General features: G+C 41.2%; 1 protein-coding gene across 4 annotated transcripts; it reads left to right on the top strand.

The window, feature by feature from the left end:
• Nucleotides 1-43250: 43250 nt before the first annotated feature.
• Galnt1 (polypeptide N-acetylgalactosaminyltransferase 1) lies at nucleotides 43251-123480 on the top strand. 4 transcript variants are annotated; one of them, XM_035440246.1, is made up of 14 exons: nucleotides 43251-43383; nucleotides 70187-70241; nucleotides 75934-76074; nucleotides 76877-77118; nucleotides 78903-79077; nucleotides 88992-89158; nucleotides 96663-96870; nucleotides 100183-100353; nucleotides 101995-102112; nucleotides 104334-104514; nucleotides 106072-106211; nucleotides 115853-115951; nucleotides 116719-116853; nucleotides 121347-123477. In XM_035440246.1, exons 4-14 carry the CDS (start codon nucleotides 76980-76982, stop codon nucleotides 121491-121493), a joined length of 1680 nt encoding a protein of 559 aa, XP_035296137.1. In that variant the 5' UTR covers nucleotides 43251-43383; nucleotides 70187-70241; nucleotides 75934-76074; nucleotides 76877-76979; the 3' UTR covers nucleotides 121494-123477. The 4 variants fall into 4 exon arrangements, with proteins under 4 accessions (XP_035296137.1, XP_027256377.1, XP_027256376.1 ...); XM_027400576.2 differs by lacking the exon at nucleotides 75934-76074; XM_027400575.2 differs by lacking the exons at nucleotides 43251-43383; nucleotides 75934-76074 and adding an exon at nucleotides 43894-43938 and having other exon boundaries at nucleotides 121347-123480.
• The last annotated feature ends 20699 nt before the right edge of the window (nucleotides 123481-144179 follow it).

Raw genomic sequence — 144179 nt, 5'->3', positions numbered from 1 at the left:
CAGCTATGTGGTTTTGTTAGTCCCAGGCAGGATCCCATGATGCCCGACATCACCTCAGAGTCCCTGGGATCCTTGCTGTGCCCAACCATGGCCACAGCGTCTCTCAGAAGCCACTAGTGAGAGACAAGGGGAGGCAGATGCTGTAGTTGAAAGTTAGGACAGCATGACACACGAATAAGCTGAGACCCGAACCAAGCTGGGGAAATACACAGGGCAGCTTTCCATCTCCAACACTAACTGCTCAGTGCGATCCGTTATCCATCTTTCCTTCTCCAACACTAACTGCTCAGTTAGGTCCATTATCCATGCCTCCCTCCTTATCTTGCACACGATGTAGAGAATAAGAGAAAATTAACCAGTTCAAAATTATTGAATATGTGGCCTATTTTAAAATCCTGTTTCAAGCACCAAATTAGGCAATTAAAGAAATATTAAAGCATTTGGGAAGAGTACTATTTAAGCTATTTTTCCCCTTTTAAATTTCAGGCCCATAAATCTTATAAAAACATTTTAATTTTTTAAAGGATATTTTTCTTAATTACAGAAGTAGAACAAGTAGAACATGGTCACTGAAGAAAAATTTAAAGAAACAGTGAAAACATAAAGGAAAGTATACTCCCATGCTCTTGATCTCGAACCCTCCCCCACCCCATTCTCCTTCCAGGGTTTTCAAGTGCTGAGTGAGGCTTACATCTCCATCCACTGGCATTAAATGCATCAAGCTTTTAATTTTTCATTCATTTTAATGTTTTATCTTTTGAAACACACTCTTATTGTGTAGCTCAGGCCCTGCCCTGACCTGTGCCATGTCATGCCATGCTGTGCTATGCCCCTTCTAGAATTAGCAGTCAGTGTGCTAACCTACAGAGCTGTCTCTTTAGCCCACAGAAGGTTTTCTTAATCAAATCTCAGCTGCAGTTCCCGTAGCATAAAACTTTCAGTGCTTTAGACAGATGCAGCCCCCTCATCCCTAGGAGAACCTGCTGCTTTCCTAGGCTCTGGCCTGTTCACATTTCCTTACTTTCCTGCCCCAGGACCATGGCACTTGGTTGTTCCCTTTGCTGGAACAGCTCTTCCCACTGATGCTCACAGGCCCAGCCCTACTCTTCAGAGGATCTACATTGCGTGTGTGCATTTTCATATGAGTTGTTTTCCTCAGTTACCATCTACTCCCCCCACACACACTTTTTGAGCAGGTCTCCTGTATTCCAACCTAGCCTTGAACTTGCTATTTAGCTGAAGCTGATCTGGAATTCCTTATCCTCTGGCCTCCATCATCTCCCAAGTTCTAGGATTACACAAGTTTGCTACAACACCTTCTATTTTACTTTTTCAGACAAGGTTTTTTTTTGTTTGGTTGGTTGGTTTGGTTTGGTTTTTCGAGACAGGGTTTCTCTGTGTAGCTTTGGAACCTGTCCTGGCACTCGCTCTGGAGAACAGGCTGGCCTCGAACTCACAGAGATCCACCTGCCTCTGCCTCCCGAGTGCTGGGATTAAAGGCATGCGCCACCAACGTCTGGCCAGACAGGGTTTTTCACTAACCCTGGAGTTCAACCACTTGGCTAGGCAAGCTGACCTAGGGATCCATGTCTCTATGTCCCCAGCACTGGATACAGATGTGCTTGCCTTCCTTTTTTATATGGCTGCTGGGGATTCAAATTCAGGTCGTTATGCTTGCACAGCAAGCACTTCACCCACTGAGCCTCCTCCTAAGCTCCAGTAATCTGCATTTTAAATATAAACTCAACATGATTATCATGTAGTCTTATTTCACACTCCCTAGACGCTGCAGAGGTGTTCAGGTTGGAGAGACATGCAGTGGTTAAGAGTGGCTGTTCTTCCAGAGGACCCAGTTTCAATCCCCAGCACCTACGTGGCGGCTCACAACTGTTTGTAACTCCAGTTCCAATAGATCCAATACCCTCACACAGACAACAGATAGGCGAGACACCAATGCACTTAAAAATAAATCTTTAAAAAAAATAAATAAATATAACTTTTTATAAAAAATAAATTTTTAAAAAAGACAGGGTATTCCAAAGCAATCCATAGAATGATGCCTGGAGTCAAGGTGGATCCTCTGGGCTGAGACGTTCCTTAAGACCTGGGTGCATCAGTTTATAGAAAGATGGGGCTGTGGCATCTACAGTTCCTCCAACACAGGCCAAGAGAGTCATAATTAGGTAGGGAGATTTTACCCACTAATACTAAGCTAAAGACAAAATATGTGAATTAATTATCTCCTTTTTTCAAGAAAAGGCTTGATGACAGAACCAGAAAGAGTTTTATAGCAGGTAAAATCAGATGCCTGTCTCAGAGATTTACTGCCTGGGAAGATTTACTGTACTGGGAAGGCCCACTGAGGAGGCAGAGTCAATAGGGACCCCTTTGAAGGTCTTGGTGATTTTAAGTGATAGTTTCTGAGCTTGTACTCAGTTTCTATGCCAGGTAGTCTGGAACACAAGTTCTAATTGGTCTTAATAATACAAACCTGCAGCCAAATATTGGGGCAGATGCTGAAAGATCAGTCAGAGAGAAAAGAACAAGCCACAGGCAACTCTTACTTTGCTAACTCCTCAGCCAAAAGAGTCGAGTTCCTGTCTCCTCCAGCCTTCTATTCCTCTCTCTAACCAGCCATGTCATGTCCTGTCTGTTTTTACAGACCTCTATGGTTAACTAGTGGCTAGCTCTGCTGTCTGATCTTCAGGCAAGTTTTATTTGTTAGAGTATAAACAAGGTATTACCACAGTAGTCCATGGGGATAGATGAAAAAAAAATGGGTTCAGGTCTGCCAAGTTGTTTGAGGGCTGGCAGTTCCCATAGGAGCTTGTCACAGAGCAAAGTGGGTAGGTTAGGTTTATTCGATATTGTTTGATAATGTATTCCCACCTGGGAGACATACACCAAAATCAAAACTTTAGGGCGTCTGAAGCAAGGACAAGTGGTGAGACTCATTGCTTTATGTGTGTCCCAGAATTTCCTCTTTGTGCTTCCTTGTGAGAATCCTGCCCCCACTTTTTGGAGTTCCAGAGGCTGCTGATGAAAGTGGCCCATCTCCCTGGGTTAAGAGTAGCCAGCTTCTCAACCCTTAGAACTGGGTATCCTAAAGACTTCCCTCCTGGGTCTGGGAGGTTTGCTCTCCATTGAGTTTCTTAAACCAGCCAGAGGTGAGCCATCTAATTACACCATGCCCACCATCAGAGGAGGCCTAAGATAAAGGGAAGAGTGCTCCAATGATGTCACCTGAGCTCTGGATCCAGACAGACTTAGACCTTCCAACCAGTCTTCTAATGAGCCACCTTTGAACTCATGGCTATACAGTCTCATCGTCTCAAGGGCTAGAATTTTAGGTGTGAGACACCTTACCCAACTAAGAGTTTATTCTTAAACAAACAACAGGCTCCAATGAAATGTTTCACTGTAGCTACATGAGTGGCAGAAGACCCTCTGCCTTGTCTCTGGCCTGCAGGGACTCCCCACATGACAGCCAACTTTGTCACTGTCCCACCAGCTGAGACATGCCTTCCCAGTGACTGATTATTCTTGAAGGGGTTTTCTCACTGTTGTCCTCTGATCATCTCTGCCCAAGGACAAGCAGAGCTACCTCCTCTCCCAGAGGTGTTCCTCTCTCCTCAGATGTTCCTTGTCATTGGGCAAATTCATCTTCTCAATGGGCTTCCAAAAGATAGTGAATTTGTAGTCAGCTGGTGCCTTTTGGTTTGTTTGGGTTTAAGCAATAAGAAACCTTTAGATTAGGCCCTTCAGGCTCTCTAGGAGACATTATGAATAAACATGAAAGAGGAATTGTGATAAGCTCAAAAAAATGTACAAAGGAATGCCAGTTCAAGGTTTATCAGAATCAAAGAGCATGGTATAGTAAATGATTGCTGGAATTTCTTCCACTCAGATAGGGAAATTAAGTTGGAAAAAGTTAATGATAAAAGTTGGGGGGCTTTCTGTTTTGTTTTTATTTAAGGTTCCCTCCCACTGGGTTTGTTTTGTTGTGTAGATTTTTGAGCGAGGGTCTCATGAAGATCAGACTGGACACAACTTTGCTGTGGAGCAAGGTTGACATTGAACTCCAGGTCTCCCTCTCTTACCTCCCAAGTACTGAGATTTAACACTTAATATGTGGCAATCCTCCTGCTTCCAGTCTCCAGTGTGCTTGGATTATGGGGGTAAGCCACCAAAACTGTAATAGAGAGGTATTTAATCTGTTGTTGTGCTGTGGAAACAGGGCATGGGAAAGACAGTGTCGAGGGGTTGGGGAATGTGTGCTTATAGTTCAGCTGTTGACATCCATTTAACTTGCCCTGTTGCCAAGGCTACAAATACATCACCACTTCTTGTGGCTACCGCACCTGCATTCCCATCTCTGAGTCAACTATATAATGTAAACCAGTCTTGAGCTCCTTATCTTCCTGCCTCTGCCTCCTGGATGCTAGGATTACAGGAATGCGCTGCCTCAATCAGCCAACTACATAATTGAGAAAAACAAGTACAAGGTGAAAATGCAGCACACTTCAGAATTTCAGTGTGGCAACAGCAGGATATGAGGACAGTGGACAGTCTTACTTGTCAAGTTGGCCAGATTTAGTCATCTAGGGAACACACCTCTGGGCATGTTTCTGAGGACTTTACTGACCTCTAACTGAGGAGAGAAGATTCACCCTGAACATGGGGAGGCCCAACTCTGTAGACTGAGGACCCAGATTGAATAAAAAAGGAGAAAACAGGGTGCTGCCTCTCTCTGCTTCCTGTTCTCAGACGTGGAGAGGTGGTGTTTCATTCACACGCCTTGCATCTGTGGAGCCACCTGCTGCCTTGTCTTCTCTCCTGTGTGGACTTTATCACCTCCATCCCTGAGACAAAACACTCTCTTCTCCTATAAGATGCTTTTCCCCAGGTATTTGATTACAACAATGAGGAAAACAGCTAATCAAATGAGACCACAAGTCACATGCACACCAAGCAGGCCCTTCCAACACAATTTCACACAGGACTGGCCCTGCCCCATATCATGTTGGAAAGGGTGATGGTCTAGCACAACATGGCACTGCATAAGGGAGGAATTGACCCAGAGGCTCCTCTGTCCTGGATGTAATCCCATAATGTCCTTGCCTCAGGTTTTTGAGGCAATCGAGGTGGCACCTAATGAGAATATGGGGAGACTTCTTGCTCATGACAGAGCATATCACAGTCTCTTCAATTATTTGCCGTCTCATCTTTTTGTCCAATGTTCAAATTTCTCATCCATTGTCATCTAATATTTGCTGTCCTCATAGTAGAAGCCCACTATTTGGGTATTTTCTTCTATAAATTAGACATAAGTGTATGGGATTCATCCTCCTTTTATTACTTTGAGGAGGTGCCAATACTGAGGTAAGGACTTCGAGAGACTCTGAACAATATGGAGCCCATAGCAGACTTCATGTGAAAAGGTCATAAATACACACCTTTTTATCCAGCCACTCTGGAGCCCATTTCCAGGCTCCTATCCCAGTTGTATCACCAGCTGCAGATCCAGATGTGTCATCAATTTACTTCATGGATTAATTTTTGCCTGTTTTGAGACAGGGTCTTCCCATGCATCCCAGGCTAGACTAGAACTGGTGTTCCTCCTACTTCAGTTTGCCTGATATTGGGATTACAAACATGGGCCACCTCACCCAGCAGAGATATATTGGTACATGGTGGTGACACCAGCACTTGAGTAGTAGAGGCAAGAGGACCATGAGTTCAAGATCTGCTTCTGCTACACAGTAAGTTTGAGGCTAGCCTGGACCACAGGAGACCCTGTCCTAGAAAGAGAAAGTAGATGATGATTATGGTGATTATGGTGTGTGTGTGTGTGTGTGTGTGTGTGTGTGTGTGTGTGTGTGTATACTAAATTCCATTTGTGGCCCTTATACTTTAGGATTTCCCCCTATGCGACAGGGGTATAACAGTAGTAGCCCCACCTCATTGCGTCACGATTTAATACAATGAATCAGTAGCTGAGAACTCAGAAGAGTCATCATTTCCCCCATGGAACAGTGAGGGACTGTTTGGGAGGGATAGGAAGTGTAGCCTTGTTGATGGAGATGTGTCACTGGGGTTGAGCTTTGAGATTTCAAAAGACTTCTGTCATTCCCAGTGTTCTCCCTGCTTCATGTTTCCAGATCAGGACCTGAGTTCTCACCTGCTGCTGTAGCCCTATGCCTGTTGTGTCTGTTGTGCTTCCCGCCGTGATGATGATGGGCTTTTACCCTCTGGAGCTGTAAGCCCCAAATGAACCCTTCCTTCTATAAATTGCCATGGTTGTGGTATTTTGTCATAGCAACAGAATGGTAAGACAAGAGAAGAAAGCAAGTCTCCAAAGGATGGAACAAATGTCAACTTTATGAAGAGCTTCCTCTTGAAATGAGAACAACCCAGGGGCTTTGAGAATGCAAGATGGGATCTGCATAGGACTGGATACCATTCTCACTGCTTTCATAGATTCAGATGCCATGACTTCCCAGCAAAACTTGGCACAGAGTCTAAGAATCTAGGCATCGCTTCAGCTATGATCTGCCTGTTGAGACTCTCAGCTTTTCCTTCTATTGCCACAAGCAGACCTGCATTTGAGGGGGTCCAGATCTCCCCTGTCTTCAGAGACATTCAGCTACATGCAGCAAGGGTGTCAATGGTAGTGGTAGAGTACATGCTCTGCTCAGGGAGTTTTGGGCTAAGGCCGACAGAAACCTAGGCAATATAAAGTAGCAAAAGATTTTTGGCTAAAACAAATCTGTGACACAACAGAGTAAAGGTCTCAAGGACAACAGTGACCGGTTCTCTGTCCACTTGTACCCTGGCATCTGCCTGTATACGGCTCAAATCCTCTCACACTAGTGCACATGTTAGAGGGTCTGCCATTAGACGTTCAGAGCCATGTTAAATCTAGCAGCCATGTACTCTGTCATATTTAGAACTGAATGGAGTTATCTATAATTTCTCATAAATCTAGCAGGATATATGTGGTAACAAGTGCTTCATTTTGTGAGATAAGGGCAGCTGGCAGAATCATATCTCTCTATAGGCAAAAGGAGAATGAAATCCAGGAGGGAACCAGAGCTGAATGCTATCTTCATGGATCTTTGGTCTCAGTCATCCAAAGTCAGCCATGAAATGAGCCATGCAACTGAGGAGCACTGGAAATATCCAGAGCAGAGGAATGCACTGCCCTGCTCCTGTGTAAAGAGACTCTCATGAGGCTGTATCCACACACCCTTCATCAAAAGCCAATCCTCCTCCCTTCCTCCTCCTCCCCCTTTTATGTTTTCCAAGACTGGGTTTCTCTGTATAGCTCTAGATGTCCTGGAACTCGTTCTATAGACCAGGCTGGCCTCCAACTCAGAGATCTGCCTGCCTCTGCCTTCAAAGTGCTGGGATTAAAGGCATGTGCCACTACCACTATCCTGCTCTAGTTCCCTTCTTAAAATGGGGGACTCCTAGTTCTGAATTTGCATTTTCTTGGTTAAAAGAGCAATTTTATATTATTCTGATGCCAACTGAGAGGAGGTAAAATTCCTCGATCTCTTAGAAGTAATCATCTACTTCCCAGAAGGAAGGAAAACTAGGCAGTGTATGACTCTGAGGAAGTGGGTAGAACCAAAACCTCAGCCAATATAGACAAGAACCGATAGTGAGCAGAGGGCTGGGTGTGTGCCGGAGATAGAGCACTCGCTGAGCATGAGAGAGTTCCTACCACAAATACACCACACCACACAGGCCATACACACACCACACAGACCATATACACCACACCACACACACATATCACACACACACACACACACACACACACACACACACACACACACAGAGAGAGAGAGAGAGAGACACACCAAAAAAGGCAGCAGAGGGAAAAGTGAAGGAAGAAAGTGAAGCACAAATGGATTTGTATCTAAAATAGACACAGGTATTGACTAAAGCCCTTCTACCTTTTTTTTTTTAAGATTTATTTATTTTTATTTCAAGTGTCTTAAGTTTTTGCCTGCATAAATGTCTATTCTCCACATACATACAATGCACTCAAAGTCTGGCAGAGGATGTCAGATCCCTGAGACTAGAGTTGCAGATGATTGTGAGCCAATCATCTGCTGGGTGCTGGGAACCAAACCTGGGTCCTCTGCAAGAGCAGCTGGTGCTCTTCATCACTAAGCCATCTCGCCAGTCCATCATGCTACCTTCTTGATGAGATAAATGTTGGAGGAATCTTACCTCAGACTTACTCACAGATAGCCACACATTCTAATTTAAAGGAGTAGTGAGAAGGTATAGAAATTGTGCTTGTTTTGTGTTTTTGAGACAGGGTCTCACTATATGTAGCTCTGGCTGTCCTGGAACTGTCTATATTGACCAGGCTGGCCTTGGATTCACAGAGATTCACCTGCCTCTGGCTTCCAGGTTCTGAGATTAAAGTCATGTTCACCAAGCCCAGCAAGATTTTTTAAGATTTGTTTAAATGATTAGACAGGAGACTCATAGCCTAAGGAATATTTGTGGCAATTTTGAAGTGTCTATGAAATGGTGTGGACTTTTTCCACAGCAGAAATCACTTTTCCAACTCTTCGAGACAACTTAGTGCTCTGCTATTGAACTGAAACCTGACACTGCCTACCTGGAGCTGATGTCACCTCCACAGGGTAAAGACTCAGCCACACAATACTGCCTGTCTTAATGAAGAGACACTGACCATGAAAATGAAAGACCCCTGGATGCTCAGTTCCCCAGAATCTCGTCCCAGGACCTCGGCCACCCCAATCACCGGGCAGAGGCAGAAACTTGATGCAAACAGCACGAGGCTTTATTGTAGTTGTTTAACGAGCTAACCCCATGTTAGCTCCGGCCTTTCATCTATCCACCATGGTGGATGGCTAGGAAAGATGGTGTGAAGCCACAGCATAGAGATTGTATAGGGCAGCGTAAGGGGAGTGTCTAGGGGTACACACAGGCTCAGGATTGGTGTGCCTCCAGGCTTGCCCTGTGTTGATTGGTCAACTGGTTGTTATGGCCCATAGGCCCTCCCAGGGTGGTTGCTATGCTCTGTGCATCATTGCTGTGCACTTGTCCATAAAGCACACCCAGAGCCATAAAGCATAGCACTACCAGCTAACTTCTGATTGTTCCTTGCCACGAGGCAGGCATCTGACCTCCTAGTGACCAAGGCAAGATCAGGCAAGCACGTGCTAGGCTGTTATGGCTGCTGAAATGGGGAGCTGGTCCCTTCAAAAACTCCTACAAGGGAAAACATTTAACTCGAGGCTGGCTTACAGATTCAGAGGTTTAGTCCATTATCATCATGGCAGGAAGCATGGCAGCACACAGGCAGACATGGTGCTGGAGAGGTAACTGAGAGTTCTACATCTGGATCAGTAGGCAGCAGGAACCTGCCTACTAGACCCTGAGCCACTAGGCCTGGCTTGAGCTTCTGAAACCTCAAAGCCCACTCCCAGTGACACTTTCTCCAACAAGGCCACACTTCCTAATAGTGCCACTCCCTATGGACCTATGGAGGCCATTTTTATTCAAACCACCACACTGCCTCTCTTTAGATACCAATTGTGAGTGCCAGGTGTCACCTGTACTTCTGACCAACCAGCTATAAACTTGAGTTTCCACAACCCCTCATCATGGTAATTCACCATAACAGCTCACAAAACCTAGGGGAATATTTACTTGCATTTTCAGGTTTATTATAAAGGGTACAGACACACAGAGCAAGGTCTGGGAGGATACTCCTGTTTCCATGGAGACAAGGGTACACCACCCTCTCTACACAAAAACCTGCTCGATAACCCCAAATGTTTCCTGATTCTATTATTTACTGTTTCTATGGAGGCTCTATTATGAAAGCATGACTGATTAAATAATTAGTCACTGGTGATTAAAGTCAATCTCCAGCCCTCTACCAAGGAAGTAGAGGGTAGAACCTGGGATCGGTTCCTTTAGAAACCAGCTCCTTCCTGATGCTGTCCAGGGGCTGTCAGCTACAGTCATCTCATTCTCTCTCTCTCTCTCTCTCTCTCTCTTTCTCTCTCTCTCTCTCTCTCTCTCTCACACACACACACACACACAGAGAGAGAGAGAGAGACAGAGAGAGAGAGAGAGAGACAGAGAGACAGAGAGACAGAGAGACAGAGAGAGAGAGCGAGACACAAAAAGACATTCAGATTCTGTCCTGGTTTCTTTTCCTGCAGCTGTGACAGAATGTTGTAACAAAAGCAACTTAAAGGAGTAAGGTCTTGTTTTGACCCCACTGGGCAGTCACAGTAGCAGGACCACTGATCACATGGCACCCTTAGTGAAGATGCCAGACAGCCACGATCCAAACCCAGGGAATGGTTATGGTGGCTCTCCCCACCTCAGGTAACTAATTAACACAGTCCCTCGAGGCAGATGTTCCTGGAGTCCTGTCTCCTAGGTGACTGGAGATCCTGTCAAGTGACACAATCAATCACAGATTCCCAGAGTCTTAGCTCTTGTGTCAAGAACTTGAAACTGAGATCAAAAACCAAAGATGTCTCGGCCAGGTGTTAGTGGCATACTCCTTTAATCCCAGCACTCGGGAGGCAGAGGCAGGCAGATTGCTGTGAGTTCGAGGCCAGTCTGGTCTCCAGAGCGAGTGCCAGGATAGGCTGCAAAGCTACACAGAGAAACCCTGTCTCAAAAAAACCAAAAAAAAAAAAAAAACCAAAAAAAAAAAAAAAAAAAACCAAAGATGTCTCTAGCACATGGGAATTCCCAAGCTCTGGGAAGTCTTATGTCCCACAAAGTAGAAATCAAATATATATATTTCTTACTATTCTACACTAAGACTTTGGGGAATAAAATTTTAATTTATTTTACTCATTTATTTTCTTTTCCTATCAGAGGATATGGGGACATTTGACATTCTGGATTTTAACATAAAGGGCTGGAATGAGAAGGTTTTCTTTCTTTTTTTTTTTAAATGATAGAGTATTTTGCATATTATAAAGTGTATTGAAATTATACCACATAATCTTATAGGATAAGCTGTGTAAAAAGATCTAATCATACTTTAAAAGAAATATTTGCCTAATTTTATTTGTCTACATACCTTTAGCTTTACTTTCTGTTTTTTTCTTTTTTATTTAATTTTTTATTTAATTTTTACAAATTATAATTTCACATGTCAATCCCTTCTCCCTCTCTCCCCTCCCCCCATCCCCCACCATCCTCTTCCTCTCCCCTCCCCATAGAGGGTAGAGCCCTCCACAGGGACTCCCCCAATTCCACAACATCATCCTGGGCCAGGCCTAGGCCCTCCCCCGAGAAGGTTTTCTTGTTTGGTTGTTGGGTTTTTTGTTTGTTTATTTGTTTGCTTGTTTTTTTTTAAAGACAGGGTTTCTCTGTGTAGTCTTGGTTGCACTAGAACTCGATTTGTAGACCAAGCTGGCCTCAAACTCAGAAAGATTCATCTGCCTCTGTCTCCCAAGCATGGGGTTAAAGGCCTGTGCCACCATGCCCAGCTTGGAATGAGAAGTTTTAACTAGTGATAAAATGACTCCTTCGCTGAGAATTGGCATGTGGAAGACAGTATCACAGGCAGTAAAATAAAAAAAAAGTAAATGAAGATGTTAACAGACAAAGAGATAATTTATTTCTTGTACTGTAGGAAAACAATGGGTGAGTTCCCAGAAAGGCTATTGCACCACTGAGAGGGTGTGGAGGCTTTTGTAGAGTAGTCAGGGGGAAGTCACTTGGGAACAGCATCTGAGCGGACAGGTGTACCTCTCCTCATCTTGTCACGTGTGAATTTTACAGTGTTAAGTTGTTGTGCCTGACACTGGCCATGCGTGTAAGTCATGCTAAGTCATCGGGAGATAGGCCCCAGATGTCTGTGTATGTAAGACCCCCAGAAGCTCAGGCCTCCAGGATCTCAGCCCAGGACCTCGGTCACCCCAATCACCAGGCGGAGTCGAAAGCTTGATGCAAACAGCATGAAGCTTTATTATAGCTGTTTAATGAGCTAACCCCATGTTAGCTCAGGTCTTTCACCCACCCACCATGCGGATGGCTAGGAAAGACAGCTCAAGTGTCTGCAGAGAGATCTTATAGGGCAGCATAAGGGGAGTGTCTAGGGGTACTCTCAGTCTCAGGATTGGTGTGCCTCCAGGCTTGGAGGGTTTGCCCTGTGTTGATTGGTCAACTGGTTGTTATGGCCCATAGGCCCTCCCAGGGTGGTTGCTATGCTCTGCAAGTCATTGCTATGCACTTGTCCATAAAGCACACCCAGAGCCGTAAAGCATAGCACCACCAGCTAACTTCTGATTAGTTCTTTGCAACGAGGCAGGCACCTAACCTCCTAGTGACTAAGACAAGGTCAGACAAGCACGTGTTCGGCTGTTATGGCTGCTGAAATGGGGAGCTGGTCCCTTCATGTAAAACACACAATGCTTAGGTTTGATTGTCAATCCAACACAATCTGAAATCACTGGGAAGGGAGACTCGATGAGAGTTTACATCAGGTGGCTTGTGGGCCTGTCTGTGAGGGCTTTTCTTAATTTGGTTAATGGAGACGGGAAACACCCTGATTGTGAGCGGCCCTGTCTCTTGAACTGGGTACAGAGCTGATGAACACTGGTGAGCATGCGCATACTGATTCTCTCTGCTCTTGGCTGTGGATGTGACCAGCTGCTTCAGGGTCTTGCTTGTCCTGTTGAGTTCCCCACAATGACACAGTGTGATGCGGAATTGTGGGTCAAATAAACCCTTCCTCCCTTATGTCGCTTTTGCCAGGATATTTTATCACAGCAACAGAAATCCAACTAAGACAGAAACCATGGGTCAGTGAAATTCACAAAGAATCAAAAGAAATAGGAAAATGTTATTTTGTTCTTATAAGAAAATAAAGGCACGACTGCAAGAAAATGTCATCTGAAAACTCTACCAGTTGGGGTTTTTGTGGTGGTGGAGGGTGTGGTAGGGATGTTTTTGTTTTGGGGGAGATATAATTTGATGATGTAGTTTAGGTTACCCTAGAATTCACTCTAAGATTGGTGGCATACCTCCTGCCTCAGCCTCCTAAGTGCTGAGATTATAGGTGTGAGCTACCATGACTGCTTACGACCAGTTTGAAAGCAAAACAAAACAATCTTGTAGAAGGTGTACAGGAGAAGAACCAAGGAAGACTTTGCTAACTTAAGCAGATACAGAAGAATGACACTGAAGGGATGACACAGAAGATAGGAGGGACTTCATATTCCCTGTGCCACCATCTTTATTGAATTACAGTATATATGTCCCAAAGCACAGCAACATAATGGTCACTCAATTCATTTTCACAACCTAAACATGCCCAAGCAACTGGCATCCAGATCAGAACACAAAGCACTGCCCGCATCCTCAGGGCGTCCTTATGACTCTGGACAGTGAGGGAGCACCTAGCCACTTCTCACCCTCACCTCCGCTAATGGCTGACTTGACTTCTAACTGTATACCTTCAATTTCTCCAAAGCAGTTCATGCTCATAAAATGTCTTTGTTAAGGTACAGACTCCAGTCACACCATTGTCACCTATATTAAGGGAGTCTAGTTCGGTCTTATGCAGGTTCCCCATTTGTCAGACCTGAGTCAGTGTGGGGCCAAGATCTAACACTAATGCACAAACTGGCTTTGTGGAGCCCATTCTACATAGAGAGATACCTTGCCCTGTAGTGGATGTGGAGAGGTGCCTTGGTCCTGCCTCAACTAGATGATGGGACAGACTAAGTAGACTTCCTAGGGGTGGCCTTACCCTCTCCGTGTAGCAGATGGGAGAAGGGGGAAGTGGGAGAGTGGGAGGAGAAAGGGAGGGGGAACCGGGATTGGACTGTAAAAATAAATTAATTAAAAAATGCAAAAAAATGTGTACACTTCAGGCCTTTAAAGCATAAAATTAGATATGATAAAATGTAGACAATGACATTCCCATCATCTCTCTGGAGGTTTCTTCACATTCTTCAGTGATCCATCCCTCGTTCTATCTTGTCCACATCCATTTTCTGATCTCTCTTTATGGATTGTTCTGGTCTCTAGGATTGAATACAACTGGGATCACACATTGCATGCCTTCTTCCTGGAGGGTGGAAGAGACAAGGCATACAACTCTAAAGGCAGAGTGTGCTTGAAGCCCGGAGAAGCCCTGAGTTCAACCCTCAAACCCATATAAACTAATCAGGGAAGAACTCACCTGGAATGCCAGGAGGCAGAGCAGGAGGATCAGAAGGTCACAGTCTTCCTCAGCTACACAGTGGAGGCCAGCCTGGAACCGGCGACAATCTTGAATTCCCCAAAGCAACCAAACAACCCCCCACCTCCATTTTTTTCTTGTTTATTTGGTCCGAACTCTTTCACCTAATTTAATGATTTTGAGACCTATCCATGTTTCTGTTTCCGGGGCTTGTTATTTGATGTTGCTGTATGATATCCTAGTATGCTACTGTACCACCATTTGTTTGCCTGTGCTCCTGTTGACAATATTTGGCGTTGGTGGCTTCTGGCTAACACAAATAAAGTTGCTACGAACAGAATGTGTAACAAAGTCTCCCAAAACAAGCTTTCCTTTTTCTTGGGCAAATTCCATGGCTAAATCATCGGATGGAGTTAGTGTTTAAGTTTCTAAGACGCCAGGCTGTCTTGCAAAGCTCTCTGCCATTTTGTAAACTCAGCAGCAGTTTGCAAGAATGCCAGTTTGGCCACATCCTTGCCAATATTTGATATTATCAGTCTTTTAAACTTGAGTCACTCTAACTATTGTGTAATTGGATCTCTTTGTGGGTTTTACTTGCATTTTCCTGATTCCCAGTGATGGTAAGCATCTGTACAAATTTTATTAACAATTTTAGACTCTTTTTGGTCAAGTTCAGAGATCTTTTCTTTTTAATGCCATGCTCATTAAAAAGAACTTAAATAAGTGTTCATAGCCAGGCTGGCAAGATAGTTCTGAGAATAAAAGCACTTGCTAATGGCTTACATTTGATCTTAGGGACCCACATGGTGGAGGGAAAAAATTGACACCCCTAAGTTGTCGTCTGACTTTCACATGTGCGGTGTGCTACATGTGTGTGCCCGCACACAGGATTAATTAATAAAATGTAGTAAAAGGCTTAGGACTAGTGAGGCAGTCCAGCTGGTAAAGGTACTTCCTGCCAGTCCTGGCAACCTGAGTTTGAGTCCCAAAACCCACATGGTGGAAGCAGAGAATCACTGCAGAAGTCTGCTCTCTGACTTTCACAAGCGCATCGTGGCACAGGTGCATCCACACATAGACAAACACACTCACACACAAAAGAAATACATGAAATAAGTGTTGTCTTCAATTTAATTTTTTTTCAGGGCCCAGAGAAGTGGGAGTAATAGATATGGTGTCTCCAGGTAAGAAGGGCAATTTGGGCTCTCTACTGCTCTCTGCTCAAGCTCTCCTTTCAAGGGTGGTTACTGTGAGGAAGACAGCCCAGCAGCAGCAAAAGCAACAGCTCCCCGTCACAACCTGAGGGATGAGAAATGCTGGACACATCAGTAGACATCTGGGTGGTTGGAATGAGAGTGCCCTCACAGGTCTATAGGTTTGAATGCTCAGTCACCAGAAAGCTGTGCTATTTGAAAGGATTAGGAGGTGTGGCCTTGTTGGAGGAAGTGAGTCACTGGCAGTGGGCTTTGAGGTTTCAAGGGCCCAAGTCAGACCTAGTGTCACTCTCTTCCTCCTGCCTGCAAATCCAGATGTAGAATTCTAGGTTACTTCTCCAGCACCAAGTCTGCCTGCATGCTGCCATGCTCCCCGCCAGTATGAAAATGGACTAAACCTCTGAAACGGTAAACAAGCCCCAAATAAAAGCTTTCTTTTATGAGTTGCCATGGTCATAATGTCTCTTCACAGCAATAAATTACTGATTAAGACACCATCTCTTTCTCTTTTCTTTTGAACTTGAAGTTCATGGAGGCAACATTCTCTGTTCACTCAAGACGTAGAGTTCCCAAGGTGCAGGGCTTTTGGGTTGAAGCTGAGAGGTCCGAGGGAAATCCGAATGAGCTGGTCCTCCAGGACAGGCCCTTGGTTTCCCCAGATGAAGATGATTGCTTCTAAGCTTCATTGATAGATGTAGCCCTATGATTAAGTTCTCTCACCAGTGAAATAACAAAAGTGATGTGTCAGTTCCCAGAGTTGTTCACACTGAAGCAAGCAAGCCCCCACTTTCTCCCTTCCCATCTTCCAACTGGTTCAGATAAAGTGATAAAAAGAAGTATGGGCATGTCATCTTAGATGATAAGGAGGAAACAGACTGTTAAGATTGACAAAGCAAGTTGAATAAATGGCACAGGCCTGTAATCCTAGTGCTGGACATCCTAAAGTGGGAGAATGGTGAGTTTAGGGTCAGAATCTACCAAGAAAGACGTTAGGTCTTAATTATTATGATCTGGCCTACCAGCTTTTGTGTGCTCTGGGTTGTACGATCTCCTGTGTTCTGGACCTCCCTTTGAGCTGCCTACTTGAGACAGTGTGACAGGACCTAGCCAAGGGATCTGGGAAAGGGAAGAAAATAAATGCTCACAGCATTATGAAGGCTGGACATTCTGCTCCTGGCTTCTTTCCTTTTAAGATTTATGTTATTTTTACATTGTGTATATGGATGCTGGGTGTGGGGCATGTGCACATGAGTGTGGTGCCCAAGGAGGCAATTGTAAGTCTCCCAAGTGAACATTAGATTCTCTCTAAGAGCAGAACACACTCTTAACCACTGAGCCATCCCTCCAGCCCACTACTGTTTTTTCTTTATATAGGATATTTATCCTTCAAAAGAGAACTTAGCAAAAGGAGTTGTTGAAATGTAGTAGGACACAAGAAAGTGACAAGAACGGTGAGTTTTTGATTTTCAGAAGGTGCCAGAAATTCCCATCTAATGAGTTTGACGGCACTTGAGTTATTTTCTGGTCTGGGTTCATACAGGAGGTTGGTGAATGATTTTAAGAGCAGCAGCAATTGCTACTCCCTAAGTGGATGCACTTAGGTCTGGTTGACTTGTCTCGGTTTTGCTTTTAGGAGATGGTTGTTACATGGATAGATTTGAAAAATGCATATCTGCAGCAAGGCTATGACAAGAACACACATGGCAGCCTGGCATTGGTGGCACATGTCTTTAATCCCAGCACTCGGGAGGCAGAGACAGGCAGATCTCTGTGAGTTCGAGGCCAGCCTGGTCTACAGAGCTAGCTCCAGGGCAGGCTCCAAAACAATACAGAGAAACCCTGTCTCAAAAAACAAAACAAAACAACAACAACAACAACAAAAAAGAAAACACACACATAGCAACTTTGCAGACTGGTTCTGGGGACAGTACAAGACATCCATACATGTACATGACAGTACATGCATGGAAACTCTGCAAACAGCTAGGAAGGTGAGTAAATAGTTGAACCGTCATACTCAAATGACATGGAATAACAAACATGGACGTCAGCTTGAGAGAAATCTGAAGAAGCATACCTCGATCTGGCTACACATTTTTACCACTAGAGATTAAAGAGATGGTTTAGGGCTAATATTACTTCCGTTTGCAGCGCCCACATCAGGCTCACAACCACCTGTAACTCCAGTTCTGTGGTGGAGGAGGATGGATGGGACTGATGCCTCTGATCTACACAGGCACTTGCGTTTTCACATTCCTGTACTCACACTCACATAACCCCACAACACACACACACACACACACACACACACACACACACACACACACACACACACTAAAAAACCTTAAAAAGAGACATTTTTTTAAAGATCACTGATAGATAGTGCAGTGACCGTGAAGTTGACAGATGACATGGGACCGAGGAGGAGAGTTCCTTTTTTCATTGCTGCTACCAGATACCAACAGGAAGAGACTTAAGGCAAGAAAGTCTCCTTTGGGCCCACAGTGTGAGAATTGGCCCTCCATGGTGGGAAAGGCATAGTATCGCCAGCTCTGTTGTGGTGGTGTTGTGTGACCTGTCACTGTGACTTCTCACCTCACACACTCCCAGAACAGGAAACAGAAACTGAATCGGAAGCTGTGGCCAGGCTATAAACCTCAAGGCCACCTCTCTCCCTGACCCACTTCCTCTCGGTAGGCCCCGCCTCCCAAAGGTTCCACAAGCTTCCCAAAGAGTCCTGCCAGCTGCAGATGGAGTGTTAAAGCACATGAACCCAGGGAGGACAGTTCCTATTCAAACCTTAACAGCAGTAAACACTAAAGAAAATAAAATCAGAACCAAAAGCTTTTGACTCAAATCATGAATGTGTATTACACTCCATTTTTAATACAAATCCCTATCCAATTAGTTAAGATCTGAGAGGGGCTGGAGAGATGGAGCAGCAGTGGAGAACACTTGTTGATCTTGCAGAGGACCCTGGTTCAGTTCCCAGTCATTACACAGTAGTATCCCTATACCTCCAGCTCCAGTAAGTCTGAACCCTCTTATGACCTCTGCAGGCTCCAGGCAAGCATGTGGTGTGCACACATAAATATAAACCATGAATATAGTCCACAGGGAAACTGGCAATTTTCTTGATCCTTTTATAGTGCAACATCATAGAATATCACAGGGTTTTTTATTATTATTATTACTTAGTTTATCCAAATAACTAAAGGTTAACCAAGTAAGAAATGGCAAAGAAGCTAGACAAATCTTACTGTGAACCCTAATAGGCCTTAGGAATTTCTAGATCTTATTAACAAACATACCTTAAATATCAAACATATGTTGTTACTTATCTAAATTTTTTAGAAACCTGGTGTTGAATACTGTTAGCAAAGACCTAAGTGTTGTGCCGAAGTTGCAAAGATCCCCAGAGACCACCAGGGAGACAAGACACAACCACTAAACTGCAAAAGCAATGTTTTAATTGTTCATCCAACCATAACAGGGACCCTGTCTGGCCAGCTGTTGCAGCAGCCTCCAGAAGAGGTGAAGTTCCCTGATTACTGCTAGGTTTTAAAGACAAAAGTTAGAGGATTACATCAGTGGTTTCTGATTGGTTGACATTTGGGAACAACTAGCAGAATTTCTCAAAGTCATATTTTGGCATGAAATACCTGTGTACCAGGTAGTTTCATTGGTCATTGCTAAGAGGGAGCATTCTGTGGTTTCTATGGCTTTGTCTTGTTACTTGCAGGTGGCCTGTTGTTCATAGATACCAATAGTTTTCAGAACCCTGGAGACTACAGGGGAGGTTTTGGTCTCCCCTGGAGTTTCTTTTATGGCCAAACAGTTCCCAGGAACCAAGTATCTAGGAGGCTGATGGGGGTAGGAGGTGGGGTATCTGGAGTTTCTTTGTGTTCAGTTTTGGCCCTAGGCTTTGAGAGGCCAAGGGATCTAGAGTTTCCTTGTGTCAGAGGCCTACGTGTCTTTTCTGTAGCCTGTCATGGCTGCTAAAGCAAGGGACTGAGTGAGGGTCTGGTCCCTTCATTCCTAGAAGTGAAGCCTTTGAGTTTAGTTTACCCCTTTCACTGAGTACTTTGGTACAAATCTCTAAGGCAGCTTTTGTTAATCTGAGTAGACCTTTATAACCTTAAAATTTTATCATCATACAAAAATCATCCATACCAATCCAAAATATTTTAGAGGCCTGATGTTGTCTCCTTAGTCTAAAACAATAAGCAGAAGGTGTGGTAGAACTAAGAAGTTTTATTTGTTGTTTTATGCCATGTAGTAATCCTAGATGGTGATGAAGTTGCTAATTTAGTAAAGATGGTTGCCAATCATGTGGTTGCTTCTATACTGATGAGGTCATCAACCAAGATGGAGGCAAGTCACATGGTTGCTATGTCAAATATCTGTTTTCCTAGTAGATCTATTTTTTAAATGAGAGTTGAATCCAAGTTATACTCTCTCTCTCTCTCTCTCTCTCTCTCTCTCTCTCTCTCTCTCTTTTGCATGTGCGAGCATGTGCGTGCACGTAACACACCCTAAATAAAACTTGAATCACAGATAAGATGCTATAGCAAATTAAGATTACCCAAGTAGCTGGGCATTGGTGGTGCATGCCTTTAATTCCAGCACTCGGGAGGAAGAGGCAGGCAGATAGCTGTGAGTTTGAGGCCAGCCTAGTCTCCAGAGCGAGAGCCAGGATAGGCTCCAAAGCTACACAGAGAAAGCCTGTCTCGAAAAAAACAAAAACAAAAACAAAAAAAAAACATGTATAGGTTTTTAATTATAAGCCTTTAGTTATATGTTTAAAGCCAAATTTTGGTACAGATTTCGTAGATATTTTTTTAACCATTTCTAATGAATTTGGACTCCTAAGATAGAGTTTACAGCACAGTCTTAAGAGATTTTTTTGAGAGTAGAGCACAGAAAATTATAAAGATAAAGGATTTGTATCAGTGAGAAGTAGAGGAAGCATCAAGCAAAACAGACTTAGATATAAGAGATTTGGGGTCATTTATTTGTGCAGTGGCAGTTGTTACGGTTTGTGAGAATTTGGAAATCAAGTGTGTCAACTTTTGGCCATTGAGCTGTATTGAGGCCAAATTGTTTGTAGTTGGAGCAGGGGTGGGGGTGGAAAAATGAAGTTCCACTGGAGGGAATTTCTATAAGCTCCAACAGGGAGCCAAGGGCAAGAGCTGAGGGGCTGCAGGCAGGATGGCAGCTCCTGGGGGAGGTAAGGGGAAGCTAACTGAATTGAGGTGATAATGTGTCATTGTGACAAGAGTTTTTTCATCAGGGGCATCCCCAAGTGGGATAGGAAACAAGTCAAAGAGAAAGATGTTCTAAATTACTGAAGAAAGGTGTCTCTTCCCATGTGACCAGGGCCCAAGCAGAATGAGAGGAGCTTCCTGGCACATTTGTGTGGCTTTTGTAGTTATAGTAGACAAAACAGGCAGCTCAGGATGACATCCAGTAGAGAGAGATGAGAGAACAGGGGAAAAGGGAGACAGTAAGTGTCTTTAGTAGAGAAACCCAGATGGGTGCAGCAGGCCAGAGCCGAGAGATACGAGAGATTCGAGAGAGGTGCCCAGGCTGGTGCATGGGGAGGGTGTAGAAAGCCCTCGGAGACAGAGAGACACTCCCAGCATAGAGAAGAGAGGAATGGTCAGAGCAGTGGAGGGGAGAAGTAGCTGAGAAGGTAGACTCTGGAATTTGACGGATGGCAGGAAACAGCAGGAACAAATGATCCTCAGGTATCTTAGGATCAAATCGGCAGCTTGGTTGGGAGAGGCTGAGTTCCTCAGAAGAGAACTCATATATACCAGTCCTGTGGTTTTTGGCACCAGATGAATGAAAAATATAAATAAAAAAGGAAGGACAGAGCCTAGGTATGGTGGATGAGAATGTTCTGCTGGCTCTCACCCTCATCCCTCATTTATCTGACTATGTACTTGCTCCTGGTCTTTCACTCAGTATCCCACTCTGGTTGTTTTGGCTCTTTCTGCTTCTTCCTGCTCTAGTTATACTCTCTTCTTGACCTGCTACTGCTATCGGGCATCCAGCATACTGAGAGGTTATAAAAACCAGGGAGTGCTAAGGGTGAGGAGTCTGTGTGGTGACATTCCAAGCACCTCCTTCTAAAGAAGTGTCCCCTCTAAGTCTGTGATTGAAGGCAGTTGATGTGGGGCTTGTTAACCCTATCTTTTCTCTAAATCACAAAAGTTGCCAGCCAGGTGTGGTGGCTCACACCTGTCTTCGAAGCAATAGGGAGGCCGAGGCATGGAGATCTTGAGTTTGAGACCAGCCTGGGATATGTAGTAAAATCGCTTCTCAAAAACCAAAGAAAGTTTTGGGAAATAAAAAGAAAAACTATGGTAGCATTTCCAAAACAAGGCAAACAACCAGTTTTAAAAGATGAGAAGGTCAGCGTGGTGGTGCTCACCTTCAACTTTAGCACTCAGGAGGCAGAGGCAGAAGCAGAGGCAGAAGGATCTCTGTGAGTTCAAGGCCAGCCTGGTCTACAGAGTGAGTTCCAGGCTAGCGAGTGCTGCACAGTGAGACACTGTTTCAAACAAAACAAGAGTTGATAGTGGCTGGTGAGTTCGCTCAGTAGCTAAAGGTACTTGTGCCAAAATTGATGACTTGAGTTTGGTCCCCAGAACCCACATGGTAGAAGGAGAAAACTGACTCCCCAAAGTTGTTTTTTGACCTCCACAGGTACAGCATACATGTGGCCCACTCCCACATGTACACACACACAAATGAGCAAAGCCATGACTTAAGCAATAGTATCATCTAAGTATGCCAAATGAACATTGCATAGACTATACCTTAAATACCTCTCCTCCAGAGGACATCCAAAGCCCTGAACAACATTTGAAATGCACACATTTGCAAATCACAGAAGAGCTTGCAAGGCAGTAAAGAAGGCTCCTATGACAAAAATAGAATAAAAGTTGAAATCCAGAGAAGAAAGACAGCCGTGGGATTGGCTCTCAGCTCAACCCTAATGAATGTGAACTTTCACCGGACGGCACTGCAAAGGGTGAGAAACGGGCTAAGATCGAAAGCCTTCCTCAAGCTCAGAGTCTAAAAGGATATGCCTTATAGAAAGTTGAGAAGCCCAGGGATACAACATTGATGGAATGATAGACTGCAAATGAGTTCACCCCAAAGAAAAAGACAGCAAGGAAACTTGTCTGTCTTAAAGCTGCCATGGAACAGAGCCCTGAGCATGTGTAATCCTCAGCAGGATTACACATATGGGTTTGGGCCTGAATTCAAACTACCCAGGAGGTTTTGAAAACCCCAGCCTGAAAATTGAAAGTAGCCCCAGGCACCCACAGCAGCAAGCCAAATCGTCTCTGAAAGAAGCTGCCTTGAAGTCAGGGCTCAAAGAAGTTCCACAAAAGGTTTCAGGGAACTCTCAAGTATGAAGGAAAACACAGGAAAATGAGGTAACAAGAGTGTGAGAGAGACAATAGCAGCAGGTTCATTCACAGAGACCTGCATACTGCATTTGTCATCTGTGAAATGTTTGTTTACTCTGTATATAGAAATAAAAAAGAGCAAACTGAGACTAGGGAGAATGCCATTAAGGATACTCAGCACAACTTTACAGTAAAACAATTTCCAATTTAATTATTTAGTATCGACTCTGTCTGTGGAGGGGGACAGGATGTGTAATTCTAAAAGGAGCAAAAAGGCTATGCCAGAAGTGAACTAAATCTGGTTTTATATTGAACTGTAATAATAGTTCAAGGCTTCTCTGTGCTTTGAATGTCATTAATGACATCGGAGTTACAATTACTCTCCCTAATTCTGTCCAGTGTAAGTGGAGAATTCCCCTTCCACCATGGCACTGCCATATCTAATGTTAATATTCTTCTAGCCTGTTCCAAAATTATTGGTACAGTAACTACACAGTATAGTATAAGAATAGAAACAGGGATCAATGAAAGAAGTCTGAAATTCCACAAATAACCCCTTTGCATTTATTGCTTTGGTGGGCATAGGCTGAGGATGACACACAATGATTTGGGCATGCTAAGCACACATTCTCCTGCTGAGTTACCCCCTAGCTCCATTTGTTAATTAAAAATGATTCTATCATAAGGAGAATAGTCTTTTCAACACATAGTTCTGGAATAGACTTGTTATCCCATGCAAAGAGAGAAATTGGGCTGTTAAACCATACCCAAACAAGCAAACAAACAAAAACAACCCTTAATGGGCCTAAGATACAAACAAGAATTAAAATATGAACATACAAGGAAGGATATGCACACATCTTACCTCCGGTTTAACCATGTTTCATTAAATATGACATAAAACACAAAAGCACTAACAGAAAAATGGGTTGGGAGTCCCTGCAAATGCTACCACTTATAAAGCAAAGATCCACATGAGGCAAGAAGGAAAATCTGATTCAGAACAACTCAGTAGCCAGTGTTGGTTCAAACTTCTAGAGTTTGACCCTGGGCAGTTATTTTAGTCTTATTTAAGTACAATAAAATTTTGGAATAAAGCTTCCTGGTAACAATGACAATGATGTCAGTCATGTGCACAATAAAGCTTAAGGCTGGATTACATCAACACTGTAAAAAATGGGGTCTATATCTTAAGAGCCTAGGATCAGTCATATGCATAACTTAGAGGTCACCAGGCTATAAAGCACATGGTGTCTCCCCTAAGGATGGGTTCTATTGACTGAGAAACAATGCCCAAGGTAAGGGTCTGCAGAGGAAGAGTCTGGGATAAACATAGCAGTCTGGGAAATTCAGGTGTGGCCTGGCCCTACAGATAGTACAGATTACCAGGCTGTTAACTACATCCACTCCAAACCTTCTGGGTAGAAAACAGATATCCATCCTTTCCATTGAAGAGACAAGCCCAAGTGGTGGAGATCCCCAGAACAAACTAGACAAGCTGAATTGATGAGCTCTGAGTTCAGATAAGTGACCGTACTTACAATGTACAAAGTGTAGATCAAGGAAGATACTCTAAACTAATCTCTGGCTTACACACATGTACAAAATAATGCACTCAGTTCACATGTGTACTCATGCACATGTGAACCCACAATACATGCCTAAACAGGACATAAATACATTAAAAGATAAAAATAAAAATAAGATGTTTCAAGTCTGAGCTGTCCCCACAGGATATCCTAAATGCCCAGTTCCCAGCTTATGAAGACAGAGTCCCTGAGGAAATAGGGCCTGCCTGGCAGGAATTTTTCCCTAAGAGACAGTCTCTGAAGATGCTGTTCACCCCTGGTTCTAACCTGAGCTGTCTGCATTCTGGTGAATGTATGTGACCAATGGCACCACACTTCTATCACCACAATGGCATGGCTCTTGCCACCATGCCTCCCTCACGGAGATAGACTGGAACCCCGCCCCCCAGAACCATGAGCCAAGTAAATTCAGCCTCCCTTCTGTTGTTTCCGTTATGTATCTGGTCACATAAACACAAAAGATAATTAATGCAAAACATAAACTTGATAAGGGAATTTGTATGTAGACCATATACAAAATCTCTTATGACTTAACAACAGGCAGTACTACTAGTTACTGTTCTACTTGCTGTGGCCCAGTGAAACGGTAGGAAAGGAGGAGCACTCTGGCTTACAGTTCAGAGAAACACAACCCATCACAGTGGGAAGTCACAATGACAAGAGCATGAGAGGGCTGGTCACATTGTGCTTGCAATTTGGATACAGAAAGAAGTGAATGATGATGCTCTGTTGGCTTTGTCTGTTTTCCCCAGTCTAAGATGCCAAGCTGGGGAATGTGCTTGCCTGCATTCCAGGTGCTCTTCCCCCACCTTAGCTAATCCTCTCCAGAGTCAGTCTCACAGATGTGTCCAGGAATATGTTTCCAAGATGGCTGTTAACTCACCAAGTTGACAAGAGAGATTAACCATGGCACAACCCAATTAAAAAGTGAGTAAAAGGGGACTAGGGGGATCAGTAGCTAAGAGTAAGTTCTACTCTTGTAGAGTGTTGCTGTAGTTTTCTTGTCCCACCTGGTCCCGCTGCTTCAGTACCAAATAAACACAGGGATGTTATATTAATTATAAAACTGTTGGCCTATGGCTAGGGCTTCTTATTGGCTAGCTCTGTCTTAATTATTAACCCATAACTACTAATCCATGGATTTCTACATGGCCTTATCTTACTAGAGAATGCTTGGCGATTCCTATCCTCCTGGTCCCTCCATGGCATCCATTTCTGGTGCTTCTCTGCCTACCTTTCCCAGAATTCTCCTCATCTCCTAGCCCCGCCTATCTTCTTGCCTCTATCGGCCAAACAGTGTTTTATTCATCAACTAACAAGAGAAACATATATACAGAAGAGCATCCCCCATCAACAGAAGACCCATGTTTGGTTCCCAGTACCTATGTCAGGCTACTTACAACATCTAACTCCATCTCCAGGGAATCTAACACCCTTTTCTGGACTCCATGGGCACTGAACTTATGTGCATATACTCCTTCCTCACAATTTAGAAATAAATTGAAACTTTTAAAAGCAGATAAAGGATTTGATTAGAGCTTTATCTAACTAAGGATACAAATAGCCAATCAGCACATGAATAGATACTCAACATCATTAGTCACTAGGAAATTTATAATCAAAACCACAAGGAGATACAACCACCGTACACCCACTAGGATATGGCTGTGATACAAATGATGGAAATGATAAGTACTGGCAAGGATGTAGGAAAATTGGATCCCTCACATATTGCTAGTGGGAATGTTAAATCATGCAGCCGATTTGGAAAACTATTTGGCCGCTCCCCAAATGATTAAACATAGTTACCATATTATCCAACAATCCTACTCCTATATATAAAATAACCAAGGGAATTGAAAACATATGTTCACACAAAAATTTGTACACGAATGTTCACAGCAGCATAATTCATAACAGCTGAAAAGTAAAAGCAGCCCACGTGTCTATCAACTTGAGAACAGAAAGGTCGTGTTGACTGCCGTATGTACAATGGGACAGTATTCTGCAACAATGTGGAGTGGAATACTGATTTAGTGTGGATAAAGCTTTGAATGCATTATTCAAGACACAAAGGCTAAATTCTGGAGGAGTCATTGACATGCAATGTCCCAAAGGACAAATTTATAGAGATAGGATTAATAGTTTCCCAGGGTTGGGAGATCAGAGGGTTGGGAGTTGACAGATAATGGGTACAAAGTTTCTTTCTGAGCTTGTGACAATGTCCTGGACATTGATAGTGGTCATGGATACACAACATGGGAATTCACTAAGAAACAGTGGACTTGTAAAAGGGTTAACATTTGGTATGTGAATTATACCATAATAAAATTCAATGGTCCTCAACCTTCCTAATGCTGTGACCCTTTAAAACAGTTTCTCATGTCACAGTGACCCCTAACCATAAACTATTTTATTGCTACTTCATAACTGTAATTTTCCTACTGTTATGAATCATAATATAAATACCTAATATTTAATCCAAAGGGTCACAACCCACAGGTTGAGAACCACTGATATAAAAGCTTTAGTAAATGCATAAAATCACTTGAAATAAATAAACTGGGCTATAAATATGAGGCTATAACCCAGAACAGAATACAAAGGTGATACAAAGAGAGAAAAATTATGCTAGTTAAGAGTCATGGAGGCCAGATGAGAACATTTTATATATGTCTGTGTAATCAGAGTTTCATAAGGAAAGAAAAGGGAGGTCATACTTGGTGATGAATAATTGTTAATTTTTCAGAATAATTCAGTAAATGCCTCCTTCATGTGAGTGTGGGATGTTCTATGTCATATGTATACCCATGTGTTTGTAGATGAAGTGTCCAAGTGTGCATGTGTGGAGGCCAGAGATCCACATTGGGGGTCTTCCTCAATTGTTCTCCAGGTTATATTTGAGACAGGGCCTCTCTTTGAACTTGGAGCTTGTGCTTTCAGAGATTAGCCAGCTAGCAAGTCTTCCAGATGCGCCTGTCGACACACCACTACTGAAACACCGGGGTTCTAGTTGCACAGACCCATACCCAAATTTTCAGAAGGTGCCAGGGATAAAATTTGAGGTCCTCACGCTCCTGGCCCTTGCATGTCAAGCACCAAACCCACTGAGCCATCTCCCAGCAGCCAGTCACATGCGCTATTGAATTCAGGAAGCTGGAAAAAAATCCCAAGAAGAATTTTTAAAGAAAAAGAAAAGAAACTTCTTGACACTCCACATTTATCTCCAGAACACCAAAACCAAACTGAAGCTCTTTAAATAGCCAGCTGGGGGACCCGCAAGCAACAAGAAGGACAGAGTTATTAACATACCTTCCACAGTTTGAAGGGACTATTAGTCTGAGTATGGTGACAGGGGGTGGGGGTGCGGAGCCATTCTCCAAAGGTCATGGGCAGTGTATTTGCATATTAAGGAACCCACAAATTATGTCACATGCTGAATGGCTTTAATAATAAACATTTGTTTTCTCACAATTCTGAAAGCTGTAAGTCCCAGATCAAGCTTCAGCAGATGTGATTTCTAGCAAGGGCTCTTCCTGACTTGCAGACAGCTACCTTCTTACTTTATCTCCCCATAGGACTAGTGGGGGTGAGAGAGAAGGTTGGGGGCCTTCCTGATATCTCATCATTTAACTTTAATTACTACATAAAGGCTCTAGTTTCAGTTGCAGTCAAATTGGGGGTTAGGATTTCAACATATGGATCCTGGGATGTAATTCAGTCCTTAGCATACAGCATGATTCCATTTATACGACATCCTTAAAAACACACTTTGTAAGGCAAATCAGTAGTTACTAGGGGTAAGGGACAGAGGGGTTTTAGATGTCATTATAACCAGCACCGTGAAGACTTTTTGTGTCGATGAGACAGTTGAGTCTTGACATCAGAGGTGCTTATAGGAGTCCAAACCTGAGAGACAGTGACACATAGAAAAATACATGCACATGTCAATAGACATGTCCCCTTTACTAGTATATGCTAAATAATGTATGACCAATAGGAAATTCCAAAAGGCCTCCCTATAAATTGTTGTAACGTGTGTGTATAAATGTGTGTGAGGGTGAGCAAGCCCGTGCATGCCTTGTTTCCTTCAGACAGGTTCTCTTCCCTGACTCTGAGGCTCACAATTTAGTCTAGCCTGGCTCACAGCAGGCTCACAGATTCACCTGTCTCCACCTCCCAGACCATGGGATTACCTGAACAGAGGTAATTCATGGCTTTTACACATGAGTGCTGGGCATTTGGATTTGCTTGCACAAGCCATCTCTCCAGCCCTATAACTTACTTTGAATATGTAATTATTCCAAAAGTGAAAAAAAATAGTCGGGAATTGAAACAAATCAATTTCTGGCTAGAAAATGAAAATTTATTTAGAAGTTGGTTTCCCAACAGTGATGATGACAGTGGGGAAATAGGGGAGGCATATCTTCAATGGGCTAAGGCAGCTGCTAATCCAAGGTTGTATTCTCATCAAACTCTCTCAAGAGTCAAGGAGAAATAAAGACATGTCGTGACACACAGTGACAGTATAATGCCAATAACACCTTTCCACTGCTAACAATGAAGGCTTTACGTAAATAGTGTGAGCTCCCAGGGAAAATGCTTGATATACAAGAAGAAACGGTGAAGCGATAAATCAATAAACAGTCGGTCCTTCAAAAGACTGTTAATTCTCTACAGAGGACCAGTGCGTGCGCTGGCTTGGTGGGTAAAGGCACAGACTGCTAAGCCTGATGATGGGTGACCACAGCTTGGAAGGAGAGAAGCAACTCCCCAGAATTGTCCTCTGTCTTCCACACATGTTGTGTATTCCCCTCACACAAACACACACAATAAATAAAACAAAAAGAAATTTATCATAAGCAGACATGGAACATACAATCTATAAACTAGTGCGTGTGTGAAAAGAAAATGATGGATGACAAAAAAGCAGAAAATTTTAGTGGAGAAAAAAAAAGAAAAATAATGGTCCTATTACTCATTAGTAACAGAAATATGACCAAATACAATCCTTTTTTTCATGTGTGTGTGTGGTGTATGTGTACATGTATGTGCATGTTCACAAGTGTGTGGACACGTGGAGGTCTGGGGCTAATTCTGGAGTCTTCTCCATTGCGCTCAAGTATATGGACTGACCCAGTTACTCACTGGGTCAGAAACTCTGGGATGCTGGCCAATCTAACTAGCTAGTTTGCCCTGGGGATCCTGTCTCTGAATCCTAAGTGCTAGGGTTATGGGCAGCTGCCACATCTGCCTGGCTTCCGGGGGTGGGGTTCTAGGGATCCCAATTCAGGCCTGCATGCTTGCTTGTCTACCACTTTACTGAGCCATCTCTCCAGTCCCTCAAATAAAATTCTCAGTAGAGTAAATTCAGTGAAGGGAAAGTTTGTTGTAGAGCTAAGGAGTAAAAAAAAACCTATTCAAATACCACTTGCAGAGGACACACCTGAAACACAAAGTGGCAAAAGTTGAAAATGAAAGCACTGGAGAACTGTCACACAGAAATGGTCAGGACTACAGTGTTAGCATCAACAGAATGGATGCTGGGTGAAACTAAAGACTCTAGATCTTATGGATTAAGGAAGCAGTCTCTAAGGGGAGGGGACAAGTGACCGCATCCACTGAGAAATTAAAATCTGAGTAGATGGTCACATGGTCGAGATGTCAGTGAGGACAAAAAAAAATCTTCAGAGAAAGAACAAGGCTTGAGGACTACACATTCCCCAAGTCCAGAGCCACCACACAGTCTCCCCAGTCCCCAGAGCCACCACACAGTCCCCTAGCCCAGTGCACCACACAGTCCCCTAGACCAGAGCACCACACAGTCCCTGCCCTGTCCAGTGTGTGTGTGTGTGGGGGGGTTGAATGTGTACATCAGCTTGACTATATGTACTAGGAATGTAGTATACAGTGCACACTGGCAAACATCTACTCTTAAGAATTCACTTCGCAGCTTTAGGATTTGCTTGAGTTCATTTGTCTGAGAAAATATATTGAGAAATATTCCCCAGGGAAATTTTTAATATTCTGTTTTATCTAACTGAGTCAGCAACTGTTAGCTGTCCAAGTTACTAACAGATATTCAAAGAAATGCAAACACTGTAAAGCCTTCTGGACCTGGCACAACCTTCTGAGGGTGGGGTAGCTAGCAACTGTTTGGCTATTGCAGCTATTGCAGCTGGTTCTTTTGTAAGATGAAGCCTTAGCTTCACAACTATGAGATCAAGATCTATTAAAAAAAATTCACAGAAAATTTTCTGGAAGGTCTCTGGGACTGGGTGGGGACAGAGCTGCTCTACCTGCTGGCAGAGCAATGCCAGGAGAACTGTGTGGTAAACACACATCTCCAAGTACTTGTAACCCATGCTATAGACTGAGGAAGATGACATGAAGTGTAAAAGAAGTGTGCTCTTTTTCCATACTTAAAAAAATAATGTCTCCTGTATAAGATCTGGCCTGTTAACATTCCACTGAGGAAGGGGGAGGGGCTCTTGAGGGGACACCCCTCACTGAGGTTTCTATGGGTTCATGGTTGGTGGGGAAGGGAAGACAATTTCTTCAGTGGTGTAGTCACTTGTGAGCTGTGCGTGCGCCTGTAAACAAACCTTCACCCCATTCCTATGAGCAATCGGAATGAAACCCACTGGGTCACAAGAAAGAAAGGAAGGAAGGAAGGAAGGAAGGAAGGAAGGAAGGAAGGAAGGAAGGAAGGAAGGAGGAAAAGAAAGGAAGAAAGGAAGAAAGAAAGAAAGGAAGGAAGAAAAGAAGGAAGGAAGAAAGAAAGGGAAATAGAGCAGGAAGGAGTTGGGGAATAGAAGGGTGAGGAGTTGGGAGGAAGAGAATCAGCCACAGAGGGACAGGAGAGAGTAATGTGGTGAATGTGACCAGAATACATCACATGCATGCATGAAACTGTCAAAACAAACAAAACAAAAATCAATAAATCAATCTCTGTAGAATAGTCCTTGGTTGATTGTTTTCTTTCATTGGAGATGGTAGGAGTGAAGGGGTGAGGGCATTTGGAGGCACTGTTCACACTTGAATGACTTACTTCTGGATATGTGTTTTCCATTGCAAGGCATCTATTTCACTAACTTTAAAAGATTCTGCTGTATGTTCTTATTTACAGTGATGGCAGGAGTCTGGTCTGAGGCCACATGTGGGATAGCCACAACGGAAAAGCAAAACTGCCTACAGATGTAATTTTTATGATCCTAAGACAGAACGTAAGACCAGGCTCACGAAGCCAAACCAGCAATAATGAACTATCTTGTCGCAAATAAAAACCAGGAAAGAGAAGGACCAATTTCAACTCCTGTACTGGTTTACTGAGTAAACAGTCTGTTGCGATACACTTTGAAATATTTAAAAAATATTTCAAAGTAAGAGTAATAGGGAAGAATTAGTAGAAAAAGCAACTCTAAATTTATGCAGAAGAGACAAGAAATGGCTGTTTATGTTCCATTTTCACAAAGTTGTGAAATATTTTTACTAGAAGATGGAAAATAAGTGGCCTCCACTACACATATCTCACCAGACTCAGAACAAATACCAAATTTGATCAGACTTATTAAGAATTTATTATTTAAGAAGCATGCACTCTTCTATTCCTTTGGCAGACTATAAATGCATCCTTGCAGACTGAAACTCTGAGAAACAATTCTGTTACTTCTGTATGCTCTCCATATCTTAAGCACTACTGACCGTGGACTAGGGTGGGAGAATGCCTACTGTTAAATAACTACCTTAAAAAAGAAGAGCTGCAGGCTGGAGAGATGGCTCAGTGGTTAGGAGCACTGGCTGCTCTTCCAGAGGACCCAGGTTCAATTCCCAGAACCCACATGACAGCTCACAGCTGTCTGTAACTCCTTTTCCAAGGGATCTGATTCTTGCATACAGACATACTTGGAGGCAAAACACCAATGAATATAAAATAAAAATAAGTAAGTTATATAAAAAAGAAGAGCCGCGTATTTGTACATCGTTATAAAATTCCATCATTCTGTGTTAAAGAGAAACCACTTCCTGGGAACAGAAACAACTCATTTGCAGAGGGATGAGAATTGCATCGGCATTTGGACCTTCCAGCTTTATGCAGAAGTACAACGGGACAATGCCTTGAAAGGGCTAACGGAACGTGCTTGGGACATAGCGTTCTGTGTCTAGCCAATCTACCAGTCTTCGAGTCAGAGAGAATGAGCTCAATACTTAATTAACAACCATGTGAGCACATGCTCTAGGAAAATGAAAATTAAAGAAGATGAAGACTGAAACTCTAAGAAATAATTGTTACAACTCAGAACAGCAGCAAGAAGAACCCTGCAGGCTATTGCTGGGCAGCAGAAGTGAAGCAATTTGTTCAAATTAAACAAGTACTGAGAAGGCTTCCAGATGGGTGGATTTGATAAGAAAACTAGACCTACTTCCGCAAATACACAGAAGTTAAGGAGCCAACAGCTGTGCAAGGCAGCTCACACCTGGAATCCTGGCACTTGGGAGGCCGAGGCAGCAGAATAATCATTAATTTGTGACTAGCCTAGGATACATAACAAGACCTTGTCTCAAAGGAACAAAAAGGAGAAAAAAGTAAAAGCAAAATAAACTGTTATTGACTTATCAGAGTATGAAAATGATGTTTCATTAAGAAAAATAAGAAACTCCCTTAAAATTAAAACTCTAAAACAAAAAGCACAGCTTGCATAAAAAAATTAAATGTAGCATGATCCTGAATCACATGGAATATAATGAATGATAAACTGTTTGAGCCTGGATTTGGAAGATTTACTATGGTTTTTTTTTTTTTTTTTGGTTTGGTTGGATGTTGTTGTTGTTGTTTTGTTGGTGTTGTTGTTTTGAGACAGGGTTTCTCTATGTAACATCTCTAGCTGTCTTGAAACTCTATTGAGGGAACACAGGGAAAAAAAACCAAAAACCTGCCAACCTGACTGCTATGTTATTGGGGGTGTGATGGCCATTGTTGCCAACTTGGCCATATCCAGAATTGCAGCCTGAGGAGTCATGGAGACAGGATTGCCCATTTTAGTATGAGGTAGAGGTAAGAGCTAGTGGCTGGCCCTTTGCTTCTCTGATCTTCAGCTTCAACCCCAGTATCTGTCTCTGGGCTTTTATTATTCGTGCTACACCCAAGGGGCTGGGCACACCGATGAAGGATCCCTCCCCCAAGTAAATCATTTCAAGTGGGAAGACCCACTTTGAATCTGCGTCTTCTGAGGTGGGAAGATCACCTCTAATTTGGGCCACACCTTCTGCTGGCAGCCTAGGTGAAGAATATGGAAAAAGGAAGCTCTCTCTTTCTTTGCCTGCTTGCTCTTGCTGGCAAGTTCACTCCTTCATTAGCATTAGAGCCTACTTCTTCAGGGTTCTGGCATATACTGAAGGCCAGCTGAGACATCCAGCCTTGTGGACTGAACAACTACTAGATTATTGGACATTGCATTGGTAGATAGCCATTGTTGGACTAGCTGGACCACAGCCTTTAAGTCAATATAAAAAATTTATATATGGATATATAAATGGATATCCCATATGGATATACGGATTCATTCTATGAGTTCTGTGAGTTCATTCTATGAGTTCTGTGAGTTCATTCTATGAGTTCTATGAGTTCTGTTCCTTTAGAGAACCTTGTCTAATACATATTTTGGTACCTGGAGTAGGGTATTGCTGAATTCAAAACGACTATGTTGTTTTATGGAAGATTGCATAAGGACTTTGGAACCTTGGGCTGGAAAAGACATTGAATATTGAAAGCTTGGTCAGCTTTTCTGAGTGGGCCAGGCAGTAAGCAGGAATCCTCCCCGCCCACTGCATCAGCTCCTGCCTTCAGGTTCCTGCCCTGTTTGAGTTCCTGTCCTTTGATGATGAACAGTGGTATAGGAGTATAAGCCAAATAAACCCTTTCTCCCCCAATGGAATGGTATTTCAGCCCAGCAATAGTAACCCTAACTAAGACAAACTGGTACTGAGAATGTATAATCGGGAGAGAAATACTTAGAACTTGGCAGAATTCTCACATTGGTTCCCTGACCTGTGGGGTGAGGGCTATTATGGTTAGAAAAGCTAAATGTGTTTAGGGAATACAACCCAGAGGATAATAACACCATTCAGGGTACATCCTGGAGAGGCAAAGGCCTGGAACGATTATTTCCCAGAATGCCCCTGGCTTCTGCTGTGCTTCCTTCTGTTTGCTGCAGCCGTGTTCCTGCTGTATTTGGCATGGTGTGAGTACTCTGTGAAGGAGTAGAGTGTCATTGATTCTTGGGAAAATCCCACTCCTCATTGGGCAATTTGCTTGCAGAGATCATTAATGAATATGATTTTTATAAGAGCGATGGTGATTGGCTAGATATGTGACTTTAATGGGACTTTCTGAGTTAGCCTAAGATACAGGTGGTTAGGACAGTTAGTAAAGATGATTAGGGACATGATGTAGGTCATTCTACCAATTGCTCCAATAAAAGATACGGAAAAAAAAAGACAAATATGTTCTAGAAGCTACCTCCCCTTTTTAGATATGAGATTTTCAGAGGATGGAAAATAAGAACACGCATTAGAGACTCATGAATTCTGCCTGTGGAAAAACAAGTTGATGATCAAAGAAAGCAATTATGTCCCTACACCCAAGGTTAGGACCAAGTTCCTTGGTCATGTAACTTACAGAATTAATCACAGGCCCTGGTATGCACCTTGAAAAAACAAAGTTGTAAAAAGAAATTAAATGACTCTATTATGTGTAAAGAAAAATAGATGGTTAGCTGACCACTTGTTTAAAGTTTCTCTAGAATAGAATTAAGAATAGAAATCTACACTGAAACCGCAAATAACTGCCTGCCAGTACAAAAGAACCAGCTGAAATATACTGAGCTTGCTTAAAGCTTTGTTAATCAGTAATAAAAGAATCATTGCTTTGGGGTGAAGATGTTATGGTGAGAAAATTAATACTAAGAAAAATGTTAAACTGCTTGTGGGCTTCTAAGGAAAACATGTATCTTGTAATCTCAATATGATTTCTTCTTATGTAGATATTAATTTGTTTTTGGAAAATATGTAACTTGTAGTTATCAGGTAATTTTTTTCTCAAATAGAAATCTTTGTCTTAGGTGCTACAAAAGGGATAAGGAAAAATGTAAGACAACAGAGAACACCCAACAGAGAGAAAAAATAAAATGAAGAATTAAGCTTTGGCCCTCAGAAAAAAAAGTCTCCTGTGTGTGTGTGTGTACAGCTCAGTCAATGAATGCCACACTTCCTTTCCAGTTTCTCTGAGCTCATGAAAACTGGTCCTCCAGGAGCATAAGTGGAAGCCTTTATACTTTTGTCTGCCAAGGAAAACAGTGATTCAAAACAGTATTGCATCCCTAGAGTAATTGCACCATCAAGGACTTGAAAGATGCAGGGGTGGCGGTTCCCACCACATCTCCCTTTAACTGTCCTATCCGGCCAGTGCACATGACAGATGGTTCATGGAGAATGACAGTTGACTATCAAAAACTCAGTCAAGTAATGTCTCCAATTACAGCTGCTGTACCAGATGTGGTGTCCTTACTTGAGCACATTAACACATCTCCAGGACCAGCAGAAGCAATTTGCTCTTGGCTTGCTACGGGGCCTTTTCATGATATGGGAGTTAGGAGAAGGAAAGGGAAAACACAAATTGATGTGAGCTTCTGATCCTCTGTCTTTATCAACTCAAGATGTGACTGCTCCATGGTATAGGAGGTTTTATTGTATAAGTGAGAGGGAGAATAGTCAGAGGCATTTGGAAGAGTCCAGAGCAGGGAGATAAAGAAGTAGACTGAGCATGGTCAGCAGGTTGGACATGGCTTGGCCTATCTGCATGAGAGAGGGAATAGCAGGGACTAGAGAATAGGGAGAGCACTGTAAGAATAGCAAGAGCAGGATGGTAAGAATAACGGGGTTAAAAGAAGGGTGAGTAGCTGAGGGGAGGAAAGAGCCAGGAGACTGGTGTGGGCTTTGAAATTATGAGTAGCCGCTGAGGAAGCCTTGAAGGCTAGCATGGGCCTTGATATGATGATGGGTACCCAGGTATATGTTAATTGGAGAGCCATATATCCCTTTTGCAGGAGGTAAGGGAAACAAATCCTTTTGGTAGCCAGACTGGCTTCACAAGTTCCTGAGGAATGCTGGCTTTTATCTAACTGCCAGAAATCCTTCTACAGACCACTCTGAGCTCATTTCTGGATATTTGAACTGCCTTTTGGAATTTGGAGAACTGAAGTTTCCTTTGATCTTGACACTATCTCTACCTCCTAATACTGGGACTACAGGTGTAATCCAGTAATATCTAGGTGTAATCACTGCACATGTTTTTGTGCAATATTGGGCTTCTGTGCCTGCTAGCCACTCTACCAACTGAGGTACACCACCAGCCCATATAGCATCACGTGTGTGTGTGTGTGTGTGTGTGTGTGTGTGTGTGTGTGTGAGAGAGAGAGAGAGAGAGAGAGAGAGAGAGAGAGAGAGAGAGAGAGAAGGCCTATGTAGCCCTGGATGGACTGAACCTCATTATGTAGATCAGGCTGGCCTCAAATTCATGGAAACCCACCTGCCTCTGTCTCCGAAGTGCTGAGATTAAAGGTGTTTGTCATCATGCCCAGCCTATCCTTACTTTTTTCCTCCAAGACAGGGTTTCTTTATGTAGCCCTAGCTGTCCTGGACCTAGCTCTGTAGTCCAGGTTGGGCTCAAACTCAGAGATCTACCTGCCTCTGCCTTCTGAGGGCTGGGATTAATGGCGTTGCCACCATCACCTGGATTGATCCTCACTTTTAATAATGAAAACCTGAGATACTGTTGAAATTTTGAATGATTTCAGGTTGTCAAGTAAGCACACATAAGAAATATGAACAACTCCAACAGTTTGAGGCAGCACATCAAGGATGGTGCAAGTGAGTTTAATTCCTTACTTTTGCTAAGCGGGCTTTGAGAGATGTTTGTGTTCTGCAGAGTAGGTCATTGCTCCTGTGGTTCACAGCTCATTGCTCCCTTTCTGAGCAATCTAAGGGATCATGGCTAAGGTTTTTGTCATGTGGTTTTTGCTGTGCCTCCTGGGATAGCATTCACAGTGTCATCCCTACCTGCTGCCTTTAGATTTGGCCATGCGAATTATGTTGAACAATAGACTATGGAGGGGAAGGGACAAAGGCTAGACCTGAACGGAAGCTTTAAAAATGTCCCATGTTCACTTCCCTGGGACTATTGCTCTGTCATGGGAATACTGTGCTCTGAGCAATGGCCATTCCTTTACCCTAAGTTCCACAGAAAGAAGGCACACAGCTATGCCCATCTGAGTCTAGAATTTTAAAATTCTGTTTCCCACATGTCAACATTCTTATTAATACAGCTTAATCTGAAAATGTCTGACCACAGGCATGCTCATTATTTCCCTTTGGAATTGTTGAAGTCAGAGGGGAAAAATTAAATTTATTTTGAATACAGACCATTGAAAAGTATTCACTTCATGTGGTCTTGAGTGTTTATATCCAAAGCCCTTCTTCTCTTTGAATGAAGTTCTAAGACCCATTCAAGATTCCTTTTAATAAGGAAAAGGCTAAACCCTACAAAGCCAGCAATCTATCTTCTTTAACAATTAGCTTACAAAGCATATCAGAGGGAGGGCCAGGCATACTAGGTGTGACATGAAAGTGTATTCACCAAAAGAGGAAAGGGAAACACGACCACAAACCTTCCTGAAAACTAACAAGTCTTTGACTCCCATCTATGCTCAATTATTCATACACACAAGAGAACTGCGGAGTTTGAGATGCAACTTAGAAAACTCTGTTTCCCAAAGAGCCAGTGTGTAAACCTTTCTTTTTGTCTCCTTCTTCTCCTCCTCCAATGTGTTGAAGAGACACTGCTATTCTTCCACATTTTGGGTTAGGTGGGTGTTCAAGCTGACTGGACTCTCTGGGTAAATGGTTCCCGTGCAAGGCCCTCTGTTAAATCTCAATATAGGATGGAGGGAGAGAAAAAAATCTGCCTACTGTACTCACTTCAAGGTCCTTGATGCCTTTTGTATGACTTTCCTTCTATCTTGATTATTACTCTTTAGAAGAAATCACATGGATGACTTGTCTGACTTTTTTACCACTCATTTATTGTGTGTGTATCTATGTATATAGCATGTTGTGTATGCAGAGGTCAGCGGACAACTTTCAGGAGTTGATTCTCTCTTTCTGCCACACAGATCCCCAGGACTGGACTCAGATGTCCCCTGAAAGATCTCACCTGAAGTTTCAGTTTTTAGGGTTCATTTTTGCCAGTGACCTTTTTCACCTTCACTGGCCATGTATCCAGACAAAATGTGCTAGCCTTATCAATAACAGCCCTGATTCCCCTGTGGAATCGCTGGCTTTTTATTCTCACTAGCTGTGCCAATTTCCCCATTGCTTCATCCCTGGGTCTGCGGTCCCTAGTCAAATACCTTCCCTTCGTACGAGAAGGATGGATGGGGCAAATTTCCTATAACAAGTGTGTGTGTGTGTGTGTGTGTGTGTGTGTGTGTGTGTGTGTGTGTGTGTAAGAATATTGCAGAAAATGAGCAGTGCACAGTTTATATTACCCAAATAAATTTAATTATTTTCTCTATATAAAAGAATAGCCCAAAGCCCTGGATATTACATATAAAATAAACAGAAGACTTAGAAAGGGAGAGAGAGGAAGGCAATTGACTAGGGATCTTGGGACTTAAGGAACAACCAATTGTCTGAAAGTTTCTTCTCACCTCATATATCCTGAATCAGTACAGGAGAAGCAGGCATGTTTCTTTTAAAAATGAAGAAATGCCTGCCTTCTTCAGTCAGAGGGCCAGAAAAGGACAAGGTAACTACACAGAAAATTCTTTAGGACAAACACTGCAAGAAAAACAAAACAAAAAAGTGACTTCACTTCTACCCCAGTCAGTAGTGGTTGAACTGAGAGACCAGATCCCCACACCTTCACCGGGCATCCTCCTGCTGGGGCAGTGTCAGAGAAGACTAATTGGGGAGCCAACCAGGATTTTATATCCTGGGTAGGAACAGAGTAGATGGCACAAAAACATGATCCAACCATTTACAAGGGCATCATTCTGAATAATAAAAAATCCTCTCCAGAGGTTCCATACTGCCTGCTTTCATTTATGTACATTCTTGGAATGACAAAATTATAGAGTTGGAGAGGTTGCCAGGGTTTGGAGATAGTGGAAGGGAGTGACAATAAAAAGCTAGCTCAAGGAAGATCTTGTGGTGACTGACTAGTTCTGTGTCTTATTCAGGGAGTAGTCATAGGAATCCATATGCAGTTGCATGCTCGAACACAGACACACACAACCCATATCAGCCTGCTGGTTCTGCTATTATACAACAGTTATACCAGATGTAATGGAGCTGGGCAAGACAGAGCACAACCACAATTCTCAGTTTACAGGAGTTTAGGGTTACCAGGACTTTGACTGTCGAAAGCAAAAACAGTGAATTAAGAAAACAATATCAAACGATGGTGCATGAAAGTTTTGTTCAGTTTAAATACTTAGGTCATTTGGCTTTTGGGGCTAGTCTGATTATTTCCCCTTAGCTACACCTTAAGCCTTTCTGTTTTTCAGATTGGGTCTTGATAATCCACTAGGCTGACCTTGAATTTGCCATCCTCCTGCTTCAGCCTGCAGTCGCTGGGTTTAAAGGCATGCAGCAACATGCAGCAGCTTGCTGGTCCCTTTCATTCATCATCTTTGCCATTCTTCTCCACCTGTGGGTGCTTGATACTCAACTATGTATAACCAACATTTCCTCTCATCGCTTTGGTTAATTGCTCTTGGGTAGTTTACTCTGCAGTAGGCAGCATCCCTGTAACCTTTCTAGTTTATTTGATAAAACCCTGCTAAAGGTATTTTAAGGGAAGGTGGTTTTATTGGGGGGGGGTGGGTCTATTTTGGTCCACAGTTTGATAGCAGTCTGTCGTGGTGGAGAAGGCATGGGTGCAGGAGGGTAGGCAGCTGGTCACACTGCATCCACAATCAGAAGTAGAGAGATACACACTGATGTTCCACTCCTGTTTATTCAGTCGGGGACCTCACCCCACAGTCAAGGTGGATCTTCTCATCTGAGTCAATCCTCCCTGGAGACACTCCTACAGACACACCCAGAAGGGTTATCTGTCTTCTAGGTGATTTTGAATCCTGTCGAGATTAATCACCGACTCCCACATCTCTCCCTTAAACAGACAGGTTACAGGAACCATTTTCTTACTTTTTAGCTAGTTGGAGACAAATGACTAGGACTCATTTACAATGGAGAAAATCATAAAAATTCATTTAAAAATCCATCAAATCGAAAACAAAAGACTTGATCTGTATTATCCAGCCCAAAGGCTGCTCCGGAGACTCATAATGATGTGACGGGGGAAATCTGAATTCTGGGCACAGTGTGAATGAGAAGTAACAACAGAGCCAAACACCAGAAAATATATGTGGGTTATTCTTTACTTTGGATTCCCTCATGTGTTATTTCAAAAACCTGATCTGTGCCCTTTCACCTACTCCTTCTTGACAAATCTTGACACTAGTTCCTTCTTGCCCTGAAACATGCCACCTTTCTACCCTGTTTAGTGGATAAAGTCAAGACACATTTTTGAATGACTAGTAGTAGGTAGACACTGAGGTGACGAGGGGGTAAATGTACTTGGTTAGACCACCTGTGGAGGAAAGTGCATTTTATTACATCATACAATGCAAACAGTACACAGTTTTCTATTTGATTTGAGGTACTATTTTAATTGCAAAATATTTTCTAAATATACAAAAGATGTTATTTTAGGCTTCTTAGTGGAACACACTTTTTTTTTTTTTTTTCCCCCCCGAGACAGGGTTTCTCTGTGTAGCTTTGGGGCCTATCCTGGCACTCGCTCTGGAGACCAGGCTGGCCTCGAATTCAGAGATGCGCCTGCCTCTGCCTCCCGAGTGCTGGGATTAAAGGGTGCACCACCAACACCTGGATTTTTAAAACTTGTTTTATCGAGGCAATCTGACAATCAACATTCACTTGCCTCAAGTGCACATTAAGTTATTTTTTGGTTCATTATTTCTACAGTCATTATCTTATTCTGTTTAAGAAAATTTCTAACTTTGTGGTCAGTCCTCATATTTCTACCCCTGGCCTTAAGCAACCGCCAATCACTATCCAGTTTTTCTAGATATTTTATTTAGGTTGAATCATGTATGTGCTCTTCTGCATTAGTCCCTTTTACTAAGCTTATTACTATTATTTTGACACAGGGTCTCTCCTTTGGCCCACATTGATCTCAAACTAGCCATGTAACCTGGCTGGTCTAAACTCTTGCTCTTTCTGCTCTGTACATCCTAATGCTGGTATTACAGAAATGAACCATTAATTATGTCCTGTTTTGGTTTACTGATTTTGAAGTACCTAAGTGTAGGATGTTTTTAACGAGTACTTTGCTGCTTTGCATACATCTTGTTGATCCTTTCAGAAATTCTTAGACATCTGGATTGTTCTCTCTTGGCCATTATAAAAAATGACATGAATACTTATGAACAAGCTAGAAGAACCTCTTCAATTTTCTGAGGGAAATATCTGTAAGTGGGATTGTAGGGTCCTGTGTTAACTTTCTAAGAACCCAGGAAACTTTTCCAAAGTGACTACACTGTTTTATAGTTTCATAATACATGAAGGTTGTAATTTGTCTACCTCCTCACCAACAAACCATTCTTGTCTAGGTTTGTACTTTTTAATTGTAGCCATTGTAGTGGGTGTGAAGCGCTTTCCCATTGTGGTTTTAATTTGCATTTCCCCAAGTGACTAATGATTCTGAACATTATTTGTAATCATCTAAATATTTTCTTTGATAAAATGTATTCTTTAATCCACTTGTAACTGGATTATTAGCCTTCTTGAGTTCTCTAACAATCTGAATACGAATATTAGATAATACTAAATAAGATATATGGCATGCAAATATTTTCTCCCAAGTTTTCTTTCTCTTTTTTTTTTTTTGGATATATTTTTCTTTTAAAGACCACATTTTATTCAAAATATAGTTCCCCTGAGGACCATTAACAAGCTAATGACTGAATTGGTTTCAAAATATTACATTAGTACTTTTTGAAAATGCCACCTTTTAGGTCACGCAGGCACTGTTGCCCGGCCCATAATCCCAGTACTTGGGAGGTGGATTTGCTTTCCAACATAGCACTTGGAATATGTAGATAAGCAAAACAAGATAACTGTAGAGATAATTTTCAATGTCATTTTGTGACGAGTTGGAACCCTAACTCAAGGCTCAGCACAAAGTTCCACTCTGAGTCTATTGACATTAGAGATTCAAAAGATTAAAATGGGGCCAATAGCGACTATAAGAGATCTTATCGCGTGGTTCCTGCTCGTGGTTGGCAAGCAGTAAGATACAGGCTTCTCAATGAGCTATTGAGAAAAATGCAAAGGCGGGTAGTTGGTTGGTTGCACCTGGGTCATGACTGAGGCCCAGGGTTGTGTCTTACACAGTGCAGGGAGACCAGGCTTGATTCTGAAAATGAGTAGTGAGGTCTGCTTCACCAGGGAAACGGATGGAAGGCATCAGCAAGCTGCCCCTATTCTGCAGGGAAGGGGCGGGGGGGGGCGGTATTTTTTTTTTTTTCTGGTCCCCCGAGGTCCGGCGGCCTCTTCCGGCGGTGCGGGCCGGTGGCCTCCCCTCACCGCCCACCCTCGGTCGTGCATCCAGTCGCCGGTGCCGGGCTCGACCGAACCACTCATCCCGCCACAGGTGGCTCCGCATCAGGCGTGGCCTTCTGCGGAGCCCCGGGCCTGAACGCAGCGACGGCGCCTTCGATTTCTGCCGCCCGCTACCGGCCGGCCGGCTCCCCGAGGCTCGACTTGACGCCGCCGTCTTTGTCCGGACACAGGTGGGCAACCTCTCCTGCCCGAGGCCCCTCGTCCCGACACCCCGATTCCGCGCCTCGGGGCGGGCGGGACAGGAAGCGACGGCCCGCCGGAACCAACCGCGGCCGGGGCCAGGGGCGCAGCCGGCGGCGGCCGAGGGGCGCCTGCCACAGGGGAGGGGTCGAGCATCCGGTGAGCGCGGGCCCCCCCCCCGCCTCCCCGCGCAGCCGCACCGGCCTGCGAGGACTGCGCCCGGGGCGGGCGGGCGGGCGGGCGGCCGGCCTTGCGCGCGCGCCCGCGCTGACGGAGACGCCGGGCGAGCGCCGGCCGCGGCTGCATGAGGCTCGCGGGAACTAGCGCGCCGAGCCCGCGAGGCCCGGCGCCGAGGCTGGGGGGGGGGGCGCGGCGGAGGCGGAGCTCGTGCCGGGCCCGCCCGCCCGCGGGGGCGCCGCCGGCAGAGGCCGAGGAGGCGGCGCGGCGGACGGCGGCCCGAGAGGAGCGCCCGCGCTGCGGCCCGCGGGAGCGCGCCGCCACCGCCCGCGCCGGCCTGAGGAGCGCCCGCCGCCGCGCGGGCCGAGGTGAGTGAGGGAGTGCGCGGCAGGCCGGCCGGTGGCGCGGGAGCGGGGCGAGGCGGAGGCCCCGACGCGTCCTCGGCCCTTTGTGGTCTCGCGGCCGGGGCGCGGGGTCCGGCGGCGGGGACTCCCGGGCCGCCCGGCGCGCGGCGTCTCCCTCTGCCGGGCGGCCGCGCACAGCTGCGAGTTGGCGTCCTAGTTTGACATTGAGTTAGAAACCGTTTTTTCCTCAGAAGACGGAAGTTTGTTTTATTGACAGAGGTAGGGCTAAACATGGCTCCTGGCTTCGGCCGTGTGGGACTTGCTGCCGTGGTCCCGGGCGGACCCCTGCGGGTCCGGAGCGACGCGGGAGGACGCACAGGCCGGGGCCGAGGTCTGTGCCTGGGAAGTAGCGGGCTTCGGGCAGTGGGAATGAATGAACCAGAGGCCACTCACCCGCAGCACGGTGCCGTGAGAGACTGACCAGGAATCGGGATGACTTGCATCGTCACTGCCTCTTACCTAGTCAGCCTTGCCTAGAGGACCCCCTCCGACCCCCCCCCCCCACCAAATTTATGACCTTGGCCTTATTTCAAAGCCACTGAAACCAAACTCGCTTGGCATTTCTGGTACGTGCTGGCAAAAGGCAGTATAGTCTTTGTGATCTTGGATTATTGGAGGACAGCTAATGTCACCTAAACCTCACTTTGTGCTTAATAGCAAGTAGCATGTTTCTTTATGATCGTACCAAGAACTCTAGAAAGTAGGAGATCTTGCCCTCATTATTCATAGATGAAGACCAGGTCCCAAGAAGTTAAAGTTTTCAGGTCATAAGCCAAGCTGCAGAGTTGAGAGTCAGACCTAGACTTTGTGCTCTTTCCTTAGGATCGTACTTGGTGGTAACCATTGACCACATGTGGTTACTTAAATTCAGAAAGTTCAGCTCCTCACTCAGTAGGCACATTTCACGGATTAAAAAGCCAAGTGTGCTACAATTTATTTATCTGGTAAATACTTATTGAGCGCCGTGTGTGTTAAGTGTTAGTCTTGGGAATACTGTGGTGAATAAAAGACAAAGTGTACTTGCCTTTATGAAGCTTGCATTTTACAAGGTAGTTTGAAGATCTTTCCATGGTACCTCAGAGCCTTGATATTTCTTTCAAATGTGGTTCATGGACTAGAAATATCTTCATTACCTGGGGAGTCTGAAAGAACTATTTCAGACACCCATCCACATCGACTGAATTAGTATTTGCTTTTACAGGATTTCAGGTTGTGTGTGGTTTGAAACCTGAGACTCCATTACTCAAAAGTCAATGATAGCTGGTTTTAGAGAATGTTTCTTGTTTTGTTTGGTGCCATTTTATTATTTTTAAATGTGTATGGATATTTTGTCTGCACATATGTCTGTGCACCACGTTGGTACCAGAATTGGGGTTCAGATCCCTTGGAATTGGAGTTACAGACAGTAGTGAGCTGCCATGTGGGTGCTGGAAATTGAACCAGGATTGTCTGGAAGAGCAGTCAATGCTCTTCTCAGCTCCACTTGTTTTAAGCAGCAGACTGTACAACTTGTGGGAGTGCTCATCATTTGTGCAGGCATTTAAGTGACTTCCTCAATGGAGTTTATAAACTTAATGAAAGCCCAGATTGTCATAGCTTTTGTCCATAGCCATGTGTTCCTATAGTCTTTACAGTCCTTGATAAGTACCCAGTAACTGTGTGCCGAATAAATGAATGAGCCTCTTGAATGGGTAAGACTGGTTGTCACTCAAGCACTGAGGGAATCTGGTGAGATCAATAGGCAGTTATAATGAAGGTATTTGTAGTTTTTCTTCTGGGAACGTCATAGTGAGACCTTGTAGCAACACACACACACACACATACTCTCTCTCTCTCTCTCTCTCTCTCTCTCTCTCTCTCTCTCTCTCTCTCTCTCTCTCTCTCTCTCTCTCTCTCTCTCTCAAGCCCACAGATGCAAGCCTGCACTCCAGAACCCTTCCTTTGGAAAGGTGAGGCTGGATGGAGTTTTGCTCCTGGCATGATTTACCAACCTTCCCTTCCTACTCTGTTTTTGTTTTTTGTGTTGAGACAGGGTCTCTAGCTCTGACCTAGGCTGGTCTCTGGCTCACAGAAGTCTTCCAGCCTCACCTTTCCAAAGGAAGGATTCTCGAGTTCAGGCTTGCATCTATGTGCTTGAGTGTGTGTGTGTGTGTGTGTGTGTGTGTGTGTGTTGCTACAAGGTCTCACTATAATGCTCCCTTGTTGATACAGTATATTTCATTGACCTCCAACTTGGTAATACTCTTAGATTAGCCCACCAAGTGTAGGTTTTATATGGCCAGTAGGTCTGCCCATCTCTCTTTAGTAACATGAAGTTATATTAATAAATTCATTTTTAATCATATGTTAGTGCCTATTATATGTGTTTTAAAGACTTATTTGTATTCATGTGAATGGGTGTTTTGCTTGTATGTATGTCTGTGCACCTAGTGCGTGCATTGCTGGTAGACAACAGAAGTTGTTAGCTTCCCAGGGACTGGAGTTACCATTTGGTGCTAGAAATGGAACCCAAGTACTCTGAAAGAGAAGCCAGTGCTCCTAACTGCTGAGCCATCTCTCTAGCCCTGCATAAGGAGATTTTTAAAAAGCTGAATTTGGATTTAGCTTTAATTTTCTGCTAATATCCCCCTTTGCTCCAGAATCTAGTCTAAGATACTGCATTATATTTAAGTAGCATGTCTCCTAGTCTTTGGTATATGACATTTTTCTGAAACCTGCCTTATTTTTTTCATAAGTTTGGCCTGGAGGAATGCTGGCTTTTTTTTTTTTTTTTTTTCCCTGTGTTTTGTTTTCTTGAGACAGGTTTGTTGCTTGGGCAGTTTCTATCTCTTGGACTCAAGTATTCCTCTTGCCTCTGCCCAAGAATGCTGGGACTAGAGGCATGGACCACTGTACTCAGGCTTTTGTTGTTTGTTTGTTTATGGATAACTTCCACAGACCAGATAGAATCATCCAGCACCACAACAGAGATAATAACATTGTTTCGACACTCATTTATGTACTACAGACACTTCTTATACTTGGGTAAAATAGAGGAAAGGAATGCAACCGCTGTATAGAGTAGAAGTAGATAGATACTCACTGCATGCTCATTTATTCAGTTAACATTTATTGAGGGGTTAATGTATGACAGACCCCAAAGTAGACTAAAGCTAACTAGAGAATAGGGCAGCATTAAATGATACAGATGTGTCTGGACTTACTGACCGACCATAGCTTGCTGGCAGCTAGTGCTGTAGAGGATGGTGGAGAGCCAGGGTGGTGTAAGGGATGAGGAGCAGGAGGGAGAATCATTGTTTTTGGTTGACTAGGTTGGTAGGGAAAGCGTCTTTGAGTGGCCGTTGAATTGTATTTGGCTTCTGGGTGTCCTCCCCAATTACTCCCAGATTGCCTTATCCATCTTATTTTCTGTCAACACTCACACTCCAAAGGCATGATGCTTATTTCTGGCTTTGTACCTTTATATGGTTTCCTTTCTTCCAAGATCACCCTCTTGCTGTCTCTGCTTGTGAAAGTGCTTGCTGCTGCTTGCTCAAGGAGTGGATCACATTGCCTGTCCTTTATGAAGTCCTTCGCTGTTGTTTTATGCTGTGAGTTCTACTTAAGTGTGCTCAAGGGCAGGCATAGCATTTGTTATTTGTGCCTGTGTGTATTCTATGTCCAGAATGAAGGGTTGATTGATAAAGGGTTAACTGAGCTCTGAAGTGTTCACATTTGGAACACTTTAGAACAGTGAGTGACTTTTTAATTGAACTCTTAAATTTTAGTTTATTATTTTATGTGTATGTATGTTTTGCCTGTATGTAAGTCTTTGCTCTACTTGGGTGCCGGGTGCTCACAGAGGCCAGAAGGCATAAATTCCCTAGACCTGGAGTTACAGATGTTTGTGAGATGCCATTTGGGTGCTAGATAGCAAACCTAGGTCCTCTGGAAGAGCAGCCAGTATTCTTAATTGAAAAGCCGTCTCTCCAACCACCTAATAAAACCTCCTTTTGTTTTTTATAAGATGGATTTTTCTCCTTGTAGCCCGGTTGTTCTGGAACTCAGTCTGTAGACCAGGCTGGCTTTGAACTCACAGAACTCCTGCCTCATTCTCCTGAGTGCTGGAGATTAAAGACATGCTCCACTACTGCCCAGCTAAATTAGATTTCTATTGCATGATTACTGTAGGTGCACATGTAGTTCTAAGGAACAATTCTGGAAGGTCCCTTGTGTCCTTTATCCAATTATTCCCATCTTGTAAACTACAGCATAGGTAGCCCAGGCTGGTCTCTAGTAGTGAAGGATAGTCTTGAATTCCTGAACCTTCTGCCTCTACTTCCTAAGTATTTAGATTACAGGCATACATCATCATGCCCAACTTGTACTGTTTTTAATGTTTGTCTTAGTCACTTTGAATATTTGAAGTAATTTTCCAGTAAACAGTATATAGTTACATCATGTTGTAAAATCTATTCAGCCAGGCTCCCTTTTGATTGATGTATTTAGGCAATTTATATGTAATATAATTATTGCTATATTAGGGCATACACCTGCTACTTGTCTTTTGCTCCCTGGTTTTTCTTTTTCAGACTTGTGGATTGCTTGAACATTTAAGCTTTTTTTCTCACCTTGATCTATACTGTTTTGGGGTGTAATTCTTTTCCTTCTTAAGAACTTTTCTTTTCAGGGTTAGAGTAGGATAGGATAGGAGCTAGGAGACTAAGTCTCACTCTGGAGCTTGGTCTGGCCTAGAAATCACTATGAAGACCAAGCTGACCTTGACCATCCTCTTGGTTCTGTGTCCAGGGTGCTGGATTATTGGTGAGCACCACCCTGCTTGGATCAGAACTTTTGTCATTGTTTTAAAATAGATTTGTGAAAAATTCCTTCCTTTTCCTTTGTATAACAATATGATTCCCTTTCAGCTTTCTTTGGGTAGAGGTTTTTATACTACTAACTTTTCCTCCCAGTCCTTTAAAAGCACTGCTTTCCTTCTGGGCCTTGTGGTTTCAGGTAAAACATTTGCTCCCATTCAAGTCACTTTTCATCTGTAGTTAGTTATGGCTTCTTTTCTTTCATTCTTCTTTTGTTTCTATATTTTCTGATGCTTGTTCCTTTTGGTATGGATTTCTTTGGATTTATCCTGTTTAGGGTTCACTTACTATTTATTTAGCTTTATTTAAAGTCTTTTGCCAAATTTAGGAAATTTTCACCACTATTTTTTGAGTGTATTTTTAGCCTAATTTTTCTGTCCCCCTTCTAAGACTGACAACTTGAGCAATAGCTCTTTTGTTACAGTTGAAGAGTATCTGATTTGCCAGTTGCTCTTCAGTCTTTCTGTTGTTCTGGTTGGATACTTTGTGTTACTCTGGCTTCCTGTGTGTTTCCTCTGTCCCTGAAGGCAGCCACCTAGTTTTTTATTTTTATTTTTATTTTTATTTTTATTTTGTTTTTTTTTTGAGGCAGGGTTTCTCTGTGTAGCTTTGGAGCCTATCCTGGCACTCGCTCTGAGACCAGGCTGGCCTCAAACTCACAGAGATCCGCCTGCCTCTGCCTCCCGAGTGCTGGGATTAAAGGTGTGCGCCACCAACGCCCGGCCAGCCACCTAGATTTTTGATATTTTTTCAGCTTTTTAGATTTCCGTTTGGGTCTTTATTTGCAACTTATTTGCTTAGGCTTTTTTTTTTTTTTTTTCCTTTTAAATACTTGTTTAGAATCCTTGTAATTGTTGAAGCATTTCTGTCAGGGCTATTGTACAACTGATAATTTTAGCACTGTTGGTGTTCTTTAATTTTGAACTCCCCATCTTTTTGAACTCCCCATCTTTTGGACTGGTGTGTGTGTGTGTGTGTGTGTGTGTGGTTAGAATCTGGATATTTTCGTGTTTTCTGATATTCTAGTTCTTTTTTAAGCTTTCTGTTTTCATTGGAGTTTGGAGGGGTATCACTTCAGCAGAAGAAATGAGGGAGGAACTTTGGTTGTTACCTTGTTATCACTAAGAGGAATCAGAAGTCTGGGCATGGTGGCTTAGGTATTTAATCTCAGCACTCGGGAGGCAGAGGCAGGTAGATCTCTGTTAGTTCAAGACCAGTGTGGTCTACAAAGTCAGTTCCAGGACAGCTAGGGCTGTTACATAGAGGAAACCCTGTCATGAAAAACAAAAAGCAACCAAAAAAAACCAAAAAACAAAAACACCAAAAAACAAAAGACGAATCAAAAGTACAGGACACACACACACACACACGCACGCATGCACGCACACACGCACGCACGCACGCACGCACGCACGCACACACACACACCATTTGACCACCCTTGACCCAAGCTCTCTAGTTTTTCGTGTAGGACAGCTAAGGTGGTGTGCAAGGAATGGTGCCTTGTTACAAGCTGGTGTGGATAAAAGCTTTGGCTTCTGTTGTTTTTTGAGTATGAAATGGCCCACAGAGGTTCATGTGTTTGAACTTTTGGTCCCTAGCTATCGACACTGTTTGGGAAAGTTAGGGAACTTTTAGCAAGTGGAGTCTCTGGAGAAAGTGGGTCACTGGGGGTAGGCCTTGAGACTTTATAGCCTAGTTCTGCTTCCTATTCATTCTCTGGATCTTGAGTGTGGGTGCATTGTGACCAGCCAGCCTTCTGCTTCTTGACACCATGGCTTCTCTGCCTCTTGTCATGTGCTTGCTCCCCACCACACTATGGAACTATAAGACAAAGTAGACCCTTTGTTAAGTTGTTTGGTCAGGATGTTTTTATCACAGCTGCCTACCTTGATGCTGGCATGTTGTGCTGGTGACTAGGACTTAGGTCTGGTTACAACATGTGAATGTGTGAAGTCTAACCTTGTCACCTCAGTTCTTCTAGGTGTTTTGGTGTAATTTCTTCTTAAAACACCGAGTTGCTGGGATGTCTCTTAGTCCTCTAGATAACTCAAGTAGGCTTCCTTCCATTGGGGCCTTGTTCATGCCTGTTTTCATTTCCAGCTTGTTGGCATCATCTACTTCAGATATGGGGTATATGAAGCAAAAAAACGAAATCACCGAAACTTCCTATTTGTGCTGCTGCTCTTCTTGGACTGAAGCTCACAGCCTGCCTGCCACCTCTTTCTAATTTTTTAAATGTGATCTTCTCCAGCCTACCAGATGAACAAATAACAAAACCTAGCCTTCTCATGTTTATGTGTAATATCCCCATTTTTATGTATCTATTTTACTGCCAGAAAAATATATCCCTAGAAGAGTTAGTATTAGACATTCTCACTTCCCATGGGGTAATTTTTTTAGTTCATATAAAATATGAATTGCAAGAAAAAGAAATCTGCTGTATATAATTCCTATCTTAAAAGTTGTTTGACTTGTGTATCTTTTTCTGAGTGCTTACTCCAAGTCTTCTAATGGACTAGATACCAGGTTGTTGTCTAGGGACTATATTTTTTTTCCTCTTTTTAAAATTTAATTTAGAAACAAGCTTGTTTTACCTGTCAATCCAAGTTCTCACTCCCTCCCCTCCTCCCCTGCCCACCAGCTCTCTCTCCCATCCCCTTTCTCCTCCCCAGGGAGGGTGAGGCCTTCCGTGGGGGAATCTTCAAAGTCTGTAGGGACTATATTTTGACTACTGTTGCCTGGTATTAGCTGCTTCTCTTTTTAAAATTTGTTTTGGAGGGGGGGCGTTCAAGACAGTGTTTCTCTGTGTAGCTTTGTGGACAGCCTGGCCTCAAACTCACAGAGATCTTCCTGCCTCTGTATCCTGAGTGCTGGGATTAAAGGTATCTGTCACCACTGCCTGGCCCAGCTGCTTCCCTTGAAAACAAAATTTAATTACTTTTAAATTTTTATTTTGTGCATGTGTGTTTGCATACATGCCACAGTACACATGTGGCATTCTGAAGACAACTTTCAGGAGTTGATTCTATTCTTCTATCATGTGTGTCCTTGGGATATCGGACTGAACTCAGGTCATCAGACTTGGAGGTAGGTGCCTTTACTTACTGAGCTCTCTTACTGGCCCAATTCTTTTTAAAACATTAAGTCAGTGATTAGACATCCACTTTAACTTTTCTACTGTTGTTTTTCTTGTATTTTTGTAGAAACAGCTAATATTTTTAAGGTATATAGAACAGCAGTAGTGAGGGTTGAGAGGACAGTTCTGATTTAAGATGATCTGTTTTTTTTTATTATTTTTTTGAATTCTTGTAAGTTCTTAGAAATTACAAAAGAATTGACTTGGGGAGATGGCTCACAGGGTTAAGGTGCTTGCCTACAATCTCGGTGTCCTGAGTTTGATCCCTAAAACCCCCATGGTGGAAGAAGAGACCTGACTACCACAATTTATCATCTGACTTCACATATATACTACAGCACATACCCCTTCTCAAATAAATAAGTAAAATAAATATAGTAGCCTTTTAAAAATTACACAGTAATTACATTTTTATAAGAATCATTTATAATCATTGTCATTTTTGACTTGTTGGAACACAATTAGTTTTGGGTGTGCAAAGCTCTCTAGGCATGGTGTATGGGTTGAGTCTGAGGTCCTCCACAAGCTCCTGCTCTGATTGCTGGCCTCTCAGTTCGAGCTATTGGGAAGGCTCTAGAGCATTCTCTTAAAGCTGCTAGGAGCAGAGCAGTAGAGGAGGGCCTGTGGAAACCTGTTCCTGGCTCTATTGGATCTTTCTGCCTCCTGGGAAGCCTGCTGTGATGGAACCTCTGCCAGATGCTTCCGTTGGCTACCTTAACCTCTACTATACTGACTCCATTGTGCTAGATTGCAACCTTCTGAAACAAACCTTTCTTAAGTTTCTTGTCCTTGGGTCCAAACACTGTCAGACACCAGATAAGACCGTTCTGGGTATCCAAGAAATGTTTTGAAGACTGTTATTTAAGTTAGATGGCCCAGTTCTTGCTAGATTTTTGTGCCTTTAGCAGTTACCATTTCTTTTTTGTTTTGTTGTTGTTGTGTATCTCACTTTGACTTATAGAAAGGAATAGTTTGCATTGATTGGTGGAGCTACATGCACAATTAAGTTACTAGTTGTTTTTGCAATTACATAGTGTACTTGATGGTTTATTGTCCAAGTTGAAGAGTGGGTAAGCATTTCTGGGAGTTGTTTTGTTTGTTTGACTTTTGTTTTTTGTGCTTTTGAGACAGGGTCTCACTATATAGCTTTAGCTGTCTTGGAACTTGCTATGTGGACCAGACTAGCCTTGAATTTACAAGAGATCTGCCTTCCTTTGCCTCACAGGTTGATGTAAGCCACTACACCTGTCAATTTTGGGAAATACCAGAGATCTCATTTTACAATTCCTAGGAATTCATGAGTCATCGGTAAATACTTTACTAGTATCAACTATTCTGTGTATTGCAGATACCCTAAGAGGTTAGAAAGGCAACACTTATTTTTAAGTGTTTTCATGGAAAGACAATACACTTTGAAATAAGGCAGTTGTAGGGATAGTAGTCACTTCTACCTAGAAGCATAGGAAAATTAAAATTGCAAGGTTTTAATGCAAAGAGTAGTAAGAGGATTCTCAATAAGAGGAATTGTATACACAGAGGCCATGTAGCAGGGGAGGGTGTGATCTATATGGAATGGGAAAGATGGGTGTGACTGAAGGGCCCTGGGCAAGAGAATGGGGTAATTGGGAAACTTGTCATGGCCAGTACCGCAGTACCTTGTGCTCAGAGTTGTTGACCATCTGAACATAAAGAGTGAGCTTGACTATGCTTACTCAGAGTAGTAGAGAATTTGTTTTGCTAGAGAAGCCAGAAGAAAGAATACAGAGTCAGGGTCTTACTTTGTAGTACAGGAGGGCCTTGAATTTGTGATCCTCCTCAGTCTACAAGTTCAGGGATTACAGGCTTGTTTCACCATATTTGACTGAGAAGTCATTTTTTTTTTTATTTGTTTGTTTTCCAAGTATGATGCCCTAAGGTTTAAATATTTATAATTTAGTCACAAATCTTGGGGTTAGAGGGAGGAAAGATATTGTTCTCCACAGATTAAGAGTCTGAAAGTTGTCCCAAGAAAAGGACTTGGTGTGGTCAGTTGGTGAGTGTTAAAGAGTAATTTGTGGATCTTGGAAGGTAAAGGAATTTAACTGTATTTCTTTGAAAGTCATTATTCTGAAACTCATGGAAACCAGGTCCCTTTAGTTTTGTTGGTTTTCAAAATTGTCAAGGTGCCTGGTACTTTGTAGGTATATATTTATGGAGTCACTGGCATTTGAATGCAAATGAAAAGGACTAACTATATAATTTGTGAGTTTAGAATGACATGAAAAAGAGGCTCTTTATTTGAAAAAACTATTAAAAGCTTCAAGACAACAACATATTGTTAAACTAATGCAAAATTCCTTCTAAGGTGGAGCCCTGTGTGACTGTATATTTTATGGGCTGATAAAGTCTGTCCGAAAGGAAATTTTAGAATTCATTTAGTACAGGAACCTCCTTTTATAGAAAATATGTAGTATTATACACAATTGAATGTTAATGATTATTACTGTATGCTGGGATTTAAACATTAAAATATGCCTTTAGATGTTTTGCTACCTTTAAGTCTGTGGGCATAGTGTTTGCGTGTATGTGTGTACATATGTATACCTGAGCATATGGAGTTTTACATTTCCAGTAAATGTAAATAAAGTGTCTCTCAGTTGAACCCAGAACTCACCATTGAGACTAGTCTAGCCAGCCAGTTTTCTGGGGATCCCCCTGTAATTACTATTAGTTTCCTACAGTGAGCATAAAAATAACAGGTGAAATAAGTAATTTTTGTTTGTTTGTTTTGTTTTTTGAGACAGGGTTTCTCTGTGGCTTTGGAGTCTATCCTGGAACTACCTCTTGTAGACCACAATGTTCTCGAACTCACAGAGATCCAACTGGCTCTGCCTCCCGAGTGCTGGGATTAAAGGTGTGTGCCACTACCACCCAGTGAAATAAATAATTCTAAAGAAACTTATACAAAGATATTTCCAAATCCTCTAACACATTTTTTATGTCGTTTGTTTTTATCATAGGGGTTAGGGATATAGTTCAGTAGTAGAGAAAGACTTTAGGTCCAGTATCTAACATCTAAATAAACAGTTTTTCCGGTAGTTACTGTCTGCCCTGCTGATAAATGTGCTGGTTTGTTTCTTATTTCCTTGTAAGTTCTGAGAGGTCAGAATTTATTGGCCATGCCTACTTGAGAGCTGTCTGTTTAGTTAACTGAGTTTCATAGAATGGGGAGAAACAAAGGTCTTTGTAACAGTGGTGATGGTGTCTCACTGACAGCTGTGGATGGTGTCTGTGTGTGTGACACATACCCTGCTGTCTGTAGCCAGCTAGCATGTATGTTGTTGAACACCTGCTGCATACATTCCTGTTAATAAGACTTTTTCTACTTTTTGAGTTAAGTTAATTTTAGCAGTAATTAGTTTTTTCTTCTGCCAAATCACTTTAAACTTAGGTAAAACTAGTTGTGACTACTGATAGAAATAAATTGAAGCAGCTGGATGATTAAGTATGATTCATAGTTTAATCACTTTAAAACGTGAATGTTGACCTTCTTAATAGTTACTTTGGCACACTCAATTTTGTTTTATTAGTTGTGCTAATTTATAGACAGTATATTGCAAGTTGGACCTTGTCTTCCAACATTGTAGGCTCAGATGAATACATTGGATAAACAACTGAAGAAAATGTCTAGAAAGGCATGAGTAAACATAATTACCAGTAGATGAAATAAGTAATTCTAAAGAAATTTGTTCTAAGATATTTCCTAATTTTCCAACACATTTTTGATGTTTGTTTTTGTCATTGGGGTTAGGGTTATAATAGTTCAGTAGTAGAGAAAGATTTTGGGTCCAGTATCTAACATCTAAATAAACAGTTTTCCCCATAGTTACTGGCTGCCCTGCTGATAAATGTGCTGGTTTGTTTCTTATTTCCTGGTAAGTTCTGAGAGGTCAGAATTCATTGGCCATGCATACTTGAGAGCTGTCTGTTTAGTTAACTGAGGTTCATAGAATGGAGAGAAGCAAAAGTCTTTGTAACAGTGGTATGAGTAAGCAGACTATTGTTAGCAAGTAAAAATGGGGTAAAGAAAGATTGTAAGGTGAGCAGCTTCTGTCTAACAGAGCTGCTATACATAGAGATAGCGCATTGTGTTGGAAATAAGAGCCAGCAGTTAAGGAACGTGATTACCTTTTGCCACTGTACTTACTGTGTGCAGTTGCCAGTTGGAATGCTAAATATAACTTTTAGTTTTTGGCTGTCATTAGTATAAATCTGGTGTCTAATAAGAAGATTCTCTTTCCTTTAAATACTGATCTGTGGAATTTGGACTCTTGATGTATGTATCTGTTACTTCCACTGCTAACGTGACACAGAACTGGAGTATTCTTGGTTATGCTGCTATTTACTAGGTAGCTTTGAAAAAGCACAAAGTACTTTTTACAGATGAAAATGACTTAGGTAATCTGACAACCATTTATGGAATATATGTAATGTGTGAGCTCAGTGTTGGAATCACTGGTGGTAGACAGATGAAAAGATGAATAAGACATAGTCTAACCTGTCAAAGATTAGAGGTAAGAAAAGTTTAATTCTTAGCCGGGCGTTGGTGGCGCACGCCTTTAATCCCAGCACTTGGGAGGCAGAGGCAGGCGGATCTCTGTGAGTTCGAGGCCAGCCTGGTCTACAAGAGGTAGTTCCAGGACAGCCTCCAAAGCCACAGAGAAACCCTGTCTTGAAACACCCCCCCCCAAAAAAAAAGAGAAAAGTTTAATTCTTTTGCCTTAGTTATTTGTCTGATAGTGATTATGCACTTATTGCTTTAAACCAGGCACTGTGGTCTGCACTACAAATTCAAAAGTGCCTTCCAGGAATTCAGTCAAATGAGTAAACATGACATATAGAAATGCCGCTGCATGTTGGCATTAATGAAATAAAACTGCTTTGGCGAGGCAGATAGCAGGGTGAGTCCCAGCAGCATGTCAGCCATTCTAGCACTGTAGCTGAATTAGGATAAGCAGAGGTCATTGTTCTCCTCTTTTTCTTCTACTCCTACTTTTTTTTTTTTTTTCAAGACAGGGTTTCCTCTGCCTGCCTCTCTGCCTCCCAAGTGCTCAGATTAAAGGTGTGTGCCACCACTGCCCACTGCCTGACACAGAGATTCTTTCAGATGAGGAGATAACAAATATGAAGTGTAGTGGGCATTTTCTTCAGGCTGCCAACCAGCTCCCAAATAAAAGACATGGAGACTTACTGTGAATGCTTTGCATTAACTTAGGCTTGTCCCACTAGCTCTTTTAACTTAATTTAACCTGTTTCTATTCATCTATGTTTTATCCTTGGGGCTTTTTAACCTTTCTTTCATTCTGTATGTCCTACTTTCCTGCTTCCACCTTGTCTGTCTGTCTGGCCCCTGGCATTTCCCTGTCAGTGCCCCCCCCCAAAAAAAAATTCCTCCTACTTACTCTCCTTGTCTGGAATTTCCACCTATACCTCCTTCCTCCCTATTGGCTGTTCAAGCTTTTTATTAGACCATTAGGTAGGCAAGGTAAAACAGCAGCGCATCTGTACATAATTAAACAAATGCAACACACTTTACGTAATTAAATATTCCGAAACAGTGAATATAGAGAAAAAAGGAAGTATGAGATATTTGGGTACCAGGAGTGGTTAGATGTGAGCCAAGAGCTGGGCAGTCTCAAAGGCCTTCACTTAAGCCTTCCTGTGTCTGGCTCCTTTCTTTTCCCATCTCAGTATGTTGCTTCAGAGAATCCTTTCCTGAACACAGTGGAATAACTACAGTCACTTGCTGACATGCTAGCTTGGGACATTATTTATGGAATACTCCTTCTTAGCTGTCACTTTTTTATCTCTCAACTTTGGACTGCAGTTTCATGAGACTGATCCTGTAAGGAAACTGTCCTGTATTTTTGCAAATATACTGGGGAGTGAGGAGAATGAGTCATTCCTTTCTCTTTATTCCGTACCTCAATTGTGGTTGTCAACATCCAGGGTAGGAATATAGTATGAGGGTCAGAGAGACATTTGAGCAGTCTTGCGATTTTGTTCACTGTACCATGCTTGAATTTACAGTGGCTTAATTTAATGAGTTTTTAGTATGCTGTAACATTGAAATATTAGTATTAATGTTTTATCAATTATCTCCCGTTAAGTAAGGGATCATTGGTTTGTTTTCACAGAAAAAATCTACTCCATTACCAAACGTGTTAATTTTGTTTCCAAAGTTTACTTTTCCAGTTTTGTATATCAGTAAGAGATTTTACTGTAATTTTCAACAGGCTTATAGAATTATTTGTGAATTAAATATCTAAAATTTTTCTTTCCTTTTTTTTAATGTTTTATTTTCTTGAGACAGTCTTACTTGCTATGTAGACCAGACTGGCCTTGGACTCAGAAATCTCCCTGCCTCTTCCTCCTGGGTGTTGGAATTAAAGATGTGGGGTACCAAGCCCAGCTAAAAAAAGATTTATTTTTAATTGTGGGGCAGGGATATGTACATACATGCATGGGTCCAGCAGAGGCCAGAGGCATCAGATCCTCTGGAGCTGGACTTACAAGCAGTTGTGAGCCACCTGATGTTTAGTGCTAGGGACTAGAACCTAATCCTCTCCTGCAGCAGTACACACTTTTAACCTCTGAGTGAGCCATTATCTTTCCAGCCCTGTAACAGATACTTAGAAGGCAGCTTGCTCTGTGCACATCTGAGAGTTTATAAAAGTGAGGAAATGAGGGAAGCCAAACTTTGGAACAGGGAATGCTCACGGTGTGGTGATGGAAGGATGACAGCTGTCACAGGCAAGCCTGGGGCTCAGAAGGACTCTAAGTCCTGGCATGGCTAGTGGTTTTTCTCCGTGTGCTGTGTTAAGATGCAGCTGTGTCTGGCTTAGTTCACCTTTAGCTTTGTCTATTTTATGTCTATATGAAGGTGTTTCTAATGGTTTGAGGAGATCTTAGTAAAGATTTCTTACAAAGTTTACATGTAAACCTTAAATACTTTAGAGCCTCTACTTTGGTGTTTGACAGACAACTTAAAGTGCCTTTATTACTTTGTCATCATTAAAAAATATTAATGCTTGATGTCTAGTTTTATTGTCTAATTTTGAGTAAGAAGAAAAACCTGAAAGATAAAGAGAAAAGCATTAAAAATAAAGGCTGCAGAATACTGTTTTGGGTTTGGGTTTTTTTTTTTTTAATAGGGTGGGGGTCATATGGAGGCTAGAAGTCATTGAGTGTCTTCCTCAATTGTTCTCCACCATTTTTCTTTTAAAATTATTTTGTGTATGGGTGTTTTGTCTACATGTATGTGAACCGTATACATGCCTAGTGCCTCCAGAGGCCAGAAGAAAGCATTGAATTCCCTGTTTCTAGAGTTACAGATGGTTGTGAGCCACCGTGTGGGTGCTGGGAATGGAACCTAAATTCTCAGGAAAAGCAACCAGTACACTTAACTGCTGAGCTTTCTCCAGTCCCTGGATTTCCCCCACCCCCCTTTAAGGTTTAATTTAATAGCTTTCTACTCTATTGCTATACAGAGAGAAAAGAAGTCTGGCTTTTAAAGAATTAATAAGCACATCCTCATAAAAGGTATAATGAGAAAATTGGACGCGTTGCCTTCCAAGATGAGTGTTACCCTTCAAAGGAACTAATAGTGGCCTAATTAAAATCTAATTACCTTTAGAAGTAGGAAAGGTATTTCTGTTCATTTAACCTTTATTTCAATAAATATTAAGTACTTTGATCCTATTATATATTTTATCATCATTTTAAAATTTCATTTACTTTAAATTTTTGAATATGGAATGTCTTAATTTTTTGAGCAGCATCTCCAAGTATTCATATTTAGGTGAGCCTTGGTTTCTTTGAAGTGGATGGGGTCATGCAGAAGTAGCATCTTTGTGGGCTACCCTCTCTTCTATTTCGCACCAAGAGAAAATTACTTATATTTCGTGTGTGTGTGTGTGTGTGTGTGTGTGTGTGTGTGTGTGTGTACCCGAGCGCATGGGGAGCGGGGGGCATGCGAGTGCATGTGCACACACTTCTAGGGCTTGAACCCAGAGACTCATACATAGTATTCAAACTTTCTACCATTGAGACTAGAATCTCAACACAAGTACTTGCTATCTTTTTCTTGTTTGGCCACTTGATTTTTACTTTCTATTGTCCACTTGAGAATTACTTTCTATTGGTCAATGTTCTGCTTTTATCCAGTGTCAGCACTTTGAATGTATTAGTTTTTGTCTAGTTTACTGATGTGTGCTAAATCCCTAGAAGTGTGCTTGGCACACACTTGTTAAATGAACCAGTTTTCTTTGGCTTTTTTGATGATGTCTTTTGGGGATACTTAGGGGGCTGACTGCTCAGGGCTTATAGATGTTTTTGTTTTTGTCAGGGTGGCAAATGTGAAGTTTAAACTATTGTTTTAGAAGAAGATATACCTTATAAAATATTGGGCTAGAGAGATGGCCCAGGGGTTAATAGCACTGGTTGCCCTTCCAGAGGATCTGGGCTTCATTCCCAGCACTCACATGGCAGCTCACAGCTTTCTGTAACTAGTTGGAGGGGATCAGAAAACCTTTGCTAGCCTTCTTAGACATCAGGTACACACATGGTATGCTGCCATACATGCAGGCAAAATACCCATAAACATAAAAATTAATAAATCCAAATTAAAAAATACTGGGGTGAGTTTTTGAAATATTTTTTTAAAGTTCGTTGTTAAGCTAACATGCAAAGTTCGGGAGGAAACCATGATTCCGGAGAAGTAAGCCTGCCAGTCCTCCTTGCTTCTCTGCTGATGTTCTATAGGGTTAGAGAAACCCTTATAGAGTATTCTTGGATTGAATAAGGTGAGAAGATGCAGGAACGTTTGTGTAAAGCTGGAATTCCTTTAAGGATCAGTGAATTAACTAGGAAGGGATAGCAAACCTGTTCTAGGAAACAGGGATTAGAAGTGAGGTGAAGGGTGGGTAATGGAGTGTTTTGTTGCATTTCTTTCCCTGTAAGAACATGACTGACAGAAGGAACTTGAGGGAGGATTGCTTGACTCACAGTTCAATCTGTTATAGTGGGGAAGGCATGGCAGAGTTATGGGAGAGGGATAATGTGACTTAGTTCTTTAATGATGGTTGGCCAGAAAGCAGAGCACTTTGGACAGACATAACTTTGAAGACCCGCCCTAGCTAGGCCACAGATCCCAGGTTCCACACTCCTCTAAAGCTGGAGACCAAGTGTTCAAACACAGGATCTAGTGGGGGACATTTCAGACTCAAACCATAACAGGTTGTTTGTCTTATTGTGTGTTCACTGAGAAAGTGAAATAGTTTTCCTTGAGAAATTATTGCTATAGGTCCACTCCAACTGGATTTGGAGTCAGAGTTCATAGGACTATATATGAAAGGTATAAAAAAAAGCCTAAACCAAGAATTTAGTGGAAAGTAGTCTCAGGTTATTAGGACTAAGAACCAATCAAGCTGAAACCCTTGTTCATTCCCTTTCCCCCTTTATTTCCCCTCTCATTTCCTCTTTCTGCTTTCCTAAGACTTCCCTTTTCCTCCTTTCTCCTTTCCTCAACAGTGTCACATGTGTCTCAGTCTGTCCTTTAACTCCCTTGTAGCTAAGGCTGACATTGAACCCTTGATCCTCCTATCTCTACCTAACCACCTACTAGGATTACAGGCATGTGCCACCATGCTCAAGCCAGACCTTTTCTTCAAGAATGTAGGATTATAGACTTAGAAAATAGAAACATGGATTCATAACCTAAAAAGTAAGAGAAAACTTGAAGTCAGTGATTTAATTAGCAGAACAATGAAAACTATAATCAAGCACTCCAGAATTATAGGTATGCTATGTCGGATATAGCACATAAAATAAAATGTTAAAAATATGTATTTTTTTTTCTCTCAAGACAGACTTTCTCTGTGTAGACCAGACTGGCCTCATACTCACAGAGACCCATCTACTTCTGCCCTCTGAGTGTGGTATTAAAGGTGTGTGCTGCCATGGCCTATAAATAATTTTTTTTTTAAAAAAAGACTTATTTATGTGTGTGTTTGTGGTGGTTTGAATAAGAATGGCCCTCATAAGCTCATATGTTTCAGTGTTTGGTTTCCAGTTAGGAGAGCTGTTTGGAAAGGATTAGGAGGTGTGGTCTTGTTGGAGAAGGAGTGTCACTGGGGGAGCTCTCTCTGCCCTTCTTCTGTCTCCTACTTGCAGATACAGATGGAAGCTCTCAGCTACAGCACCAGTGCCTTGCCTGCTTGACTGCTGCTATCTTCCCCACCATGATGATTATAGACTAGCCCTCAGAAACTATGAGTGAGCCCCCTGTTAAATGCTTACTTTTATAAGTTGTCTTGGTCATTGTGCTAGCTAGTTTCATGTCAGCTTGACACAAGGAATAGTCATCAGAGAGGAGGGAATCTCAATTGAGAAAATGCCTCTGTAATATCAGGCTGTTAAAATTTATTAAATAAACTGCATTCAGTAAGGTATAATAAAGTATTTATATTGAAAAAATTTCAGTGGGCAGGTTTGGTTTTACATTTTAAAAGTCTACTACTAATGTAATTATCCATTACAAGCAGTTTAAATGTTGTTTTCCTTGCTTTTGGTACCTAGATTGAACCCAGGACCTTATACTAGGCAGTGCTCTATCACTCAGCTATGTCCCCTAGCACACAAGCAGTTTGCCTTTAAGATGCAGAAAATTAATTTATTAAATTGTTTATGGTTAAAAGGAAACCCATCTATTACAAACTTAGGGTAGAAAGGAAATTCTACTGTTGTGACAAAGCACCAAGTAATATATAGAGGACCAATGTAATTTATAGATGAAAGAGGTTATTGGGAGCTTACAGTTTCAGAGGGTGAGTTCATGACCATCATGGCAGGGAGCTTGCCAGCAGGCAGACGTGGTGCTGATGCAATAGCTGAGAATTTGCATCCTTATCTGCAAGGTAGGCAGAGGCAGAAAGAACTGAAGGGGAATGACATGGGCCTTTGAAATTTCAAAGCCCACCCCCAGTGACACCTCTTCCAGTAAGACCATCCCTCCTAATCCTTCCCAAACAATCCATCAATTTAGGACCAATTTTCGATTATACGAGTCTCTGGAAGCCATTCCATTCAAGCCGCCACAGATGTCTATGAAAGGCCTACAGTAAGTATACTTGATATTAAGACGTTCATAGTATTCTCTTAGATGTCAGAAGCAGCTAATGCCCTCACTGCCCTTCATTCTAGCATCGCATTACATCTCTCCTGAAGACCCTGGGCCACTAGGCTAAAGGAATTAACCAAGTGATCACCCTCTAGAGTCAATGTGAATACTTTCATGGGAAATTCAAGAGTCTACAGAGAAATTTTTCAGATTTGTAATAATTTATTTCATATAAGATTACTACAGTAAGGCCAGGTGGTGGTGACACATGCCTTTAATCCCAGCACTCGGAAGGCAGAGGCAGGTGGATCTCTGTGAGTTCTAAGCTAGCCGGGTCTACAGAGTCAGTTCCAGGACAGCCAAGACTACACAAAGAAACCTTGTCTTGCAGGGGCGGGCAGGGTGTGTGTGTGTGTGTGTGTGTGTGTGTGTGTGTGTGTTAACTTGGTAAAGTCAGTTTTGTTACTTTAAATAGCAACATATAATAAAAATGTAGTTACTAACCCAGAATAGTTTAAAAGGGATTATGTATCTTTAGCATTGTGTTAAGCCAGCTTTCTATGCTATAATTAAGATAAGCTGACTTTAAGAAAGCAAAGACTTATGTTGGCTGGTGATTTCAGGTCTTAGTCCAGAGTTGATTGTCCCTGTTGACTGGGGCACGTGGAAGCATAGATGGGAACAAGTGATACAGAAAAGCCTCATAACAGCTGGGAAGTAAACAGAGAAATAGGAAGGGGCCTTAGTTCCAATACCCCTGCAAAGGTACACCTCCCTCTGTGACCTACTGCCTCAACTAGTCCCCCTTCTTAAAAGGTTCCACCACTTCCAAATAGCAAAACTGGCTTGTGATCAACACTTGAAGTGTGGGCCATTATGGGAATATTTAAGATCCAAACAATAGCAGGCAGGACAAAAATCTTTAGAAAGGTTATATAAGTAAACCAAAAGTTATCACAGCAGACCTAAAGACATTTTTGGGATATAATCATGGGGGGGGCAATAGTTTCTTGTGAAAATGCCAATTAAGCCTCATTAATGTGTAAATTTATTGATATTTTTTAGAAAATTATGTAGATTTTAGAACATGACTTGTTCACCTTTGTAGAACTAACAAGTTAATTCAAAATCTGTTTGTAAACAAATGGTCAAGAATGGCCAAGATACTTCAGAAGTAAGTGCTTATGATAGGAGATTTTAAGGCTTAGTGTTAAGGCCTGGATATGTAGCTCAATGACAACACTGGGTATATTCGAAGCTCTGGGTTTGGTTCTGGTCCCTAGTATTGCCAGAAAAACCAAGGGACGGGGTTAAAATCTTTATAGTTGGGGTACTACAGTATTTGGCACAGGTAGACAGAAAGCAGAAGGAAATTAAAGATAAAAACAAAATTGACTGTACTTAGCACCTGGTATAAGAAGTATTTAGTGTTATAATAGGTTATATATGGAAATGGATTACTATTTAAATAGTATTTATATATGTATATATATATTAAAATTATACTTGCTTAAAAGATTTAATTGTGAAAGACGAAATTAAAGAGTTCAGATTAAAAATTAGAGAATTTTTTACCCTATTTTTTTGTTAGGGATCTCCATGTGATAAGACACTATGACCAAAAGCAACTTGAGGGCAAAAGGTTTATTTCAACTTAACAGCAGTTCATATTCCGTTACTGAGGAAATCTGGGCTGGAACCTGGAGGCAGGCAGGATCTGAAGCAAAGTTACGGAGGAACACTGCTTACTGCTTGGACCTCCTGGGTTGCTCTGCTTGCTTTCTTATATAGTCAGGACCACTTCCTAAGGGTGATACCACCAGGCCCACCCACTTCAGTCATTAATCAAAATATGTCCTACAAACTTGCCTACCAGCAATCTGGATCCTGGAAGCATTTTTTTTTTTTCAATTGCTGTCCTCTTTTCAGATGATTCTTGTTTGTGTCAAATTGACCAAAAAAAGAAAAAAAAATCAGTTAAGATACTCTTCTTCCCTTTCTTCCCTCCAGCTCCTCCCTCGTTCACGTCTTAGTTCCTCTCAAATCCATGGCTTCTTTTTTTGTTTGTTTAGTGCTCTCTCTCTCTCTCTCTCTCTCTCTCTCTCTCTCTCTCTGTGTGTGTGTGTGTGTATGTGTGTGTGTGTGTGTCTGTATATCTCTCTCCATATATGTGTGTGTATAACACACACATAAATATATAAATATAACCTGCCAAGTCTGTTTAGTGTTGCTTGTATGTATGTGATTTCAGGGCTGACCACTTATATTGTATAACCAATTAGGGGCCTCATCCTTATGGATGAATAATTCACCTGGGACCTCATGAGATTTTTCTCCTTCCATGTTAGCATGTTTGTTGGTGCTGTCATTGTTCAGGTCCCATTTAGATAGCCATATTGTTGAAATATTATTAGTGTAGCTTCCCTTTCATTCTAGGAGACACAGTATCACAACAGAGTTACTGGCCCTCTTGACTCAATATTTTTGCCCCTCTCTTCTGCCAAGTTCCCTAAGCCATAGGTGCAGGAATTACAAATATATCAGTTGGGACTGGCACCCATGATCAGTTGTTTCTCTGTTTTGGCAGGTTGTAGTTTGGCAGGTTGTGGTCTCTGCTACAAAGATGTTAGCACTACTTTGCGGCTGTTAGTACTAGGTTTGGCTGCATTTAGAGTGCTGCTTTCCTTCTTCCTCCAGAAAGGTGCTTCAGACAGTAGAGAGAGCATTGTGGGTTTTGCTTACTCTCCAGATATGGCAGCGTGTTGCCAAGTACCTGCTCTTTTTCTCTTTCTTCAGCTTGTATCTCTCTTCTCAAGAAAGTTCTTGTTCCTCTGTTCCATCCATCGTGTTCATGTCCAATTAATAGGGTCACTACAGGGGTCAGGGTCCCAGGACCTATCTTTCAGTGCTGTCTCCTAAACACTCCCATAGCTCCAGGTAATGAATTCTGATTTTGTTCTACCAGCCACCTTGACCTGCAAGGCAGAACAGGGAATAAAATTTCTACTTGTTTGATTCCCATGAAAGAATAGGAAAGTATTCACATAGTGGAAAGCTGCTAGTTTTCCAAAATTTAGATCCTTTATATTAAAAAGTTCCAATATTTTTTAACTCTTCTTTCCCTCCCTGGAAATAGCCACTAATATGCATCTGCTATATCATTCTGTATTTATAATATACTTTCAGCCCATAAACAATATGTGCCACTTTAACTTGTTAAAGTTAAATGCAAGCTGTACTGTACTGAAAACGGTGCTTCTTGTTCATTGTATTCATATTGACACATATAGTTCTGCTTTATTTATTTTATCTGCTGCATAGTATTCTGTTATGTGTGTCATTTAGTCATTTTTCTTTTTAAAGAAAATAGTTGTGTGTGTAGGTGTGTGTGTACACACACACATATCTGTCTGTCTGTTTGTCTACCTTTGGAGACCAGAAGTAAGAGGTACAGATCTTCTGAAGCTGGAGTTACAGGTGGTTGTGAGTCAGAACCAAACTAAAATCTTCTGGAAGAGCAAGCAGCAAGTACTCGTAACTGCTAAGCCATCTCCAGCCGCTCCATTTTCTTGATATATCTCAGATTGTCACTTTCTTGGACAATTTACAGACAATACTGCAATCCTGTCCTTATGTTGGTGTGTAATTTTCTTCAGATTATGAACCTGGAGTTGGATTATAAAATGATATTGTGGTGCTTTCTTTAGCTTCACTAAGTATTGTCAATTCCTTTCTTCAGCTGTCATCATTTTTTTCTTCCTCCCCTTTCATCGTTCATTCTTCCTCTTCCTCGGTTGTTGCTAGGGATTGAGCCCATCCTAGATGAGTGCTCACCACAGAGCTAGGTTTCCTATTCTGGTTGCTTGCTTTGATTTGGAGAAGTTTTTAATGCATTCTAATTCTAAAGTCCATGTTTTGTGAAATTTTCTCCCAGTCTTTGATTAATCTTTTAACTGCATATAATGTCTTTGATTGAATAAAAGGTAGTTTTTATGTAGAAGGAAGTATTCACTTTTTTGTGCTTTGTAGTTCCCTCTTTCAAAGGTTGGCATTTCTGCAGATAATTGTTCTTGTTTCATCTGAAGATCTAACTGTTCATGGGCAGATTAGTCTAGCATAACTTGCACTTCAGTGCATACACATCTACTGTATGTACTTCTACTAACAGGACCTTGTGGAGTCTTCATGTTTTTGATTTATGTCCCATGAAGGCCACATGTCAAGCACATGCCACCTCATTAACATCACACCTTTTCATTGCCACATTTTGTCTTTTTATTATCTTAATCTTGATAACATTCGGTTAATTTCTGCCATTTCATTTTATGCTTTCTTTAAAAAAATAAACTTATTTATTATGTAAACATTTTTATGCCTGCCTGTATGCCTACACTCCAGAAGAGGGCACCAGATAACATTACAGATGGTTGTGAGCCACCCTGTGGTTGCTGGGAATTGAACTCAGGACCTCTGGAAGAGCAACCAGTGCTCTTCCTCCAGCCCCCTCATTTTATGCTTTCTATATTGTCAGGTTTTGTGTGAATTTTTTTGTTATCCCACTCCTAATTTTTTTAATTGATATTCTTTTTCCAACTTTGTGTTTTTTGTTTATTTTCTTTTGTTCCTTCTATTTATGTTTGTAAATCTATTTGTTGAATATTCCCTCTAACTATGGACCATACTCTACTTCTAAACACAGAGCATTGAGCTGCATGGCAGAGTTCAGAGCAGTAAATTTTAACATAGAAACGAAACACTAAGAAAGTATAGAGGAATTGCTGGCACATGTCCATGCATACTGCTCCCTGCTTCTGAACATTGATGTTTTAACAATCTTTTTTTACTTGTTTTCAGTGTGATATTTGAATAAAAGCCCAACATTAGTTAAATATCTGCTCTACATATAAACATGAAGACCTTAAATTTTTCTTTATTTTCAGTTACTCTTCCTTCTCATGTGTGTTTTCTCGTATTTTCATTCTTGTATTAGTTATTGAGCTTCTTCTTTCTTGTTCCAGGAACTGCCAGATGCTATAGTAATGGTGTTAGACAGAATATAGACCTTGCATTTATGTAGCTAGTACAATAAGCTGAGTAAATATGTTGAATGATAGAAATAGGTAGTTGGTGCTGCAGTGGAAAGGAGAGCAATAGAAAAGATACACAGTAACCCTGGGTAGAAATGCTGTTGTACAAGTGTTTGCACTCATGACACATTGAATGGCAGTTTAGAAATTTTCAGGGTACAGGTGTGAAAAACATAATTCCCATGCTTGCAAAGCTTGTACTCTAACCAGAACCTTAGGCAGTTAAAGGGATGGGAACAGTTACCACATTGTGGCTAAAGTTGTACTATTGATGAGTTTTCCAAGAAGGGCATGGTATATGATGCTTCTTGCCCTGAGAATGTCTCTTCAGCTGAGAAAGGGGAGTCAAGGGTGGACAGTGAAGATGAGCAATGACTGGAAATCAAGAGAAGTTATTTTGAATTTTTACCTTGACTGTTCTAAATAATTAAAGATGGCCGAAACATCAAGCACAATGTGACTGAAAAAGAGATTGGTGATGTTGGTAGGACATTAGAGTAGTGATTTCACTTAGAAGCCATTTCACTGATATGAAGCCATACCAGAGCATAAAGCCCACTTGCACAGAAGAGAATAGAGAACTGAAAATGATAATTTGAGGAAAGAGGGCATAATTATGGAGTTTTGCTAAGATTGGTAGTTTGGCAAAAATACAGAGGAAACGCTTCAAAACTTTGGGAATTCCATAACTAGAAAATAGTGTTTGCCCCTGGCCTTTGGAAAGTTCCTGCTGGATTCTTTACTTCCAAGAAACTGCTTCCCAGAATGATAATGTTTGATGTTGTTATCTGGTGTCTGAAGCTTTTGACTAGGGGAAACCTAACACACACTCTTCTCTAGCATTTATTCTGGGAATATGTGATCTTCAGTTGATTAGCTAAAGCCATGTACTACATAACAGGGTTTCACACAAAGGTGGACCACATATACAATAATATATACCATAGAACCTAGATTTGTAGTAGGCTTTGCTGCTAGATTTATGTGAATAACACTTTTATGCTCATGGAGTAATGAAATTACCTTATGACATGTTTCCCAGAACCCTTGTTAAATGACACATGACTATAATATCATTTCTAAAACGGGTATGTCACACCAGGCTCTAGTTTGTAGTTGTTAAATTTATGATGAAATTCTAGTGCTAGACAGGTTTTCTACTGTTTACACTTTCATTTTTTTCTTCACAGGATGATCTGAATCAATAATTTTAGCTTGAAGGATGTTATTAGGGGACTTTTGATGTGCAGCAAAATACCTCATCACTGAGAGTTTTATCATTTCTTAAGGAGGCTCATGCATAAGGAGCTTTCCAAGTTGGTCTGGCTTCACAGTTTCCCTTTGCCATTCTCAGCACAATATAGTCTTTCCTTAGGGCTACAAGATAGCACAGGACTTAAAGTGTGTGCTGATTCAAAGAGTATCTAGATGTAGAAAGATAACATTTCTCCTTTATCATCTTTTCCCCCAAATGCTATCTAACAGGTCCCATTGATCATGATTTAGTTTTGTGCTTTGGTAAGATAAATACAGTGGCTGTGTCTGGTGTGGTTCAGTCAGGAATAGGTGGCCTAATGGAGAGTTATCACTAGAATTCCATTGGAGTCTAATGTGGTGAAAATTTTTGGGTGGGAAATAAGGAGTAAACAGTATCCACTGCAGATGCTGTCTTCCTGTCTTTGACCTTCTCATTTGAGAAGTTGATGCCATCATCTTTTTCTAAGAGGAGAAAAGATAATTTGTTCTATTTTCCTGAGTTTGCTGTTGGTTCTCAGTAACCCACCCGTTCTTATAATAGTCATTAACTGGACTGCCTCCAGGTGCTTTAGCTTTGGAGAAATAGCTGAATGATTAATGGCCCTTGTATTCAAGTGGGTGGCTGGCTTACAGTCTAGTGAACAGGATAGTGAAGGAAAAGGAGGAAAGAGTTACTCCAAAATATACTGATTTTAGGAAATTTGTTTTTCAACAGATGATGTGAGACATGTGGATTTGTGATATGAATTCAGTTGAAAAGCGACTTTGGGGTAAGTTGATAAAATTGGGAATCAATGACTTCGAGGTTGTACTTTTCCATGGATTTTAAAATATCTATTGGATGTTTTGCTTTGTTTTGTTTAGACAGAATTCACTCCGTAGCCCTGGCTAGCCTCAAACTCACAGAGATTCTACTTGCTTCTGCTCCCCCCAAGCTGGGATTAAAGGTGTGTACTGCCATGCTCAGCTCTAGAAGGGTTTTATACTAAGTTCTTACTTTAACAAAATTTGAGAAACCTAGCAATCAAGTATAGTCCTCGTACTACTTTATTAGTACATTTATCTTTATTTCTCATTAGCAGGTCAGTTTGAAGACTAAATGAAGACCAGGTTCAGAAAAGAAGTCTTTAGCTAAAACTAAACTTACCCATAATGTTCTCATGTGATTAGGAAATCATTTACAGTACCAGTGTTGAAGATACTGGAAGTAAAGTTTGTCTTTGAACTTCTCTTTGCAATATTTCAGATGGCCATCTCATTGCATCTGTGTATATGTAAATGAATCCTGAGGCTTTCATTTAAGAAAGCACCTTTAGAAATACCATTTACTATTATTTACTTAGTGTGTGTTATTTCAATAGAACTGTAAGATGGTGTATTTTTCTTTTAAAGAAACAAAGAGGCCATGTAGGTTTTGTTTGTTTGTCGAAAATAAAGTAAATTGACCTTGCTAAGACCACATAGTAAGTGTTAGAACTGAAATTGGAATGTAAACATTTGTTTTAATATGTTACTTGTACTGGAGTTCCTAAGACTACTCCCAGATCTTCTACTTGGCCTAGGGACTCAAATGACTTCAGCACAGTAGTACTAACCGTGGAGGCACATTGCACAAAAGGACACAAAATCTGGAGGAAACCAGGAGTGCGCTTGTCATAATTCTTTCCGTGAGGGATATCAGGGTGTGCTTAGTTTCTTCAGCAATTGTGACAGCACGTGAAATATTGCCCACCAGGGAAAATCAGAAACTCATGCCCAAGGTTTTTACGGTGTTGAGCATGTAAAGGTACCTTGTATCAAACACATGCCAAAATTTGAGAGTCAAAGAAGGAAAAGAAGAATTTTTCTTTTTTTTTTTTTTTTTTTTTTTTGGTTTTTCCAGACAGGGTTTCCCTGTGGCTTTGGAGGCTGTCCTGGAACTAGCTCTTGTAGACCAGGCTAGTCTCGAACTCACAGAGATCCTCCCGCCTCTGCCTCCCGAGTGCTGTGATTAAAGGCGTGCGCCACCAACGCCTGGCAGGAAAGAAGAATTTTAACATAAACCAGATTGTATAGTTAAGGCACAGTAGGGCACACTTGTCATGTTTTATGTCACAGTGGAGAACTGTTCATCATTAAAATTCTCTTGATTTGAGGTAAGGACCAACCTTGCATACCATGGCTTTCTAAGAGTAGCAGTTTCAGGCCTGCTATGTTAACTTTATGTCTATACATTGATTTATTCATTTGAATAGTAGGTACTATGGCAAACCAAATGTTTACTGACAAATCTGTTGCTCCTGATTTACTTCTTGTTTTTGAAAAAAAAAAATTGAGACAGGGTTTTTCTGTATAGCCTGGCTCTGTAGAGCAGTCTGGCCTCAGAATCTGCCTGACTCTGCCTACTGAATACTGGTGCCTGGCTGCTACTGATTTGTTAGGAAACGCCCATGACCTCCTGGCTAAGATGGTAGAAGGGCATGCTGTGTGCCCTATTCTTATAATTGTAGCACTTAGATGTATATAGGAGAAGACCTGTCATAAAGCTGGGGAATGACATAAGAGTAGAGTGCTTCTTTACCATGTGCAAGGCCCTGTTGATCCTCAACACTAGTGGGGAGGACAGAAAGGACATTTCTTGCTAGGTGGTATGGTGTCTTATAGTCTCAGTGCTTAGAACATTAGGGCAGGATGATTGTGACTCCTTTGGCCAACTGTAGTGACAGCTTGCCCTTAAAAAAACAAACCAAAGGTACGTGGAGATGCTTATTAGAGAAGCCAGGCACAGGCTTCCAGGTGCTCTTTGTATGACAATGAGTGATGGAGGCAAGTACAGGATGAACTCACATGGAAGTATCCTGAAAGTAGCAAGGTAGCTGAATTAAAAGTCAGCAAATAAAAATCAAGTGCATTTTTCAGTTGGGCATGGTGGAGCACGCCTTTAATGTCAGCACTTTGGAGGCAGAGGCAAGCAGATCTCTGAGTTCGAGGCTACCCTGGTCTACAGAGCAAGTTCTAGAACAGCCAAGACTACACAGAGAAACCCTTTCTCAAAACAGAAAGAAAAAAAGGAAAGGAAAAGAAAAAAGAATAATCAAAGTGCATTTCTATAAACTAGTAACAAAATTACATCAGTCAGATAGAAGAAATTATTTAAAAATATTTAAAGGTGACTTGCAACAAAATAATGAGATTTATTGAACACTGTTAATACAGAGGCCTAAATAAATGGAGTGTTAGGACTTTAGTGGATTCAAAGAGTCATAAAGATAACAGTTCTCTTATTATTCATAGATTTACTTTAATTTGAATTGCAATGGCTTTTGGAATAGAGTTTTAAAAGTCAATCTGAAATTTCTAAGGAAAACCAATGAGACACAGTAGCCAAGGCACTCCTGAAAAAATAGGGAAGGGGATGAGCATGGATGCATGCCTTTAATCTTTTCCCTCAGGAGACAGAGGCAGGTGGATCTCTCTGAGTTTGAGGCCAGCCTGATCTACATAGCAGGTTCTAGGATAGCCAGGACTACATAGATCCTGTCTTTAAAAAAAAAAAAAAAAAGCTGGGCAGTGGTGGTTTATGCCTTTAATCCCAGCACTCAGGAGGCAGAGGCAGGCAGATCTCTGAGTTCAAGGCCAGCCTAGTCTACAAAGTGAGTTCCAAGACAGCTACAGCAGTTACATAGAGAAACCCTGTCTTGAAAAACCAAACCACAATCAAAGAAATAAAGGTGACAATCAAGATGACTTAGTGGGTAAAGGCACTTGCTCCTAAGCCTGATAACCTGAGTTCAACTCCTATCTCTTGCCTGGGGTCCTCAAAATAACATTTTATTTTCTGAATGTAGAACCCTTCCACGTGGTAGAAAAAGAAAACTGACTCCAGCAAGTTGTTCTCTGACTTTGATACATCTCCCACATACATACACAAAATAAAAATGTAATATATTTTTTAATAGTTGAAGGTGAGAAGACTTGTTTTACCATATACCAAGAATAAGCTAGTAATATAATTTAGATAGCAATTTTAGATATGAAGAGACAGGTCATTGGAGCAGAGCATAGAGACTCATAAACTTGACTTACAACACAATGAGTATTGCATGCCTTTAGGAAAAGATGACCTGTTTAAGTAGGTCTGAGACAATTTATCCTTTTGAAAGACAATGACATTGGTCCCCTGCTTAAACAGGAAAGGCAACATCTTTTAAGTCTGATTTAAAAACATTATTAGCAGTGATTTACAGGTAGCAGTATTTCTTAAGACTTGGGAAACTTAAATCATAAAAAGATAATCTTTATTAAAAAATAAGCTGTGAACTAGAAACAAAAGTACATGTAAGGCTTATTACTGACACCACACTATATGAAGAATTACACACATACACACACACACACAAAGACAAAACAAACTACCTAATAGAGTTTTGGGCCAGATTTCAGTAGGTACATGAGAAAAGTAATGGAATGACCATCAGTAATGGCAGACAGTAGAATACCAAATACAAAGTAGGGTGTGGTGGTGCATAGGTGAGGTCATGGAAGCTGGGAAATGAGGCAGGAGGATCTTGAGTTGAAGGCTAGTCTGGATGAAATGGTGATAGCCTATTTCAACAAAGACACCAGGTATGCAACAGCAAAAGATAGTGACTATTCACCAAGGTTGTCAAAAATAAAAACTCCTGACAAGAGTATGCTAACGGTAAATACATCAAACTAATGATTTCTAATCATAATGAAAGTATGTGTCTCTTCTGACTGTGAATTCTCTGGTGGACTTGGAAGCGAAGAAGAGTTTTCACATTTTTAAGTGGTTGGAAAAAAAGTAAAAATGATTTGTAATGTGAAATTCAGTTTCAATGTCCATAAGTAAATGGTTGGAATACTGCTGTATTTTGTTTATGGCTGCATTCTTCTTACAACACAGTTTACTAATCACTGCCCTACGTAAATTCTATCGTACCTGTGTTGAGATATGATTTCCACATAATGCTTAAAATAACAGAAGCCTTTATTAAATTATGGTGTTTGGATCTGTCCTGAATGACTAAAAAGATACTTAGCCATTGATAGTGAACTATAACTGGGACAGTAGTTTCTAGCAGTCTTGGAATTTTACTTTTCTGTGTTTGAAGAATTCTTTATATTTGGCATATATCATTTTATAAATAGAAATATAAAATTTTAAGGTACTGTTAAAAGCCAAATCAGTTTATCACCTTTAGAAACTGACACACTAGTAACTTACACTCAACATTTCATGCCCCATATAGACACGGGAGCCAGTAAGCTTTGTTAAGAGTTTTAGCTAGTATTCCAAGTTATGTTTGTTCTCCTGACCTCTAAACTTGGGACAATAACTGGGAGAAATACTTCAGTGATCACAACGTGATTTTTAAATTATGAGTAGTATTTCACTGTATATACGTGTAGCTCATATTCACATCCTTAGTTGGAAATCTCAAATGTTCTCAAATCTGGAACATTGAATGCACATGAAAAACACTTCAAATGTTTTAGATTTGGGGACATTTCAGATTTTGGATTGTGGAGTTTAACAGATTAAGTCTGTGCATATAGTGCAAAATCTGAAGAACTCCAAAATCTGAGCAGTTCTTATCCCAAGTATTTTGTATAAAGGATGGCCAAAGGTACTAACATGAAATTGAACACAGGTTGTTTTGTAGACATGTTTTCCTTTCTCCTAAGATGTCTGAATGTGCTAAGACAATTTTTTTTTTAAAGGTATAAATGAACTGACAGCAGTATATAGTAGAGTAATGGTCATTTGATTTTAAAGAATGGGTCTGGGGATGTAGCTTATTTGATGAAAGGCTTGCCTAGGTACATGAGATCCTATGTTCGATTCCTGGCTCCACATAAACCTATTATTGTGGCACACACCTATAATCCCAGCCCTGGTAAAGGTAGGAGGAGCAGAAGTTTAAGGTCATCCTTGGCTACCTAGGAGTTTTAGGTCCTCTTGATCTACATGAGATCCTGACTTTATTTGTTTGTTTGTTTAAATCCCCTGCATTAGCAGTCAGACTCTGTGCCAGGTAGTCTACCATGCGAAATGACTCAAATATAAATTACATGCCTACTTTTGTGGTGAGAGCCATTGTGTTGTAACACTGTGTTCTATAATCCTTTCATATTTTCCCATATTTATTAGTAACTACTCACTGCATGTGACACAATCAAATGTCATATTGAATAGTCATGATTTTGAGGCAGAAAAAGTCAGCAAATACACTTGTTCACTCTCACCTTGCAGAGAATGCTGTCTGATGAAAGAACATATATAGGAGATCGAAATCCCTGGAGATGTGAGCAGAAATAATAATTCCTTATGCTTACAAGTATCACTGAATACTTAAATTTTCAGGTGATTTTTCTGGCTGTTGTCTTGTAAAGAACTACTCCAAGTAGTTGATAGATGGACTCACCTGTCCTGACTGTTGAAATAATCCATTTTTGCAGGACACCCTGTGTGAAGCTGGTGTATCACCTGTCAGCCTGCTTCTTCAGGTCATCTGCTTACACAGCTTTCAGCACGGGGCACATGTTCAAGATGTTTCCACTGTGTTTGTGGTGGATTACGTTTGGTCTGCTTCTCTCCTGGTCAGCAGTCACACAGGCCTTTGAACCTTTGTGTTAGCTGCTCAGTGACATGATTCTCAGGCTGCTCCAGAGCTCTTCAAGATAAGCGTATACTTGTTAGAAACAATTTTAGTTAGAGTATCCCAAATGATTATTCAGAGTTGTGAATGAGTTCTTCCCAAGACTTAATAATGATGATATGAGTGTCATGGGATGTAGAAGAGTGGGAAATAGAAACTAAAATATTAGCAACATCAGAGCTAAGGCTAGGTCCTAGGTCTTAGAATTTCTTCTCTTCCCTGCTGTGTGTTCTATCAATGTTTTCTGGGTGAGTATGGACTGAAGTTTCTACATAGGATTTGGTGGGGGAAAGGAGGACAGGAATTAGCCTGAAAAACTGCAGTACGGACAGTAGGGAGAACTCAGTAGTCAGACTGGGATCATTGGCTGCTGAAGATCTTGTACTAATTAATAGTTTGGCTTTTCCTTAAAATTCAGTAGAGCAGTAGAACAGAAAAGGGGTTAAGACCCGTGTTTTGATGAGACTGAAATAGTAGCTTACTGCTATTTTAATTTACTTACCTAGTTACAGGAAGATAAGTACATTTTTACACACTTAACTATTTATATTTCTCTTTTGTTTATATCCTTTGCTCATGTTTCTGTTGGATATTGCTTTGTTAGAGTTACTTATATAGTAATGGAATTTCTTGTTAATGAAATTAATTCATATCTGTTAATGTTTATAATGTTAAATTAATTATATAATCTATTTCCTGGGTATCAAATTTGAGATAGTCTTTTTTTTTTTCTCGTTTTATAGGATATGACCGTGATTTCTGATGAAACCAGATTGGAATAATTTTCATGATATTTGTATATTTATATATGTATATTTTAAAATTTTACATTTGACTTAAAGTGCCATGAGAAAATTTGCATATTGCAAGGTGGTTCTCGCCACCTCCTTGGTTTGGGTACTCTTGGATATGTTCCTGCTGCTTTACTTCAGTGAGTGCAACAAGTGTGATGAGAAGAAGGAGAGAGGACTTCCTGCTGGGGATGGTGAGTGGCCTTTTATACAACTGCTTTCTTAAGTGTATTGCTTGTTTCTATTGATACTGATAATAGTGTTCTATATTTTATGTTTCTATTTAAGATTTATAGCTATATATTTAGATCTGTATAAATTTAAATTTTATATTTTATAAAAAATTTAAATTTATATATAGATTTAAAATTTAAGGTAAATCATAATCCCTAAGTTCCTATGTTTTAATTATATTTCTAACAATGTGGTTAATTCTTCTGACAGTTGAATGTTAAAATGTCATTGAATTGTTCAGTTTTATTTTTATTTAATATTAAATAGGTAATGGACCTGAATAGGTAATGCTGATATTTTGTCAGGGAACATGGAAAATTTAGATTTGGGTTTTTGGGTTTTTTTTGTTTTTGTTGTTGCTTTGTTTTAATTTTTCGAGACAGGGCTTTTCTGTAGTTGTCCTAGAACTCTCTCTGTAGGGAAGGCTGGCCTCAAACTCAGGTTTACCTGCTTCTGCCTCCCAAGTGCTGGGATTAAAAGTGTGTGCCAACATGTCTGATTGGCGGTTTTACTGTTTATAGAAGTGATATTTGGTTGTTCTTCCAGTACAAAAATTTTTGACTATTTAATTTTTAATAAGGAGGAAGACATTCGGTTCCCTAAAATTGGTGATCTAAAAGTTATTTGTGTTAGTGCCTGCTTAGCCATAATTTTTATAGGTGGATTTTTATAACCAGTTCTGCTTAGTTGCTAGAACAGGATGTTAGTAATGCCTAGGTTAGCTCCATCAATGTACTTATAAATTCATGAAATACTAACTTTTACGATTCTGCTGCTTTATAACATTGCTGAGTAACAAAATCCTGCCTTCCTAACTTGATAGAGCCATACACCCTGCTCCCTTAAATCGAAGGGGAAGTGTATCTCTCATTGATAAGAAACATGGTATTCTTTTCCCAAACAAAGGCTTTGCATTTCTTTCACCCTGCTTTTTAGTACATTGTCAGAGTGGAAACTTGTGTTGCTCTGTCTGGAATGCAGAGGCTTAAAGGAAGAGAGAATAGAGAATCTGTAGCACATGAAAATTCACTTGGAGAATGTGTTTAAAGCTCTGATAGGTGCTGGACAATAACAGAAAAAGAGGAGTTGAAGAGATGGTTCAGTAAGGTTAAGGGCATACCGGCTGCTCTTGCAGAGGACCTGGGTTCAGTTCCTTGCACCCATATAGTGGCTCATAACTGTCTGTAACTCCAGTTCCAGGGGATTTGATACATAATGTGCAGGCAAAGCACTCATGCAAAAATAAATTCATCTAAAAAGAATTCCTTCCAGAAACTTGTCAAAGCTGAGTATGGTGTCTGAAGTCTTTGGCATTTGTTAGACTGAAAGAGGATCCTGTGCTATGATGAGGATTTTGGCTCATCTGCAGGCAGTGCCATGCCATCAAAGGATTTCAGACAAGGTGTTAAGTTATCTAACAAGATGGGGACTTTTGAATGAATAGGTGGTTGTGTGACAAGAAGAGAGACGAGGATAGCAAGGACTAGTTGAAGGCTCTCGTGAAAGTTTTAAGTTGACCCTCTGAAGAGCTATTTGGCATTCTAAAAGAATGCAGCAAGGCTAGTGGTCAGTGTCATTTTCTCAAAATGGGAAAACTGCACAGCCCCTTGGAGGCATGAACAGACTGGGAGGGCCCAGAAGAGGCTCTGCTTGATGTGGGCACAGTTTTAACTTGAATATTGTTATACAAAAGCATGAGGTAATTGTTAGGAAGTTGATATCAGTTAAGCTTATTTCTTCTTAGTTCCAGAGCCAGTGCAGAAGCCTCATGAAGGTCCTGGAGAAATGGGGAAACCAGTTGTCATTCCTAAAGAGGATCAAGAAAAGATGAAAGAGATGTTTAAAATCAATCAGTTTAATTTAATGGCAAGTGAGATGATTGCACTCAACAGATCTTTACCAGATGTGAGATTAGAGGGGTAAGTACATCATGTGGTCCTGATCACATTTTTTTTTTCTGTTTTTTTTTTTTTTTTTTGGTTTTTTGAGACAGGGTTTCTCTGTGGCTTTGGAGGCTGTCCTGGAACTAGCTCTTGTAGACCAGGCTGGTCTCAAACTCACATAGATCTGTTTGGCTCTGCCTCCCTGGTGCTGGGATTAAAGGTATGCGCCACTACCGCCCAGCCTCCTGATCACATTTGAATGGAAGGTTTGTCTACATTCTCAAGAAATGCTTTGTGTTAGCGCTTGCTTTTCTGTCAGTTGCTGTTTAACTATATTTGAAGTTTAACTTAAATGCTGATAAAGTAACATTTCAGGATGTTACTGCTCTACTGATTCAGAAACTAGGAAGATGACTACTTCTCCCAACAGATTATTAGGGAATTCTAAACATTTACAAAAATCTTCATATGTTCAACCTTTTACAAAAAGATTTAGTAGTATGTAACTTAAAGCAGTGAAGTGTGTAGTCCTGCACATATTGCTTACTGGATTTTATGTGTAAGTACATAGCTGCGTAGCATCATCCAAACCAAAATATAACTCCTGAAAATTCTCTTTATTTTCCTTTCCAGTTACTTCTCCCACCTCCAGAGACAACTGTTCTTTTGTCCCTTGTAAACATAGAAGATATACCTTCTCCATTATGGAAGACAGATTCTAGACCTCTGCTGTACAACACTGTGTCTGTAGACAGCAGTACCTAGTTCCATGCATAAGAATTCTTTTAAAAGGAGCTGGAGAGATGTGGCTCAGGAGTTAAGAGCTTGTACTGCTCTTCAGGGGACCCAAATTTGACTCCAAGCACCTACAGTGAGCAGCTCACAACCACTTATAATTCCAGCTTCAGGGGGATCCCTCTTCTAGCCTCTGAGGGTACCTGCACTCACATGCACATTTCACACAAACACATACATTTACATACCCCACACTTAGAAAAATAAATCTTTGCGTGCCTTTACAAGTAGAATATTATAAGTATATTTAAAAATTTAGATCAAGGCCTTTAATGCCTTTAATCTTAGCACTTAGAAGGTAGAGGCAGGCATATTTCTGAGATCAAGACCAGCCTGGTCTATATGGTTCTGGGGATATATAGGAAGACCCTAAAACAAGATAAAAAATGGAAAATTTAAATCATATTATCAGTTCCTACAAAAATATAACTGCTGGAGAAAAGCAGAAATTATAAAGTTCCATAATTATTAAATCAGTAAATTATTTAAGGCCTTTATACACAGACATACATAAACAAATAATAATAAACTTCCATTCATACACAGCCTTGTCTCTTTATGTGCATCTAAGGAAGAAACAAATCCAGTCCTTTATTAGAAAAAGAAGGACCATACCAGTGTGCATCACGAAATTCGGTCTTCAGTGTGGAAATTAGATAAGGGTATAATAAACAAGTAGTGTTAGCTTATCTCACTGATAGCATAGATTCGGACTTAACAAATGAAAAGTTAGTTGAATCTAGCAATGTGTAAATTTTATACGTTCAGTTTTATATCAAGCTAGTATATTCCAGACATGGGAAGCTAAACTTGTTAAAATTTACCACAGTAACAGAAAAAGGATGTGTTGATACGGTTGTTTCATTAAATACAGAGAAAATATTTGATAAAATTTGTTGCTGTGGAGATATGCCTTAAGGAAAGGAACGTCAAAAGGAACTTCCTTAATCTGATCTGTAGGGCATCTAAACAGAGCAACATGAAAACCCTTAAATCAAATACCCATGTTGAATAATGATTCTGGAAGGTCAGGGACATACACAGTGCTAGTTGTTACTACTTATGTTCAGTGTTACACTGGAGGTCTTGGCCAGGTAAGACAAATACATAAGAGTCTTAAGGACTTGATGCTGTCATACATTTTTGGAAAGTAATTTGTTGTAGCATATTGAAAATGTGTTGGTACATGTAGAAAGCTTTGTTGTTGGCTGTCAGCTCATAAATAACAACATGGAGACTTATTATTATGAAAACTTGACCTTAGTGTAGGCTTGTCCCATAGCCATATAACCTGAATCAATCCATTTATATTAATTGATGTTTTGCTTCATGGCTTTTTAACCTCTTTTCATTCTTTATGTCCAACTCCCTCCATTTCTTGGTGTCTGATCCACCCCTTGATTATTCCTCTCTCTGCCCAGAAGTCCTGCCCATCTCTCCTGCCTAGCTATTGGCCATTCAGCTTCTTATTGCACTAGTCACAGCAATACATCTTCACACAGTGTACAAATATTCCCCACCATCTCCTCCTTTTTTGTCTAAATAGGAAAGGTTTAAATTCTAACATAGTAAAACTGTGCACAATAAGAACAATTAATCAAGTAAGGATTAAGTTCACATTGTCCAGTCCATTTGTAGTTGGCAAATTTGGAGAAATTACTTTATTCTTTATTATCTATTCTATCTTAATGAATCCAGCATTTTATACCTAAACCTTTTTTTTTTGTTTGTTTTGTTTTGTTTTTTTGAGACAGGGTTTCTTTGTGTAGCTTTGAAGCCTGTCCTGGCACTTGCTCTGGAGACCATTCTGGCCTCGAACTCACAGAGATCCACCTGCCTCTACCTCCTGAGTGCTGGGTTAAAGGCATGCGCCACCAACGCCTAGTCCCTAAACCATTTTTTATCATAACTTATCATCCTAAAATACCATTTTAGAACTTAAAACATTTCTTATAAACAACTTAAATTTTTATGTCTTTCAACCTTTTTAAACTTTACATCTCTTATGTGTTTTTTTTTTTTTCTGAATTTGGTAACAAGGAAAACTGTAACTATAACCATATTGTCTTCAACCCCATCAAACATCTGAGAAGGATAAAATATTACCTGAATAAACAGGAAGTGCCGAGCAAGCAAATTCCAAACCTATAGAAATGACAGAAACAACTGGCTGCTTGGACAGTCAGCCAAGGTTCCTCTGTAATGTTAGGACATCTGTCTTTGGCCTACAGGCCTAGAGTATCTGACAGACTTTTCTGTGAAGCAGGAATTTAGAAGGACTGTCCTACCTTATCCTGGCAAGTCACCTTTTTTTGTGTGTCCTGCTTATCCAGTATGGACAGCACACTCTTAGGAGTCAAGGCAAGGACAGTTCCTTACCCAGTGTCACAATGAAAGCGAACTTCATATGGAGGTTCTTTGATGCCTCTCGTCATTTTATGAAGTCATGAAAAACCTTATGTTACTAAAACATTTTAAGTGCCATATTCTGTAGGTCTCTGAAGTATTTGAGTACCACCTATTTATCTAAAATATATCTCTGTTTTACCTTGAAAACATACATAGCATGACTACAAGTTTGATTATTATAGGTGTCTACTAACCTGTATTTCTTAATTATTCTAAACAGTTTGTAAACAGAAGCTTTCAAGGACCAGAACTTTATATTAGATTTTTAAATGAGTTGCAAATTATAATACCTTAAATAAGAATAGAATCGTATTTACAGTATGTATAACAAAAATAACATTAATTTTGTATCAAGACACAAAAATCCATACCAATGTAAAATATTTGAGGCTAGTAATTGCTTTTTTAGTATGTAACTAGATTCAATAATCTACCCTTTTATCCTGTCATTTCTGTATCTACCCTTTTTCTTTTTAGAATAAGATCCCTGAATCTAATCATCTTTGTTTAGTTTTTTTCCTGACCATTACCAATAACAACTTGTAGCCAACCTCCCAAATGATTATAAACATCCATAACCCACTGAACCACCAAAAACCATCTGCCCCACTTCTTGGGAATGAGGGCATCATGTTCTCTAGACTGCTTCCTGTTGTCTGGGGGCAATGGTATCTTTAAGGGACCCTGAGAAATTTGAGATAGTGGTCAAGTCCTGGGAAAACTAGCCATAACATTTGTTGTCCAGTCTCTGTATAATGAGAAAGCTCAAGACTTTTCTGAAGTCCTGGCTAGTTTGTGAGACTGGACCATCTCAACCAGCAGCCTTGAAGCAGTTCTGCATGCAGAAATTTGGGGAAACTGCAAGAGAAGCACTATGAGAAGCTGGATCACCTGGGCTACCCCTTTTCATTGGTGTCTGGTCCCCTTTCTCTGAAAACACACAAGCTTTCAAAGGTAACATACATATCTGTATTAGCACAGGTATGGAATGTGTGGTGTGCACAAATCAGCTAAAGATTTTTTTGTTTTATGTTTGAGCAGATAAAATACATGTAAACTATCTTTTAGGTTTTTTTGGTTTATTTCTGTATGTCCGTAGCGCAAATTTCCACCAATCATATCTGATCTCTATTAACCTTGAATGAATCCACAGCCTTTCGTTTTCTGTGGAAACAAAAGCATGCCCTCTACCCCAAAGCAATATAGTTTTTGACTTCCATTTTAAAGTTAAGGCATTCCTAAAGTTATCTAGGCTGGTTTAATTCAGCAGTCCCTTCCATAATCCGGTGTCTCTTAGCAGCTGTTGTTTTCTGTTCATTAGCATTCAAAAAAATTCAAAATTGACACAACACCATACAGGATCTAGCACTGCATATTTTCTATCTTTACAAGGCTTATCCCTTTTACATTATTTTATTCTCTCTTTAAAGATTTTATTTTATTATCTATAAACTCTTTTTCTATGACTGTCTGTACCAATTTTCTTCTCTTAATCCTACATGTTTTTTAAAAACACATTATAACCTGTTTAGAGGTTTGTTTGTTTCTACCTGAATCTATACTGAGCATATGCATTGTTCTCTGATGGAGTGAGACAAATCTTTAGCTGTTATGTCAGCCACCATCAGATCAGCTGAGTGCATGGCACTGGAAGATGGCTCCAGCCTGCAGGCAACAGCTTTTTGACTTCAAGCACCAGCCGGCCTGAGAAACTGTCCTGAACTTTTTTTCTTTCTTAGGTCTTGTGTTTGGATATTCAAGCCCCATGTTGGGCCATTTATAGACAGATTTTTCTTTTTGGGCTGCCAGCTCACAAAAAAATGATGCAAAGACTTATTGTTAAATATGAAAGCTTGTTTCTAACTAGCTTTTCCAACTTAAATTAACCCGTACTTTTTTTTTTTTTTTTTTTTTTTGGTTTTTTTGAGACAGGGTTTCTCTATGGCTTTGGTTTCTCTATGGCTCCTGGAACTAGCTCTTGTAGACCAGGCTGGTCTTGAACTCACAGAGATCCGCCTGCCTCTGTCTCCCAAGTGCTGGGATTAAAGGTGTACCACCACCCGGCTAGCCCATACTTTTTAATCTACATTTTTCCACGTGGTTCTTATTTCATCTCCCATTATGCTATCCTGGTTATTCCACATCTGGCTGGTGACTCTGCCTTCTTCCCAGAGCTCTCTCTGCCCAGAAGTCCCAACTATACCTCCTGCCTAGGTATTGGTTGTTTATGTTTTTATGAAACCAATCACAGTGACACATCTTTACACAATGTAAAGGAATATTCCACAACAGGTACATGTCAATCAGCATTTACATCCTTCATGGTCCAGCAGTTTCATGCCTAGATATGTTGTTAGAAATGTCTATATGTATGCAATAGGAGACAAAGACAAAATGTTCATAGCAATACGTCTGTATTGGTTCCAAAATTTAAAATGTCTGAACTTCTTTTAGTAAAGTAGAAGGTCTGGAATGTGGTGCTTTCCTTTAATCACAGCACTTGGGAAGCAGAGGCAGAAGAATTCCTATTAATTCACAAGGCTAATCTGGTCTACAGAGTGAGTTCCAGGCCATTCAGGCTACACAGTGAGACCCTGTGTCAAACAGCAACAGCAGCAAATAGTAAATAGAATAGGATACTTTGTAGTCGTAGAAATAACAAAAACTGTGAGTCTTGACAACATAATAGCAAAATAGTCACACAATTTATATAGAATATTGTTTATGAGAAAGTCAAAACAGACCAAGTAAAACTTTTCAGAAAAACCCTAGTTTTTCCTTTAGGGACAAATGACATGACAGTAGCAACAGAGTAGTTTATGAGGATATGTCAGTGTTTTCTTCTCACGTAGTGATTGTTAACATGGTCCTTTACTCTGTACTAGCTCATTCAGCTCACAATTATGGGGTATGTTTTGTTTTGTTTCAGTTCTGGGAGTTGAGCCCAACAAATTTGTTTTGTGTGCTCTATATTTGCTATGTTTTTATAATACAATCAATTTGGGAATGAGTGGGATGTGAAGCACTTTATAGCTGTGCATCTGCAGTAAAGCAGCTATAATGAGGTGAGGGAAGATGGGGGATAGTTTTAAATAGTAGTTGTGTGCTGATGGAAATGACCCAGTTAAGGGGAACATTTTTAAAGAGTTGTTAAAAGCAAAGAGTTTGGATATCAGGTAGAAGTTTTATAGACAAGAACAGATCATTTAAGCCCTCTAGAGGAAAAGCATGATTTCGAAGTCCTGATACTTACAGGATGGTGTGTGTATGTTGGTGGCCTTGTGGAAATTCACTTCTGGTAGCTTTTATTCTTTTGTGAAATTGGAAACAATGTTGTAAGTGAGGAAGACAAAGTTTTAGAAATCTGAGATGTGAGAGAGTTTGAAGGCGTTCTCTAGGAAAGTATAATGCTGCTAGAGTGTGGGGAGAACCCACATGAGGATTGTAGTTAATTTAAAATGAGACTATCCAGCCTGGTTGGGGTTTTGTGAGCCACATAGAACAACCCAAGCACAGATGCACAACTAAGGTAAAGTTGGATTGAACTAAGTTTTAATTAAATTTAATTTGTCTAGCTTTCTGCTTAATGTCTTTTTCATTTTTTCCCCTTCCTTTCCTGTTTTGCTAATGGGCACAGTTTGAGCTGATACAGATTTCAGCTTCTAACTATTTTGTTGGAGCTGTACATTTTGTTTTTATTCATTCAGTGTAGCCCCTGCTATAAATGGTCAAGGTGTGGATCTACTTTTACTTACATGCTTGTTCATATCCATGTAATGCAGTTTTGATCTGAGCATTCATACTTAATTAAGTGTTGGGCCTTTCTCAGTAGAGCTGCTTTACCGTTAACTCCAGTTTGGTCTTCTGGACCAACTTGTATATAATACCTTGATAGTGACATAGTCCCAGTTGGCTCTGCCATTTACTAGCTTGTGATTACCAGACTCACCTATGTCCCAGAATCCTTATGTAAAACAGAGAGGTTAAGATGGGTGATTGTGAGGATTTATCCAGTGCTGTGATATTTCCCAGTACCTGGGATACACAGGGCCCTTCTGATCCAAGAGTGAGCTCTGTGTCCACTGGGGATTCTTGAGAGAACCTGACTTCCAAAGAGGATTTACAGTGAATTGCCAAGTCAGAAATATAGACTAGCATTAGTTCATCCTCACACAGGAGCTGAGCAGCATCTGCTGTTGAGAGCTGATCCCCAAATGGAAAGATAGTGTTCCTAGCCTGTGATTTCCTCACCACACTTGTAAATCCAAAAACCCCTTGTTTCTAGAGTATAACTTAACTGGTCTGGATCATTCTTTGTCTGCCTGCAATTTTACTGTCTTATGAGCTGCCAAGATCATATTTTCTGAAAGGCACAGGAAGAAAGGGTGGCGTTGGCCCAATGTTAAGATTGGTTAAGTACAAGTAGAATCAATGAGTAATTTTTATAATGTGTGATCTTAGGAAAGGAGCCCTTAATAAAATCCCAAGTTAGTCAGAGGCCAAATCTACCTATATAGTTCACTAATGTTTAAGAAGTAATAATGGTACCATTTATTGAGTGATAATTGTGTAGCAGTCTGTGTGAACATCATACTTACATAGTTGTCAAAATCAGACCTAGACTAAATGACCTATCTCAAGTTTGCTTAGGAAGTGACCCAAATCAAGTTGGATTCCTGGTCTCCATGACTGTGCTGCTACTTGTAAGGCTAATCTCAGTTGACCTTATTCTGAGCACACACAGAAAAGACTTGTAACAGGACCAAGCACTGCCTGCTAGATAGCCAGGCTTCTTATGAAGTGTTCATTATTATTGGTAAAACATAGTAATCGAACATATTTAGTAGGTCATAAACAGTGCATGAAAAGCACAATTCATTTAGAGAGACATGGAGAAGAGGGTTGGAGTATATATGATATATATTATTACCTTGACTTGAAAAAATCCTCTTTCATACAATGCTACAGTGCTTGGATATGGATTATGAGGGGCCAGATTTTGGTCATAAATGTTGTATTTGATATGTGATTATACACTTACTAGCTGTCAATTTGACCAAGTTTCCTCATTTCTCTAATCATAGTTTCCTCATCTGTAAAACTCCTCTAATTCCAGGGTCCTGGCTAAAAGTTAATTAGCAGGACCTTTGCAGACTAGTGTCCTAAGAGTTAGGCTAGCACTGAATTTTAACTATTGAAAACAAATAACCAATCCAGCTGTAGAGAGGGAGGATTGATGAGCCAAGTGATCAAGACCATCCTAAGGAAACCCACAGAAACAGCTGACCTGAGCAAGTGGGAGCTCAAGGACCCCAGTCTGACAGCTGGGGAACCAGCATAGGACAAAACCAGGCCTCCTGAACATGGCTGTCAATTGGGGGGCTTGGGCAGTCTGTGGGGCCTCTGACAGTGGAACCAGTATTTATCCCTAGTGCACGAATGGACTTTGGGAGCCCATAACACATAGAGGGATACTCTCTCAGCCTAGACACATGGGGGAGGACCTAGGCCCTACCCCAAATGATGTGACAGACTTTGATGATCCCCCATAGAAGGCCTCACCCTCCCTCCCTAAGGAGTGGATGGGGGCGGGAAGATGGTGGGGGATGTGGGAGGAGGGGAGGGAGAGGGAACTGGGATTGGTATGTAAAATAAGGTTGTTTTTAAATTAAACTTTTAAAAAGGATAAAGAAAAGAACCCTGGGGAAACTTCATCTCTTGCTGTCTAAGGGACAATGCAGGACTGGAGGGGAGCTGTTTTCCTCCTTTTTTCACTGTTTTCTTCACTACCACAGCTTTCAGGCAATTTTGCATAAGCAACACAGATGTGGCCACAGTGACTAGACAAGAGAAATCTTTGTCTCTTGTCTGGTCCACAAAGCATGGGTAGATTCACCACTGCTTTTCTTTCTCTGCTTCCCACCAAGACACATAACAGTGCAGATGAAGAGTGCTGATGTCTATCAGTAGTGAGTGGAAAAATAAATTACTATATATGTTCATGGGATAGGTAGTATGCTGCAGTAAAAATAAACTGCAAAGCTGACTCAGCAGTTAAGAGCACCATCTGCTCATCTGATTCCCAGCACACACATGGCTGGTCATAAACCATTGGTAACACCAGTTCTAGGGGATCCAGTGCACTCTTTTTGCCTCTGTGGATACTAGGTACACACATGACACTAGGGTGTGCACACAAGCAAAACACCCATACACACAAAAATAAAACTAAAGCCAGTTGGTTCTCGAAGTACAGTTTGAGATGAATAATATAGCCTTAGTTTATTCTCTGTTAAAATGAACTAACCCAGCCAGTTGTGGTGCATACCTTTAAATCCCTGTACTTGTAAATCCCTGTACTTGGGAGGCAGATGTAGGTGGATCTCTATGAGCTCCAGGGTGATTTGGTCTGCATATCAGGTTCCAGGCCAGCCAGGGCTACATTGTGAGTCCCAGTCTCAAATAAATAAACAAACAAACAATAAAATGAATTAACCCCCAAACCTGATTGAGAGCTTATTTTAACAATATAAGTAATATCTTGAAAATAATTTTTATTTAAATCTATTACTTTTTATCAGTATTACTTATTATACATGCAACATTGGTCAAAACTTAAATGGAAAAACCACTAAGAGTCTCATCATTAGCACAAACTTTATTCTGTTCTGTCAACTTTTCTAGTACAGATTTATTTACTCTAGTGTCTTAACTCACTTTTATAAAGGCATTTGCTTTGTCTCTAGGTGTAAAACAAAGGTGTATCCAGATAACCTTCCTACAACAAGCGTGGTGATTGTTTTCCACAATGAAGCATGGAGCACACTTCTTCGAACAGTCCATAGTGTCATTAATCGCTCACCAAGACACATGATAGAAGAGATTGTTCTTGTAGATGATGCCAGTGAAAGAGGTAAATTTTATATTTTAATGCCAGTGATGTCAGACCTTTGATCACTAACAGTTTGCAAACTACTGCTATAATTTAACCTAATAATTGTATGTAAACTTGCAATTTATCTAAAAATTCTTGGCATTTAAACTTAATCACACAGTGAGTTACCTTGTTGTAAAACTTAAAAAGTATTACTTTAGTGTTTAATTGTGCTGCATCTTAATCTTATCAGAAAAAATAAATAATGCTTTAAAATGTTTAGTTGATGTAGACTAGGAAGAAACCCATACAGCTTCATTAGAATTTTCTCTGTGGAAAGTTGCAGTTCTGATCATGAATGAAGGAATTTAGTTCTGAGTGGCAGGAAGAACTTTTGCAGCAGAATGGAGTCAGACTGGAGTTCTCTATTCTTCCGTCTTTAGTTAAGTGCATAGAGTGAGTAAGCGCAATTAAAGTGGCATGTAATGTGACCCTATGCTCACAAGTCTCTGTCACATCTCTTGCTCAGACACCCTTCTGAGAATATCAAGACTTTTCACAGATTTAGAATATCCTAATCTGTCTCATGAAACACTCAGGAAAAGGTACACTAGTTAAAGGTAACTTGGACCACCACTGTTTATTCTGAACCCTCTTGGAGACTTCACACTGCAGAATGCTATAGAACAGACATCACTTGCTGAAATCAGAAACCCAGTATTGCCCAATTGCTTTATTTTTTTTCCACAGGCCATCTATGCCATAGTACTCACTAGTGTCATGTGCTGTATCAGTATTTCTCTGTTCACACAGGGAAGATTTTTAAGTATTTTTAATTTTGCATCTGTGTGGACTCATACACAATGAGCACAGGTGTTCATGTAGGTCAGAAGAAAGCATCAGGTCCACTGGAGCTGGAGTTACAGGCAGTTCTGAGTCTCCCAATGTGGTTTTAGAAACTGAACTTGGATCCTCTGGAAGAGCAGCAAGTGCTCTTAAGCCCTGAACCATCTCTCAAGCCCCTCATGCCTTTCTTATTGAACTTTAAGCTTCATAGCCCATCATTTCCACCTCTTTGAATGGTAAACAGTGCTTTTTCCTGTTCTTTCATTGCATCTGCTGAGATGATTATAGTCAAATATTACACCCGCTCCTGGCTGTTTCCATACTATGTATATTTAAAGGTAATTATATCTATTCATGTCATATTGTTTGTGCTAATAGTTTGGTCTTATTATATGCCAGCTTACACAGGTTTAAGTAAAAAATAAGATAGTTCTCAGGTGCCCTTATTTTACCTCCTTAATCTATCAAATTTTGTACACACAGAAGACATTTATGTCTTTTTATGACATTATGTATTTTTCATTATATAATTAAATGTCTAAGTGAAGGAGAACTATTATTAATTAAGTAAACCACACTTAGAGAGTAACTGTAGACAGGCCAGGTGAGATGGCTCAGGAGGTAACGGAGCTTGTGTTCAGTCCCAGGAACCCACGTGGAAGAAGAGAGCTGACTCAAAAGTTGTGCTTTGACCTCCATGCCTGCTGTGGCATCTATTTACCTGCACTCACACCCACATCACATATACACACAATGATACTAAAGAAAACGATAAGATAAAGTGTTCCAAAATGTCAAAAAAGATAATTGCTTACAATAAATATAAAACATAAGTTGATAATTTTTTTAGTTAAAAGCCAATTCTTGTAGAAAATTAAGTTAATTTAAGGACTGGTATATATAGTATACCTTGCTTAATGATAGTGATAGTTCTTAGAAATGCATCATCAGATAATTTTCCACAAATTAAAATGGCTGGGATGTTACTAAGCAGTATCATCTTATGTTCTGTTGGCATATGTGCTCTCTATTGTGGGCTGAAATACCATGCTGAGTCATGTAACTGTACAGACATTAATCTTTCCAGTGACTTGGACTTGGTTTAATTTATTTATTTATGGGAAGATTTTTTCTCAGACAATAATTTTATTTTTCTGTCTTTCTTCTTTCCCCCAGAGTTTTTCTTACTCTATGAGTATACAAAAAGGCTGTGTAGAATAGGAAGTTTTTGTAGGATGTGGTTACATTAGAAATATGTGTGTACCTACAACTCTGAAGTGACATAAACTCACACATTGCAACTCTTTCTCCACTTTCTTATTGTGGGACTTCCTTAGCACTCCAATGTGTATGGACCTGTAAGAGAAAACTTGTGTGGACAAATATCTACTTTGTTACTAGGTGGGGTCTCCTGAGTGCCACCCCAGGTTCCCTGATTAGAGGTCTGAGTCTCCTTTTTCTGCCTAAAAAGTCTTGAGAATCCTTTTCCCTGTTTCTGGTATCTGGGAACCACCAGTTACCACATTCTGCAGTTAATATTGCATGCAGGTTGCCATCCAGATGGAGAGCTATAGAGTGCAGTTTTATCTGGCATCATTGTTTAGATGATAATTGGGAGGCTCAGTAACTGGAGCAAACTTTTTACTTCTAAGTAACTCTTCTAAGTCTGCTTTTTCTTATTCCAGAGATAGAATATTTCTCACCTGGACTCTAAAACAGACCAACCAGTCTTGCCTTTCTGTGTTAGTGTTCACTTTTCCCCCATCTGTTCTCCACAGTACAGTAGAGTAAGCATTTAAGAGGAAACACACAGGGCTCAGTGGTTAAGAGCACTGGTTACTCTTCCAGAGGACCTGGGTTCTATTCCCAACACCCAAATGATGGCTCACAATCATTTATAATTCTAGCCCCAGGGGACTCAGTACTACCCTCTTCTGGCTTCCTTGAACACCAAGCACAGGTGATGAAGAGACATACATGTAGGCAAAAACCCATATACAAAAAAGTAAAAGTAAATCTGTTTTGTTTTGTTTTTTGAGACAGGTTCTCTGTGTAGTCCTGACTCAAATTCAGAGATCTGTCTTCCTTAGCCTCCCGAGTGCTGGGATTAAAGGTGTGTACCACCACTGTCCAGAAAAAGTAAATCTTTTTGTTTTTTGTTTTTCGGGACAGGATTTCTTCATGTAACAGTCCTGGCTGTCCAGAATCTCACTTTGTAGACCAGGCTGGCCTCAAACTCACTGAGATCTGCCTGCATCTGTCTCCAGAGTGCTGGGTTTAACTGTCCAGCAAAAGTAAATCTTATGTGTGTGTGTGTATATATATATATATATATTTCAAAAGATATTTTAATGGAAATATTTGCTCTTTATTTTTTTAATTATTTTATTTGAATTAGAAACAAGATTGTTTTACATGAAAATTCCAGTTCCCTCTCCCTCCCCTCCTTCCCTGCCCGCCCCCCAACTAACGTCCTACCTATCCCATACCCTTTCTGCTCCCCAGGGAGGGTGAGGCCTTACACAGGGGGTCTTCCGAGTCTGTCATATCCTTTGGGATAGGGCCTAGGCCCACCCCCTTGTTTCTAGACTCAGGGAGTATCCCTCTATGTCGGATGGGCTCCCAAAGTCTATTCCTATGCTAGGGATAAGTACCAATCTACTACAAGAGGCCCCATAGATTTCCAAGGTCTCCTCACTGACATCCACGTTCATGGGGTCTGGATCAGTCCCATGCTGGTTTCCCAGCTATCAGTCTAGGGACTAAGAAGTCCCCGTTCAGGTCAGCTGTTTCTGTGGAGCAAAAGTAAATCTTAAAGTACGGAAATAAGATTGCACTTCTCCAGGGCTTGTATGACCTGGCCCCGTCTGGCAACTCCAGTTCATATTTTGAGCCATTTACTCCTGCCTTATTCCCATACTCCTGCTTTTGTCTACAGCTTACTTTGAACTGGTTCAAAGTGTCACCGTCTTTCCCACCTGGGGGTCTTCACCTGTACTGGTGCTGCTCCCATGCCTAGAGTGCCATTCTTTAGGAAATGTTCTTCATCACCCTTCCAGCCCTGCCACCATCTAATCACCCTGACCTTCTCTGTACTGCCACAGAGACTGAACACAGCTCTCACCAGAGTTTCGAGTGTAGTATCTGTAGTTTCTTTATAGGTAGACCCTTCATTAGTGCTGCCGTTCACTGTTATATGCATTCTCTGTCCCAGAGCTTACTTGGCCTGATCATACTGGGTTTTTGTTGTTTTTTATAGTGTTCTAGCTAATATTTCTCAGATATTTCTGGGAACAGCATTGTTTTTCCTTCTTAACATGTACATTTTAAGTAGGCTTGGTGCGTGGTGCATATTGTTTTTTTTTTTAATTTTTAGTGAACTGAGATATAAATGTCCAAGTATGTATTCTGCATATATAACACAACTATAAGGTAAAGTGAGGTATTTGATAGAGCTCTATCTGTATGAACAAGTCAGATGGAAATTAAAACCTTGTGTATACTTGGGGAGTGAAACACACAATCCTTAGTGGCTCAGTAGGACTGTGTTGCTACATGCAAGGGGAAGGAGCCAGCAAAGGCTCTAAGTGCTGTGTAGGAGGTCATCTGTAGATTTAACAATGTAATTAACTTCCTATTAGGTTAGCTCAGAGCCTAAAAGCACACATTACATTTCCCCCAAAGTTGCCTTTGGGTGATGCTACTACTAAGGGGCAACAAATTCTTATCTAGTAAAGTGACAATCAATGACTCCTTTGTGACTATTTTTTTTTAATTTATTGTGTGTGTTTTTCTCTCTCTCTGTGAGAGAGACAGAGACAGACAGACAGACAGACAGACAGACAGACAGACAGACAGACGTTGCCTGTATATATACACCAAGGTATACATAGATGTCAGAGGACAACTTTTTGGAGTCTGTTCTCTCCTTCCATCACATGGGTCCCAGGAATCAAACTCAGGCTGTAGACAAGTACCTTTACCCAACTGAGCCACCTTACCAGCTGTATTGTAACTTAATTTTGGCCTCCTTGTAGGAGTGGAAATACTGTGTATTTCCAGTTGAATCTTAGAGTACTCACTAAACAGTAAGAATTGTAGCACCGTGATAAATATCTTAGAATATTGCCAGTGGGAACACAAAATGTGAAGTAAATCTGCCCTTCCTCAGAAACCTTTGAAGTCAGAAATTATAAACAATTAAAGCGCTATTAAATACTAGTGTATATACAAATGTTCAAGACAAATTTCACTAGTACCAGCAAGTGGCAAAATCTCTTGACAACCTCATGCTGTATGGAGGAGTGGGGCTTATTTATAGGACAACAGTCAGCAGGATATTTAAGGAGGAGGGGTTTCTAATCATCAATACCTTCCCAGGACTTGATTCTTATAAAGTTAGGTATGAACTAAAAACACATATTTCCAAGTGCCCATTGTATAAAAGTCATGAAGGTTTCAGAAATGCCACGAAAATTTGTTACAGTGCTACAGAATCATGCATTAAAAACTTTGTTACTAGTAAAAAGGGGGAGGCATATTAATCCCATACTCGGAAGGCAGAGGCAGGCCAACTCTGAGTTTGAGGCCAACCTAGTCTATACAGCAAGTTCCAGGACAGCCAGGGCTATTACATGGAGAAACTGTGTCTCGAAAAACAAAACAAACCCAACTTTTTGTTGTTGCTGTTGATAGACAGGACAATATTAATAGTTTTCAGAAATAGGACTTGTGATAAATTAACTATTTGATCAACTTTAAGGTATTAGAGCATATCTCATACTCACCCACAGATGATTCTGTTTAGTTCTAGACATGTGGACTAACTGCTAATCCACATTTGTGCAGATTCAGGGTCCACACTCCTGTGTTCTATTGGCCCTTTTGTTATGTTCTGTTTGCTTGTTGGGTTGGTGTTTTGAGACAGGGTCTTGCTACAAAGCCTAGGCCAGTCTGGCCTCAATCTTGAGAACCTCATTTCTCTGTTCCATCCCCCTAGTACTGGATTACAGATATCCCCACTTTGCCTGGCCAGTATTCGTACAGAGCTCTGTCCAGCGTAAAAGGATGGATTTGCAGTGAGGCAAGCCTGGGCCATAACAAACTGTCACATGGATCAAATTCATGTAATGTTCCGAGAGCTTAGATATTCATTTTTAAGGTATGTGTAACAATACAGCCTTACAGGTCATTGTGAAGATCAACACATTTAACAGTATGTGGAACTGTCACAAACCCACTCACTGCTAGTATAAAAATGTTTTTTCTCAGATTGGCATTGTTCAAATTTTCTTACTCAGAATCTTCTCACCTTATGACTTAGTTCATGAAATCATAGTACTGTTTTTGAAATACTATTTTTAGCACAAATGTTAGGAAATAAGTTAACAGAAAACGAGATTAGTGATCTGATATATAGCCCAGTCTTTTTGGAGGGTTTTGGATTTCTGATGATGTTACTAGTGTCTCATTCTGATCTTACCAAACAATCACTTTGCTCCCATTTGTCCACCTGTTCCATCTTACAGGAAGCACTTGGATTCTTGCTTTCAGTATTCAAGCAGCCCCTTAGTCTTTTACCATGAATTCTGTGAATTGCTGAAGTCTTAGAAGACAGAGCTAGTCATAGAAACTCTCCAAATCAGTATTCCCTTCCCTAAATAGACTGTATACTTACTTTAACTCACATTAGTTAGAAAGACATGGCCCCATCACCTTCAATAGTTTGTGATTGGGGGGCAGGGGAGGAGGGAAGGGAGAGGGACCTGGGATTGACATGTAAAATAATCTTTCTAATTAAAATAAAATAATTAAAAATAGTTTGTGATTCACATTTGTCTGGCAGGGATCTTTCTTTGCCTTTCAGTTCCTGTCTAGCATTTCTCTTACAAGTTTTTCATTTTCTGCTTCCTGTTGAGTATATAGTCAGAGACCATGTTATCGGAAAGATACTTTATTTCTGCCTTGGAAGAAATACCCAATTTTTAAAATTATAATAGCTGTGACATACTGTTTCTTCTGTCTATTGTGATCTAGATTTAACATTCTTTTGTTTTGTTTTTTGAGACAGGGTTTCTCTGTATAGACTTAGCTGTCTTGGAACTCTTTCTGTAGACAAAGATGTCCTTGAACTCAGATCTGCCTACCTTGCCTCTCTATTGCTGGTATTAAAGGCATGTGCCACACTGCCTTGCCTAAATTTAATAATCTTAAGCTGCTTTTTTCTGTTTTGTGTATGTGTTGGGTGTATTGTTTTGTTTTTGAGACAGGATCTCAAAACTCCCTGTGTGCATATAGTGGCCTCAAACACAAAATCCTCCTACTTCTGCTTTGCAGGGTTAGGATTAAAGTGTGTGCTGTCATACCTGGCTGGGCTACTTTGCTTCTATTGCAGATCCTCCTTCAGCATGATTAGCAAGAGAATTGTGAAGCCTGACAGATGCATGGTGACATGCCTGTCCTGGGCAATACTTGAGCCATATGTACTATCTTTGTGTTCTTGTAGCAAAATAGAGACAGCTAGTTGATACCACTGTGAAATTAGAAGGCTTCCTTCAGGGAATGGCAAGGAGCCTCACTAGAATTACTCTGTCAGTATGTATATGTTGAAGGAATGCTGCAAAATCAAAATTGCTTTAAGTTCGGTTGATGCCAGTTCGTTCTTTTTTTTTTTTCCATGCTTTTGTTATATTTTCAGACTTTTTGAAAAGACCTCTAGAGAGTTATGTGAAAAAACTCAAGGTGCCAGTTCACGTAATTCGAATGGAACAACGTTCTGGGTTGATCAGAGCTAGATTAAAAGGAGCTGCTGTGTCCAAAGGCCAAGTGATCACCTTCTTGGATGCACATTGTGAGTGTACGGCAGGGTGGTTGGAGCCTCTCTTAGCCAGGATCAAACATGACAGGTAATTTTCTGGAATTTATGAACTTGTTTAGTATTTTTTATTTTATTTATTTTTTTTGTTGTTTGTTTGTTTGTTTGTTTGTTTGAGACAGGGTTTCTCTGTGTAGCTTTGGAGCCTGTCCTGGAACTAGCTCTTGTAGATCAGGCTGGTCTCAACTTCCTGGATCCACCTTCCTCTGCCTCCCAAGTATTGGGATTAAAGGTGTGAGCCACCACTACCTGGCTTATTTAGTATTTTTGTCTTAGACTGTGTGGAACATTGCAAAATTTTGTTTTTAAATAAATATAAATGTACCATTCTCTCAAAATGCCTTCAAGAGTGCTCCAAACCGAATACAAAGAAGACCACATTCTTAAAGTCTGATTACTAACAAATTTGCAAACTCTCCTGATAGGGATCAATTAGACAGCATGTTGTAGAATACTCTGTGCTCTAGGTTGACCAGACAGGATCAGAACCGGTAGACAGTGATGAACTCCAGGAAAGTTTGCTGTCCAGGGGGCAGGCAGATTTTCTCCTGTTTGTTGATTGTTGACATTTTCATAGGGACTTCAGCTCTCATCTTAGTTGAGTTCCTGCTTGCCCCAGCAATTTGACCTTAAAGCTGTCCACATCAACTTTAAGGCTTAGATTGTATAGAGTAGATTTCACTAGCCCAGTGGAGAATGGAAGGTGTAAGGTCATTTCACTTATTCTCTTTGTTAGCAAATGGTGGCACTACAGCTATCTTCTCAGACATAAAACAAACCAGCATTGCACTAAAAAAAAAAAAGAACATGCAGCAGTTTACAAAAGAGATCATTACCCTGAAGAATCAAAAGAATAGAAAATCTCTCTAAATATTTTTCCATAAGTAAAAGGTGACTGGTTTAGGAGATTCTTGCTTGCACAAAGTAAAACTTTAGATACATGATCCTGGACCCATACAAAGAAGGTAGTATGTGTTATATAGGAAAGAATTGACTAAAACAACTACTAAAATAACTTACAGTTTGGGCTCTATAGTGGATTATATATCTTTAATAATGTCAAAGTGATGGATAAATATTAAAAGTTTTTTTTCCTAAGTTCACTGAGTTGACACAAAAAGAAAGAAGAAAGAAATTAAGAAAAATAAACACAAAGTGAGAGCAAAAAAGCTGTCTATTCACTGAAGTCAGCTGTGTTTTGTGGTGTCTGCTGAATTCTGGGGTACTGTTTGTCCCTTGATAAATGTACAAGTTGAGGGTGACAAGTGCAAAGTCTAGTCCCTACTCATGGTGAGGCTTGCTGTTAATGTAAAACTGGGATGCTAAAATTTATACCTAGTGAGAATGAGAACTGGATCACACACAGCAGAGGAATCCATTGTGTGTAGGAGGCGAAGAGTGCTCCCGTCAAGATGTTTGAACACAATATAGAAAAAGTAGGAAAGTGAACTATTTTTATGAGGCTAAAATAATATTAATTTTAAAAAGACAGTAAAGACCTATGATTTAAATTTTTAAAAATTGTGTGTGTGTGTGTGTGTGTGTGCGTGCGTGCGTGCGTGCGTGCGTGCGTGCGTGCGTGCGTGCGTGCGTGCGTGTGTGTGTGTGTGTGTGTGTGTGTGTGTGTGCCTGGTAATCAAACTCAGGATTGTTAGGCTTGGAAGCAGGCACCTTTAGCTACTGAGCCAGCTTGCTGGGCGGGGCAGGCACACCAATGAGGGGGAAAAAAAGCCATGATACTCATGGAGAGGTTAAGGCACAACTTGTAGAAGTTTGTTTTCTCCTTGTACACCGTGTTTCATAGAATTGAACTCAGGTGATTAAGTTCCTTTACTCTCTAAACCATCTCACCAGCCCATGGGAAAGATTTACCTTCCTTCCTTCCTTCCTTCCTTCCTTCCTTCCTTCCTTCCTTCCTTCCTTCCTTCCTCTCTCCCTCCCTCCCTCCCTCCCTCTTTCCCTCCCTCTCTCCCCTCCCTCTCCCTCCCTCCTCCCTCCCTCCCTCCCTCCCTCCCTCCCTCCTCCCTCCCTCCCTCCTCCCTCCCTCCCTCCTCCCTCTTTCCCTCCTCTCCCTCCCTCCTCCCTCTTTCCCTCCCCTCTCCCTCCCTCCCTCTCCCTCCCTCCCTCTTTCCCTCCCCCTCTTTTCCCTCCCTCTTTCCCTCCCTCCCTCCCTTCTCCCCCCCTCCTCCTCCCTCCTCCTCTCTCCCTTATTTCCTTCCTTCCTTTTCTCTCTGTAGCTCTGGCTGTCCTGGAATTCCCTCTATAGACCAGGCTGGCCTCAAACTAACAGAGATCCTTCTGCCTCTGCCTCTGCCTCTGCCTCTGCCTCCCGAGTGCTGAGATTAAAGGCATGCACCACACTGCCTGATTGGGAAAGACTTCTTTATAAACACCAATAGAATGGATATAGTATCACATCCTATAAACTATATCTACCAAAGGCTGTATTTGGGACACTTTTCCTTCAAAAGAGCTGTTGTCATTTGAGTGTTTTTAGGTATGTGTATGTTTCTTTTAAGCCAGATGGAAAATTGATGAACATATGATCACACAGTCCATATGAAAAAATATAAACCTGAAAGAAAAAAATCCCTTCTAGTAACTAAAAAATTAAAATTTCATCTGGTTGTGGTGATACACATCTTTAGTCCCAGCAGTTGGGAGGCAGAGGCAGAAGGATCTCTGAGTTCAAGTCCAGCCTAGTCTACATGGTGAGTTCCTGGAAAACCAGGACTACATAGAGAGCCATTGTCTCAAGAAAAAAAAAAACCCAAAACACAAACAAGCAAACAAAATTTTATATATATAGTGTGTATGTGTATGTGTATGTAAATTCCAAAGGTCTTGACCTATTACTTAATATATTTGAATTAATAAAAATGTAAAAAATCAGCTTAAAGTTGATAGTATTATGGTGAAGCTTCAGGGAGGAATGTGTACATCCTAGTTATAGAACAAGAGTAGAAAACAGTGATGGATGCTGGCTTTAATTAAGCAATGTCAGTGTTGGATATTTGCCCAGAGAGCAGTAGATTATGCACATGAATATATTTAGTTTCTCACTAGCAAAAAACTGAAGAACAGAAATGAGTTGTTTAAAAAGGAAATTTTTGCCTAAAAATGATTAAATGTGTAAAATCACTAATATAATATTTTTCCTGTGGCAAGTAGTAAAAAGTATGTCTAAAAGAAGAAATGCGAAAGGGCAAGGTTCTCAGCCAACAAATGATTATGATACTATGTGTGTGTGCTGTAGTAGGAAAACTTTTTTAGTTGTTTTGCTGTATAGTCGGTATAGTAAGGACCATTTGAAAGATTTTTAAATTCACTTTTATGCTATCAGGAGAACAGTGGTGTGTCCTATCATTGATGTGATCAGCGATGATACTTTCGAGTACATGGCAGGCTCTGACATGACCTATGGTGGATTCAACTGGAAGCTCAATTTTCGTTGGTACCCTGTTCCCCAAAGAGAAATGGACAGAAGGAAAGGTGACCGGACTCTTCCTGTGAGGTAGGTTGTCAGATGTTTCCTTTATAGTGTGTTGCAGAGAGTTATGACATTTCATCAGTTGGGTTAAAGGTGTACTTTGAGAAACACATAGCATTTGTGCACCTTGTATGTAATCATGAACTGTATTTCACATATGTCTGTTTTTTTAAAGAGGGATTAATAAAGTTAATTATTAATAACCCTCCAGTTAATAAAGTTAGATTTTTTTTTTATCTGTAAACTCTGGTATACAAGAGAAATGATGATGTCATGCCTATGTTCTTTCTTTCCTATATGAACACATTACAAATTTCTAAGTTCAGTCTGTGCTTAAATCAGACTTCTCCCCAGTTGATTGTGTCATTATGTTAAAGTACTGTCTCAAAATTGTTGCTTGCACTGTAGTGTTTTTTACTAATATGTACCATCTGGATGACAGTTTCTGACTAGTAAGGTTAGAAAAGCTTGTTTCACACAATTTTCTAAAATTACCAGAACTAACAGGGTATAAAGGGATGTCCATTAATGTGTATTTGTTTTTCTTTTTTAACTATACGTGATCACGTGTGACTTTTTTCCAGGAAGGCATACAAATCATGCTGGTAAGGACATAGAACAGATACTTCAGCTACCTAGACCATTGTAGTATTTATCCCAATTGTGTCTACCTGCAACTCCTGTAACAGTTGAACTCCATTTCCTCCTATTTTAAGTTTCTCTAGTCTATCTTCCCATGAATGAGTTCAAATCAAATTCAGGAGAAGCTGAAGAGATTTTTATTTTTTTCACTCAATACTTCTTGAACCAGCCTGAGATCTTAGCAGTACAAAGAAGCTCTTAGTTCACTTCAGTGTGAAATCAAGGACTCTTAGACATTTGAAAACTTTGGCAGTGACAGTTTTCGCTGAAGAAACACTGCTGCTGTCCTAGAGAAGCCTGAAAGAGCACATGTCAGTGCCTTCTGAACTCAGGAGCCTATGGTACCCTTGGACCCAAGAACTTAATTATTTTCTCCTGGTGGAGTCAGTTTTCCCCTCTTTATACTCACCCTTCATAGAAATCAATGGTTAACTGAAACCACAGATATCCCATTCATTTAAATCCTCTTTTACCATTTTTCTGCTTTGTTCTGTGCTTCTTCCTCCACCCCACCCTGTGCATACCTGGACTTGTCTTCTGCAGAAACCGTACCCCAGGTGGTTAGAATGTGGCCCCCTTAGAAGGCGTCTGTTGATGGTACTCTGCACTGCATCCCCTCCCTCAAGATTTCTGCAAACCCAAGAAAGGCTCTGTTTCCATCCTGTCTTAACCTGGCATTTTTACAGTATTTGCCACCCTTAGAACTTGGCATTTTAACCCTAACCTGAGTCTAGTTGAATAAAATTATTAACTACATCTATAGTTGCTGAGACTTGGAATCAAATACCTGGTCAGATGGAGCAGGTTATGAGAAATACGTTCAGTGTAAAGAGTTCAAGACAGAAAGTAGGTTGGCACCAAGGTTCGGGTCAGTGACCCCTGAAGGCGAAAACACTGCAGAGGGTAAGAAGCATTGTCCTAGAATTAGAAACAGCTGAAGAACTGTAGTACTTTTAAAACAAACACTGATTAAAAACTTTAAAATATTAAAATTAATGGCATAGTATTATGATTGAATTTCAGAACACCTACAATGGCCGGCGGCCTTTTTTCAATAGACAGAGATTACTTTCAGGAAATTGGAACATATGATGCTGGCATGGATATTTGGGGAGGAGAAAACCTAGAAATTTCCTTTAGGGTAAGTTCCCTTTGACCCCCCCCCAAAAAAAAATCTTTTACTTAACCACAATATGTATTCATTATTCTTGTTGTTTATATAAGAAATAAAATTTAATGAGTTTAACCTGACTTCAGAACCTTCAGCCTATAAAAAGTTTGATGACACTATGGAAGATTTGTTTAAAAAGACTGTTTTAGCAAATAATCCGGTTATCTTTAATAGTCTAGCTGTTAAATCTGTGTATAATTCTTCAGTTCTCAATTTCTGTCATTTTAAGAAAGTAATTCAAGCTTCAGCAACTAAATAGAAATAATTGTAATTTAAACAGGCTGCTTGTGGTACCTAACTGTAAAACATAATTTTAAGTTATATTATTTACTTCTTGTCTAATTGAAATTGTTCTCTTACATTAAATTTGGTTACCTTATCAGTTTTATGTTTTTTCAGTAAAAGGTGACAACAATTAGGTAGATGGCTCTGTCAGTAATGAGCTTGCCATGTATACATGGAGATCTGAGTTTGATTCCCAGCTCCTACCTAAAAAAAAAAAAGCTGGGCATGGATCTGCTGAAACAGCTCAGTGGGTAAAGACGCTTCCTGCAGCCTGAGTCTGTTCCCAGGACCAACATGGTAGAAGGAGAGAATTGACTCACAAGTTGTTCTCTGACAGACAAATTAAATGCTCAATTTTTATTTTTTTTTATTTTTTAAGGCTAGGCATGCCAATGCATACTGTAATCCTAGTGCTGAGGACACAAGGACAGTAGAATCCATAGCTAAATGAGTGAGCCCTGGTTTCAGTGAGTGACCCTGTCTCAAAACAGTAAGGTGGAAAATGATTTAGAAAGATACCTGATATTATTAACCTCTGGCCACCACACACACATGCATGCATACATACCACAAAAAGGAAGAGAAAGACAAAGCAGTTCTGAAATTACTCTTCAGTCAATTCAACATAGTTACCTTTCATTTCATATTCACTAAATCAGCATGTTAGATGATAACGTATGCTCTAAACAGCTTCTAACATATAGTGTATTAGGAGAGGCAAACAACTGAGTGTTCTGTAAGTAGAAGCAGGAAGCCCCTTTGCTCTCAGAGACTCTCCTTGCCTACAGCTCTAACACTGTATAACCTGGGAAAACCAGTGTGTAGACACACTGACTATTTAACAGCCCTGAGGGTGGACACACTGACTGTTTAACAGCCCTGAAGGTAGACACACTGACTATTTAACAAGGACACACTGACTATTTAACAAACCTGAAGGTAGACACACTGACTATTTAACAAACCAGAAGTTCTTCAAAATGTGAGTTTCAATTGCAAATATGAGATTTTCCTTTATGGCACAAAACTATATTTTGAAACAATTATATTGAATTAAGAATATAAACCTATACATGGTTTTCCTTTTGTTCCATGTGTTTTATTGATTGAACAAATAGATGAGAACATGCTGTCTCTGTCTTGTTGAAAAATCATGGTGAGTGTCTGTTCTGTGTGATGTGTCAGTAACGACACAAGTTTGGAGAGATAGAAATAGAAACAAATTTGGCTGAATACTCCCTGATCATGGGTGTGTGTAGTGAGTGTTAAATCATGGGCCACATCAAACATGTTAAATACACAAAACAAACAGAATAATAGTGAGTGTTTCCTGAAACAGCATGTCCTTGTTGACAAGAGTTGATTGCAGTTCAGCAGTTTGAATTTACGATGCTGTGAGTCATTTGCATTTGAGAGTTGCTGCTGTGTATCTCACTCTTCTATGTGTAGTTTGTAACTTGTCTTTGTGTTTTGACCAAAATTTGAAAAACACTTGATCCTGGGGAAGTACTGGCTGTACACCAGAGCAGGATCTCTGAGTCCTGAATTTTATCGTTTATTTTTGAGACAGGATCTCACTATGTAACCCTTGCTAGCCTGGAACTCACTCTGTAGACCAGGAGGACCTTAACTCATGGAGGTCCTTTGCCTCTACCTCTTGAATGCTGGGGTTAAAGGCATAGATCACCATAATCAGGCTTGTGTTCTGAATTTTAAACTATATGTCCAACACAGTTTACTTTGCTCTCATTCAGATTTGGTAGTTTATAGACATTTTGGGGAAAAAAATTACCAATAACTACAGATAAATAAAAGCCAACCCCCTGTTCAATTGAAAAGAAAATACCACACAAATACTAAGCAACCTTTGTTAGGTAGTTACTAAGCTTCATCCTGCTGTTTTCAGATTTGGCAGTGTGGAGGAACTTTGGAAATTGTGACTTGTTCCCATGTTGGTCATGTGTTTCGGAAAGCTACACCTTACACGTTTCCAGGAGGGACAGGACAGATTATCAATAAAAATAACAGACGGCTTGCAGAAGTATGGATGGATGAATTCAAGAATTTCTTCTATATAATTTCTCCAGGTTAGTGTATTTTGCATAATGTATATACTTGTACCTTTCTGTGTGTGTGTGTGTGTGTGTGTGTGTGTGTGTGTGTGTGTGTGTGTGTGTGTGTGTGTGTAATTTATTTTTAAAATCTGAGGTGGGGGTGCTTGTGCCATAGTCCATGTATGAAGGCCAAATACAACTTGTGGAGTTGATTCTTTTCCCACCATATGGGTCCCAAGGATTGAACTCAGGTCTTCAGGTTTCGGCAGCAAGAATCTTTATCCCCTAAGCCACCTCACTGGCCCAAGATTGTATCTTTCTTGTCCCTGATTCTAAGGAGAAGTAAAGAGGGTTGGAAGTAAAGACTTGATAAGGTCATTATAGGGAATGGTAAAAATCATAGTACAGAAAATACTTGATAGCATGCCTGAGATATTATTAGCAGTAATACTAAATATCTAGGTCAATTCTGCTGATCCAGAGTTGTATAGAGGTCTCTCTCTCTCTCTCTCTCTCTCTCTCTCTGTCTCTCTCTCTCTCTCTCTCTCTCTCTCTCTCTCTCTCTGTGTGTGTGTGTTTTCTTTTTACCTAACTGCAGCATTTGACATTTATTCCTGTGATATTCTGTCTTGTTAAATGCCAGCCATTTTCCTAGCTGACAAAGCACTCTCTCTGGACATTTGGCTTTTTTATCCAACATAAAAATACTAGTATTTGTGTATGGATTTATATATGTATGTAGAGACAGGGTATCATGTATCCCAGGCTAGCCTCAAACTCACTATGTAACTGAGGATGTCCTTGAACTTAGGATCCTTTTGCCTCCATTTTCCAAGTGCTGTCTGTGATTAAGGGTCTGCATGACCTTACATGTTTTATGTGATACTGGGGTACTAAACTCAGAGTTTCATGTATGCTAGACAAGCACTCATGACTGAGTTACATCCCCTGTCCCATAAAACAGTACCACCTCAGAAGCAGGTTATGCGCATTCTCCATAAGCAGGCCTTTTGGTGCTGCTGTATAGGACTTTTGTGAAACCATCTCATGTCACAAAGCCAATGCAGAGCCTGTAGTATTCCTCAAGACTTCTCTCCAAGAGCTTCGCTCTGCTATTCTGGCTTTTTGTGTGTCTGTGTCTCCCCAGCAATAAGCCTATCTGAAATTATTACTATTCTGCCTTGGTTGTTCAGGTAAAATACTTCAAGATTCAAGTGGGTATGAACACAGTTCAGTGGATTATATGAGAGAAATAGTTGTATTATTTAATATTTGTGTCAAATAGATGTTAATTTTTTATTTTTATCTTAATATACATTAAAGTTATCTGATCTCTGTATAACTTAGCTTAATATTAGTATGTGTTACATTCTCACATGAATTTATTTGCTTTGAAAAAATCAAAATGCATATTAATGCCTTGTCCTTGTTTTCTACTTTGGGAGGCAGGTCCATATCATATCACATCTAGTACCATCTATCACCTAATAATCCCGTTTCCCATTTAGCTGCTTTAAGAAAATGAGTGTATAAGTAGTGTGTGTTATCAAATAGAACTCTAGTAAATCAGTCAATTATTTCTTTTAACAGGTGTTACAAAGGTAGATTATGGAGACATATCATCAAGACTTGGTCTGAGACATAAACTACAATGCAAACCTTTCTCTTGGTACCTAGAAAATATTTACCCTGATTCTCAAATTCCACGTCACTATTTCTCATTGGGAGAGGTAAAAACGTGTGTGTGTGTGTGTGTGTTTGTGTGTGCGCGCGCGCGCGCGCGCGCGCGCGTTAAATATATATTGTGTGTATATACAGTGTTTTACCTGCATGCATGTCTGAAGGCCAAACAAGGGCACCAGATCTCATTACAAATGGTTGTGAGCCACCATGTGGTTCCTGGGAATTGAATAGTCTGCCTCATAATATGAAATCTTGTGAAATTTTTGTCTCCCCCACCTCTAGTACTAGGAAGCAACCCTGAGAATTTTCACATACTAAGCAAGTGCTTCATCACTGAGCCACTTCCCCAGCAAAATCTTACTATAATTTTATCAGATTATGTTCTATTAAAGATACTTGGGGCTGGAGAGATTGATTGCTCATCTCACTTATTGCTCTTGCAGAAGACTGGGGTTTGGGTCACAGTACCCACATGACAATTCAAAACCATCTTTATGTCACTTCAACTAGAGGATATCCAGTGCCCTTTTCTGGCCCTTGATTGTACCAGCCATACATATGATACACATACATACATGCAGGTAAAACACCCAACATGTACACATAAATCAAAATAAATAGATCTTTAAAAAAAATACTTTTTAACAAGAAGACTCTTATTACAATGTAAAACGTTTTGTGTGTGTGTGTGTGTGTGTGTGTGTGTGTGTGTGTGTGTGTGTGTTTTAACATGCTAAGCCATTTATTTGAAACCTGTACTTCTAAAGCTGATATTCTTGGGTTAATCCAAATCAAAGCCTGAGAATTTTCAGAGTGAAGAAAACTTGACAAGAAGGGTTGAAACACTGTTCTGTATGTATGTTGAGGGCATATGTTTATTTTCCTTTGGGAAGTTTTCATAGTTTAGACAGAGAAGTTAGGGAAATGCTGAAAAACATATTTAATTCTGGTGATTCTCTTAAGTTGCTTCTCAGAATTCAGCATTATTTTTCTTGAAATAATTGACTTATTAATGCTTATAAATAAGAAAAATTTGCAAATTAGTTGTACTTTTATCTCAGTGCATGCCTATACAAATAGATCTAGTATGAAAAAGGTCTTGCCTTCTGTTACAATGACTTTGACAGTAAACAATTTCTTATATCCTGTTTATTGAATGCCAGTTAGCTATCAGTTCTGACTCCTAGCCAGACTTCAGTTCTGCGTTTAAGAATGCAGATCAGAGTTGGGCATGGTGACACATGCATTTAATCTGAGCACTGGGAGACAGAGGCAGATAGATCTCTGTGAGTCTGAGCTACATAATAGAGAGACCCTGTCTCCCCACCACCACCCCCTAAAAAAAAATTCAGATTGGTCTTTCTTAAACTAGACTTCTGGTCTTTTTCCATTGTTGTTATTTAAGAGTTCAGCCTCTAAGTGAGAGTTCTCCTGGAGCCCAAGTTATTCCTTCTCTTGGAAGAAAACCAACCATCTCCATGTAGCTTTAGTAACTCTTTCACAGAGGTACCATTTCTTTTTATTCAAATTTGTTCTAACCTATTGACTTCTTAGTGGTTGTCATGTCTTTGTTTCCATGGTCACCCTAGAGGTTCTTGTTGTATCATTGAATTAGTGCTTACTGAGCACTTTACCACTTGAAATTGACTACCCTCCCCGAGTTTTAAAGCAGAAGCATTGGACTACTCCTGGTTTAGAGTAGAATACCCTAGTCTATTAAACCATAAAGATTTGAGGGATCTTTTCCTAGTATTCGTCTAACTCTCCAAGGTCCTATTTGTTAGCTAAAAGGCAGTAATTTTCAACGGCCTAGTATAGCTTTAGCATCAGTTTAGCTGCTATAATCATAATCTAGGAATAAATGTATGAAAGTATGTTAAGGGAATTTGTTTTTAACTGGACTATGATGTGAAAGACATTTTTTATTGTCAATTATGAGTTTCAAAATTACTGTCTTCAAGTTTCTCCTTTGATAGCATATGTTTATAAGACTATCATCTAATGTTTTCTGGTTATTTGTCCTTCTTCATTGCCTACCTTTCTGTGTCTATCCAGGCTACACAGGAGTTTTATCTTGTCACAGGATAGTCAGTCATTCCCTCTTAACCTTCTTTGATGGAATTTGGGTTAATTTTCTTAGACAGTCTTGGAAGTCAAAATACCTTACATGGCCTAGGCCCCCTTACATGGCAACCTTGTTGGGAGTCTGTATTCATTGGGTTTACAGAAAGATTTCAGAAAGGACAGAGGGAAGGAAGGTTCTTTCAGGAGTAAAGGCATATTTACTGTCTCTGCCAGGGACAGGACACTTCTGCCTCCAGGGTAAATCTAGCCTGTTTCCATGCCTGGGTTCTCTTACTCCCTTGGGTCACTTTTATACAGTGATGCTTGGGCTGAGAAGTTGTCCTAGAGATGGGGTGGCTCACAAACTGGAAGTAGTTATTCTCTGGCCCCGTTGGGGGGGGGCAGGGGTATGCACTGAGGAGCAGTCATTGGTATATTCCTTATCCTCAGCTGTTGTTCCAGCTAATCTTTGATTGCTTGAGCCCTTACTGAAGCATTTGCCTCAGTTGGTAAAATTTGACTTGTTTTACTTCCTCATTTTTACTTGTTAGTGTAAATACTATGCTTTTACCCTCTTCTCCTCTTAGTTAGGGTTTCTATGCTGTGAAGAGATACCATGACTGTGGCAACTCGTACAAAAAAGAAAGCATTTAATTGTGGTAGCTTACAGTTCAGAGGTTTAGCCCATTATTGTCATGCTGGGAAACAAAGCAGCATGTAGGCAGACTTGGTGCTAAAGAAGGAGCTAAGAGTTCTTACTTCCTGACTCACAGCAGTTAGTAGTAGTCTGAGACACTGGGTGGTGTCTTGAGCATATATGAGACCTCAAATCCCATCCCTACAGTGACACACTTCCCCTAACAAGATCACACTTCCTAATAGTGCTACTCCCTCCGGGGCCATTTTCTTTCAAACCATCACATCCTCCCAAAAAGTTCAGTTTCCATTGGGTTTATATACCCAGAAATATGTCTATGCTGGCTGTTCTTGTCTCTCTCCCCTTATTCTTCCACTGTAGCAGTAGAACATCTAGGCCTTAATTACGAAACTAACTTACAAAAAAAAAAAAAAAAAAAAAAAATTACAAAGCCAAGCAGAAGGGGAAACTTAGCTATGTTATGATAGAAGTTGACATGACAGATTTTGTTTTATAAGCATTAGCTGCACATGAGGATATTTATCAGGAAGGCTCCAGCCATTTCTTCACTGAATTTTTTTTTATTCATTTAACAACTATTTGAGTGCCCACTAATGGAATGTGGCATAAAACAAAGTGAAAATTCTGCTCTTGTTGGTCTTATAGTCTGTTTGGAAAAAAAAATAATGAAAAATATACAGTGTGTCAGATAGCAGTGTAAGAGCAGATGGGATCGAGGATGACTGGTGAGCATGAAAATTACTCTGTTTTACATAGGTAGTTGAGGAAGGCACCCCTACAGTAATTTGTGGACAGAAACTTGAAGGAAATGAATAACTAAGCCATATGCATTGCTGAGATAAAATTTCAGAGCAAGGGGAGAACAAAGGTTACTAAGATGAATGTGTACTTAGCGTGTTCCAGAAATAGTAGGGAGGTCACTTGTGTAGAAAAAATCAAGTAGACGGGTAATGAAAGATAAGGAAGGACAGAACCATAATGAGGGTTGTAGATAGAGTTTCTGTTCTGCCTGGTCCGATGGCCCTTCACTCCCAAAGGTTTATATTAATTACAAACTGTTGGCCAATGGCTTAGGTTTCTTACTGGCTAGCTCTCTCTTAATTATTAACCCATAACTATTAATCTATGTATTTCTACATGGCCTTATATTATCAAAGAATTCCCGGCTTCCTGTCTTCCTGGTAGCTACATGGTGTCTCTCTAGCAGCACCTCTCCCCAGAATTCTCCTCATCTGGTAGCCCTGCCTATACTTCCTTACTGGCTACTGGCCAATCAGTGTTTTATTCATCAACTAATAAGAGAAACATAAATACAGAAGGACATCCCCCATCATCTCCTCTTTCCTGTCTATTAAAATTATATATAACAAAACAGTTATCAAACAAGAACTATAGTTAACAATATTTAGTTCATTAATATTTGGCAAAATTTAAAGAAATATTCTATCATCTATCCTATCTTTGTGAGTGTAAGTTTTATACGGAACTTATCATTTATCATAACTAAGTAAAACCTTGACCAGAACTATCTGTCTTCAACTCCATCAAAGACCTCAGAAGGATAATATATAAACTCTAGAATTGACAGAAACTTTTCACTCCCTGTCTGTCTGTACAGACCTCCAGACCTCTATGGTTAGCCAGTAGCAAGCTCCATTCTCTGACCTTCGGACAGGCTTTATTTGTACAAGCAAGATATCCCCACAGAGGGTGAGCTGGGGAGATGGCTCAATGGGTAGAGTGTTAGCCTCACAAACATGAACTCATGTAAAGCTGAGCACAGATGTGTGTTTCTGTGGTAAGATGGGAGGCAGAGACAGAAAAATCCCTGAGAGTTCCTGGGTCAGTTAGCCTGGTTTATGCACTAACAAATAGCAAAGAAGAAAAAAAAGACTCCATTTCAAAGTGAAGACTGACACCTGAGGTTGTCACAATGGTAGGCATGAACCCTCACTCATGCATACACACATGTACATACGTCGTTGTATACACACACAAACCATATAGAGGATCAAATGATAGAGAACCCAGCCATAGGCAGCTGGAAGAGTTGTATTAACCTTAGTACTTGGGAGGACAAAGGCAGGATTGCATGTTTGAAGTCAGCCTGGTCTTCATAGTGAGTTCCAGAGCTGCATAATGAGAGTCTGTGTCAAAAACAAAAACATAAAGAAGAAGAACCAGGAGAATGATGTTTCAGAGACTTAAGTGAAAGGTTTGTCTCAAAAAGGAAATGCTAAACTATGTTGAATACTGTGGAGAAAGCACACAGCATGAGTATGGAGCTTTAGGGAGATTTTGTTAGTACCTTCTGCCTCAGTAATTTGAAAGTGTCTTGGAGAGTGTTAGGGACTCTGGTGACTTGAATTCAAGAGAATGGAAGTGTAGATCCTGAATATGTACCAATCTTTGAAAGCAAGGCATTTTGCTGTAAAGTAATGCAGAGAAATGGATGGTGGCTAGAGGAGAATATTAGGAAGGAGAGAATATTTCTGTTATGAAAGTAAGACCATGTGCTGGGTTTTTCAGTCAGTTTTCGGGGTCTAGTGCAGCCTGAGGCCTTAGTTGTGGCAGAATTTTTTTCTGAGACAGGCTTTCTCTGTAGCTTTGGATCCTGTCCTGGAACTTGCTTTGTAGACTAGGCTGGCCTTGAACTCACAGAAATCCATCTGTCTCTGCCTCCTGAGTGCTGGGATTAAAGGCATATGCCACCACTACCAGGCTGTGCCAGGATTCTTTGAAGCTTTATGAAGAATGTTTGGATTCCCTTGAAACTATGCTATACCCAGTTACCAAAATTTGTATAAGAATGGAGTTGATGACTTCATCATTTATGAAATAAGGAGTGATGCTAAAAGAAGTAAAGCTTTGGACAGAGTTTGGGTTCAGTGTTTACAAGCCCTTGCAGGGGGGCTGGGTTTGATTCCTAGCACCCGCATAGTGCTTATAAACCTCGAAAACTCCAGTCCCAAGGGATGTGTTACCCTCTTGTGATTTTCATGGGTATCGGGTACACAGACATGCATGTGGGCAACTGCTCATACACTTAAAACAAATATTTAAAGTATAGCTTTGAGATGCTCAAGTCTTGCACCTGCTCATGGCCATCATTAACTGGCTTCCTAAGTCCAGTCAGAATGAATTGTCGGCTAACCTATAAACTTAAGCAAGGGGATAGAAATGTGGTGTCTTGCTGTACACTTGTCTAAGTACTATTTATAATGTGGGCATTTATGACATGCACCACTTCCTGTGGGTACTACTCTGTGTCCCCTGAAGAGGTCCTTTGTAATACAACAGGCTCCATCAGAACCTCAATGAAGTGCCCTTCTTAGGAAGCCTAAGAATGAGGAGCACGAGCTTTGGTCATGATTATATTCAGACTTAGATTCCAGTATTCAATAAATATTTATTAAGTATGTTTGCTACTTTAAAAAGAAAGAAGCCTGTGCTAATGAGATTGATCTAAAAAAGAAAATTTGACTAAGCCAGCTTCCCATGACTCAGGATGATTTCTGGAAAAAAAAAAAAAAAGAAAAACAAGTAGATAAGCAAGGATTAGGAAAGTCAGGACCTGTGTGCACTCTTGGTGGGCCTATAAAATGATGTGTGCCTGGAAAATAATTCGGAGTTCCTCAGAAAGTTAACACTACATGATAGGGTCTGACTCATGCTCTTCACCAGCACTGCAAAAAGTAAAATGCAGCCATTGTGTGATGCAGTGCCTGACCTCCAGATGTGTAGGGTCTTAGAGGGAAACATGCTCATGGCAGCATGATTGGCCCAGCCTAAGTGGCACAGGCAACTCATGTCCTAAACTGATGAATGGTAAGCAAAAAGTTGCATGTACATACAGTGAGAAATCAGTCAGCCTTCAAAAGGATAGACATCCCGACATATGTACATTACCTCATAAATGAACTTTGAAGACATTTTATTTAAGTGAAGTAGGCTGGTGAAAAAAATAATGTATAATTTCACTTCTGTGAAGTTCCTATAGTGGTTGTGTACAATGAAACAGAAAGTAGTAGCTACCACAAAGATGGTTTGTTTGGTGGCTGAAGTGGTTCAGGTTTGTAAACTGGAAAGCTTTTGGAGATCCGTTTCATAACAGTGTAAATGGACTTAACACTTCTGAGTTGTCTGTTTAAAACTGGCTACAGTGGTAAGTTTTATGTTCTGAAAGAAAGAAAGATGCAGTGTAGGCATTGTGCTTTAAATGGATAGGAGATGGGATCTAGCACAGAGCGGGGAGATTTTTTATGTAAAGGATGGGACCACATGCATTTCATTCCTTGGAACAGATTAGAGAGGTGGGGGTCAAGTATAGGTCAGATGAGAGTGGTAGTTTGAGTGGATGCTTGAGAAGTCCTCTTCAAAGTAACTTCAGGTCAATACAAATTATTGATTGAGAGTAAGGCAGGGGCTGCTGGTGATAGATAGAGACTTGGGGAAAGAGGGCAAACAGAAACCTAAGGCTGTAGGTGAGTACAGAGGTCACGGCAGAGAGCTCATGCTGATGAGTGAGTAAAACCATGACCCCTCCCCTTTCCTGCACATTCTGCCCTTTCAGTGAGTAAAATCTAGGTTGAGTGGCATGCCTCTGAAGGATTTAGAGCAGCCACTCCTTTAGGGAATGACAGGTTGTTTCTTTTTCTTTGAACTGACCCAATTTTGACAATGCCCAAGCATTGTTAGCCGGGCTCAAGTTTGGGTGAATAAAAAGATGATACCTGTCCAACCCATGGTACGTGGTTGCCAAGGCAGGTTGGCCTCTTACCTTGCCTGCTGACTTCCCACGTGGCATAGACTTTACATCTGGTCTTCCTGCCATTGCCTCAGAAATATAGCCTGTGGGCCTTTTGTACCAGGTCATATCTAGATGAAAAGTCTCATTTCTAGGCTAAGACTATTAGGATGTCTTTCTTAACCAAGTCTGCCTTCCAGAACTTGTACTATAGGATTTGGAACCAACATAAATGTTTACTCATAGTAGCTAATAGTTGTTAATCCATTGAGTATTGTAAGCAATCACAAAGAGATAGAGCCTTGCCTAACTGTTACTGACTCAGGCAGTTCTAATGGTTCTCACATTGACATAGCATCTACTTTATGTTAAACAATAGTCTGAGTACCTTACAGATATTCAGATATTCCTCTTCTGATGACTCAGTTAAACAGCTTTTGTGGAGTGGATTAATGTTTAATGGGGAAGTGAAATTTGCACCACCCCATGGCTGCTTCCACGTATGCCAGCCTCCAACCCTCTCTTGTCCAGAAACTGTCTTCAGTCTCCTAAGAAGTCATCAGAGGCATTTTCAAAAAAGACACCTTTATTTTTATTTTTATTTAAATTAGAAACAAGATTGTTTTACATGTCAGTCCTAGTTCCACCCCACCCCCACCCCCACCCCTGTCCCCTACAATCCCCCTAACTAGAACCTTACTTATCATATATCCTTTCTGTTCCCCCCTTACTTATCATATATCCATAGGGTGTCACCAGAGTCTATTGTGTCCTTTGGGATAGGGCCTAGGCCCACCTCCCTCCCTCCTCCCCCCCACCCCCCCCACCCCCCGTGTGTCTTGACTCAGGGAGTATCCAAAAGGGACACCTTTTGTCCTTGAGGAGTTGTTAAATTACTTTAAGTTACTACTGAAAGTAGAACTATTTTGAACTAAATATTAATCCTGAAGGAACTGTGCAAGTGAAAGAAATGAAACAAATAGAAAAGTTTTAATTTAAAACTAAAAAAACCTTGATGTATAAGTACTATTTGCATCATTTCCATCCTTCTACCCGGCTCTTCCTGTGCCCCCAATTCCCTCTCAAATTATAAACCTCTTCCTCTTTAATTGATGTACAATGATGTACATCATTTAATTGATGTAACAATGTATGTACATACATACATACATACATACATACACACACACACACACACACACACACACACACACACACACACGCACTCTACTTGAGTATAATGTTGCTCTTATATACATGTGTTTAGGACTGATTGTTTGGGATTGGATGGCCTATCAGACTTGTCCCAAAGAAAACTGATTCTCCCTCTGTTAACAGCCATTAATTGCCTATAGCTCTTCATCTAGAGGTGGGACCTTGTGAGATTAACCCCATGCTCATTGGCATGTCATCTGGTGTTGTTACTATGCAGGTTATGTTTAGGTGACCATATTGTTGAGATATCATTGGTGCAACTTCCCTGTCATGTATAGAAGACACTACCTTGAAACAGAAACCCTGGTCCTCTGGCTATTACAGTCTTTCTGCTCCTTCTGTGATGTTCCCAGCCTTTGTTGTAGGCATTGTGTTCTGTCAATTGGGGTTGAGCATCCCCAGTCTGTTCTCAGTATTTTGACCAGTTGTGGCTTTCTGTAATGGTCTCCACTGCTTCAAAAAAGAAGCTTCCTTAATAAGGGCCGAAAGCTGACCTGATAAGTATTTATAATGCAGTTAGAAATTGTACTGGTTTAGGAAAATGGCAGTCATAGGTTCTCCTCTAGAGTCTGTGACTTTACTAGTTACATGTGGATGGCTAAGTCTTTACTGTACCAAGCATGAATTCCCACCATTTTGGGGGGAGGGGTGGTTCGAGTCAGGGTTTCTCTGTTAAACGCCTAGTTGGAAGTCCTGGAACTCTCTTTGTAGACCAGGCTGGCCTCCTCCTCCAAAGATCTGCCTGCCTCTGCTTCCCAAGTGCTGCACACCTTTAATCCCAGCATTTGGGAGGCAAAGGCAGGCAGATCTCTGTGAGTTTGAGGCCAGCTTGGTCTACCAAGACAATTCCAGGACAGCTAGAGCGGTTATACAAAGAAACCCTGCCTCAAAAAACCAACAACAGCAAAAAGAAATAATAAAGGAATGACCTTTTGTGTATCTGCATGTACCTATCCCATAGTTAAGTCCTGCATTCTAACTCCTGATGTCTCATTGTCCCACAGATACGAAACGTGGAAACAAATCAATGTCTAGATAACATGGCTAGAAAAGAGAACGAAAAGGTTGGAATTTTCAATTGTCATGGTATGGGAGGTAATCAGGTAAGTATCTTTATTAAACTTTTAAAACTGATAGCTTTTAATTTGGTTTACTTGGCTCTTTAATCCTATAACATTAGTCAGGAAACATTTTTATATCTTTAAAGAAAAATAATAAAGAATATTAGGTGAAGGGTGCTTTCAATCTAATGATTGATATTTAATTTTTTTAGAGCGGTCTCACTGTGTAGCCTTGGTAGCTTACAGTTTACAATATAGACTAGGATGGCCTTGAACTAGGGGATCTGCTTGCCTCTTCTAATGATTATTTTAATAAAACATTTTTAAATGCCCCTGCTTGCCTCTTCTAATGATTATTTTAATAAAACATTTTTAAATGCCCCTGTAACAACTGAATTAACATTGCTGAGCACAAAATTTATTTTGTCTTTTCTAGGGAAAAAAAAAAAAAAGACTGCTCTTAATAATACACTCAGCCTACAGAGAACTGTGGTGATTTTTTTTTTTTTTACTTTCCTCTGTGTAAAATTGGTGTAGCTTTTCTCAGTCTTTCATTCTCTATTACTTTAACAGTGTACATGAATCAATGTCTTGAAATAGTTGCCGGTTATTCCAGAGTAGCCCAGAGAAAGTTTAAACTTGAGTTTTGGTGTTTATCTATATGCACATTATTCCTCTGTGTCTATTGAAGCTGATTCCTGATGTCTTCATTGTCTCATGGCTATAAAATGTAGAAATGTTAGCCTTTGAAATGCTGACTAATTTCTTTTTACTGTTAAAGCTTACATAGGTTCATGTTTGCTTTTCAGGTTTTCTCCTATACTGCCAACAAAGAAATTAGAACAGATGACCTTTGTTTGGACGTTTCCAAACTTAATGGCCCAGTTACCATGCTCAAATGCCACCATCTAAAAGGCAACCAGCTCTGGGAGTATGACCCAGTGGTGAGTTACTCAGTTACCTATAGATACAGAAGCTATATAGCATGTCACTGGGCACATTTATATTTTATAGCCAATGCAGTTGATAGTAACTAATACAGTCATTAAGGCCATTAGATATGGTCCAAACGTTTTCTTTGTTTCTGGATGTGTACTACTGCCATTGTGAGTGTGACTGTCCCTTGTCTTGAAAGATTCAATCTCTGTTTCCTTACAGCAGATGCCGATGGCTAGCCATTGTGACAGCCAACAGATTTTTAAATGAAAAGGGTCCTTATTTTCAGTTTGTTGGAATACAACAGTATATTAGTTAGGCAATACTGAATGTACTTAAGTGGCTTCATTTCTTCATTTTCTTACACAAGTCTCTAGGTATATAGTTTCTGATGTGGATTACACTGATATCTAAGATAACTGTAATCTAGGCTCTGAAAGAAAGGTGCATGAGTTGCTTTACCGTTAGATATATTACTTTTTTTTTTTTTCAGGAAAATAAGTTTTTCCTAGAACACTTTTGTCAAGCTGTGTTTATTTCTTGGGAGTTGTAGATTTGTCCCATAGTGAACCTACAGCTATAAGGAAGGCAGGGAAAGCAAGTACTTGGTTTTCTTGTCCTAAAAGTGTAGATGAGCATGGCACAAAGATTGGGAATGGTGTGGGCTAGTCCACCTACAGCCTGCCTCAATGGATATTTGAAAAGTGAATGTTCAATTAGAAATGTAGGAGAATGGAGATGGTTTCACGTATTTAGAAAGAACTGATTGTACATGTAAAGTTTTAAAACTTCAAATCACTTTGGAAAGTTTGTTTCCCAGAGATAAAACTAATGTGTTAGGCTGGTTTCTCACAGACTCCAGGATAAAGCTAACTGTTGATGTGTTTACTAGGGAGCATTTCTGAATTAATAACTATGAAAAGGAAAGGGTAGGGCAAGCTACCTTGCTAGTGCAGTAGCCTGAGTGAACTCCAGAGGGAGCTCTGGAGGGGGAGAGCAGCCCATCCATCAAAACATAACAACCAAGAAAGAGAATAAAACATTTGTGTCAGCAGCCCACACTAGAAGCCTCAAGTCATAAAATCCTAGATTACAAAGGAATCCTAGAAATAAAATCCAGGACACTATTTCATGGGTAAAAATTAATTGCTCCTGGTCACACAATGGATAGATGATGTAAGTTAGATCTCAAACTCAAGATTCTTAATTCTTGATCCAAGATACTTCGTTTAGTACCCTACTATTTTTTTTATTAAATTTGCGTGCTACCCTACTATTTTTTATTAAATTTGCGTGTTAGTGCATGTTTAAATCTTGTTTGTATCGTGTGCTCTATAAAAATTATAGTATGGCAATAAGCTCTTTCATTTTTACTCCTTGTGCTGTCTCCTAAAATACAATGGAGATTGGGACCTTTTTACATTTAGAGATTGGAGGCAGGAAGTAGAGTAATATTTTTTCTATTATGTAGGTAGCCTTTGCAATAAGTAATGAAAGCTTTTATCCTCCCCTTGAAAGGTTGCAGTTAAAAATGTGTCACTTGCCTGCCCAGTGCCTGAATCAGGTTCTCTCTGGAGATTTGCCAGTATTACCTAGTTCCTCTGCTGAGTCCTTTGATGACAAAATGCAGTATTGGAACCTTGGAGCTCTATATCTTCTGTCAGCTGTCAGAGCCTGGTCTAGAGCAAGGTTCTTCGCCAGTGTTTAGATCTCCTGTGGAGCTTACTGAGAGAGGTGGGGGGAAAGACAGAGAAAGGAGAGAGAGAGGGGGGTGGGAGGGAGGGAGAGAGAGAGAGAGAGAAGAGAGAGAGGGGGAGGGAGGGAGAGAGAGAAGGGGAGAGAGAGAGACAGAGAGACAGAGAGAGACAGAGATGTGTTTTCAGAAATTGGGATGGAGCCAATACTTGGGAGGCAGAGGCGGGTGGGAGTCAACCTGGTTTACAGAGTGAGTTCCAGGGCTACAAAGAGAAACCCTGTCTTGGAAAAACCAGAGAGAGAGAGAGAGAGAGAGAGAGAGAGAGAGAGAGAGAGAGAGAGAGAGAGAGAGAAGAAATTAGGGTGAAAAAACAACTGCCCAGTCATAGTTTTTGTTGTGCTTGGTTTGTTCTGCTTTTAGTAGTATTGACTGTGAGCCTGAGGAAGGGTGCCACCTTTGTAGGGAGTTGTGGAATGTTGAATAGGTCCTTAATTCTGCACTGGTTTTTGTCTCAACTGAAACGGAAGGCTGACGTGGCATTTATGTAGAGCCTAGGCTCTCTGCTGCTATATTGCCACACTGCAAAGCCTATCCTCAGCCAGTAAACTACACAGCACCCGCATGAGAAAAGCCAACACCATCACAGCCCACAGCTGCACTCACTCTCATCCAGGTTCAGTTCTCATGCATCTATGAGGATTCAAGTAAATAATACTGAACTTCAGGTCAGTGTGATGGTAACATCTACAATATACAATAGTTATTTGTATATATAGTTATTTGCTAGTTCTCACTTTGACTCACCACAGAGTAATACAGAGCTAGAAGTAGAAGTAGATGATACAATCATTAGATTCTGCTGTCTGTAATTTAAAAGAAACATTGTGAAAATGAGATGTTGCAGATGCTGGAGCATTGGTTCAGTGGTTAAGAGCACTGGCTGCTCTAACAGAAGACCCAAGTTCGATTCACACCACCCACATAGTGGTTCACAACTGTTGATAACTCCAGTTCTAGGGGATCTGATTCCCTCTTCTGACCTCCAATGACATGCACACAGGCAAAACACCCATATTCTACATAAAGTAAAATAATTTTTTTTTTGAGACAAAGTTTCTCTGTGTAGCCTAGGCTGTGCTAGAACTCACAGAGATCCAGCTGCCTCTTCCTCCCAGGTGTTGGGATTAAAGTTGTGTGCCACCACCACCTGGAAAAGTATAAAATTTTTAAGTACGGCCTTTCAAAGAAAAGAATCACATTAAAGTTAAGACATGAATAAAGAAAAACTAATGTGTGTCATTAACATTGTAGCTACATGACCCATTGCAATATCACTCAGCATGCACCCTATTCTAGGACATTGGCGATTGTTGGTCTGGAACACATTCTCAGATTCATTGTGGACCATTATGACTATTAATTTACTCTTATTGTCCCTCCCACCCTTTAGAAATTACCCTAAAAATCAGCATGAAAGTATCAAATCTAAAACATATATACAGAGGTAGATAGCTATAACCCTTCCTGGTTATTTAGAGCCTTCTTTGCATGTGAGGCACCACATATTTGAACTGTTGTTATTGCCTTACAGAACCTTCTCAAAATGTCCATTATACTGTGGTATTTATCTTCAAAGTGAAAAAGCCCAAGTTGTCTAGGCTATGAACCCAATCTAGGCTATGAACCCAATCTTTTCTGTGCTCTTTCTTCTATGTGACACCTCCTTCTACCATAAGGATAACTTCTGAATTTATGTGACACCTCCTTCTACCACAAGGATAACTTCTGAATTTGATATCTAGGCTTATGCTTGATTGTACTGTGTCTCAGCCACCCCAGCATTCGTATATTTTTGAGTCTGTAAAAGGACCCAAGTTTCTGAAATCTTAAAGTTTAGAAGCACCTTATCACAAAGTTTAAACAGCCTTATCACAGAGAAATGAAAGGAAAACTGAAATAGTTGTTTGGAAATATGTTCCAGGAACCTAGATTAGTAGTGACTAATGGCCTGGGTTTTGAGAGAGGGGGGGGAGAGGGAGGAGTGAGAGAGGAAGGAGAGAGGAGAGAGAGAGAGAGGAAGGAGAGAGGAGAGAGAGAGACTGTGTCTGTCTGGTTATTTGTTGTCAAGGCCCATAGAGGCTCTGTTCCATATTGACTTAAGGTCAGAGTTCAAACCTATCCTAGCTCTTTCAAGGTTACAGGTCTAAGACTTAAAGGTCTAAGCTGTGGCTACTGAAGAATGTTTGAGCTAAGGTGATCTAAGGCCAGATAACTAGAGGTTTGATCTAAGGTGTGGTTACTTGATGTTTTGAGAATTAAGGAAGTAATTATGCCGGTTCCTGGAATCGTTAGTAAGGAAGTCCTTTTGCCTTTCCCCCTTTTTGGTTGGGATGTATAAGAACTTTGAGCATTAAACTTGGGGTGGACGCCAGTATTCACTGGATGCCCTCCCGACTCTATCTTCTGTCTTGTCTGTTTCTTTCCTCAATCCATACTTCCACTCTCAGGCACATTTAAACGGGTCGGCAGGTCCCGACAGTCTCAGAGTCTCAGTCTCTCTCTCTTTCTCTCTCTCTCTCTCTCTCTCTCTCTCTCTCTCTCTCTCTCTCTCTCTCTCTCTCTCTCTCTCTGTGTGTGTGTGTATTTGTGTGTGTGTGTGTTGGCAGTGGTGTACAACTTTAATTCCAGCACTTGGGAGGCAGAGGCAGGAGGATCTCTTGAAGTTCAAGGCTAGCCTGGCTATGGGGGGGGGTACCTTTTCCTCCACTTTCTAATTAAGGTGTGTCTTTCCCCTGCTACTTTCAGAAATTAACCCTGCAGCATGTGAACAGTAACCAGTGCCTGGATAAAGCCACAGAAGAGGACAGCCAAGTGCCCAGCATTAGAGACTGCACTGGAAGCAGGTCCCAGCAGTGGCTTCTTCGAAATGTCACCCTTCCAGAAATATTCTGAGACCAAATTTACAACAACAACAAAAGAAAGAAAGAAATAAGGATTGACTGGGCTACCTCAGCATACATTTCTGCCACATTCTTAAGTAGCAAAAAAGGAAAAGTGTTTTCCTCTTCTGTGGGATGTAAGGTTTATCAGCCATTAAGACTCCTCTAGCTTTTCACTTGCTGTGAACCAGCCTTCCTGTCCCAGGATATGAGACTGCAAAGTAGTCAGACTGTGGCACACTGATGTTTACAAGACTGGAAGAGTCCTCATCGAGAACAGTGGCAAATAGCCTTCAGATCCCCAACAGGCACAGAATGTGCTCTCTGGATAGATGCCCCTTCCACAGCTTCCGTGCACATCAGCCGTTTCTGCTGAATGTGCCTCCTGGAGAAGAGATCTCCTGATTAGAACCAGTAGCTGCAATATTAAATATTGATAGAAAAGTAAGTGGAAAAGAACTGGAACCAGGTTCAGCATCATGAAAACATTTTTACAACAATAAAAATTATATCAAACAGGGTTTAAAGGAAATTAAAACAGAATTATGAGAAGTACAATTTGTTATAGTATCAGATTTCTATATAGATTTTATACCTCAGTGGGGAAAAATTGATTCTAGTGACATTCATTTGTTTTCATCTGTGATAGTCATGGATGCTTTTATTTTCCTTGGGGTGCTGAAAAATGAGATGGGGTCGAGTTCTGAACATAGTTTTGATTTCTTTTTACAATATTTTTATTTGGTTTTTGAGCTGTTGGAATTGTAAGTTTTAATTGCCTTCCTTTAAAACAAATGGAGATTTAACATGCCTGCTCTCGATTGAAAAGTTAGAGATGTCTCAGTTGCTCTTGGGTCAAGGCTCACAGACTCTTTCCTACCCCGTCCCCCACCTCCACAGTTTCTTACCATATTTTCAACTTTTTAACTTGATTCAACTGATTATGCTTACTACCCAAGACTCATGCTACTGTACTGCAGATTTGTGTTCACAGCAATAACTCCTCAGTTCCCGGTGAGTCATGTAACACAAGGCTTACAAAGAGTGGTTGTTTATTTGAGTATTTGGAGATCATATATCTGATGGACTTTTTTGAAAACCTTTTTCACTCCACACATAGATGTGCTTCACTGTCAGGTGCACATTTAGATTAGGGTTGAGTTGTGATGTTGGTTTGCTGCTTTTTTAAAAAAATAAAAATTGACTGAAAATATTTAATTGGCATTTTTTAATGAGTTAGCCAAAGAAGTGCAGCTATGAGTCCATATAACAGTCCTGCATTTCGTCCCTAACTCCATTTTGTTAACTGATTTCTTTACTCTGGTTTTTAGTGACAGAATCAAGTATTAAAGTTGATGTTAATTAAAGTTTACTTCTTGATCTCACAGAAATCTCATTGTGACATTTTTCCATAGCAACCCACTGACCAAAATGTATACACTCTGCTTCCTGTTTGTCAGGTTATATTTAATGGTATTCTTTGCTTTGACTATCAAAGACTCACTGCAGGAAGTGCTATTTCTTTGCTTAAGAATGTTCCTGGAAGGCATATCACCAGTGACATTTGCCCAGTTGAGTAGTATAACACCATTTCTCCTCATCCAATCAGCATTGAACCTGTGGATGCTTGGGGTAAGGTTGTCCTCCAGGATGCAGAGACTTCCCAGAAAATCTGAAACAAGAAGCCAGTGTTGGCTGGAATCGTTTTTCTTCTCTGTGAGCTATGTTAATTCTATCTCCAGTGGGCCCAATGTTTGAAAAGTCAGATGTCTAATAAATTATTTTCATGCTCAGAATTACAGATTTTTGTACCCTAGCATAGCATGATCTTATTCCTTATTGTAAAAATTTAACAGCATTGTGATTTAAAATTTTGTCTCACTTTTTAAGTGGGGGTGTGAGTGACTTAACTCATGGGTACTTTTAGAACCTGGTAGATATTCTCATTGCCTTTATTTTTCTAATTAAAATATTCCTAAATACTTTGAAAATATAAAGTATTTCTGAGTAGTTGTGCCTTACATTGGTTTTACTTGAAGAGAATATGGATCTTTTCATCATAGCTGTTTGTGGGTTAGGCAGATGTTCATCTCTGTTGGAACCAAATTGAGAAGAAAAGGAATGAAAAAGAAATTGAAGGATGAGAACCGGCTTATTTTGGCCAGTGAAGTAATTCAGAAGTATAACAAATAAAGATCTGTTTTGTTTTTTAAGACAAGGCATCACTGTAGTCCAGACTAGCCTCAGACTCACAGCAATCCTTCTGCCTCAACCTCCATCCGAGTACTGGGATTAAAGACATGAACCACCAGACCTGGCCAAGATAATTTGAATCTCACAAATCTTTTCACTCCATATCAGTCACAGTTTGTTTGGATGTTTCTCAGTCCTAATTGGTAGCTTGATAAATCTGTTTTGTTCACCGTCCTGCCAGTTGAGAATATCATGTAGGCCATGTCTTCCCTGTCCTTGTTCTCTGTAATGACTTGGTGCTTCCCTCATCTTCCAAGAAGTACTCCAAAGTGTACTTTCTTTAAACAAGAAAGATGTTGAGGAGACACTGTTTCTAAAGTGCTGGCCAGAGCAAGGTATACAAAAGAAAATTGCCTTACTCCTTTTGGTTGTTAGATCCATTTGCAAGGAGCATTTTGCTTAGTAAATTTATAGGAATTGTTCGTTCAGAGTATGAGGCTGATATGCAAGGCTGTAACAGTATGAGTATACATTAAAGGTAGTTCTGAATTTCAGATATGCACTTACAACATCATTAAAGAGGTCAGATGTCAGAAACGGGGAGATGGCTCAGTGGTTAAGAACACTGACTGCTCTCTCAGAGGATCTAGGTTCAAACCCCAGCACCCAATAGCAGCTCACACCTGTGTGTAACTCCAAGATCTGACAACCTCACACAGATAATGCATGCAGGAAAAACACTATACACATAAAATAATATATGTAAGATGACCGATGTCTAAGAAGAAAGTTACATACCTCCACCTTGAAAACTGCAGAACTACTCATTCAAAGAGTTCATAATGCTGAGGTGCCAGTTTCCCACAAATTGGTCTGTAGATACAGACCAAAAATTCAGAAGGCTTTTTGTAGGAATCTGTGTGTGTGTGTGTGCGTGTATGTGTGTGTGTGTGTGTGTGTGTGTGTGTAAATACAGAATAGCAAAGATAATGTTCAAGAGGAAAAATAAAATTGGAGGCCTTCCATTTCCCGTCAAGATCTGCTCTATATTTGTTGTATACAAGTGTGGTAGTAGAGTAGGATAAACAGGTGATAGACTACACATGTATGGATGGGTTTTTAGTAAAAACTGCAAGCAGTTAATTCAGGAAATAATATTTTTCTGTTGGAACTGAAGTGGTGATGTTTTCTTTCATTTTCATTGGTTTTGTTGTTTTGCTTTTTTTTTTTTTTTTTTTTTTTTTTTTTTTTTTTTTGGAGACAGGGTTTCTTTGTGTCTGTCCTGGAACTAGCTCTGTAGGCCAGGTCGGCCTTGAGTTCTGGGATTAAAGGTGTGTACCCAGCTTGTTTGTTTTGGGACGTGATCTTACTATGTATCCCTGGCTGGCCTGGAACTCATACAGGGGTTCTTAGCAGTTTCAGTGAAAAGTGTATGCTGCCATTCCTGGAGTGGGATTTGTGTTGTTTTATTTTTAACTACAAGCCTTGAGGGAATGAAGGATACGGCTTTTGTGCCCTAGTGAAGTTGCAATCTCACAGACCCTGACCTCTCCCATCCCAAACCCAGCTGACTGTCTTGTTGCCTCTAGGCTCCCTGGGATCTGTAATTAGTTTCTTTGCTGTGATAAATCTGCATTTCTTCATTGTGTCTTGCTTGACACACACCTGAATCTAACTTTCCCCCATTCAGGGCTCTCAGTAATGACTTGGCTTCTGGCCACTGTGAGCAGACCGTTAAGACCAAATCAGAAACCTTAACCACAAGAATCCCAAACTGACCTGCAGACTCAGTGCAGACCCTATTAAAATGTCCCAAGTGACTTTTTTTTTTCTTCAGAAATTGACAAGTGAATACTAAAATTGTTTTGGAAACCCATAGGATCCAGGGTACTAAAAGGATAAAGATTAACTGAACAGAATAAACAGTCCAGACAACCTATAGTGTAATCAGTTGATTCAAGAGTACCAAAACAATCCTGTTTTTATATGTTCTAGTTTGTAGACAACTAAGCAAGAAGTAATCCTATATCATACCATTAAAAAGCAAAATGTGAGAACTAATTCTGCAGCAATCTTTTGAGACAGGATCTAAGGAAGCTAAGGCTGGCCATGAATTTGCTCTGTGGTACAGGATGGTGACCTTAAACCTCTGATCTTCCTGCCTCACTTCTCTGCTGGATTACAGTGTGCATCATCATGCCAGGTTTATGCAGTCCTGGGGGTTGAATCTCGAGCTTGATGCATGGGAGGGAAAAACTACAAATCAAGCCCTATAAATATAATTCCTAAAAGAAAACAATTAGGCAACAGTTCTTTGATATAAAACTAAAGCAGCAGCAAAAGTTGTGGGGGTTTTCTTACTCTGTTTGGTTTTCATGAAAAGATAAATTGAACTATAAAAACTTCAAAGTTGTGTCTCTAAGGACACCATCAGGAGTATATGTAACTTGAGGGTAGAGTCCTTGATACTCTTCAGAGGAGCCAGGTTTGATTTCCAGCACCCATATAGTGGCTTACAACAACCACAACTCCAGTTCCAAGGAATCCTTGACCACTAGGTGCACACATGGTGCACAAACAAACACGTGTGCAAAACACCCTAACATACAAAAATAAAATTTAAAAATATTTTTAAAGATACTTTACATCATTAGTAGTCAATGTTAGAAATATAGTATCAGATTTAATAGGAGCTGGAGAGATGGGTCAGTGGTGAAGAGTGCTTGCTGCTCTTTGAGAAGACATGGCAGCACACAATTGTCTCTATTTGGTTCCAATGCCCTCTTCTGGCCTCTGCAAGTACTGCATGCTAACCCAACTACAGACATGGGGCTTCTACTATGTAATACTGCTAATGGTAAAGATGTTAATAAATGCAGAAGTGTGTATAAACTGGAAGATGCAAAAGTAAAATCTAGCGTGATTTCCGTAGGCCTCACAAAGTTCCTATAGATACAGGGACTGGCTTAGCAGAGCACTTGCTGTTCATCCAGAAAACCCGTATCAGCACTGGTTTCAGGTAGCCCACAATTACAATAACTCCAGTTCTAAGGGATCCAGTGCCCTCTTCTGGCCTTTCTGGGTCCTGCACATGGGGCATCTACACATATAAGTAAAAAAAATCTTTTAAACATTTTTCTTAAACAATTATTCTACAATTTAGTGGGAAGGAAAAGGATAGCTAAGACTTTTTTTAATAAAATGGGGTGGGGCTAGGAAGTTAGCTCAACTGTTACAAGCGCTTGCTGCTCTTCAAGAGGACCCAAGTTCAATTCCTAACACTCACTCGGTGTCTCACAAATGTCTGTAACTCCGGTTCCAGGGAATCTCGACTCCCTTTTCTGGCCACTGTAGGCAACAGGCATGCATACGTTGCAGACATACATGCAAGCAAAACATTAAGATAAAATACAAGAACTAACTCATTTTGAGATTTATCATACACTTAATGGGGGAAAGGACAGTGTCTTCAAGGACCTTTATCCTGTCATAAGTATATGTCAAAGTTCTAAATGTAAGACCTAAAATGTAAATGGCCTTCAGGAATGCATAGGGAACACATTGGGGACTTTGGCCAGTGACTTTAAGATAGGACAGCAAGCTAGATAAGAGATTTATTCAGATGTAAAAGTGCATGGAAAGAGAGGTAGGTTCCTGTTGGCATATGCACTAATCCCAGCACTCTGGAGGCAGAGACTGAGAACCTGTGAGTTCAAAACCAGTTGGTCTACACAGTGATTTCCAGTGCTATAGCGAGACCATGTCTTAAAAAAAGAGTCAGCATTAAGATTTTTAAGATTTATTTTCAATTATGTGTAGAGGTGTGTGTCTATGTGTGGGTATGTACTGTGAATGCAGAGGGCAAAGGCATCAGATCACTTGGAACTGGTGTTGCAGATGGCTGTGAGCTGCCTGATGTGGGTGCTGGGAACCAAACTTGGGTCTCTGGAAGAAACAGCAAATGTTCCTGACCACTGAGCCATCTCTCCAACACCAACACTCACATTTAATGTGGTTGAACTAGCTGCTTCTATTTATTTCCGTCAGCAGTCATAACTAGATTATGCAAGTTTAAAGTGATTTGGCAGGGGAAAAAAACTAAAATTAGCTTAACTAAAAAATTAAACATTAGACCTGTATTAACAAGGATGTATTGGAACACCAGTAAGCTCACAACTAAGTTGAAGTAGCCATATCTCCAGCAGGTGACAAGTTACCCACCTTGATGTCAAGGGGGATAAAGGGAAAGGCCGGCTGCAGAGGTTGGAGCCCTTCCCCACCCCCACCCTGTTCTGAGGTTGGGATCGGCTCTGTCATGCAGGTGACCTTCAACCTGAACTCTTGCCTCACTGGCATCAATAACCTGCCACTCAAGAGCTGAGAAAATAGTTCCATTGAGAAAGTGCTTGCCATTCATGCATAAGGGCCTGAGTTTGATCCCCAGAAGTCCTGTTTTAAAAAATGAAAAATACCAAATGTGGTAACATGCGTGTGTAACCCCAGCGCTGAGGAGATGAAGACACATCCTTTAAACTGATGGCTGGTGAGCGCCCAGCCAATGAGACACTGTCTCAAAAATCAAGGTGCTGACCCCTAAAGGATGAGAACTAGGTTGCCCTATGGCCTCCATGTGAAAGATGAGAGTGGGGGGAAGAGAGTAGAGAGTGAACTTTACCCTCTGGTCCTCAGCTTTGAGTCTCAGCAGTATATTATGTTTCCTCGGGTGTTGCAGGGACAGAAAGGGACACAGTCTCTTCATAACTGATACTGGAACTGATAGATGAGCAGGTCATGTGTGTGAGAGACATCAGTGTGGCCGGCACAGACAACACAGGACTTGAAGTCAAGTAGCCATAGGTGCAGTGAACATTTGATAAAACAGCCCCAACGAATCATAGGAAAAGCATGTATTTAACATGCCCTTTCAGAACTATTCCATGTTAATTTTCCTTGAAATTACAGCCAGCATTCTATTTAACCATGGCCACTGGAGACCTCACTGTTTGAATCAAGAACAAAGTGAGGATGCCTGTGGTCTCCATTATGGCGTGACTGTTCAGGAAGGGCAGGTTGCAGGACATGGAACATAAAGGAGAGGCAAAACTATCAAACCAACAATTTGTTCCTGTGTCTGCTGGTGGCTGTCGTGTGTTAACTGAATGCATACTGTCTGCTTGAATGCTGAATTCCTCGTCCCCATAGAGCTGCTGTCGGTTGAGGTGGGAAGAGGCCAGGTAAGAAACAAGAGCTGGAGATATGGCTCAATAGTTAAGAGCACTTGGTGCTCTCCTAGAAGACATAGGTTCAGTTCTCAGCACCCACATGAGGACTCAAAACTAACTCCAGTCCCAAGGATCCAGTGCCCTCTTCTCGCCTCTGTACAAACAGCATGCATGTGATATACAGACTTGTATCCAGGTAAAACCCCTATACATACATACAAATAAAAGAAAATTTTAAAAATAAGTCAGCAACAGACTGAGCCATGAAGACATTAAGCAATGGGAAGGGCTGTTCTCGAGCAGGGGACAATCCACCAGAAGAGGGAGATTTGGCCAAAGCCCAAGGGACAATCTATGGGTGGGCAGTGTTCCAAACGGGGAGCAGCTGGGGCAAAGGCCCTGGCTCTCAGATGCCATGAGCTTGCTGGGAACCCCGCAAGGTTGTCTGGGCAAGCATGGTAAGGAGACCGATGAGCTGATGCCTGGGTGAGAACTCTTGACTTTAATCTGAGTGTTCTGGGAAGGATGCTTGTGGGTAGGAAGTAGGTGAACGGGTGCCTCTATGCTGTCACTCTGGCTGTTGTGTGGAGGGCTTCCTTCTCTTAGGATGAGCCATGGCAGCTTGAGTATAGAAAGAGTGAATTTACATACCAATGAGTGAGAGGGCTTGAGACAGGATGGGAACATGGATTGCAGATTGTGGAGAAGAACCAGCACTTGTGAGACTAAGAATGCCACTTAGTCTCACACATATGCCTGTGCTCAATTCCCACCAAATGCAGGTGTGACAAAGGCAGATGAGGCCAGGACAGTGCTACAGCTCTGGACCTGGCGGGGGGGGGGGGGGGGTACTGATGACTTTAACTAGAGTCCTGTAGTGATAGATGCAGGAAAGCTGCACTTAAAACATGAAATGGCTTCACCTATGTTTCAGCCTCGAGCTCAAGGGAAACCCAAAATAGTAATTGGTGCATAGATAGATGATCTTGCCCCAGAGCATTTTAGACATGGACACACCCATATCTGAATTGAGAGATGATATTTGGGGATTTGGAGCTGAAAACGTGGATCGGATCTGGGGCTTGGGGCTTTAATGAGATTTAGGGGGCGGATCTTGGACCGGGTACATTGCATGGAGAGTCCAAGGGGGTGTGTGACATGGCAGGTAGAATAATGGCATCCCCTGTGGTCATGCTCTAGCCCCTGGAACCAATGGATTGGAGTTTAGGTTGAGGTAAAAGTGCTGGTAAACTGATATAGAATGGAGGAGTTATCTCAGATTAGGTGGCTCTAGTGTCCTTAATTGTGGAAGAAGGAGGCAATATTATCTGTCAGAGAGACATGATTTAAGTGACTATTGTGGCCTTGAAGATGAAAGAGAGCAACCAGCCAAAGAGCACAAGCAGCCCTAAGAGCCAAGAAAAGGTGAGAAGACAAACTATCTTTAAAACCTCTAGGAAGGACACTGCGCTGTGGCTCCATTGGTCAGTGAAGCTCCTTGTAGATTTATAATCTTCACAACTGGAAGATAATCAACTTGTCCTTTCCTTAAAAATTATTTTCTTATTTATTTGTGTGTGTGTGTGTGTGTGCGTGTGCGCACGTGCATTCACGCATGTTCACACATTCAGGTGTCCATGGACAGGCAGAGGAATCATTGGGTCCCCTGGAACTAGTTACAGGCTGTTGTGAGCCACCTAATGTTAAGTGCTGGGCACCAAACTCAAGCCTTCTGAAAGAGCAGGAAGGGCTCCTAACTGTTGAGCTGTCTCTGTATTCTTAAGGATGCTGTTTTGTGGGAATTTGTTATAGCAGCAATGTGAAGCCTATACAGTGAAAGTCTAAACTGACTGGCTTTCAGATAGTGAATCAGCCTGTCTTCCTGGATAAGCCTTGTTAAAACCAGGTATAGAATTTTTTCTGTGATGTGGCCTGGGATTACCAACATTTAAGTGTCTCAACACTGCCTGGATTTCTCTCATATGTTCAAGGTTTGTTTTTATTGTCATTCAGATCAGTGCTTTTATTTTAGATTGCCCTTGATGTTTTCTCTGTGGCTCACATGGGATCTTGGTCTGTGGTTTATTGTTCTATGATTTTGCGGTTAATGTTGACTTCACAAAGTAAGAAGTGTTTCCTCCTTTTCTATTTTCAGATTGAACAGAAATAACTGAGAACTCCTCAGACATTTAATAGAATTTTGAACCTGGAACTCTGTCTCTGCTTCCCTCTGCCCCAACAGGGTCTCCCTCTGGAACTTTCTCTACAGTATTTCTAAACAACAGATTCATCTTCCCTAAGTAATTTCAGGGAAATTAAAATTTCCTATTTCACGCTCAGTGTGTTTGTAGTTGTACTTTCTGAAGAATTGGTCCATTTCATCTAAGTTGCTGAAGTTTTGTCTCTTGGGTTGTATAGTGTTCCCTTGTAATCATTTTTATTTCCGTGAGCATGTAATGGTCTCTGCTTCACTCCTGATATTGCTGATTTTGTCAGCTTGCTAGAAGTGTGTCAGTATTATTGATCTCTTCATTGAATCTGTTTTGGTTTCACAGATTTTCTTCTATTTTTCAGTTCCATTGGTTTCTATTTTTGTTGTTGCTATTTCATTTGTTTGATTCCTCTTGGGCTTGCTATGCCCTGGTTCCCCAAGGTGGGAGCTTACATTATTGTTCTGAGCTGTCCCTTCACTCTTGCAAAGCTCTTGGTGCTGTGGGTTCCCTTCTGGGCCTTGCATTTCTCTCAGATTTCGTTAGGTTGCTCTCATTGCAATTAAGTTCATTGCCATGCTGTTGCTTTTCACCTGCCCTTGACATGTCCTCTGGTCCATGAATTATTTAGAAGTGTTACCTAGTTTCAAGTAGTTGGAGATTTTCCCACTTTTTATTTCTGTATTGATTTCTATTTTGAACCCATTATAGTTACAGAGCAAAACTGTATGATTTTAATTCCTTTAAAATTGTTGAGGTTGTTTGATCTATATTGGCTAATGTTCCATGGGCATTCAGAAAGCATAATATAGCATTGTGCTTTATTATAGAAATGTCAGTATGATCTGTTGGATGATGGTGAATTTTTCTATCCTTGTTTATTTTCAGTCTTGTCGTATATGACTTGTCACAGGAAGGATGTCGAGTCTCTGGGCATGTTTCAATGTCTGGATGTCTGTTTCTGTCAGTTTTGCTTCATAGATCCTGCAGTTCTATTGTATGGTGCATTAATATGTAATACATATTAATTTGTATTAATATGTGAGCATGTACTGTGTATATCACATCGGCTCTCCTGGCTCTTCTCTATCATTGTGGTACTGTATGTCTCTGGAAATTTTCTTTGCTCTGGAGTCTTTGTATTTACACAGGTTCTCACACTACAGGCTGCTCTGGAATTCACTGTACAGTACCAACTAGCCTTGAACTTGAAAAAATTCCTCCTGCCTCAGGCTCCCAAGTACTGGGATTACAGTCATGTGCCAACATACTTAGCTCCCTAAACACACAACTGTCCCTGAAGTCTGATTATTTTTGTTAATACAGTCATGCCTTCAGTTCAATTAATGTCTGCATGGTGTGTCATTTCTCATCCTTTTACTCTCAACCTTCATGCATCATATAAAGAAGCAAATTTCTTCTATCATATAGTTAGGATAATTTGAAATTCAACAAGCCAGTCTTTGTCTTTTCATTGTTGTGTTTAGGTCATTTAAAGTGAGTTTGATTATTGATTAGGTTTAAGCCTGCCATTGTAGTTTTGTTTTGTGCTCTCCTTTGCTTTTAATGTTGTCTCTTTCTTAGTTCTAGACTTCCATTTGTGATAACATTGGATTTTATCTTTCTTTTTAAAAAGATTTCCGTGTGTGTGTGTGTGTGTGTGTGTGTGTGTGTGTGTGTGTGTGTGTGTGCAGACAAACGGACATGTGAGTGTAGGTTTACACAAAGACCAGAAGAGGGCATCAGATCCCCTGAAATGGGAGTTTCAGATGGTTGTGAACAGCCCAGTGTGGGTGCTGGTAACTGGATTTGGGTCCTCTGTAAGAGCAACGCTTGTTATAACTCACTAAGCAGTCTCTCCAACCCTGGAGCTTTCATTTTCTTACAATGTTTTTAATTTAATTCTTCATATACTCACATAATTATATACAATGAATTATTCTCTCAATTTTAGGACATTTCATTACTGCAAAAAGAAGCTCCATCCCTTTAGCTCTCACACCCTAATGTGCATTTTTCTCTTCTGTCCTTGGAATCCACTAATCTGGTTTCTCCCTCAATAGATCTGCGTGCTGGGGATGCTTCAATATGATGTTGTGTGTACTGTTTCCCAGGAAGGGCTCCTTAAAAATACATACATACATACATACATACATACATACATACATACATACAAACATACAACTCTATGTTGTACTTGTGTAATTCTGCGCACCTTTTGAATGCCCCACAGAGGCTAGAAGAGGGCATTGGAATTGGAGTTACATACAGTTGTGAACAACCATGTCGATGCTGGGAATCAAGCCTGGGCTCTCTGGAAGAGCAGCCAGCTCTTCCACTCCTGAGCCACCCCTCCAGCCTTCATTTTCACTTTCTTCATGATGTCCTTCTAACTATAGAAGTCTTTTTAACAAAATTTGGGTTGTTTTGGTTGTTGTGCACTTGCTGTCATAGTTCAGAAACTATTGCAAAAACCAAAGTCACCATGATTTATTCCTGTGCTTTCTTGGGAGGGTTTTTATGGTTTTGGTTTTTAAATTCAGATCTTTAGCTGTTCCTTAGTTTGCCTTTTGTAATAGGATTGTACTTTGTTGCCTTGGTTGGCTTTAAGCAACTGTCACTCATGCCTACCTACAGCTGGGACTATAGAGGCAGATGCCCCTGTACCTGGCTTTGAGTTCATTTTTATATATGGAATCAGGTGTGTGGGGGCAGGGGCAATGCCAAGTTCATTCTTTCTTTGTTTTCTTTGTGTGCCAGTAACTCCTTATAGCCATTCTTGTAGGGAAGTTGTGTGAGCAACAGATTCCCTTAGTTTTCCTTGCGTTTGAGCAAACTTTTATCCACCCTGCATTCCTAAGGCATATCTTCATTGGACACACAATTCTGAATTGACAGTTCTTTCTTTTAGAACTTGAAAAATGTTTTGGGCCATTTCCTCTGGCTTCTGGCTTCAGATGGGAAATTTGTTATCCTTTCGATCATTTTCCTTTATAGACAAGATGTCATTTTTCTCTTGCCAATAAGAATTTTTTTCTTTGTGTTTTTCAAATGTTTTATTTTGATGTGACTTACTGGAGTTTTGTTTTGTTTTGGTTTGGGTTTTTTTCTTTGTCTGGAGTGAGAGTCACTCAGCTCCTAAACTCACTAGGATTTTCTTTTACCAAATTTGAGGTATTTTCAGCCATGTGTTTCTTTGAACAGTTTTTCACCCCACAAGGCCACTGACACAGTGCTGCTCTTCTGTGATAGTTAAAGCCCCTGAGGCTGTTTGATTTGCTTTGCTGTTCCTCTACCTTATTCAGGTAGTTTCTATAGCTCCGTGTTCCTCCTCACTAGTCATTTTCCCTCTGTCTTCTCCATTATGCTGCTGAGCCCACCCAGGGAGCTTTTGATACCATTCCTGTCTCCTTTAGTTCAACTATCCGTTCCTCCTCCCTTATATCTCTTGCTTCTTCCACTCACTCCCTGTTATTTGCTAAGTTCTTCATTTATTTTTCATTTGTTTAAGGATGTTCATAATTGCTCTTTGTCACTCTCTGTGGATGCGATGTGACCAGCTTCCTCAAGCACCTGTTGCCATGTGGAGTCTTCCTCTCCATGATAGACTATATCCTTGAGCCTTGAGCCAAAATAAACCCTTCTCCCTTGAGTTGCTTTTGCCATGGTATTTTATCACAGCAACAGGAGACGTAGCTAATACAGGAGTATGTAGAGACTGAATCATAGTTAAGTTTGCTGTACCAGTGGATATAGACATTTCCTTGTGCAGCTTCCGCAGACACCCCAGAGGAGGACTTGTATTCCTACTGGGTCCAAACCAAAGTTGAGATAGCTTTGTGGCTTTCTCTCACCTCTCTGGTTGAGAGTGATGTTAAGAATTGGATCCCCGGTTGCTGGATTCCTCTGCTGTCATTGCAATAAGCCAAATCAAATCGAATTAATAACCCCAGATTTAATAAACAGGGCAATGCAAAGCAGGGCACTCCTAGGTGGCCCTCAGCAAGGCAGGGGACAGAACCGGAGCCTGTAGGCATGGTCCTGGGCATCTCCAGGAGAGGAGCTGCTGATGGCAGGCGTTCTGGGATGGGGGGGCAGTGTTTGGGGAGAGAGATGGGGGAGGAGGATTGAGGTGGAGCATCCACCAGAACAGATGGAAGTGTGGCCTGTTATACTCAGGTGAGGGAGAAGAGCCTAGACTGCCCATCTGCTCTTGCAGACATGGGTAAGAGGCAGCCGTGGACTTCCGCCCTCCCCATACTGTGGTGTTTCAGCTGCCTTTTGTTTGTTTATTTTAACATTTCCTATTCCCTAGCTTGATAGGCTGTCTGTCCCTCTTGGTCCCTTCACTAAACTTGTCTTGGAGACGTTGCTGTGCTTGCTGGTGTCTCAGGCTTGCAGACTGCTTGAGCACCCAATCCACACACGCAAGGCAAAAACAACAGGGCAGAAAAGCCCCAGAGGGTTCACCGCTGCACTGTTCCTTGTGTTCTCAGTGCCTCACTGCCTTTTGGTGCCTTCCTGTTTGTCTTTTTAGAAGATCTGAGGTTAGCAGGGCACGTACGGAGGTGTGTACTTGATCCATGTTGCCTGGAGCCCCATCTCACTGGCACTGAATGTTTGTAAATAGGGTAATGTGTCCCAGGCTGGGACCCATCTGAGAATGGCCTTTGGATGGTCTGCAAACCTTCCTTTGTGAACCCCATGGCACATCGTATTTTTGTGCTTAGGACCTTCACCTTTACCATCTCTTCTTTTCTATGGCCAACAAAACAGGTTAACACAGCACAAACATAGTATACCACAGTTCTGTGGGCTAGAAGTCTGACATTGACTGAAAGTACAGTGTTAGCCATGCAGTGTTCCGAGGAGTGGGGCATCATCCCTGGCTTTTCCTGCTTCTGGAGGTTGCCTATGCACATATCTGTTCCTCTGCCTTCAGAGCTGGCAATGACCAGCAGGTCCGGGGCTCACATTTTATTATCTGACCCGGTTTTCTCCTCCTCTTCGACCTCCTTCATCCACTTTGTGGTCCCGTCTGGTGATTAGAATGGGGTAAAGAGGTGACAGAGAGCCCCATATCTCCCATTCGAGTCTGTCTGGCTCCTTAGCTGAGGTCATACCTCATTTACATAAAAGGCAGGTGCTATAGAGCAAGTCTATGTATGACCTCAGCACAGGAGAAGAGCAGACTGCAGGATCTCAATGACCTCCCAACTCCAGTGAAACAGTGAAGCCCAAGTTCAATGACAGACCATGTCTCAAAGAAAAAGGTGAAGAGTGATGGAGGTGGACACAAGATGTGGGCCACTGGGCCTCCACTCAGACACACACAGGTGACTGCACACTTGGCTACCCAGGTGCATGCTCGTACACACACACACACACACACACACACACACACACACACACACAGTCTAGTAGCAACAACAGCATCTCCCAACTGGGTTTCCAAGAGACATAAGCAGCCTGCTTAGACAGCCAGGGTGTTTGCAGCAATCCCAGGAGACCTTCATGCAGATTAAGGGTTGGGCTTTCACTAAGCATGGTACAATCTCTTTTGTACCTACAAGTCACAACAGTCCCTTTGCTGAGCCACCAGGTGAAGTGCTCTTCTTCTGGCTTGAGTGGAAATGGCTTCAGGGAAGTCCATCACAGATACAATAGTCACAGCTGGGGCCAGAGGAGGCACTCTGGTTATTGTGCAGATTCCCCAGGGTGTCCATAGAGTGTTCAAAATGATCATTGGGCTGACAGAAGGGTTCCAATGGCTATTTTACCAGCAGTTCTATTGCTCAAGGCAGCAGGGCAGCAGCAGAGAGTCCAACAGCTGTCATTTAGGAGGTCAAATTGCCTTTTTGCGTATTTACAAGAAATTATACATCAAAAGGTATCCTTAAAATACCCTTTGATTAACCCTAATGGTGATTTTAACATGCTTGAGTGCTTTTAGGAATGCATAATGCCCACCCCGGACCCCAGGAGGCCCCCTTTCCTGTCTCACAGGGCCAGTAAGGCTCACTTGGATCTCAGCAGAAATAAAGGCAAACAAGATGCATGAAGCCCACACCAGAAGATGAGGACCCTTGAGCCCAAGCACAATTCACCAGGCAAAAGGACCTAAGAATTTCCCTAGAGGGGGACCCAAGATGGCTACCTGCCAGGTGAAGTCAACAAGGCCTCAGCCATTTGACAGTTTGTGGAGTCCCCTCTACCAGTCTAAGGTAGTCACTGCAAAGGTGATGGCTTTGGGACATCCTGTCCTCTGAGTCTCAAGCTGGGGCAGGAAGGTAAGGGCCAAGTAGGCTAATGTGAAAAGGAGGGTTGCGTCGTGATCCATCCTGCCTCTCCCAAGTCCCAGGTCCCGGAGAGTCTTGATATCATAGACTGGCCATGTCTGTTGGTGTCATCCTTGTTCTGGTCATGTTTAGGCAGCCATGTTGGTGATACTTCATGGATATAGCATCTGACTTTTCTGGGAGACACAATTTCACAGCAAAGTCCCTAATCCTCTGGCTCTTACAACCCCCACACCAGCCATGCCCTTCCACAATGACCCCTGACCTTAGGTGCAGTAGTTGTGTTATAGATGTATCCATTGGGACTATGCTTCAAAAGTCTTCATTTTGATCATTTGTGGTTTTCTGTAATGGTCTCTGTTACAAAGAAACTTTTTTTTTGGGGGGGGGTGGATGGTGGTGAATACTACACTTAACTATGGGGATAAGAACAAATATCTAGAGTGTAGCTAGGGATATTATCCTGGTTTAGTAAACGGTGATTGTAGGTTCTCCTTCAAAATCCATGACTTCACTAGCCCTGCATGGTCAGCTAGCTTTCCAGTGCCAGGCATGATTTCCCTTGTTGAGCTGGTCTTTGTTTTGTTTTTTGAGACAGGGTCTCACTGTGCAGCCCTGGCTATCTTGGAATTATATAGGCCAGGCTGACCTCAAATTCATAGAGATCTGCCTGATTCTGCCTCCCAAGTGCTGGGATTAAAGGCATGACATTTAAGTCTAACCAGACAGCTGCTGGTTACCACCATTAGATCAGGATGGATCTAAGCCACATGAATATAAAAGGACTGGCCTCTTTCTGAAGAAAACTATTCTTTAATCAGAACGACTGAAGGGCTGCAGTGTCTCTGGGGGTGTGGTGACTGGGCCACATGGTGCAGGGCGTGGTCTGAGAAGACTGAAAAGGGAACTTGGGGATGGAAGATCCCATCTGCAGTCTCTTCGTCCAAAGTCTCAGAGTGGTACATGCCTAGGAAGGTTGGTACATTCACATTCAGCTTGACAGAAGCGCCTGGATCCTAAGAGTCCTCAGGTGTCATCAGTTAAGGCAACTCTCCTAGCCAGAGTTTCTCAGCCCCCCTGAAGCTTTTACATCATTAAACACCATTAACCATTCAATCACCCAGGAGAAGTCACAGTTTTAAGGGCACAAGTCATAGTAGCTGTTAGTTGAAAGGACACAGCCCAGGTCAACTTGGCCATTGTGGATGTTGAAGGAGTTGACTTGGTAGCTCTCTAAATGGCTTCTCTAAATGGCTTCAAGTCCACCTTCAGGTTCTTTGTCTGTGCTACAAACTAAATTGACATAAAACACACTAACAAAGATTCCTGTTGTGTTATTATATACTTAAGCATGAGAGTCCCCAAGGAGAGTCAAAAGCCGGTCAAGATGACCAACGCTTGGGGAGGAGTACAGGATGGAATATGGGATCCTGCAGAGGGCACCAGTTGAATTATGGGAAAGGGAGGCAGTGAGAGGTGGGAAGCAAAGGTTGCCTCACTGTGTAGATACTCTTGGCCCTGTTCTGACACACATGCTTTCCTGAACTGGCTGTCCTTCACACAAGGAGAAGTCTTTTGAGGAAAGAACAGCTTTTTAGAGCTACTCCGTATCTGCAGTTCTCAGAATAACCCACTCAAAATACACCACAGCACTATATTTTAGGTGGCACATTCTGGTCTCCTGTGGTTGTATTTTGAGGCTGTGTGTCCCCAGCCTCAACAGTTCTGCTCCTCTGCTTCCCCCAGCTGGGCCACTTGGAGTCACTAAGAATAGAATCTCTGTGGGAATCTGGGAGATGGCATGAGGGAGGTACCCTGTGGGTCCAGGGGATTTGACCTTCCATTAATCCAGGAGACTTTTCCCTGAGCACTCAGAGACACTCTCAGGCTGTTCAGACTTCTCAGGGTGTGATCCACAGGCTTGTCAGCCATCTCAGTCTCGGGACCCGGCCCAGAACTAGGGTGACAGAAAGACTGGGGATACTGAAGTTCTACCAGGAAGATAGCGCCATGACTCATGAGGACAGAAATGGAACACACACAGCTCAGCATCTCACATTGCATTTCATGAAAGACGAGCCCGAAGGATGCGTCAGTCAATGGACGGGGAAATCAAATGCTGTTCCTTGTTGCACCAGCACTATTGATTCCCAAATGACTCCCTATCTTTTCCCCATGGAGCAGAGCCATCTCTCCAGCAAAGGTCAGGCCCAAAGCTAAGAGCTTTTTCTGTTGCTGCCCTGAAGTGACATGGCTCAACAGGATAAATAACTTGGGACTCTACTCCCAGGGCTCAGCAGGTTGAGGGACAACAAGGAGAAGGAGCCCCTCACCCTGGTGAGAGAAGCCTCTCTCCAGCTGAGAAGCAAAAATCCCAGCAGAGCTAACAACTGCTCAAGCCCCTGCTTTCCAGGCCACACCCCGCAGCTCTCTGGGAGTCCCAAGAGACCTGGAAGGCGTTAAGTACTCAACTCCTGTCCACCCCTAGTTTATAGGATCACATTATAATTCTTCCCACGGAATTTCCAGAGCCACGCTATAATAAAATCACTTATTTAGAGGAAAGGAAACAAACAAACAAAAAACCAAGTTTCTTAGCAGCCTTTCACATTGTAAACAAAGAATCACCAAAATATGGCTAATAATAAAACTGTGACTCTCCCCTGGAGAGACCTTGCCCACACTTGGGTTCGTCTTACTTTCTTTCTGAGTGTCTTTCTTTCTCCTAACTCACATGCTCAAAGTCTATATTAAACTATCTTTAATACAATTTCCAACTCTGTTTCCAAAGGGCTAGGCTATGACATTTGACCTGAGATGAGGTTCCTAAAAGATTAAGGGACCAGCTGTTGAGGGTAACAGCATGGAACTGTGTCACCTCAGCACCCAATGGTATTAGATTCTCCACCCTGTTGTATCCCTTTTTTGGTTTTTCGAGACAGAGTTACTCTGTGTAGCCTTGGCTGTCCTGGAACTCACTCTGCAGATTAGGGTGGCCTCAATCTCAAAGATCTGCCTGCCTCTGCCTTTCAAGTGCTGAGATTACAGGCGTGCGCCACCACTGCCCTGCCAGTTTTGTTTTTTAAACAAGTAATAGACGTTGTTAAATTGAGCATGTTCAGGAATGTGCCCACTCTCCCATGTGATGCTGAAGCTCGCCTGTGTGAATGTTTCTCTGATTTTAAAATGGGGGTGGCAGTGGGTGGCAACCAGGCTTTTCCTGTTCTCAGAGGTGCCTGGAGGATTACCTCCAATGTATTCAGGTGACGCAAGGAGAGCCCACCTTCCTTTCTTCCCTCGACTTTGTACTCTCTGAGGGTGAAGAAGTGTTCACCAAAGCAAGGGTTTCAACGAGTTACAGTTCCTATTTAAGCACACGTTTCTTCTACATCATGTCTTCTGCATCCTGCCTAGAATCTAGGCACTCAGAAGTCTGAGGAAGAAGGAACATTATGACTTCTGGGCTAGCCTAGGCTACATAGTGAGTCCCAGGCAAACCTGGGCCCAAGTGGGAACTTGGCTCAGTGCCACACTGAATGACCCTAGGACCGTGTGTGTGAGCTGCACTCACTGGACTTCATGGGTTAAAACAGATAAATAAACAGTTATAAAAGGAGAATATGAAGGTGGGAATTGGGAGCAGGGAGACAGGTGGGTCTGGCCAGGATATACTGTATACATACATGGGATTTTTAAAGAGTAAATTTAAAGACTGAACACACACAAAAAAAGAATTCCAAGCTGAAAAATCCCAACAAGAGTTGGTTACTAGTGGGTCCCAGCCCCATCCTCTGTCCCCAGGGACAGAAGAGGTCTAGGAAGTCCTGACAGATGTCAGGTTTCAGGAATGCCTTAGAACCACTGGGAGTAAACAGTCTTTTTATTGGAGACTAAAATAATTTTGTTCCCCAAAGAAATGGATTTGTCAGAGAATAAGTAAGCTTTAATCATTGATAATATTGCAAATCTTCAGAGAAAAAATCAACCAAACAGCTAGATTTGCCTCTAAAACTTCAAGGTGTGATTTTTTTTCACTACTGTTGGTGTGTGTGTGTGTGTGCGCGCGCGCGCGCGTGCGCGCGCGCTTTAGCCTCTTGGGTCAATTTCATTTCTCTGTCAAATAATTCACCTCTGTAAAACAGTAGAACATGGCATTGAACACCTGCCCAAATCACAGTGTCTGGAACACAGTAAATACTCAATAAAAGTATCGCAAGGGCCATTGAACACATTGTGTCTCCTCTTATGGAGACTGGATTCCCTGTTCTTGGAAGAGGTTTAGACATAAGAGCCACCTGGGTGTCAGCAAATCTTTATTGTTTGATCACCAAGTGGAAAACTGGCAAATGACAGGACAAAATGACATCAACTCATTATCTGTTAGAATGCCCAAGGGCCTCCCGTGAAAGACAAGTGAGAATATGCAGCGTGATGAACAAGATTCTCTATCCTCTCTGCAAGAGAGCAGAAGGGAGACTGTAGGCCGTCTGGGCACAGCCAGCAACTCTAGAGAGAGGAATGGGCCTACAGGTGGGCAGATGACTGCCTGTTTGGACCACAGGTACCTCAGACTCTTTCCCCTGGAGAGTTTTACTGTAAAAATGCAAAGCACCTGGGCCTTAGCATTGGCTCCGCAGTTAAGAGCCCTGGCTGCTCTTCAGAGGGCCATGGCTTGATTCCCACCAGCACTCGCAGGGCAGCTCACAATTTTCTGTAACTCCAGTCCCAGCGCATTCAATGTCCTATGCTGACATCTGGAGGCATTTCACATATACATGTGAAGAACACCCATACGCATAATAAAATAACTTACATTTTCTTAAGAATGCCAAAGATCAGCCTTCCATTAAGAGAAAGGCCCTCCAATTCACCTGGCTGTTGTTGCATCGTTTAAAGTAACTGAGTCCTACGTTGGCATTCTTGAAGAGCAAAATGCTTCCCGGGCTTCTCTGGGCTCCTCACCTGGGAGGGGTGCGCTTCGACCCAGGGAACATCAAGATGAATCGGTTTCTGTCCACCCCATGCACAAGCCCTCACAGGAGCACACAGGCGCAATAGTCAGAGGAGTGACAGAATACAGGCCGGGTGGGGCTGTAGGCAGGGCCCAGGGAAGATGATGCAACCCTGAAAACTTCATCCTTTCAGCAATCTGCCTGCATACAGGACTCGAGCAGGAAGAAAAGCAAAGACAGACACGAACAAACAAAAAAGTTGTCCAGGAGGTCCCCAGGTTCCATGAACTCTTAAAAGATGTTGGGGACAGATGGTTATCTAGTGATACAGAACTAGAAACTGTTTATCCAAGATGGAAGCCTCAGACGCAAACTGAAGGAGTCAGACTTCCGTGAGCAGAGCGCCCTCTGGAGGAAATACCTATGATGCAACCCAGCTGCCTTTACCACAGCCTCCTTAATATGGGTTGCAAAGTCCATGTCCTGTAACTGAATGTGTGTGTGTGTGTGTGTGGGAGGTGTCAGGAAATTTGGCAACACTAAATGGTTTCTGAATGGACAACAACCTAAAGTTAATTCAAGGGGCTGGAGAGATTTCTCAGTGGTTAATTGTACTGCATACTCTTGCAAAAGAACTAGGTTCTATTCCCAGCACCCACATGGTGGCTCACAAGCATCTTTAACTCCAGTCCCAGGGAATCCAACACCCACTTCTAGCATCTGTAGGCACCAGGCACACACACATGATTCACAGACAGACGTATAGACAACACACACACACTCTAAATGAAATACATATTGAATCTGAGGTGTACCTGTCAGTATTAGGTTGTTGAACATCATTGTTGCCTTGGTTCTGAGAATACAGCCCATGCACTTTGCCCTATAGCCATGGAGCACCAAAAAATTATTTCTGAAACCTTGACTCACATTATATACTATCTTTTTTAACTCCCATTCCTTAGTGTGTAAGTAATAAATTAGTGACTCTTTGGATGTGCTGTTTTAGAATGTTTGGGTTTATTTATTTAGTATTTATTTGTTTGTTTGTTTTCAAAATAGGATTTCACTATGTAGCTCTGACTGTTTTGGACCTGACTATGTAGACCAGGCTGGCCTTGAACTCACAGATATCTGTCTGACTCTGCCTCTGCCTCCTGAGTGTGGGATAGGTGTGCCACTATGCCTGGCTGCAGAATGTTTGATTTTAAAAAGTGCTGTTTGAAAGGAGGGCCCAACAAGGGATGGATGAATTTCCCTGGGATGAAGAAATAGGAGAGATCTCCTGAGTAAACTGGGAAGGGGGCGAGGGACAGAACTTGAGGGAGCGGGTTGGGTGGGCTGGGTGCAGGAGTCAGGCTGGAGGTGGGACAAAAGGGAGAGTAACAAAAGAGATGTCTTGATGGGGAGCATTTGGGGGTTAGGGTGAAACCTGGTGCTGGGGAAACTCCCAGGAATCCACAAAGATAGCCCCAGCTAAGACTCCTAGCAACAGTGGAGAGGGTGCCCCAACTGGCCATCTAGTGTAATCAGATTGGTGACTACCCTAATTGTCCTGAGAGATACTCTATCCAGAAACTGACAGAAGCAGATGCAGAGTTCCACAGCCAAGCACTGGGCTGAGCTCCAGGAGTCTTGTTGAAGAAAGGGAGGAGGGATAGGATGGGGTGGGGGTGGGGGGTGTCATGACAAGGAGAGACCACAGACAGAGACAGCTGACCTGAGCTTGTGGGAGCTTGTGGACTCTGGACCAACAGTTAGGGAGCCTCCATGGGACTGACCTAGGCCCTCTGCATGTGTGTGACAGTTGTGTAGCTTGGGCT

This window comes from Cricetulus griseus, chromosome 2 (genome assembly GCF_003668045.3).
Source record: "Cricetulus griseus strain 17A/GY chromosome 2, alternate assembly CriGri-PICRH-1.0, whole genome shotgun sequence".
Lineage (NCBI taxonomy): Eukaryota > Metazoa > Chordata > Mammalia > Rodentia > Cricetidae > Cricetulus > Cricetulus griseus.
Note: the sequence above shows the minus strand (reverse complement) of the source record. Positions and strands in the feature narration are given on the sequence as shown.

What these genes read in the sequence shown, in the direction of transcription:
- Galnt1 (XM_027400575.2), top strand. Translation starts at nt 76,980, where the DNA reads ATGAGAAAATTTGCATATTGCAAGGTGGTTCTCGCCACCTCCTTGGTT. An exon ending in AGGACTTCCTGCTGGGGATG is followed by an intron (nt 77,119 to 78,902) that starts GTGAGTGGCCTT and finishes ATTTCTTCTTAG; the next exon opens with TTCCAGAGCCAGTGCAGAAG. An exon ending in AGATGATGCCAGTGAAAGAG is followed by an intron (nt 89,159 to 96,662) that starts GTAAATTTTATA and finishes TTATATTTTCAG; the next exon opens with ACTTTTTGAAAAGACCTCTA.